The sequence below is a fragment of the Mirounga leonina genome, unplaced genomic scaffold (assembly GCF_011800145.1).
Source record: "Mirounga leonina isolate KUSES-001 unplaced genomic scaffold, KU_Mleo_1.0 Mir_357, whole genome shotgun sequence".
NCBI lineage: Eukaryota > Metazoa > Chordata > Mammalia > Carnivora > Phocidae > Mirounga > Mirounga leonina.
This window is the reverse complement of record NW_023270702.1, coordinates 8,472,677-8,594,929: the sequence shown is the minus strand read 5'-3', so window position 1 is coordinate 8,594,929 and position 122,253 is coordinate 8,472,677. Positions and strand designations below refer to the sequence as shown.

General features: G+C 42.0%; 3 protein-coding genes across 5 annotated transcripts; 2 read left to right on the top strand and 1 right to left on the bottom strand.

Annotated features, from left to right (window-relative positions):
• The first annotated feature begins 1,696 nt into the window (after positions 1-1,696).
• Positions 1,697-18,870, top strand: PLA2G12A (phospholipase A2 group XIIA). The gene is made up of 4 exons (XM_035030268.1): positions 1,697-2,074; positions 12,095-12,171; positions 13,361-13,526; positions 15,778-18,870. Exons 1-4 carry the CDS (start codon positions 1,864-1,866, stop codon positions 15,894-15,896), a joined length of 573 nt encoding a protein of 190 aa, XP_034886159.1. The 5' UTR covers positions 1,697-1,863; the 3' UTR covers positions 15,897-18,870.
• Positions 18,871-22,088: 3,218 nt separating this feature from the next.
• Positions 22,089-35,443, top strand: CASP6 (caspase 6). Of its 3 annotated transcripts, none has more exons than XM_035030267.1 (7): positions 22,089-22,239; positions 28,446-28,488; positions 29,042-29,168; positions 29,591-29,667; positions 31,326-31,501; positions 34,042-34,201; positions 34,819-35,443. In XM_035030267.1, exons 3-7 carry the CDS (start codon positions 29,053-29,055, stop codon positions 35,052-35,054), a joined length of 765 nt encoding a protein of 254 aa, XP_034886158.1. In that variant the 5' UTR covers positions 22,089-22,239; positions 28,446-28,488; positions 29,042-29,052; the 3' UTR covers positions 35,055-35,443. The 3 variants fall into 3 exon arrangements, with proteins under 3 accessions (XP_034886158.1, XP_034886156.1, XP_034886157.1); XM_035030265.1 differs by having other exon boundaries at positions 22,095-22,239; positions 29,022-29,168; XM_035030266.1 differs by lacking the exon at positions 22,089-22,239 and adding an exon at positions 23,040-23,056 and having other exon boundaries at positions 29,022-29,168.
• Positions 35,444-44,153: 8,710 nt separating this feature from the next.
• Positions 44,154-78,923, bottom strand: MCUB (mitochondrial calcium uniporter dominant negative subunit beta). The gene is given in 10 exon segments (XM_035030264.1): positions 44,154-44,334; positions 44,336-44,373; positions 46,558-46,674; positions 47,264-47,467; positions 49,309-49,469; positions 60,405-60,509; positions 64,881-65,051; positions 65,562-65,637; positions 76,366-76,436; positions 78,822-78,923. Coding segments are annotated over 10 exon segments (1,041 nt in total). The 5' UTR covers positions 78,886-78,923; the 3' UTR covers positions 44,154-44,300.
• Between the last annotated feature and the right edge of the window lie 43,330 nt (positions 78,924-122,253).

The following is a 122,253-nucleotide window of genomic DNA, read 5'->3' as shown; positions in this document are numbered from 1 at the left end:
GTGTAAGAAATTAGATGAGATCACCAAGGAGTGAATGTATAGAGAAAAGGCAAAAAAAAAAAAAAAAAAAAAAAAGGAGAGGTTTTGGGGCTTCAGTAACTGAGGGTTGGAATCAGGTTACTACATTCTCTCTTTTCTTGTGGAATATTTATTCACATATGGGAGAGTTTCTCTGAAGACCTGAAAGAACCAAACCTGGTTTAAGGGTTTGAGTGGTGGAATTAGGTGGGACCGCAGAGGTAATCTAATTGAACACCCACACTTTAGAGATGGGAAAGCCAATGCTCCAGAAAACATAAAAAATGTTCTATGTTCCCTTTTCTGAATGTTTTGAAATGTGCATTTCAAAATTATCAAACAGGAAGAAAAAAATCTTTGGCATCTCGTGAAGGTAGAATTAGCCCCTGCTTTGACTGGATACTGTCATATGACTCCTCTGTACTTTGACTCCCTCGCCGTAGAAGGCTGACAATACCTCCCGGGCACAGGTCTCCCCTTCCTCCATTGTGGTAGGCAGATCACAGCCCAAGGGCTCCTGGCTGAGGCCCGCAGCCTGGGGTTGGGCTACATCTGTGTGTGGGCCGGGAGAGACTTCTTATTGTTTCTTCACCTTAAGTCTGCATCCCAGTAAAGCGGTGTTCTGAATGTGAGATGATGTGAAGTACATGGCACAGAGTAAGTTCTCAATAAAGAGGGACAGAATTCTTAGGAACTCTTTGGTGCACATTTATCATACTTACGAAGCTTGTAACAAACATAAAATGCCAAACTAGAATTTATTGGTAATTTTAATAAGAAAGGATGCACCTATTCCCAACACTTGCAATACTGCCCTGGATCTTACTGTAAAATTCTTGGAAATTTCCGGGATACTAACATAACCAGATATTTACAGCTCTGGTAAAAAAAAAAAAAAAAGCAAAATCCTACTGCAATATTATTTAAGGATTCTGCACAGCGCAGGGAAAAAATACTGAGAAACTTCACCGTAGTTATCAAACTTCAAAATATGGTGAGCAGAAAAGCAGTGATTTCCAAATAAGATTTTTTTTTTAAACTGTATTCAAGTGTAGAGTAGAATACCGTTTCTTCCTTATCAAGAAAGAAAACTTAGAGTTTTTATTGTCAAACCAGTTCCTTCTTCCGGAATTTCTAAATGGGGATCTCGCTCATGCTTGCCAGTCAGGCACCACCACCTCGCCCTTGGGTTGAGCGGCCCGGCTCCCGCTCCCCCAGCCGCGGCCACCGCGGGCAGAGGACCTGGCGAGCACGCGAGGAGGTGACATCCGGATTCCGGTCCACGTGTCACGCAGAACCGAGTTTTCAAACCGAAACTTAGCCGGACCCCTCGCAGCGCTCTCTGTAAGGGGCTAAGGGAACTCATTTCTTCCACGGCGTCCCCGCCCAGAAAAGCTGTCCCTACGGACGGGGGCGGGGGCGACTGCTGGGCTGAACCCTGACAGGTCGGTGGGGCTCGTCCCTTGGCTGCCCCCTCAGGCAGCGGCGCGCCCTCAGGCAGGGCGGAGGCGCGCCGCGGGCACTGTTTGCACTGCAGCTCACCACTCCTGCGCCTCGCTCCCACTTCGCCGGCCTCTGACGCACCACGCCTGCGCGCAGGCGCACAGTAGGGGCCGCGGGCGCAGGCCAGCGCGTGCGCCACGCCGCGCGTCTTCGCGACGGCGCCGCCCCCCGGCCAGAGCTGAGTAAAGGCGGTGAGGGCCCGCCTCCCACCTCGGAAGGAGGCGTGGGCATGGAGCCGGCTGGGGACGCCGAGCCCGGAGCTGGGGACGCCGAGCCCGGGGCTGGCGCCGCTGCCTAGGGCACCCCGTGGGCTCCGTGGGGGCACGGCCCGGTGCTGCGCGGATGGCCCTGCTCCCGCGGCCCGCGTTCGCCCTCGTCGTCCTCCTCGTCCTGCCCGCCGCTCTCAGGTGCCAGGAGCAGGCCCAGACCACGGACTGGCGGGCCACCCTGAAGACCATCCGGAACGGCGTTCACAAGATAGACACGTACCTGAACGCCGCCTTGGACCTCCTGGGAGGCGAGGATGGGCTCTGCCAGTATAAGTGCAATGACGGTGAGAGGGAGCCCAGGTCCTGCGAGGCCCTCGCTTTCCGGGTGTTGTGGAGGTGTGGGATGCAAGGCAGACCTTGACGTGTCCTCTAGGCGTGGAAAGACTTAAGCACTGCTAGGGTCCTACCGTTCTTGTGGTTGAGCAATCAGGTTAGAAGTTCGCACCGCTATTGTTAGCCTGTGAGAGGTCACCTGAGGTGCACTCCCCGTTCTGTTTTCATTGCTTTTGAATCACTACGTTTTCTTTTTCTCTTTCTTTTCCTTTTGCTCTTGCACCAAGTTGCCTCAGAACTTTGTGACGTACGCATCATGGGAATGGAGTGGAACAGACCGACTTTAGCGCTATATTTTAGCACCGTTAGTCAGCCGAACATGCAGAATCTACCGAGAATTGTCATCACGACGTTTTACCTTTCTCAAGAATTGCTTTTAATTTTTTTTTTTCCCTGCAGGGCCACAGAAAATGAATTGCGACCTTTGTACAGACTTCTGGTGTACCCTATTGTTGAGAAAGAGTTCTGATAATTCTTCTAGAAATTGTCTATCACTTGATAGAAATTTTCTTTCCTTGGTTAATACTACTATAATTGTTTTAATTTACTTTTCATATTTTTTAACTTTTAATTCTTTTTGAATCTGAGAACTTGTTTGGTGCCATCGTTGGTAATAATAAACCCAAGGTCTTAGCAGAGATCTTTCTTTTCAAGCACTTGCTTTTTTTGAATGTTTAAATATTGTAGCAGCTCAGGTAAAGTACTCAGGCTTCTCTTTGGAAATTAAAAATTTTAAGATTTTGATTGGGAGGTCATGTTTCCAGTAAGAGTAGACGAAGTTGGGGCCTAGTTCATTTAGTGCTTGGCACTAAATAGTAATAGGGAACTCAGTGACTAATGGTAAAACCAGATTGCATGGAGGTGAATTTAAAAGAAATCTATGTCATGTAAAACTGGGATGCCACTTGCTGCCTGTAATTCTCAAAATAATTTCTAGTTTTATGTTAATGGAGGTAAAGAATGAGCCATATCTCGTATGCTGTGAAGTGCAAAATGTTTCCTTCCTAAATTTATGTCTAAATGTTACCACCAGTATGCAATCGGGAAGGATGTTGTTATGAGGAATAAGTGAATTATTTGAAAATTAAATGGTTGCCTTTCCTGAGGCAGATGTCATAATTTTACTTGGTCATCCCCATTCATTTTGGAGATTCAGCAGTAAACAAAACAGACAAAATTCCTGTCCATGGAGCTTACATTTTGGTGGGGAGAGACAGTAAACTAAAAAACAAGTAACATAAGCCAGATATGCAGTATATGTAGGTCTGAAGTTTGCCAGTGTTTTGAGAACAATAGTAAAAACAGCAGTGGCAGTGTTGGGAGGCAGTTTACTCATTTTAAATAGGTTTTCAGGGAAGGTCTCACTGATAAGACAGCATTTGAGAAGAAATCTGAAAATGCTGAAGGTGACACTGTGATGATCTGGGGATAAAACCCTCCAGGCAGAGGGAATGGCCAGTGTGAAGGACCTGAGGAGAAAGGCCAGTCAAGGATGACTCCGAAGATTTTGGCCTGAGCCAAAGGAAGGATGTGGTTGCCATTTACTGAGATAGGAAAGGCTTAGAAGGAGCAGTCTTCATTAACTTGTGATGAGTCAGGGGTTCTAGAGTTTATTTACATTTAAAATAGCTCTGAAGTTGAATGGATACTGTTCCTATTATAAAGATGACTTTAATCTTTTGTTTTACTTAACCCTTTTTATCTTCAGCAAGCCTCACTAAATTTACCTTGTGGAGTCTGAAGCAAGATCTCCAGCATAAAAAAACATAAATGAACTTGAGAATTTAGGAAATGGTATGCTTCAGTGAACATCCTTTTGTGTCTTAGTAAATACTGTCTTCTCATAGGACTGTGGTTCCAAGTCACCATGTTGATAATTCCAACATAATGAAAATTGTTCTTTAATTGCTATTACTTGAGAAGTCTCCCTGGAACACTGTTTCAACCTTTCCCAGATTTTGGAATGCAAGTGATCAAATCAGAACCAAACAGAAACAGACAAATCCCAAAGCTAGAGGAGCATGGCAATTAAGGAGTGTTTAATAGTTGCAATAAAGAGGTAAAGGGAGCTTAAAAAAAGACTTGGTAGTAGGGAGAGAGTGATCAGATTAAAGGGCACTCACTTGTTGCATTCAGTTATTTTTGTTTTATCAAAAGGATTGGCTTTATGGAGACTTGCTCCCTTCTGGCTATCCTCCCTCTGGTGAGAACAACACTTTACTGAGATTGAAGTAAAGTTACTTAGGGGAACAAATTAGATGGTTGCTATTTTTTTCTATTTTTTTTTTTCCCTGACAGCAAAGAAAATTTGAGAAAGAAAACTTTCTGATTTCTTTTGAAAAATAGAAAACAAAATTGGCTTGTAAAATGCTTTAGAATTATGAATAAGTAGCTCATTCAGTGATTTATGTTTTAACAGGATCCCTTTGGCTGTTGTGCAAAGGATAAAAAGAGTCCAGGGAGGTGGGAAAGCAAGAATGGAGGCAGAGTGACAGGTGCAGGAATTCAAAGATGGTGGTGGTTTTGTCCAGGTTCATAGCAAGAAAGGTCATGAGAAGTGGTTGGATTTGGGGATATATTTTGAGGCAAGAGCCTGAAGGATTTGCTGATAGCTTGGAAGGAAGGTGTGGGTAGGGTAAAAAAATGATTCCAAAGTTTTTGGCCTGAATGAATGGAAGGATGGGGTTGCCATTAACTGCTATAGGGCAGACCATGGAAAAAAGTCACTAGGAAAAATAATAACATATTTGTATGCTTTTGAGAACGAGTCAGTAGAGAATGAAAACACTGTTGAGGGAGAAATGAAGGAGAATTATTGGAGTCAGGTCCTTAGGTAAGTGAGAGGAGTGGGTTCCAGTGCATAAATAGATTGGCCAAGAGCACGGATGGCCTATCCCTATTAATAGGAACAGAGGTAGAGGATGTGGGCACAGAAGCTGATTAGGTGGTTAGATGTCCGAGTTCTCTTCCCATCACTTCAGTTTTCTCAGTGAAGTAGGAATCAAGGTCATCAGCTGAATGCGAAGATGGGAATGGAAGTGTTGGAGATTTGAGGAAATTAGGAGAGTGAATGGACTAGAAAAGTAAAGTAGCACAAGGGCCCTCCAAATATTAAATCATGAATTAAAATCTCAAGTGTTTAGGAAAGCAGTTTTGAATTCTACACTGCATTTCCTATAAAGCACAGTGCTAAGATCTTTAACCCAACAGCCTTCCCTTTCTGTTTCCCATCTGCTTCAGTGTCATTCATGTGAAAGAAATTGGTCTGTTGGGAAGTATTTACATCAAATTAAAAAAAAAAATATGTAGAAAAGATCTATCATTATCTCAGTCCAGGCAAATCTTTAGATTTTATCTGTCCATACAGATGATAAAGCATCAAGAGAGGAGCATTTGCCTAAGTCAAAAAGTAGAATCAATGAATAGTATTTCCATGTAGTTGTACCCAGTGGATTTGGTTTGTTTTTTAAATTCTTCTCATTTTTTTTCTTAGCTTTCTGTATTTGCTTACAAATTTTAGGGGGTAGTGACTCTGATACATCATGGATTTTGGTTTGACTTTGATATTGCTTCTTCTGTTACTCCGTTTTTGCTTGTTTTGTGTATTTGTCTGTTCAGACTCCTGTAACAAAATACCATAGACTGGGTGATTTAAACAACAGGAATTTATTTCTTAGAGTTTTGGAGGCTGGAAAGTCCAAGATCAAAGTTTGGCCAACACTGTTCTATAGTGAAGGTTCTTTTCCTGGCTTGCAGACAACTAACTGCCTTCTTACTGTTTTCTTACATGGTTGGGGGTGGGAGAAGCAAGTTCTCTGGTGTCTCTTCCTTGCCCTACTCTCATGACCTTATCTAAACCTAATTATCTCCCAAAGGCCCAATCAGCAAATGCATTGGGAGTTAGGGCTTCAACATAGGAATTTGGGGGGGGGACACAGTTCAGTTTATAGCACTTTGCAAAAATTGGCACTCAGTAGAAATGCTAAATTTTTTAATGTTTAGCAGCTTACAACACCATTTATAACAACATTTAAAATGATACTAACGTATTTATAATTTTTGAAGTGTATAGCAACTTACTCTTTAATAAACAACTTTCTATGTAACTTGTCTTGCTCAGAAATAGTAATTTCAATTTAAAGCTGAATTTAGAACTTCAAAACACTTTAAAATGTTTTGGGAAATCTGTTATTTCCCAGTTTTTTGGGGGCTTGGGGGGTTGGTTTTTTGGTTTTTGGTTTTTGGTTTGTTTGCTGTAGATAAAGAATATTTTAATTTCAGGAAGGAATTTCCCCTTTTTTTTCTCCAGTAATTTCACAGGTGCCTACTATGTGCCAGGCATCTTCCAGGTGAGCAAGACAAAGTTCCTGTCCTCATAGAAACTGACTAATTATGGGGGGGTGGGAGGATGGGCATTAAGGAGGCCATGTTTGGTAGTGAGCACTGGGTGTTATACGCAACTAATGAATCACTGAACACTACATCAAGAACTGATGATTTACTATATGCTGGCTAATTGAACATAATAATAAGAAAAAAACAAACAGAAAAGAAGAAATTGGCTATTATGTTAATTTGGTCAATGAATGTTAGAAAGAAGAATAAAACCAACCAAGGGTATATGGAATGGTTATGGAAGGGAAGGGGCACTGTCTTAGATGGAGTGAGCGGGGAAGGCCTCTCTGATGAAGTGACATTAGTACATTCCTTCAAAAGCCAAACAAAAACCAGTCACGTGCCCCCTTTGCCACTTATGCTGGGGAGTCAGTTTTATCAGCATTTATTTTATGGTATTATTATTCAGTAGTTCATGTGCAGTAGGTCTTGGTTCTCAGTGCATTTTATCAGCTTCCCTCCTGAGAGCAGTTTTAGACACTGGCTCTGTTTGAAACAACTGCCTCCCCCATCCTCCCGCCTCCATTTTCAGTTTTGCTGACACATTTGCTTCTGTACCATCTCTGTTCCTCTCCATTCTCCTGTAGCAGGCAGGCTTTGATTTGTTTTGGTTTTTCTCCCTGACTTCACTTGCTTCTGATCATTTTCCCACTCAAAGGTAATTATCTTTTACAAAATGAGAAAATATGTATATTAGTACATATATATGTACATACCTATGTATCATTGTCATTACATACATCAAAATGTTAAAAAGTGTTGTATAGACTCAAAATTGGAAGAATCCATAGATTTATATAAAATACAAAGGGAAGGAAAAATAGAACTGCTCCTGTACTATAAATATTAAAACATTGAGGGAAATATCTTCCCAGTAAAAAAAAAAGTAGACACTTGATATTAGAAACCCACATGCCTTTAAAACTCTAGGCCCATATCAGTTGTCTGAGGGAGGTACTCTTTGATTCTCACGGAAAAGGGATCGGTACCAGAAATCTGGAGACTGGCAGATGGGGAATATACAGGGTATCCAAAAAGTTGGAAACAAGATAAATAGTATGTTAGTTACATTCTCAAGTAATGTGCCCAATATGTGTTGCTTCAACCTTTAGATACTTTTTAAGTGATATACTTCTGAATTGATAGCAGTAAGTCCAGTCGTTAACCTGAAAAATATGTTTAGTAAGTACACTACTTTTCCTGTTTCCAGACTTTTTGAATATTCTTTGGCTTATTTATTGTACTTTTTTCAGATTAAAAATTCAACCCATTGCTTAATGGCTATTGCTAGATGAGTTTCTAAACATTTTAAACGGTTGATTGTTAAAAACCCCTGACGAGAGAGCATCATGATGAAGCTTCCAGGAACTAGAATGGCTTCCCCAAGAATATCATGCTGATCCAGCTTCCCTCCCATTCAGTGAAGAGATTTCTAGCATGGTAGGACAAAGAAAACCACAAATCAGATGGCTACTTTTTCATGACACTCCCATGAGAAATGTAAGCTGGATAAAACTTGATTTAAATGAAGTCACAACTGATTGGTCTACCCAAAAGGTTGGGTTGATGACTTCATGGCTGCTTATAGAGAGGGCTTATCTATGGCAGGGTGTTGTGGACCTCTGCCTTCGTTAATATCTGTGTCTCAAGTTTGTGAATGTCTGGGAGCAACACTAATACTGGGTAAATAGCTCTAAATTTAAACTGTGCTGAACAGTCTTGAATGATGAGCTAAAACTAACAAGGAAGAATTTTACAATCTAATATTCAGGCTCAAAATATAAACTGTAGAAGTGCTGAGTCTCTAGCAGTAGAGTTTATTTTAGAAAGAACTGATGGTTTTTTCCTACTGTCTGATGTATCTTAGAACTGAGACACAGCTAAAATATATGCTAACCATCTTAGGTTCTATTAATACAAGTACTTTATCTACTTCAAAATAGGCCCATCACACCTATAGGTGTTCAGTTTGGGATGGCACATTTTAAAGAGATGTGACAAACTAGAAGTGATCAGTCTTTGGAGGTTGATTAATGCTCACCAAACTCAAAGGACACTGAAGGATAGGCAGCAGTACCATGAGTATTAGAACTGCCACAGGGAATTGCCTTCCAAGTCACCTGCTCATTCATTCATTCATTCATTCATTCATTCATCAACAAATATTTATTGAGAACCTAACCATATGCCGGGCACTGTTGGAGGCTTTGAAGGTATGAAACACAAATTCCTGCCTTCATGGAATTTGTATTTTAGTATGGGGAGACAGAGACAAAGTAAGTAGGTTAATAATATAATGTTTGAAGGTTATGCGTGCTACAAATGGTATGGTCAGAGAAGGCGTTGCCGAGAAAGTGAAGGAATTACTATGTAGATACCAGGAGTGAGAGCATCCACATAGAAGAACAGCAGGTTCAGTGGCTCTAAGCCAGGAGCAGACTTGGAGTGTCTGTGGAACAACGAAGAGGTCAGATGTGATGGAATGAAGTGAGAAAGAAAGGAAGAGAGGTGAGAGGACAGTAAGGAGATGAGGTCAGAGAAGTCATAGTGTGTTGTGTGGGGGTGCAGATTATATAGAGTTTATAGGCGTTGGAAAATTGTTGACTTTTATTCTGAATAAGATGCGAAGCCATTGGAGGGGTTTTGGCAGAAGAAAAACTTGATCTAACATTTTTTTTTTTTTAAAGATTTTATTTATTTGACAGAGAGAGACACAGCGAGAGAGGGAACACAAGCAGGGGGAGTGGGAGAGGGAGAAGCAGGCTTCCCGCAGAGCAGGGAGCCCGATGTGGGGCTCGATCCCAGGACTCCAGGATCATGACCTGAGCCGAAGGCAGATGCTTAACTGACTGAGCCACCCAAGCGCCCCGATCTAACACACACCTTCTATAGGATCCTTTTATAGGATCACTCAGGTTTGGTGTTGAGAATAGACAATGGCTGGAGGTGGTGTGTGGGGTTGCTGTGGAGTGGGGAAAGCGAAGTAGGGAGACATTAGGAGGTTATGGCAATAATCCACGGTGGCTTGGAGCAGGGTGGTAGCAGTGGAGGTGGGAAGAAGTGATTAGATCCTGAATATTTTGAAGGTAGAATCAACTGGACATGCTGTGGAAATGGATGTGGGATATAAGAAAATGAGAGTATTAAAGATGGCTAAGGTTTTTTCCTGAGCACCGGGAATGTTGGAGTTGCTTTTATCTGAGAAGACAGAACTATGGATGGAGCAGATTTGGGGATGAATATCAGGAGGTACCTCTTAAGTCTGAGGTGCCCCTTAGATATCCAGGAAGTTAGTATATCCTCCCTCTGTGGGCCCTTTTAAGTGGAAAGCCAAATCATAAACAGTTTTCTTAAGAATGAAGGACCCAAAGCAGGAATTGAAGGATCACAGTGACTCATCCGTGATAGCTTGAGGTATGTACCTTCATTTTCCAAGGGCCCAGAAACAACCATCCTTCTTGGACAGTGCTAGAGAAAGAAAACCCAACTTCTGTCATTGGCCTCCTCATTCCTTAATCCATCATAACCATTCTCTTCGTACATACTGTTCTTCAGACTGGGTGGAGCCGGCTAAAGCGTCAGGAAGTTATACTTTCTTTAGGCTCTAGTTCATCACTTCAGCCGAGCATGTGAGTCTTAGCAACTCACTTAAACTATTTTTAGATCCTTACTTTGAGTGGGTTACTTATTTTGATGGTTGAATACTGGAAGGGTTGCTTTTCTTCCCCCTCACTTTACTTTTGGAGGGTAAACTTATCTTTATTTAAGTCTTCTAGTAATAAATATTAGTTGACTGAAAGTTGGTAGATACTTTGTGTTTTTCCTAAGGAACTATGGGGAGATACTTGGAATAACAGGGGATGTTTTGCTTTTAGAATTGAAGATAAATGGTAGTCCGAAATGTTGGAGGGTTTATCATGTAAAATAGTAATTGGCTTGTTTTGTGTTCCCTAGGGGTAGAGGATTCCTCATAAGAAAACAAGAAAGAATTTAACAGTTAGTGCCATTCCACAATGGAATAGGCTATTTGTTGATACTGTAGGAGGATTGTGGGAATCATTCAAGAGAAAGTAGGTGACTGGTATCTTGAAGTAATTTGTATATCTCATGAGGAGAGATATTTTTGAAGTACTTTGCAGCAGTTAAGATTGCTGTGATAATGTCATCTTTCTCCTGGTTACTGAACCATTGGTGCTGTTAGGGAGAATAGAGCTGGAGTAAGATGGTTCACCAAGCTATCTTTATTCCTGACCTTTTTCCTTAGCTGGCAAAGAAATGTATTTGTGAAATGGTTGGTTGGAGTCCAGGCTAGAATGTGTGGTCCTGTAATGTCTTATAATGGCACTGAGGCAATTAAATGTTTGTTGGATGACCTTATCTTCCTTAGCTTTAAGCTCTATGAGTAGACTGGTTAGTTAATGGTTATTGAGGTTTGTGTGAAGTGGAGTATTGGCTGAAGACTGGGAAGATACAGTTCTTGCCCTATAAGTTTTGGGGTTTTTTTTTTTTTAATTTTTTATTGTTATGTTAATCACCATACATTACATCATTAGTTTTTTTTTTTAAGATTTTATTTATTTATTAGAGAGAGAGAATGAAAGAGAACACATGAGAGGGGGGGAGGGTCAGAGGGAGAAGCAGACTCCCTGCCGAGCAGGGAGCCCGATGCGGGACTGGATCCAGGGACTCCAGGATCATGACCTGAGCCGAAGGCAGTCGCTTAACCAACTGAGCCACCCAGGCGCCCTACATCATTAGTTTTTGATGTAGTGTTCCATGATTCATTGTTTGTGCATAACACCCAGTGCTCCATGCAGAACGTGCCCTCTTCAATACCCATCACCAAGCTAACCCATCCCCCCCCACTCCCCTCCCCTCTAGAACCCTCAGTTTGTTTCTCAGAGTCCATCGTCTCTCATGGTTCATCTCCCCCTCCGATTTCCCCCCTTCATTCTTCCCCTCTTGCTATCTTCTTTTTTTTTTTCTTAACGTATAAGGTATTATTTATTTCAGAGGTACAGATCTGTGATTCACCAGTCTCGCACAATTCACAGCGCTCACCATAGCACATACCCTCCCCAGTGTCTGTCACCCAGCCATCCCATCCCTCCCACCCCACCCCCCACTCCAGCAACCCTCAGTTTGTTTCCTGAGATTAAGAATTCCTCATATCAGTGAGATCATATGATACATGTTTTTCTCTGATTGACTTATTTCGCTCAGTATAACACCCTCCAGTTCCATCCACATTGTTGCAAATGGCAAAATCTCATTCCTTTTGATTTGCCCTATAAGTTTTTAACCAAAAAATGTGAGTGTTAGAATGTACAGGGAAAGAGGGTGGATTTATCTTTCATACATATGGACCCAGTCTGGCATATAACCTCTGAAATCTCCTGAAGGTCCAGAATAAGCTTTTATATGTTTTGTATGGTATAGGCTTAGAATAATGACATTCACTTATGTCAGTACCCAAATATTAAATATTTCCAAGACTAGTCTAGTAGTACCTCATAGACCTTTTTGCGTGTTTTTTATATTTGAAAATTAATTATGATACCATTTATATTTTATAGGATCTAAGCCCTTCCCGCGTTATGGTTATAAACCCTCCCCGCCGAATGGATGTGGCTCTCCACTGTTTGGTGTTCACGTAAATATTATTATTTTCTTATTTGAGAAGTTTTATGATTAGTAGGCTATGTAGTACTCTTTTTTTAAGATTTATTTATTTATTAGAGAAAGCATGCACAAGCAGGGGTGGGGAGGGGCAGAGAGAGAGGGAAAGAGAGAATCTCAAGCAGACTCCCTGCTGAGTGTGGAGCCCAGCCAGCAGCTCAACCCTGGGATCATGACCTGGGCCAAAATCAAGAGCCGCGTGCTCAGCTAACTGAGCCACTCAGGTGCCCCAACTATGTAGTACTCTTAATAATTCAAGATTGTCAGTGTGTTCTCAGAGTCACAAATAATTTTGCTTATAATGTTAATTAGGTTTATTATATTCTTTTATAGCTAAACCACATTTAATAAGTCCTAACAAAACTAAATGGAATAAAATTCATGTTTTATTTTTTAATCTTGTAGATGTTAATACTATTGAAAAGATGTTTCCTCATGTTGCAAACATGGTGTAAAAGTTTGGAGTATAGAAGTAATGCTACTTAGATGAAAAAGTATAGATAAAACATAATATTTTCTATATTAAAGCAAAGCTAAGGAAGATAGCTGTGTTTTTTTTTTGTAGGCGAGGCTGAATCTGAGCCAACTGTTGCGGGAAAAAGGTGTTTATGAGTGATTCCTAGACACGGGTTTTGCAATATGATGTTATTTAAAACAGTTAAAGATAAGTTATAGATTTGAAGGAACAGTATTTTTAGGGAATGGATACTTAAAGATTGAACCACAGTAATATAAACTGTAAGTTGTAGGAGCTTAAAACTTTTAAGTTTTCAGTGATATTTCATATAAAGTACATTTTATAGGGGGAGAGGTACAAAATACCTCGGAATGTCCAAAAATCAATCTTTGCTCTTAGCCTGACCTTTGTGTTTTTGAAACTATGTTTTGTGTTTTGGACAATTGGAAGTTACATTTGTTACCAGCAGATAACTGAATATTGCAAAATAGGGAGTTTTGAGGCATGGCTGAGAGGGAGAGAACATGGGTGCATGCGGGTGAGTGATGGGCAGATGTATAAATAACGTGGAAAACATTTGTAGAAAGAAACGGATTTGGGAAATTACACAGTATCGTCCTTGATTTCTAAGTCTACTTGAATGCAGTACTTCAGCAGAGGAGTTTTGAATTTCATCAACTATAATCCATCCAAATGCTTCTTTCAGCTTAATATTGGCATCCCTTCCCTGACAAAGTGCTGCAACCAACACGACAGGTGCTATGAGACCTGTGGCAAAAGCAAGAATGACTGCGATGAGGAGTTCCAGTACTGCCTCTCTAAGATCTGCCGGGATGTGCAGAAGACACTAGGACTGGCTCAGCATGTTCAGGGTAAGGATGATCCAGCGGGATGGAGATGAGAGCAGTTTGTCAAGTTTTATTGCTTGACTGCTTTATGTTTCAGTACAGGATTTACCACTAGAAATCTTTCGCTGTGTATTACTCTATCTATTGTGACACAGCCCCTTCAATTTTTTGAGAGGAGGAGTCATTGACTTTGTCATCTCCAAATGAGATGAGTTGCCCGCAACTGTTCAAAAAACAGTTTTGCCTAGTAGAAAAAAACTTTATAGTCATAGAAGCAAAAAGTGTTAGGAAACCTTGGGAAGATGGTATCAAAAACTGTTAGGAAACCTTGGGAAGAGGGTATGCGAGGCAGAGAAGAATTTATCCAAGATCTTGTGCCCTGTAGTCTATCTCTAATTATCCAGAACCTAAAGTTTGAAACCCCGGATCCCGTGATTTTAAAAGTATAACACAGGATTTAGAGTGGGAAGTTCTAGAAGATTTGAGCTTTAACTGTCTCTTCATATGTATCTGTGTCAGGATGGTCCCCAAAACAACCCCCAGGTTTGCTAGGAGGACTCATAGGAATCAGGATACAGTCATACTCAGAGTGAGGGGATACGAAACAAAGTCAGCAAAGGGTAAAGGTGCATCAGTGTTCTCATTTATAAAATACTACCTACCTATCTCATAGAGTTGTCATAAAGATACAATAAGATATTTGTGGAAATACAAATCACTGTACAAATACTAGAAGTTACAAAATCTTTTCACTGTCAAGCTGAAGTATTTATCATACATCGAAATCGGAAGAGAAGGTGCAAGAAAGGAAACTACACATTTTTAATCATTTTTCATAAGGTACCATGCTAGATATTTTAGATATGTTTTCCTCAATGTTCACAAAAACCCAAAGAAGTAGGTAGTGCTATACTTATTTTTCAAGAAAGGAAAAGGAGGTTCAAAGAAGTAACTCTTCCTAAGTTGCATACTTTCGATTTTAAAACTTGTGTTCTGTCTACTGCAGTATTCCCCAAACAATGTCATAGGTCTGATTCTGAATTCCTAGTAATAACTGTCAAGGAAGAAGTCTCTGCTCCAGGTGCAGCTTGAACCCCCAGTGTTTGAATCCTTTGCATGCTTTCGGCTGAGGCAAACTAGTTGCACAGCGGAAGCGTACATGGATGTATTTCCTGTCTTCTGATCTAAGGGCATACTAATGTGGCTAAATGATGAAGCCAATTTCCTTTCAATGCCCTATTGAATAATTATAGCCTTTACACTTCTGTGGTGGTTGTGTTCCTTAATGACACAGCCTTTTGGAGAAGTTTGAAAATGTCAGGATTTTGCAATGAATAGTTTCTTCCTTTTTTTTTTTTTAAGATGTTATTTATTTATTTGACAGAGAGACAGTGAGAGAGGGAACACAAGCAGGGGGAGTGGGAGAGGGAGAAGCAGGCTTCCCGCCGAGCAGGGAGCCTGATGCAGGGCTCGATCCCAGGACCCCGGGATCATGACCTGAGCTGAAGGCAGACAGTGAGCCACCCAGGTGCCCCAAAGAGTTTCTTCCCTAACATGAGTATTTGAAACTGGAAGTATTTGGATGACTAAAAGCTACTCTGTGCTGTGTCTCTGGAAGTGAAGTGTATGAAGATAATCTCACCTGGATGCTCCAGGCTTCTTAGAATAAGTAAATCCATTATCTTTTTTATAGTCCTAAAAAAAATTTTAAGCCCTGCCAGAGAAAAAACACTTGATTCCTAGGTCTCCCTTCCCAGGCCGAATTGGGATATTGAGAAAGAGAGAGAGAGAGACTGGGGTCCATTTACCTTAAGCATCTTAAATGATGTGTGATCAGTTCTCAGAAGTCATTGGCCGTAATTAAATGTCTTGAGGTTTCTCTGTTTTTAACCTTTATTTTTTTCTACACCTAAATATCTTTCCTTGAAATGCAAAATTAAGAGTGTTCTAAGGCATATTTATTAGTGGCATTTTTCAGATAAAAGGAAAAGTAACAGTGATGAACTAATCAGTGTTATTGAGAGAGACTTGTTTGCCTAGTAGAAAAAAAATGGGTTGAACAGTTGCGGGCAAACAAAAAAGTAGATACATGATCAAGTGAAAGTCTATATGTATGTGCTTCGGGCCTCTGAGGGTTTGGGAGGACGTTGGCATAACAGATGTTTAAGTGCCCACCGAGGATGTGCTTGACACTGTGCTGTAACATGTAATGTATGTGGAGGGAGAGCGCTGCTTTGCGGTTGCCCAGCAGTAACAGCACTTTCTTACTTCGCAGCCTGTGAAACCACAGTGGAGCTCTTGTTTGACAGTGTTATACATTTAGGCTGCAAACCATACCTGGACAGCCAAGGAGCCGCATGTAGGTGTCGCTATGAAGAAAAAAGTGATCTTTAAAGATGATGCTGACAGTTGGTGACAGCAGATAAGGACAGAAGACTATAGCCTTTGACAAGGAACTACTGTTTTTACAGCATAAAGCTGCCTTATTTTTGTGAAAGGATTATTTTAAGACTTTATTTTGACATTAAAACTTCAAACTAAAGAAAAAAGTGGGGGAGGTGATCTTCCTGGACGTTGCTGCCTTAGTGTACCAAATTGTCTTGACCAGTCTCAGAAAGGGGTGCATGTTAAGGGGAGAATATTTTAAAAGGAGGAGTCTGTAACTCCGTTTTCACAACTGTATTTACCAAAACAATGAAGTCAAATGTAAAATTGATTACAAGGTATGTTGAACATTATCTTATTTGGAAATATGGGAAAATCTTCACTTAGAAGTATATGTTTACTATAAAAATTTAAATATACATTTATTCCTGGAAGGCTCTGACTTTATTTTTTCTCTGTTTTAATTAACACATAACATGCTGTTTTCCTGTAGCCAATTGAGCAGTTCTATTAATGACAAAACTAGTTATAAGGACAAAGTTTCCATGTTTCTTTTTCTTATAAAATTGGAACCATCAGCTGGTGGCCTCTTAGGGAGCAAAACCAGGATATCTAGCTATTATGTAATGTGTCTAAAGGTGACATGAACAAAAATCAGAAGCACAGCCACTTGCATTTTATGAACCATTCATATGACAAACATCATATTTTGCTATAACCTTTGCCTAAATTGAAGAAAAGATGGATTTAATGAGACAAATGAAAAGTTATTTCACATACACATTAGAACATTATATGCTGCTATGCTTTGGTGTTTATTCTTTAGCACTTGGTCCTCATAGTAGATTCAGTTATATTTTTAAAAGTCTGTAATCTTTTCCTAATAGTGGTCTTAATAAATATTGTTCTTGATACTTTTTTTTAAAGTCTTTAACTGTGGAGTCAGAAGAGATGGTAAAGCAAGATACAAAGAACTATGTTTTGTAGATTTCTTATTTACCCTGAAAATTATTAGCAGATATTTGAAAGCAAATCCCAGGACCTCCGCTGCCTCTGAAAATGTCTATATGTGTTCAAAGCTTTTCCACCCTTTGGAAAGCGCAGCTGTATTCCTCTACTGCTCTTTGCCTACCACTGGCTGTTGGCTTTCCCTAGCCTAGGATCCCAAGCCATAGAGAGCTTGTGGGTAACCTATAGCCACAGTTACTAAGATAAACTGCTTGGAATGTCAGAGAAGGACAGCTGCAGAAGTGGTTCTTTTTAAGTCAGTACAGGCAGAAATGGGCAGAGAGAAAAATATGTTCTGGAGAAAGGGCCACATTCCTAACTTTGAATAGATATCATTGCTAAAAACCTAATAACTTCCCAAACTGAGATGATGGAGCTTTTCTGCTAAGAGATGTGTCCTCTATGAGACAAGGCAAGTGTATCTCTGTGACTAATTGAGCAAACTGGGCTCTAACTTAAATGTTTAGAACCCTTAATTGATACTTTTCAGACTTTTTAAAATTTTATAAGCCATTATCCATATTTAATCTTTACCAATATTTACTATTGAAATACTTGACCAGGTAACTTTAAACTTAGATTCATGGATTTTCTTGGCAGCATTGGCTTTCTCAAGAGGACAGACTCAGAATTCTATGAAATATTTAATTCATGGTCATAAATTATATACAAAGATCAGTAGAAGCTGTTTTTATATGTTAAGATTTTTATCTTGGAATAATTTTAGATATACATAAAAGTTGCAAAGATAATACAAACTTGCTGTATACTCCTTACCCTTAATGTTAACATTTTACATAACTGTGAAAACATTTGTTAAGAAACCAACATTGGTAATTGCTATTAACTAAACTCTAGACTTCATTTGGATTGTACTGGTTTTTCCACTAATGTCATTTTTCTTTTCCAGGATACAATCTAGGATACCACATTGCATTTAGTCATCATGTCTGATAAGCCTCTGGTCTGCGATGGTTCCACAGGCTTGTTTTTCAAAATCTTGACAGTTTTGAGGCATACTGGTCAGGTGTATTGTAGAATGCCCCTCAGTTTGGGCTTGTCTGATGTTTCCCTCATATTTGGACTGGGGTTATGGATATTTAAGGAAGAAAACCACAGAGGTGATGAAGGGTTCTTTTCAGCAAATCCTATCAGTAGTTGAATGTTATCAACTTGATATGTTAACTCTGAATACTTGGTTAAGGTAGTGTCTGTCAGGTTTCTCCACTGTGAAGTTACTGTTTTTCCGTTTCCATACTTCTGTTCTTTGGAAGCCAGTCCCCAAGTCAGTCTGTGGGAGGTGGGGGGTGCGCAAGACTCTGTTCTGCCTCCTGAAAGGGGGAGTATCTTTATATAGTACTTGGTATTTTTCTGTAAGAAGGATTTGTCTCCTCACCCCTCCCGTTTATTCAATTATTTATATTAGTATGGACTCATGAATATTTCTTTTAGACTTTGGGTAATATTTATTTTATTGCTCAAATTGTTCCAGCTCGGCTATTGGGAGTTATGTCAGGTTGGTTCCTATGTGTCTTTAATGTGCCCCCATCCTTTTGATTTTTGAGCACTTCCATACTTTCTGGCAAGAAAGTAGGAATGTTGCTCTGGGCTTGCCTTGTATATTTCCAGCACTAGAATCAGCCTCTTCTCCAAAGAGCACCGGTTCCTGTTATTGAAGAATGGTTTCTAGTGGAACTTAGAAACCAGTATCTGGGTGCTGGATGTGCTCATTGCTCTTGGGGTGTCACTGCTGCTAGACCCTCCCAGCAAACAGAGCTAGGAAATACGTATGTATATTAAGCCATGTACAATCTATAATGATTTCTGTATGTGTGTGTGTGTGTATATATATATATTAAGCTGAGCATGAGTTCTTACTGATATCTTCACTTGAATCATGTACCACAGGGCATGTATTTAGATTTTGAGAATGGTATTTTCCCTATCCGTAGAATAAATTCATAAAAAAAAAAAACCAAGCAAAAAGAAAACCCCAAAACTAGTTTTCAGCAGCTCTCTGCAAGAAATACAACACTGATATTTTTAAATAAAACTATATTGCCTTCAAATAATGTCTATGTCTTTAAAACCTTTTGACACACTTCTTCCAGCAACAGATAAGGCTGTATTCATTTCACAGGTGGAGAAACAGGCACCAAGAAGCTCTAAGGAAGACAGAATTGAAATAGGACAAAAGCAAATTAAACACATCTGGAACAGGCTTTCCTTCAGTGAACCTGTAAACTAATAATATTAATTAAAAAGTTGTTTTCTTCTGATTTTCCCTAAGATGAAAATGTGGTATTTCTGTCAGTATTTATAGAAGTACAAGATTATCAGGAAATCAAAATGTATATTATTTTATCCTGGTACAAAACAAGAATAACATCTAACAAAATGAAGACAATAGGGTCTCTATGAAAACAACTATTTAGTAGACTGACTTCAGTAACTTTGGGGTAGAATGAAACCTATTAGGTAAGATTCTTCCACATATATTTTATTGCATTGCTCAAATTCACAGATATTACTTGCACTATATTCATTCGGGTCTTGTACAATGACTTGTTACAATAATTGAAGTAGCCCCTTTAGTTTGCTGTTTTTCCTCATGGCTTAACCTTACAAAACCAGCCATCTGCTCAAATCATAAAAGCAAGAATGAGTTCGTGTAACCAGTATACAAAAAATAACTAATAGTTACTAATAAAAGTAACTAAAACTGGATCAGTAGTATCCTCTTGGCATATAAGCCATAGTGATGTTAGGTTTTTTTGCCTCAGGCTTATAGGTTTCCAAGACATCCTTTCAAGTCTCCTTGCTGACAACTTTACAAACCTTTTTTTGTTCGCTTTCAACTTTTCTTAAGTGTAGGAGTCAGGATAATAGAAATCTAACATTTCTGTGACTTATATAGGGAACACCAGAAGGTATAGTGGGGTAAACTGAAAAAAAAAAAAAAAAAAAGATCAAAATTTGAGGATTATCTCTGAATTTTATTCCATATGTTTCATTTCTAGGATAGATGACAGCTAAGACCTTCAGTTTCAGTAAGTTCTATGAAAGTGACATTCAAGCCATCTGTCAAGTAACTTTCAGTCTTTAGGATATCTTAATTATTTTAATAATATGGATTTGCTTTAGATTCTTTTTTTTTTTTCTTCTTTGAGAAGGTAGGATTGGTAGGATTCTAATTAGTCTATGTCAGTTCACATGAGTGTGCAGTTGAATCACTGGATTCTGGCATAAAAACACCTACTGGGCCCCACCCTCAGCTCCTCATTCAGAAGATCTGATTCTATAGGTCCCAGAAGTTTGAATTTCTAGTAAGTTCCTAGATGATGTTGATACTGCTGGCTTAGAGACTACAGTTTGAAAACTGGTCTACGTAGTCTTCAGTAGCTAAGAATAATGTACTGAAAGCTTACTGTGGGCCAGGTACTATTCTAGAAGTTTGACAGTTACTGTCTCCAAATTTGAGTAAGCTTGGTCCCCATTTTACAAAGAAGAATTTGAAGCTGGGGGAGATTGAGTTGCATTACTTGTACAATGTCTCACAACTAAGAAAATGGTGGAGCCAGGATTAGAATCTAGGCAGCCTATTTTCCAGTCCTAGGCACTTACCCATTTTATTGGGATAGCTATTGCTTTAAAATGCTAAAATCAACACATTTATAATTCTGAAATAAGTATCTCAAAATGCTTTGTACTTATGTCTTAAGATAGACAAAATCTTATTTTAAAATATAACCACATGCATATGCTATAAAAACACAATTTTCTGAGATAACAAGATACTTGGAGGGGGGGGTAGGTAACAAATTCCTTTCATCTGCTCCTTTCAGGTAAGTGGGTCAGCTGTTCCACGCCTATAAAGTGAGTGTTTTCAGGATTCAAGCAGAGGAGACCCTGAAAATTAGGCAAAAGGACAGGAAGTTCTGGTGGTCAGATAACATGTTCAAACTGGATAAAGTCCAGAGTGCAAATGCTGAAATCCTGGATCTCATTCAATGGATAAATATTTACTGAGCACCTCCTACATGCTAAGCAACTGTGCCAGGTAATGGGGAAACCAAAAGAAGGCCAATCCTTTCAATGAGCTAAAGATGGTGGTAACAGAAGCCAGGCACTGTTTTAAGTAGTCATTTCACTTAATCGTTACAAAACCATATAAGGCAGAGAATGTTATTTCCTGTCTTAACTACAGAATAAGTTACTAAAATAGATTTCTGAAATATGCATACAGCGAAATGAACAGTAGTAAATGGCATGGGATGAGGAAAATCCTGATTTCATATTAAAATATGAACTAAAGTTAATGACCGAGTACGCGTGGGAAAAGTTACCACGTTAAATTTTTTTTTCTCTCCCCAATAGGATAATCTGTATATTAGACGGATTTCTTATACTTATTTTAACGTATTAGAAATGATGCCTTAATACATTTTTTCTCAGTCTGAAGATGGTTACTTTTTAAATGACAAGGCCCAGAGAAGTTAGAAAAGATGAAGCCACCTTTTCATCCGAACTTGAGTTGTTCCTTGAAGCAAATTTACACAATAGCCAACCACCCCCTAAGGCGGAGCTCGGTTAAATGCAGCCTTGAGCGCCCCGCCGCGCCCAATTAGCGCACTGGTCGGGCATCTTACGGGTGAGGACAGCAGGCTCTGGCTCTAGAAGTCCTCACCTGTACACTCCGAAGTTCGGGCTCCCAATTTCTGCATGATTGCTTCCCCGAATTAACTTTACCTATGAAAGCCAGACTGAAATCCTAGGGTTGCCTCCAGTTTTACTTTGCCCCGAATTCCCCGAAGGGAATTTAAGAGAAATCTCAGGTCCAATAAAGTAACCGTCACTGGGGAAGGACTGCCCGAGACACAGGAAAACACGACACCGTCCACCTTGGAGGCGGTCGGGCAGCGCGAGCCCTGGAGGCGGGGACTGCGAGCCTCGGCTCCGCACAGGTGCTCTGAAACGGCCCGCCGTGGCTCCTCGGGGTGGCGACCGGCATAACCCGAGGGCCGGGCTCGCCTCCGGGCGCCAGGCGGACGAGACGGCGTCCCTCGGCCCTCCCCGGGCGCTCTGGCCCCTGCGAGCTCCGGCGTGAGGGGCAGGAGCCTGAGCTCGGGGGGCGGGAGGCACCGAACGGAGGCGCGGCTCCCGCGCACTCCCGGGAGCGGGCGGCGGGCGGCGGGCGGCGCGGGGGCGGAGGCGGAGGCGGCGGAGGAAGGGGCGGGGGCTCGCGGGCCCCTGGCTGCAGGAAGGGGAGGCCGCCCGGGCGTCGGCGCTGCGAGTGGGGACGCGATGAGCTCCGAGCCGCGGCTCCGCGAGGCTCGCCCTGCAGGTAGGCCGAGGGGGCGGGGGGCGGGGGCGCCGGACAGCTTCCCGAGGGCGGCGCGGGGCGCGCGGGCGGGAGCCGGGACCCGGGCTCGCTCTCTGCTGGGCGGCCCCAAAGAGTTGCGGATCTTGGAGGGACGCGCTGAAGTCCGGTGGGGGCAGCTTGTCAGCTCTTTGGTCTAGAAAACCAGCCCAGAAGCTCGCCGCCGCTCGGTGCGGCCCCGGGTCGCGGCGCCCGGCGCTGGGGCGTGCCCCGGCCGCCTTTGTCCTCCGGGCGCTTGGTTATCCCTTAAGCCTTGGAAGTCTGGCCGGGCCGGGGCTGGCGCCCCCCGCGCCTGCTCTTTTGGAACTTTCGGAAGGTGGATCTGGTTTTGTTTTCTGTTCGTGAGTTAAAAGTAGAAAGAAGTGGTTGCATGCATAATGGAAGCATAACCAGCCCTCAGGAGCGCCCGACAGGGGCCGCTGGTTATGCCCCTACTTGACTTGGGGACAAAAACCAGGCCTTGGCGGGCTGGGCAGCCCCAGTGTCTCTCCCACATCCACGACTGTTTGGGGATTTGAGTTGAAGACACATCTTTCTCTACAAAATAATCAACGTCTTTTTTTTTTTTTTTAAGATTTTATTTATTTATTTGACAGAGAGAGACACAGCGAGAGAGGGAACACAAGCAGGGGGAGTGGGAGAGGGAGAAGCAGGCTCCCGGCTGAGCAGGGAACCCGATGCGGGACTCGATCCCAGGACCCTGGGATCATGACCTGAGCTGAAGGCAGTCGCTTAACCGACTGAGCCACCCAGGCGCCCCCAAAATAATCAACGTCTAAACGTACGTTTAGAACTTTCTTCCCTGTCACTTACTGACTGTATCACTGATAGCTTTAGAAACTTGGAGCCTGGCCATAGTAAAAAAAAAAAAAAAAAAAAGGAAAGAAAGGGTTGAAACTAGCGGTTGATGCAGGATAACCTTGTTTCAGAGCTTTTTGTTCCTTGCTGCAGGAAACCAGGCTAGCCCCTGAGGCAAGTTGTAGAAGTCACCTTGGCCGTTCAGGGAGTGGCCTTGCCCTGGACGGACTGGGCAGGGTCCGGTGGCCACTCCCATTTTGGATTCCGTGGTGAGGTGTGGGCAGCAGGGGCAGGGCTCCAGGATGCCGACCACTAGTCAGGGCACTTGCCCCTCTATTCTTTTTATTCTTTCCTTTTCCTACCTGCGTCCTTCCTTTTCTCCACCCCACCCCCTTTTGAGTGTGTTCTAGGCCTGACATAGCTTACTCAATATAGGATTATTAAACAGATTTTTGATAAGGGAATATAGGTGGGTTTTCATAGGTACTGCAGTGAATGAAGACGATGACCGTGGTTAATGGAGAAGGTTGGAGAAATGAACCCTTAGTTTAGGAAGGGAGCTGGCCTCTCTGGGAGGAGGGGTTTAACTTGGTGACCAGAGTGCAGAGATTTGGAGTTTCCAGGCGGACCTGGCTTTGAATCCCAGCTCCACTGCAATGTCGTTGGACAAGCCTGAGGTACTGTCTCTGTCTCTGCCTCATGGGCTGTGGAGCTGAGGGCCAGAAAGTCTGGAGTGCCAGGCCCTCAACAAATGCGAGCTGGCGGGATTATCTGGAGGCATTATCAAGTTAAGGAGAGGAGAAAAAAGGAGCGATTAGTTTTGTAAAAATTAAACAGGTTCAAGGAGCAAAGAGATGGCAGGTGCATCATGGTGAAAAGGAAAATTGCCTAAATCAGAGGCAAGGAAAAGTGAAAAGAGGTCAAGAGACAAGTTTAATGACAGAACCATTTTTGAGAAATAGATTGCAGATGCATAGGAATTTACAAGTCTGTTATTTACGGTATCTCCATTGAAATTTACTTTTCCCATGAAGACAGAGCCCTTTACCCTTGTAGGCAGTTCATTTGTATTCCTGCCGTGTAATGATGACACGTATTAAGTGTGCCCTTCCTGAAAGTTTGTCTGCTGGGGACATACAGCCTAGAGTGACCACAGCGGAGTCACGGTGTATTATGTATATGGAACCTGGGACAAATTTATCAACTCCAGTACAGTTTTAGAACTTAGGTTCTAACAGCTGTGTCCATCGCTTTCCGTTCTGATTGTACAGATGCTAGAATAGAACCTGGCCATTGACTAGCCCCTGCGGGACGCAGGGTGCACGCTAATACCAGAGCGGGCTTTGAGCTGGCAAGGGTCCGAACTAAAGTTCTCAGAGCCCAGTTTCTTTCTGCTTCCATGGTGTTAACAGTAACAACAAAACACTTTTTAAAAATCCCTCAGAGATTGCCATATCTGTTAACTTTGAAACTGAATGTTATTTTAGGTTATCTGGAGCCGCCTGAAACTATCTTTCCTATATCCAGAGGTCACATCTAAGCTGAGGGCAGGGTTTGAGACCATCCAGATGCACAGCTGAAATTACACCTGGCCAGGAGGAATGGTGCAATTCCTTCCTTAGACTATAAAAAAATCAGTATTTTTCTTTTGCATGGATGTTATTTATTTACATATCTGTGTCCCATATTAGCCTGAGAGAAACTCAAGGACAGTTCTCATTTATATAAAAAAATGAATTTTAAAGACGCGATCGAGTGTCCCATCTCCCAATGCTTTCACCCTTGATGAGTTAGTTTGGTGACCGGCCACTCGGCACAGCTTCCATCCGCTACACTTGATGCCTTCGGCTCACCAACCGATGTGGAGCAAAAGCCAGAAGAGGTGAGTTCCTGGGTCTGCTCCTATGTGCGCCATGTCAGAGATCTAGTGCTTTCTTAATTGGGCAGGTTTTGGGGGAATGAATGAGGGGACTGTCCCTCACACGGGGATTGAATATGTTTAGTTTGAGATGTTCTATTTCTTTATCATTATAACTGGTTTAAAGATAAAGAGGTGAGGTTATTAAAAGGTGGATCCCGGACCACTTTTGAAAATAGAAGGCGAGAAAATTCCTCTGCCTTAGTAGAGCAGTGTGGAGAGTAGGAAGTAATCCCAGTATTTGGGGTGTGCGGTAGGAAGTATTCAGGATAGAGCAGTGTGGGGAGGGAGAGGAAGTTTCCTGGGTAGAACTGTACGAAGGAGGAAGTCTCCCCAGAAGAATGGTGTATGCAGTGAGGAAGTATCGCGGGTGAAGCGATGTCTGGTGGAAAGCGTCCTAGTAGAGAGGTGTGTGCCAGGGAAGTATCCCAAGTCGTGCACTGTCTTACGAGGCCGATTCCCTTTAGAGCAACACGGGGAGTAGGATCTCTCTCTGGGAGAGCGCTGTGTGGAGTAAGGGCTATTCCAAGTAGAATGATGTGTGGAGTAAAAAGTATCCCAGTAAAGCAGGGAGTTCAAAGGGCGGTATCCCCGAGTAGAGGGAGTCTGAGTAGGAAGTACTCCCCAGTAGAGCGGTGTGTGGAGCACAGGGTATCCCGACAGGGGCATGTGGAGCAGGAAGTAGGCCCGCAGGGCATGTAGAATAGGAAGGGCATTTGGTAGAGCAGCGAGTGAAGTAGGAAGTCTCCCGGGGGGTCCCTGCGCGTGCAGGAAGGAGGTGTGCCCGCAGGGGGGAAGTGAGCCCGCAGGAGGGAAGTGTGCCCGCGGGAGGCAAGTGTGCCGGGGTGCAGCAGTGGCTGGTGGGAAGCGTCCCGTCGCCCCGCAGAGAGGTGAGCGCGAAGGAAAGCGCCCTTGGGTAGAGCAGTGTCTTGGCAGGTGTGGAGAAGTATCCCAGGTAGAGCAGAATCCAGGTAGAGCAGGTGTGGAGACAGGATCCCGGGCGGCACGAGGAGTGTGCTCTCCCCTCCAGAGCAGCTGTGGTGTAGAAGTTTCTGTGTAAAGCAATTTGTGGAGTAGGAAGGGTAGGATGTAGGCTCAGGTGAGCAGCTTGTGGCATAGAAGTATCCCCGGTAGGAAAGTGCGTAGAGAAGGACGTATCCTTCACAGAGCAGGGCCTGGAGTGGGACGTATTCTGGGTGGAGTAGTTCGTGGAGTAAGAAGAGTAGAACGTACTCCTCGTAGAGTAGTAGGTGTCCCGGGTCGATCAGGGTGTGAATGGTAAGCCTTTCGGTAAGACAGCGCATGAGGTACGAGGTAACCGTGGTAGAGCAGTGTGTGGGTGACAACGGATCACCCACAGAGCAGGGTGTGGAGGAGGAGGGGTCCCCCAGAGAGCAGGCTGGCTTTAGGAGGTATACAGGGAGAGCAGTGCGTGGGGCAGGAAGAAAACCTTGGGAGACTGGGGAGGATGCTTTAGGGAGGCTGCTCTTGACTCCTCAACTTTGGTATGAAAATCACCTTGTGAAAAATGCAGATTTCCCCTCCCCTGGGATTCTGATTCTGTAAATCTGGGTTAGGATCCAGGAATGGACATTTTATCACCCAGGCCAGGAATTGATGCAGAAATTGATGAGAAAAACTGAGTTAGGGTCTACTGGACAGCAGAGGGCCTTTGTGGGGTCCTGGCTCGGTGTGGATGCTGGGTGGATTCCAGGAGGAATAGGCCGAGAGTGATGGTGAAGGGCACGGAGTCGAATCCCATCCTCTCCCTCCCAGGGCAGATTGCTGTCGGTGAGGGGGTGTGAGGCTAGAAGAGTCGGGTGTCAGGGAGAGAAGGAACGGGACCCTCCTGGTTACAAGGTGATGGGTGGGAGGGTCTGTCGTGCTTCTTTGGTGACTTCAAGGGAGAGGAGCATCTTGCTATACTGTTAATATTTGTTTATTCCTTCCCTTCCCTCCTCTCTGGGCTGTTAAGTTTATGAGGTAAAAACAGAGTCATAGCTGTGTGGGCCTTTACTGTAGAAGATGCGAGACTGTGCTGTCCAGTATAGAAGCTCCTGGCCACGTGTGGTTATTGAATTAAAAATTGAGTTCCTTAGGTGCACAAGCCCCATTTCAAGTGCCCAGCAGCCACCTGTGGCCCGTGGCTAGCACATAGGACAGCACAGTGCAGAAGGATTCCATCAGCAGAGAAGGTTCTGCTGCACGACACTGCTCTAAGGGAAGGGTCCAGTGAAGGGTGGCCCAGAGGATGGGGAAGTCTGATCACGGGTCGGGAACACAGGATCCCCATCATGGGACGGGTTGTAAGTGCAGGTGTGTCATTTGGGAGATCTAAAATTTAAGCCTTTGCCCTTGGCCTTTCCCTGCTCCAGACTTCTACCTCTTCCAGGTCATAGGGTAATCCAGTATTATCCACACACTGTGTTTCAGTTTTCCTGTGTTTTTAATTCCTTCTCGGTTATAAGGAATATCTGTAAAAACATTTTCTGCAGAACAATTCCATATTTCATTTGCGTTGGTCCATAATCACAGAACTGTTACTGTAGGTATATTTTGCAATGAATGCATTTGCATAATATTTTCTCCATTTCTTTTGATAGTACTTTTTCCTATTTTTCAAATAAGACTTCAGAGTGAGAGGGGGGCGCCTGGGTGGCTCAGTTGGTTAAGCGACTGCCTTCAGCTCAGGTCATGATCCTGGAGTCCCTGGATCGAGTCCCGCATCGGGCTCCCTGCTCTGCGGGGAGTCTGCTTCTCCCTCTGACCCTCCCCCCTCTCATGTGCTCTCTCTCATTCTCTCTCTCTCAAATAAATAAATAAAATCTTTAAAAAAAAAAAAAAGACTTCAGGGTGAGAAAGAATTGAGCTGTTAATTTATAGTTCACTTATTATTAAGCAGTTTCCCTTCCTTTTTCTCATTTTCATATACTTTTTAAGATTTTATTTATTTATTTGACACAAAGAGAGAGATAGCTAGAGAGGGAACACAAGCAGGGGGAGTGGGAGAGGGAGAAGTAGGCTTCCCGCTGAGCAGGGAGCCCGATGCGGGGCTCGACTCCAGGACCCTGGGATCATGACCTGAGCTGAAGGCAGACGCTCAACCACTGAGCTACCCAGGTGCCCCCATATACTCTGAGTTTTAAACCAAGCAAAACTTGAAGGGCTTAGGGGCGCCTGGGTAGCTCAGTTGGTTAAGCGACTGCCTTCGGCTCAGGTCATGATCCCGGAGTCCTGGGATCGAGTCCCACATCGGGCTCCCGGCTCAGCGGGGAGCCTCCTTCTCCCTCTGACCCTATCCCCTCTCATGCTGTTTCTCTCTCTCTCTCAAATAAATAAATAAAATCTTTAAAAAAAAAAAAAAAACTTGAAGGGCTTAGAGTGTGGGAGGCCTGCTATGTTTTACTGCAAGTCAAAAAGTAAATTAACAAAATTCAACTTTTTTTTAAAATAGGTGAGGAACAAAACATGACAGAAACGGACGCCTTCCGTAAGAGGTAAAAATGTGCACTTTCCTAATGAAGGCCTCTTCCTTTGCTGATCATGATCAGTCTGTAAGAAGCAAGAAGGGCACAAGGGAGTGAGTCAAGCTGAGAATGGCGTGTGTTAGCATTGGGACAGGGGGCTCGTCGACCTGCGCATTGGTTGCTGCCCTTGGTCGTTTCCGGACCTACAGTGATGTTGACAATATCTAGTAACTGGTGTGGTGCAGGCCCTGGAGCCAGAGCTGGGGCCTGGGCAGGCTGTTGTCCCTGGTTCCTGGATCCTGGAGAAAAGACGCCCCTGGAAGGACTGGGGGTCGGGGTGCTCAGGATGGCTGCCGTTTACCAATCAGTACAGAAATATTTCGGGGTTTTCCTTACCAGTACGGCTGCGAGGCTTTCCCAGAGCACAGCAGAAGCATGCCAGCCTGGCAGACGAGGCGCAAACAGCAGACCTTTGTCTACCTTCCACATTGATCTTGGGCTTGGAGGAGCTCGTTGTTCAATAGGACTTGAAGTGATTGTTGTTTAAAACTTTTCATTAACAGTGAAATATTTGATCCGGCAGAAAAGTACAAAATGGACCACAAGAGGAGAGGAATTGCTTTAATCTTCAATCACGAGAGGTTCCTCTGGCATTTGACGTTGCCAGAAAGGCGGGGCACCAGCGCAGACAGAGACAATCTTAGACGCAGGTACTAGTTTTACCTACCTGTCAAGAGGACGGGATATTTACGTGGTACTTATCAAAACTTGTCCCCACTGAGGAAATAACAGAGCAAGAGTATCTGAGGCTGGGCCTCACTTGGGCACAGGGTCCCTTGAGACCTCGCCTGAATTTTCTTCCTAACCCTGTTCTGTTAAATGTTAACAGGCTCTGCATAGTTACATACATATTTGCATAGCAGATGGCAACATTCTAACTTGAATCAGTTATGAGTAAAACCTTGCCCACTGTGGGTGATCAAGGAAAACCATCATTGTCATCTTTCATTTTTTTCTTTTCCCCTAAAGGTTAATTTATAGGTCATAAAAACCTGTATAGATGTACTCCTAGTAAATATGGGTATGTGACAACTTTGAATAGCTCCTAAGCTAATATCTAGTTTATCACCAGGTTTTCAGAACTAGGATTTGAAGTGAAATGCTTTAATGATCTTAAAGCAGAAGAACTACTGCTCAAAATTCATGAGGGTAAGTAGTTTCCCATTTACCTTCTGAGGGGATTGAGCATCCTATCTATAAAAGCATCCAAATACTTAACTGTGTTGTAAAAAAGTCTTAGTAACTAATTTAGCATGGGTTACAGGTTTGGTTGTGCCCCTCTGCTTGGATGTTACCCACCAGATTCAGAGACTCTTGCAAAGTATTATGCCTCCAAAGTTTTTGTTTAGCATATACCACTCATTACAGTCTGTTACTCTAGAAATGAATGAAATGACCTTCTCATTTGGGAATTAAAAGTCTAAAATGCAAATACTACAAATGCTGGGCAGTCATGTTTTAATTGACTCCTTCCATACTCAAGTTTTTTACTGGCATCAAAATAGTGTGGATTTATTTAAAAAATAGTAATTGTGGATTTACATATATTGTCTGAGTTTCTACATCACTGTGCAGTAGGTAATCTAACTTATGTTTATCATAATTACTGTGTGCCATGGGTTTTCAAGTCATTTGCAATGGACTATTATATTTATGTATTTAAACTGCAGAGCTTTTTAAAATTTGAGGGGTAACTGAAAAATAACATATCAGTTTCAGGTGTACAACGATTCAATATTTGTATACGTTGTAAAATGTTCACCAGTGTCCTTACCATCTGTCACCTTACAAAATTAGAAAAAAAATTTTTCTTGTGATGAGCATTTTAAAAATTTAGCCACTTTCAAATATATAATATAGTATTATTATAGGCGCTATGCTGTATATTATATCCCCAGGACTTATTTTATAATTGGAAGTCTGTACCTTTTGATCCACTTTACCTCACCTACCAGCAACCACCAATCTGTTCTCGATCTGTAGGTTTGGTTTCATACGGTATTTGTCTTTCTTGGATGCCCTTAAAATCCATCCATGTTGTTGCAAAGGCCAAGATTTCCTTTTTTATGGCTGAATAATATTCTTGTGTGTGTGTGTGTGTGTATGTATCTGTATAGATCTACACATCCATATATATGTTTATATCCCATTTTCTTCCTTCCTTCATTCACTGATGGACACAGGTTCTTTGCACATCTTGGCCGTTGTGCTTCAGTGAACATGGGGATGCAGGTGTCTCCAAATTAGCGTTTTCATTTTTCGTCAGTAAATACCAGAAGTGGAATTGCTGGATCAAATGGTAGCTGTATTTTTAATTTTTTGAGGAACCTCTGTACCAGACTTCTTTAACCTGTAAAATCATTTTAACTAGCTGCTTAGCAGGTTTTCTGCTTTGCTTGCGGTCAGTGCTGCAGCTGTAGAGTGAAGCTGTCGTGCTCACTGGAGGTGCGGCAGCCCCCAGGAGCCCCCCCAGAGTAGTTGCAGGGGCTTTCCAGTTGGCTCTCAGCAGCTCTCTGCTCAATGACACTTTTATTGCCACAATCATCCCATTATGTTTCCCATGTCACTGTAGGAAAGCTAATGAAATCTGTTCAAACTCTTTGAACTTTTAATAGGTTTTTAAAAATCAGATACAGTATGGTATAAATTACTCTGTTTGATTAAAGACTAGGTTGCGTTTCATTACATTTTACATTTATTGTAATTTTCCTCCTCCATATGTAACTTTATTCTCGTATTAGTAAACTGAATTTTTATATGTACATAATAAACATCTTATTTCTCTAAACTTTTGGCGGCCTTTATAGCGTCAACCGCTAGCCACACAGATGCCGACTGCTTTTTATGTGTTTTCCTGAGTCATGGCGAAGGCAATCACATTTACGCATATGATGCCAAAATTGAAATTCAGGCATTGACTGGCTTGTTCAAAGGAGACAAATGCCAGAGCCTGGTTGGAAAACCGAAGATATTTATCATTCAGGTAAGACTGATTATATTACAATCTCAATTGTAAAGTCCATGGTTTTGCACATGTGATTATAAAGAACTAAAGCCAATTTTGAAAGTAACTCTCCAATAATTGGAAAGGCCCTTTTGGCTTCCCAGCCAATCAGAGTTGCAATTGATAGTAATTCCTATTAGTAGTAATTCCTCCTTAACAAGGAATAAATAATAAAGATTATCAGTTTATTAATAGATTGACATTTGAAAGGACTTAAAATAACCAATGTGCCACACTCCAGCCGGGCCCAGCATCAGGTGCAGCTACCAGAGGAAGGGTCTCTGTTGGAAGAGACTGTGCAGGGAGGCCGGTGGGTACCTTTTCCCCTCAGCCAAACTGGTATTAGGGATTAAAATATGTTTGGCCCTGAAAGATCTCATTTGGCCCATCAGTAAGGAATCTGAACAGTGTTCTAGTGCAGCAGTTCTGTATTTCCATGAACAGCATGGGGGCATGGCCACATTCCGCCTGCCATAAAGCCTTGAGGGGAGGGAGCAGGGGGTCTCTACGGAGTTAAGGGTGATCCATGGTTTCTTTTTGGGACAACTGCCTTGGAGTATCCATCACATATGGGTGGAGTTAGAGCTCTAGAACTTAAGACAGGCAGCCTGGGTTGGAGAAATACATTTGAGAGTAATGAGGAGATGAATGGTAATGGCAGCCATGGGAGTAGATGAGTTTACAAGTATCAAGTATAGCTTGAAAGATGAGTGCAAAAAAGAACTGAGGGACAGCAATGAGCAGAGGAAAGATACTGAGGGGGCCGGCCCAGCGAATAGGGGAAAAATCGGGGAAAATAATGACATGATTGCTTCATGAAAAGAGTGGCCAGCCCCATCAAAGACAACAGAATTAGAAATAACTAGCGAGCTACTACGCGGGGATAGCCACAAAGGAGGAAAATGTTTTGCCCAGTTATTTCTCTGTGCCTCCAAGTCTTCATCTGTGAAAGGGGATAAAAGAGCACTGCCTCATGGGGTGGCTCTGAGGACGAACGACCTAACAGATGAACACACTTGGAACAGTGCCCGGCACACACACAAGCCCTGCATAAAGGCTAGCTCTCAGCTGACTGCAACGGAGTTGGCAGGTGAGAGCATCAGATTCTAGGTGTTTTACAGGAGAGAGAGGAAGACAGTGGAAAGTAAGTTCTGAAAAGAAGCCTGATGATATGAAATAAGATTAAAATCTCCCGTAGGGCGCCTGGGTGGCTCAGATGGTTAAGCGTCTGCCTTCGGCTCAGGTCATGATCTCAGGGTCCGGGGATCGAGTCCCGCATCGGGCTCCCTGCTCCTTGGGAGCCTGCTTCTCCCTCTGCCTCTCTCTCTGTCTCTCATGAATAAATAAATAAAATCTTTAAAAAATAAAATAAAATCTCCCTGTAAAAATGGAATTATTAGGGATCTTTAACTGAAATCACTCACAACTTTTTTCTTTCAAAGCTTGTAAGTCTTGGCAGCACTTTGTGCCCGCCGGTCCTGTCTCCGTGCTTTAATAAAACCACCTTTTGCGCAATAAATAAATAGCTTCTAACTCTTCAAGCATTTCAGAATGAGGGTTGCATTTAAAATACCACTACCAAATCTTACTAGGTCACTGTATTAAGTGTCCTAGGTCCGCCAGAACAAAGTACACAGCCTGGTGGCTTAAACAACGGAAATTCATTTTCTTACAGTGCTGGAGGTTAGAAGTCTAAGATCAAGGTATCAGGTCTCCTTGGCTTGGACGTGGCTGTCTTGTCCCTGTGCCTTCACATGGTCTTTCCTCTCTGCATGTCTGTGTCCTAATCTAAGACCCCAATTATAGTAGGTTAAAATCACAATAGACCTCCTTTTACCTTAGTTACCTTTTTAAAGGCTGTGATCTCCAAGTACAGTCACATTTGAGATACTGAGTGTTAGGACTTCTACCTATAAATGGGAGAGGGTGACAGAATTCAGCCCATAATAGTCATTTAAGAGTAGAAATTATGTCAGCCTTTGTGTGAGTCCGGATTAGCGGAGAAGAATTTGAGACTTCACTCTGAAGCACGAGCAAAAAGAAAGGGCCCAGTAAAAGAGGTCTTCACAGGTCAGGTGGTGTCCTTTTGACAATTTATGGCAGCAGCTGGGCAAGCACAACCCAGTCGGGGCATATAATATTCCCTGGTTCACCATTAACACCAGGCAAGGACCAGAGCTTTTAAAGAAGAGGTGCATCTTGGTGCTATAGCGTGGTTATTAATCCAGAAGAACCTTTAAGACCACAGAGGCTTTCTCCTCCATAGCAGACCTTTCAATCAGCACAATTTGGTGTACAGTTGAGGATGCCAGTTTTTTTGAAAACCTTAATTAAAGGTAGGCAAAAGCGGTCAGCTTCATTTGCTCCGAAACCGGACGTGGTTTCCGAAGTACCTGTAAAGTGGCTTGTGTTGCTGCTGACATGACGGTGTGTGAAATGACACGTTCACAGTAAACACGAAGCGCCGGGGAGAGGAGAGGAGGCAGGACAGGAAAGTGGGTTTCCTCCTCGTCTCCTAGGCGTGTCGGGGAGACCAGCACGACGTGCCCGTCCTTCCTTTGGACGTGGTGGATCATCGGACGGAGCAGCCGGAGGCCAACATCACCGAGGTGGACGCGGCCTCGGTGCACACACTGCCTGCCGGAGCCGACTTCCTCATGTGTTACTCTGTTGCAGAAGGTGGGTGGGTGTTTAATACAATCCGGGTGGGCTTCCCTGACTTGAGTTCCTGTACGTTTCACCTGAGCTTAAGACTGGTGCTTCTGTCCGACACCGCGATTTGATCCTCAAGTGCAGTCTTAGATTTCTTTGATCACATGGCCCAGGGTGATCTCTGAAGTGTAGAGTGACTTAATAGACAGATCATTCCTGAGAACCGTGTTAGGTTACAAGTTATACTGAATATGAGCTGCCTGTTATCAGTTGACGGTGATAGTGTCATGATAACACTCCTGGAAAGCTTTGTTGAAAACACTTCTTCGACTACCGTGTTCCTTGCTCGGGCAGCAAACTACGTTTTTCTTTCCAATCTCGTGTCAGAATCACTGCCTGGTTACTGTGGTCTTGGGAATTTTTAGGAAATGGAGGAAACTACATAGAATTAAGCCCATTTTTATAAAACTATATAAATTAATCCCTTTTCCCATATGAGACTAGTCAACCGAGAAAACTTCTGAAACCGTCAGGGGCACATCTTAAGAATTCAAGAATTTTTGAGCCCTTATATTTCTGTAATGGTGCATTATAAACTCAAAGTAACTGAAAGCCAAAAACCCTGCTCTTTTCCTTCCTTTTAGGTTATTATTCTCATCGGGAAACTGTGAATGGCTCATGGTACATTCAAGATTTGTGTGAGATGCTGGGAAAATTCGGCTCCTCCTTAGAGTTCACAGAACTCCTCACCTTGGTGAACAGGAAAGTTTCTCAGCGCCGAGTGGACTTTTGCAAAGACCTGAATGCAATTGGAAAGAAGCAGGTTCCCTGCTTTGCCTCAATGCTAACCAAAAAGCTGCATTTTTTCCCAAAATCTTAATGATAGGAACTATTTTGTTTTATGTATCTATTTTCAAAACAGATTTCCCATCTTTTTTATCAGTAAATATCACTAGGTTGAAATTTATGATATAGCAATTTAAAATGTCTTAAAGGTTTAACGAGAACTTTAAAAAATAGTTCATATTTGTATTAAACATGGTGAAAGGGTTTGATATATGTGAAATGAAATCCTCAGGGAATTACTATAAAAAATCCATAAGCATTTGTAATACTTGATTTTTATAGTAAATCACAAGGTTACTCGAAATACCTGGCTGATTTAACTTGTATTTTGTTAGGGTTTTTAATAAAAGTTTTATAATGTTTTTAAAGGTTTTTGAAAGCCAAGAATTAGTTGTTTTCCCTTAATAAAATATTTGAAATTCATATTTTAAGTTTTCTAATTCACATTCATTTGTATAACTCAGAGTAGATTTGTTTTACTTGGTCATACAAATTCATCTACATATGGATTTCCACTTTTTAATAAAAGATTTTATTAGAGAGAAATCACGAGTGGGGATGGAGGGGCCACATGAGAGACAGAAGCTGACTCCCCGCTGAGCAGAGAGCCTGATGCAGGGCTCCGTCCCAGGACCCTGAGGTCATGACCTGAGCCAAAGGCAGACACTAAACCAACTGAGCCACCCAGGTGCCCCTGGATTATGACTTTTTATACAGGACTTCAACTCTTAAAAACAAAACAAAACAAAAGCCTTTTTGGAAAGATATACTATGATCATGGATTAGAGGAATCAGTATTATTAAGATGTCCATACTTTTTTTTTTTTTAAAGATTTTATTTATTTATTTGACAGAGAGAGACACAGCGAGAGAGGGAACACAAGCAGAGGGAGAGGGAGAGGGAGAAGCAGGCTTCCCGCGGAGCAGGGAGCCCAATGCGGGGCTCGATCCCAGGACTCTGGGATCATGACCTGAGCCGAAGGCAGACGCTTAACGACTGAGCCACCCAGGCGCCCCAAGATGTCCATACTTCTAAACAATCGACAGATTCAGTATCATCTCTATGTAAATACCAATGGCATTTTTCACAGAACTAGAAGAATCCTAAAATTTGTATGGAACCACACAAGACTCCAAATGGCCAAAACCATCTTGAGAAGAACAAAGCTGGACGTATCACGCTCCCTGATTCCAAACTATAATACAAAGCAATAATAACAATATGGTACTGGCACAAAAACAGATTAATGAAACAAAATAGGGAGCCCACAATCAAATAATCTTTAACAAAGATGGCAAGAACAAAGCAGGAAAAGACAGTCTCTTAAAGGGGCACCTGGGTGGCTCAGTCGGTTAAGCGTCTGACTCGGTTTCAGCTCAGCTCATGAGCTCAGGGTCACGGGATAGAGCCACAGTCGGGCTCTGTGCTTAGCGCGGAGTCTACTTCAGATTCTCTCTCCCTCCCTCTCAGTCTCTCTCTTTCCCAAATCAATAAATAAATCTTAAAAGAAAGTCTCTTCAATAAATGGTGCTGGGAAAACTAGACAGCTACATGGAAAAGAAGAAAACTAGGCCACTTCTTACACCATATATAAAAATAAAGTCAAGGGCTCAGATCATGATTCCAGGGTCCTGGGATCGAGCCCTACATCGGGCTCCCTGCTCAGTGGGGAACCTGCTGCTCCCCCTGCTTGTGCTTTCTCTCTCTGGCAAATAAATAAAATCTTTCAAAATAAATAAAAATAAAATCAAAGTGCACTGAAGACTTGAATGTGAGAACTGAAACCATAAAACTAGAAGAAAATACAGGGTAGTTAGTTCTCATACACTGGTCTGAGTACCTGCCCTCAGGCAATTGCGGGCAACAAAAGCAAAAACGGACTATATCAGACTAAAAGCTTTTACACAACAAAGGAAACCAACAAAACAAAAAGGCAACCTACTGAAAGAGAGAAGATATTTACAAATCAGGTATCTGATAAAAAAAAAATACTGAAATTATATAACGAACTCATTCAACAACACGAAACAAACAACCCAATCTGAATAAAAAAATGGACAGAGGACCTGAATAGACATTGTTCCAAAGGAGAAATACAGATGGCCAACAGACACATGAAAAGATGCTCAACATCCCTCATCAGGGAAATGCAAATCAAAACTACAATGAGCTATCACCTTCACACCAGTCAGCATGCCTAGTATCAAAAAAACAAATTCCAAGTGTTGGTCAGGATGTGGAGGAAAGGCAACCCTCGTGCACTGCTGGGGGGAATGCAAACTGGTGCAGCCACTGTGGAAAATAGCATGGAGGTCCCTCAAAAAATGGAAAATACCATATGATCCAGTAATTCCACTACTGGGGTTATCAAAGAACACAAAACCACTAATTAAAAAATATGTGCACCCCGGGGCACCTGGGTTGCTCAGTCGTTAAGCATCTGTCTTTGGCTCAGGTCATGATCCCAGGGTCCTGGGACCCAGCCCCGCATCGGGCTCCCTGCTCGGCGGGGAGTCTGCTTCTCCCTCTCCCGCTCCCCCTGCTTGTGTTCCCTCTCTGTCTCTCTCTGTCAAATAAATAAAATCTTAAAAAAGTGTGCATCCCTATGATCACTGCAGCATTATTTATAATTTGCTAAGATACGGAAGCAACCTAAGTATCCATCAATAGATGAATGGATAAAGAAGATGTGGTATACTTTGTGCTTTGCAGTTTTCGTTTTGTTTTTAACAAACTGAAGGTCTGTGGCAACTCTGCACCGAGCAAGTCTATTGGCACCATTTTCCTAACAGTATTTGCTCCTTTTGTGTCTCCTATTTTGGCAATTCTCATAGGTCAGACTTTGTCATTATTGTATTTGTTATGGTGATCTGTGATCTTTGAGGTTACTATTGTAATGGTTTTGGGGTGCCGTGAATAAGTCCTATACATGACGGCAAACTTAATAAATGTGTGTGTTCTCATTGCTCCACCGAGTAGGCATTTTCTCCCCTCCTCGGCCTCCCTATTTCCTGAGACACAACTCTGAAATTAGAGGCCACTGTAGGATTATTCACTGGCCTAAGTGTTCAAGCGAAGGGAAGAGTCACAGGTTTCTCACTTAACTCAAAGGGTAGAAATAACGAAGCTTGGTGAGGAAGGCAGGTTAAAAGCCAAGATGAGCCAAAAACTATGCCTGTTGTGCCACGAGCCAAGTTGTGAATGCAAGAAGTTCTTGAAGGAAAGTAATAAAACTACTACTCCAGTAAATACGGGAGTGATAACAAAGTGAAACAGCCTTATTGCTGATATGCAGAGAGTGAGTGATTTGGATAGAAGATTAAACCAACCACACCATTCCCTTAAGCCAGTTAAAGCTGAATCCAGAGCAAGACCCTAACTCTCTTCAATTCCATGAAGGCTGAGAGAAATGAGGAAGCTGCCGAAGAGAAGGTAGAGGTTGGTTTGTTCCTGAGGTTTAAGGAAAGAGGTTATCTCCATATGTCAAAGTGCAAGATGAAGCAGCAGATGCTGATGGAGAAGCTGACAGTTCTCCAGAAAATCTAGCTAAAATAATTAGTGAAGGTGGCTACACAACAGATTTTCAGTGTAGATGAAACCGCCATCAGTTTGGAAGAAGATGGAAGAAGATGATGCCAGCTAGGACTTCCATAGCTAGACAGGAGAAGTCAGTGCCTGACTTCAAAGCCTCAAAGGATAGGCTGACTCTCTTGTTAGGGGCTAAGATAGCTGGTGATTTTGGAGACCAATGCTCACTTACCATTCGGAAAATCCTAGGTCCCTTCAGGATTATGCTAAATCTACTCTTCCTCTGCTCTGTAAATAGAAAAAACAAAGCCTGGATGACAGCACGTCTGTTTACATCATGGTTTACTGAATATTTTAAGCCACTTTTTTTTTTTAAAGATTTTATTTATTTATCTGAGAGAGAGAATGGGAGACAGAGAGCATGAGAGGGGGAGGATCAGAGGAAGCAGCAGACTCCCCGCTGAGCAGGGAGCCCGATGTGGGACTAAGCCACTTTTGAGACGTACTGCTCAAAGGAAAAAAAAAGATTCTTTTCAAAATATGACTGCTCACTGACAATGAACCTGGTCACCCAGAGCTCTGATGGAGATGGACAGTGAGATTAACGTTTTCAATTCTGCTAACACAGCCTTCATTCTGCAGGCCATGGATCAAGGAGTCATTTCAACTTTCAAGTCTTAATATTTAAGAAATGCATTTTGTAAGGCTGTAGCTGCCACAGATAGTGATTCCTCTAATGGACGTGGGCAAAGTCAACTGAAAACCTTCTGGAAAGGATTCACCATCCTGAATGCCATTAAGAACATGTGTGATTCATGGGAGAAACTGATTCCCACCCATATGGATGACTTTGAGGGGTTTAAGACTTCAGAGGAGAAAGTAACTATAAGAGGGTAGAAACAGCAAAAGAACTGGAATCAGAAGTGGACCCTGAAGATGGAACTGAACTGCTGCAACCCCATGACAAAACTCGAACAGGTAAGTTGCTGCTACTTAGGGATGAACAAAGCAAGTGGTTTTTTGACGTGGAATCTACTCCCTGAGAAGCTGCTGCGAAGATTGTTGAAATGTCAACAAAGGATTTAGAATATTACACCAACTTAGTTGACAAAACAATGGCAGGGTTTGAAAGAATGGACTCCTAATTTTGAAGTAAGTTCTACTGTGGGTAAAATGCTATCAAGCAGCATCACATGCTACAGAGAAATCGTTTGTGAAAGGAAGAGTCCATCGGTGTAGCAAACTGACGTCACTGTCTTTTTTTTTTAAGATTTTATTTATTCATTTGACAGAGAGAGACACAGTGAGAGAGGGAACACAAGCAGGGGGAGCGGGAGGGGGAGAAGCAGGTTCCCCACGGAACAGAGAGGCCAGTGCGGGGCTCGATCCCAGGACCCAGGGATCATGACCTGAGCCGAAGGCAGTCGCTTAACGGCTGAGCCACCCAGTTGCCGTCATTTTCTTATTTAAAGAAATAGCCACAGCCACCCTGACCTTCAGCCACCAGCACCCTGATCAGTCAGCAGCCATCACGCAAATCCCTCCATCAACAGAAGAGTAACAAGTCACTGAAAGCTCAGATAGTATTTTACTTATCAATGAAGTATTTTTTATTTAAAAGTCAGTACAGTTCATCCTTGAACCACATAGGTTTGAACTGCACAGGTCCACTTAGATGAAGATGATTTTGATCCATACAGTACTATTAAGTGTATTTTCCTTATGATTTCCTTAATGTTCTCTTTAATTTATTGTAAGAATTCAGTAACATCATATAACCTACAAAGTAGGTGTTAATTGACCATTTTATGTTATCACTAAGGCTCTCGTCAACAGTAGGCTATTAGTTAAATTTAGGGGGGAGTTGGGGCACCTGAGTGGCTTAGTGGGTTAAGGATCTGCCTTCGGCTTAGGTCATGATCTCAGGGTCCTGGGATCGAGCCCCCCATCAGGATCTCTGCTCAGCGGGGAGTCTGCTTCTCCCTCTCCCCCTGCTCACGCATGCACACTCTCTCTCTCAAATAAATAAAATCTTTAAAGTTTAAGGGGAATCAAAAGTTACACAAATTTCCAGCTGCACAGGGGGTGGAATCCCTAATCCCCGAGTCATTAAGGGTCAACTGTACATTGCTTTTTTAGACATAATGCCACAGCACTCTTAATAGACTACAGTAGAGTGCAAACACAATATACTGGGAAACCAAAAAATTCATTTGACTTGTTACAATATCTGCTTCACTGCGATGGTTTGGAACCGAATCCGCAGTATCTGAGGTATGCCTGTAGAACACACACAGTGGAATATTACTCAGCCATTAGAAAGAATGAAATCCTGCCATCTGCAACAACAAGGATGGACCTAGAGGGTATTATGCTAGGTGAAATAAGAGAGAGAAAAACACTGTATGATCTCATTTATATGTGAAATCAAAAACAAAAAACTGAGCTCACAGATCCAGAGAACATCTGCTGGTTGCCCGACAGGAGGGGTGGGGGGATGGGCAAAATAGCGGAAGGGGATTAAAAGGTACAAACCTCCAGTTACGAAATAAATAAGACATTTTGTTTGGAAACAAAATGTACAGCACAGGGAATATAGTTAATAATACGTAATACTATGTATTGTGTGGTGACAGAGGGCAGCTAGATTTATCATGGAAAACACTTCATTGGGGCTCCTGGGTGGCTCATTTGTTAAGCGTCTGCCTTCGGTTCAGGTCATAATCCCAGGGTCCTGGGATCGAGCCCCTGCATGGAGGCCCCTGGTGGGGCTCCCTGGTCAGCAGGAAGTCTGCTGTTCCCTCCCCCCTCATGCTCCCCCTCATGTTCTCTCAAATAAATAAAATCTTAAAAAAAAAAAAAAAAAAAGGCAGTCATTTGCATATCCCCTTTCAGCTGTGGCTCGAAGAGCAGGCCAACTAGATGCTCGGTGAGCGGGACGTGTGTACCCGTGTGTGGTCCTGACAGGGCCCACCACGCGGCCGCCACTGTGGCTCCACCTTCCAGAGCTAGTGACTACAGAACTGCTCCTCAGCTCACCTCATGCACACTGGCCTGGCCCTCTAGGCAACGATGACACAATTCTGCTTCTAAGAGAGAGTAGCCAATGTTATTAAAAAGCTCTAAAAGCAAAACAAAACCACTTTTTTCCTTGAATGTGATCAGTTGACGGGTTCATCCGAGTAATATCCTCTTATTCAGATGCAGGGAGATCAGTGGGTACCAAACCCACCCACTGCGGTGACATTATCTGGGTACCAAAATGCCATCAAATCTGAGCTATGGAAGTAATCGGGACACAACCGAATTTTAACACTTGTCTCTAAATAAGACAGTATTTTTGTAATAAAATTTAACATGTAATGTTTGGATTCCTTTAATTTTGGTTCCAATCTGTTTGGACTTACAACTTGGAACTGAGTAGAAAGAGCACACTTTGTTTATATTCCGAGTTAACTGATCCAGCAAGTTTTAACATAAACATAAATGGGACATATGTCCCCTTTAGAGAAACTACAGTTTAAATATTAAAAAGGCTGGAGTGTCCTGCCTCTTATCACTGAGTTGTCCCCTCGGGACTCAGAAATGAGGTCCACCAGTCATAAAGTACAAGGTGACTTACACACAGTCCCTTATCTGAAGAACTAAACTCTGTTTTCCTTCCAGTAGGAAGATACAAATCAAAGGAAGCTATCTTTTCTAAGAATTCTTTTCTAAGAATGACGAACTTTCTGAAGCCCTAAAAACACAGTATTGTTTGCTAATTATCTTTCATATTCATATTCAGGGGTCATCCAAATTTTTCTGTAAAAAGCCAGCGAGTAAACACATGAGGCTTTGCGGCTACACTGTCTCTGCTGTTAACGGGTCAGCACTGCGGCTTGAGGGGCAGAAAGAGCCGAGGGCAACACGTAAACGCACACAGCCGACTTCCAGGAACGCTGCACTGACAAAAGCAGGCGTACAGACATGAGTTTGCCAGTGTCTGCTCTAGTCTACCCCATCTTCCCAGGTTGCCCGCAGACTACTTGCAAGGATTCAGAAGCCATCCTTTCTACTCTGCCAGTCTAGACTCTGCCCAGCGCCATACCTGAAAATGCCCAGGCCTTTCACCTGTCTTCCTGGGTACCTAGCATGAGCCAGGCATTATTCCTGGCACTTGGGATGGGTCCATCAGTGAGCAAAGCAAACAACAATCGCTGTTCTCCTGGAACTTCTATTCAGGTGTGACATTTATAGAGCAGCTTAGATTAGGCATGTTCAAAGTATTTTATCTCACTTCACTCTCAATAAGGCCAATGGTATTTTATACTTATTTCAATGAGGAGAGGTCAGGTTCGTTGCCTTAATATCTCCAGCTGGTTAAGTGGCAGAACCTGCCTGACCCTAAAGCCCACACACTTTCTATCCCACGCTGGATCTACTCTGCTGTTTTCCGTATTAAATCCAGAATCCCGATTCCATTATCTGACTCCATCCTCCCAGTCCAACCTTGTTTCAAGAAATCTGCTCCTTTTCATTGTATATCCTCTGGAGAAATACTCCACCAATACAGAGCCAAGACCCAGTTCAGGACCCCCAACCCTCCCATGTTAGATCCCTGCCTGCAGTGCTTGCCCCTCTTTCCAAATTCCACCCAAAAGGCAAGGCCCACCCTTCCCAAGCAGTTCTCTTAACTTTGATTGTACTGATGGTCTTGTCTCTCCCTGGGAATAGAGTTCAAAGGCAGAACATGTCCTAAGGACTCGGCATAACGCTTAATCTGGTGATATTCATTATAAAAACATACTAGTGCATATTCTTAGCTTAGTAATAAGACACCAAAATGGAAGTAATTCAAAATCTCCATGTTGCAGAGACACTGACGCAAACAGCAAGTGGTCACTGTGTGCTATTCCAGGTAAGGTGAAGGAAGTTTGAATCTGATTCGACGGAAAGATAAACTCTGAAAACACTGGGGGCTTTGGGGTGGTTTTTTTAAATAGCAAATCTCTAATATCAGGGGACCACCATTACCCTTTCTGGCCCACAGGCCATGAAATCCTGGACAATGGACTAAATACCATTAGTTGTAAATGCACAAAGATTTATCATCTACTAAGAGCAGGTGCTGAAATCCGGCTCTGTGCACTTGGGCCAACTAGCCCCTCCATGCCTCCATTTCCTTATTATTAAACTGGGATTAAAAATAGCTACTCTCATAGCATTATAGGATTACAAATAATATATCAGTACTTGACATCATATAAACAGTATCTATCTCAGTGAGCATTAGTTAAGATGAAACATTTCAAATGACATTTTATCATAATTTTAGCTATGTTTAATGATAAAGGTCTTCTGTCATGTATTTCAAAATAAATTAATGACAAGACAACTGTAAGGGAAGCCTAAGCATGAGAGTGAATGCCACGCGCACTGACCACCCCCCCTCTGCGGGGGAATGAACACAACGTCAGCGGACGAGGACTCTTAGCTCAAGTGCCAAACCACAGCTGCTCTGACTTGGATGCACGCGTCCAAGCTCCTCCTGGCATTAATCCCGGACAAGTCGTGTGAATCCACAAACCAAAAATCTCAAGTGAGAACTTCAAAGAATACCTGTGTTTTTGCAAGCATTTTTCTTTTAATTAACAAAAGAGACTGAAACGATCAAATTCAAAGGAACTATGGGACTCGAAAAGTTCCAGTTTCTAAGGTGCAGAATCAACACATACTGGAAAAATTCAATGACATTCAAAAAATGTAAGATTAATTCTTTTCACTGAGTTCCTCTCTTTGCATAACAGAGAGAGTGGCGCACCTGTTTCAGGGATTCCGTGGCCTGTCAATGGGAAAAAGAAAAAAGTACATGATCAGAGAGAATGAGAAACAGCATTACTGCACGAGAGGAATTCTATAAATTTAATGTATCCTTAGGTTAATAAACATATTTAAACTACTAATGGCAAATGTCTACAGTATTTCAATGAATAGGGATCCTTTTTGAAAAGAAGAGTTTAAGGCTTCTAATATATCCTTCAAGTTCTTGCTGTGTTCGCTGTCCCCTTTATAATGGTTTTTCTAGTTCTTATTTGAAAAGAAAAATATGCCATGACCTATCAGTCTCCCTTCTTCCTCAATGTTATTACCTTAAAAAAAATACTTCACAGGTGCTATTTTCTTTTTAAAGATGTTATTTATTTATGTGATAGAGAGCCAGAGAGAGAGCACAAGTAGGGGGAGCGGCAGGGAGAGGGAGGGGGAGGGGGAGAAGCAGGCTCCCAAGTGAGCAAGGAGCCCGATGCGGGGCTCGATCCCAGGATCCTGGGATCATGACCTGAGCCGAAGGCAGATGCTCAACCGACTGAGCCACCCAGGTGCCCCTACAGGTGCTACTTTAAATCTTCAATGCCCAGGGCTATGAACTAGTTGGAAGAACATCCATCCCTTAGCCTTCTTGGATTAGATCATTCAAAGGTAAGAGTACCCACTAATTAAAAATAAAATCATTATATTTTCCCTAAGTAGTGATTTTATAGAAAAAATTTAAAAACTGTTAAAGGTTTTATCATCTCTAATTCTTGGATTACAAATTTAATTCTAGTAATAGCTTATTTTTTTTAATTTGAGGGATGGGTAGTTTAGAAGATACAGGCAACAAAAGATATTATGAATATTGGCTATTAAAGGAGCATGCATTCAGCAACAGAAGAGATTTTTACCAAAACGTTTTTCTTTTAAAATTACTAAGAAAAATTAAAAATCGAGTTAATGTGTTGAGAAGCTACCATCTGAACAAAGCTAATGAGTCCACTGGGAGGCCAGAGTAAAAGCCGCCTCAGACACAGATTGTGTGGAAGGCCTTCAGAGCGGAGGCTCCGGAGTCAGGCTGTTGGGTTCATAGCCTCGTTTCCCCACCTTGAAACAGTGTACTACCTGGGCAAGTAACTAAGCACCTCTGTTTTCTCACCGGAAAGATGGAAAAGATGAAAGGAGGAATACCATGCAATGATTCTTTCATTTTTAAGGAGAAGAAACTTATGAATACCTTTAAAAAGCTTAAAATGTGTTATCGGTGGTCACCTTCCTAAAAGTTTACTTTCTTTTACGTTCTTTTTTGTTTTTAAGATTTTATTTATTTATTTGACACAGAGAGAGAGAGATAGCTAGAGAGGGAACACAAGCAGGGGGAGTGGGAGAGGGAGAAGCAGGCTTCCCGCTGAGCAGGGAGCCCGATGCGGGCTCGATCCCAGGACCCTGGGATCATGACCTGAGCCGAAGGCAGACGCTTAATGACTGAGCCACCCAGGTGCCCCTTTCATGTTCTCAGTCAGTTGAGCTTCCAACTCTTGATTTCTGCTCAGGTCATGATCTTAGGGTTGTGAGATCAAGCCCTGCATCAAGTTCTGTGCTGGACATGGAGCCTGCTTAAGATTCTCTCCCTCTGCCCTGCCCCTGCTCTTAAAAAAAAAAAAGTTGAGCTGATATTGGACTGTTTTCTTTAAAAACACATACTCAGAGAGTGAAAAGAAATGACTGCTACTGGGTGCCTGGGTGGCTCAGTTGGTTAAGCGACTGCCTTCGGCTCAGGTCATGATCCTGGAGTCCCGGGATCGAGTCCCGGATCAGGCTCCCTGCTCAGCAAGGAGTCTGCTTCTCCCTCTAACCCTCCCCCCTCTCATGTGCTCTTTCGCTCTCTCATTCAGTCTCTCAAATAAATAAATAAAATCTTAAAAAAAAAAAAGAAATGACTGCTACTGAAAACTATTATTTTACTATCTCAAAGTCATTTAAGACATTTTCCCCCATACAAAAGATATCCCCATGTAGAATACGGGAATGAAAAACAAAACTGTATAATATGAAATTAGCATCACACATGTCAACTGTTTCACTGAGCAAAGCACAGTCCACAGAAGTCTATCAAGGACCACGATTTAACTTGGGGATTTCCCCGATGCTATGTTCTGGCTCCCAGATGATCCCAAATGGGCAGTTATAAGGTGTCGTACTTTCAATACAGTACCTTAGCAAGATCTTCTTTTAACTTGTTGTACTGCACCACATCAAAATGCTGTTTCTTTGATTTCTTATGGAAGAAGTGAAGAAACTGCCTACTCTTAACAGCTGAGTAAGTATAATCCTAAAAGGAAAAAAAAAAAAGAACATGTTTTAAATGAACATAATGTCCCTGCAAGAAAGACACTTGCCTAGCAACACTAAAGCAAAAGCAGGCAGATGAGTAAAATATTTGCAGTGGCCAGCAGAGCAAGCAGAAGGCAAAACAAGGAAAACATTTCATCTTGCGTGAGACCAGCTGCTGCTTTCAAAAGCAAGCAAGCTGGGAAGAGAAATCACGCGTATTCTTGATAGAAAGGAGCAAAAGAAAACTGTTTTGGCACAATAATCATGCAATGAAGCTAAAGTTACTGAGTGCTTTTGCAATACATATTCAATTTTATTTATAAAGACCCAGAACAAAATTTGATGTGTTTATCTCCATGGAGAAATTTATGAGCTGTACTATTTATTTCCCTATAGAGGTTTTAGTTTTTCTGTGCTGTATATAAATCTATATCTTCGTGAAAAACAATAGCTAAATTTATCAGCTTATCAAAATCCAGAGAGCAATTCAGTAAATAAAAAAGGCTTTATTGCTCATTACTTCAGTTGGATAAGGAATTATTTGCAAAACATGTTCCAACTTCCCATTTTCCTAACAAACTACTTACCTGTCGAGTGACGATAAAGTATGCAAAAAAGACCATGGAATTTGTAAATGTGATGAAGTATGTCACTGGTTCCATAATATCCCAGGAGTACACCCACCAAGTGAGCCAGGCCAGTGCCCCGCCCTGAACAGATAGCAGTGCTAACCCGGTCCACAGAAGTCCGCTGATTTTGGCTTCTGAGCGAGTTTCGATGCCAGCTTTTATCTGAGGGGCAAAAACAGCCTGGTTCAGCTTACAGGCTACCAATTCATGGGGAAAGAAAAGAAAGAACAAAAGTAAAATAACACCTATCTGCATTATTTTAACGAGGTCTGATTTAGGGACAAGTTATGAAACAGACACATTCCCGAGTGATCACTAATTTCCAAATCAGTTCATTAAATGAGTCATAGAAATTATAAAGGTAATACCTGCTTGTGGGGGAAATAAATTAAATAGTATAGAAAGCTATACAATGAAAAACTCAAGAGGCTGTCCTCTGAAACCTAAAATTACGTGCCTATTTTCTTTGCCCCAGCAACTGTACTTCTAGGAATGCGCCCCATAGGTATTCTTGCTCACACGCGGTTCATTGCAGATTCTCCAGAGTAAAAGACTGACACTTGTGCATGTCTCTACCAAGCTCTTACGCAGCAGCAGTGAGGACACCACGTACCAACGTGGAGATCTTTCCAGGACACGTGGTTGGTGAAAAAAGGGAAAAATAGTACGTAATGGTGTATGCCCTTTTTGGAAGAGGGGAACAAAATAATCTATTTGTACTTGTGTGTACACAGATGAAGAAAATCTAACGTGATCCATGGGTGTGAGGATATGGTAGAAGGAGGAAAAGTTTCCATCGGCACCTTTCCAGATTTTCAAGTCTTAAAGCGAGTCGGTATATCACCAATTTTTTAAAAAGCAAAAAAAGAAAAAAAAAATGTGGATACACAATCCAACAAATAAAATTTAAAAGTCCCTCGCTCGGGCGCCTGGGTGGCTCAGTTGGTTAAGTGACTGCCTTCGGCTCAGGTCATGATCCTGGAGTCCCTGGATCGAGTCCCGCATCGAGTCCCGCATCGGGCTCCCTGCTCGGCAGGGAGTCTGCTTCTCCCTCTGACCCTCCCCCCTCTCATGTGCTCTCTCTCATTCTCTCTCTCTCAAATAAATAAATAAAATCTTTTAAAAAAATTAAAAAAAATAAAAAAATAAAAGTCCCTCACTCTACCATCTCCTAAGTATCCTCAGAGGATACTATTAAAAGTTTATTTCCAGAAACTTCCTATTCAGATACAAAGATACGTAGAAGACACCCATTCGTTTTTAAAAGTCACAAATGGGTTCAGAGGTTTAGAAGATGCCATTTTTTCCCCTTAAATTAAAACAAACATGGGGCGCCTGGGTGGCTCAGTCAGTTAAGCGTCTGCCTTCCGCTCAGGTCATGATCCCAGAGTCCTGGGATCGAGTTCCTCATCGGGCTCCCTGCTCTGTGGGGAGTCTGCTTCTCCCTCTCCCACTCCCCCTGCTTGTGTTCCCTCTCTCGCTGTCTCTCTTTCTGTCAAATAAGTAAAATCTTTAAGTAAATAAATAAATAAATAGAACTCCGACCCTGCCTCCCCCAAAAAGTTACTATTTTTTTCCTCCATCAGTGATCAACTTCGGGTGCTAGGAAGCCATGGCCAACTTCCCAGCTGGCCATCTGGGAAGCAGAGCTGGGGCCATGGGCCTATTCTCCAAAAAGGGGACCGGGAATCCCACCGCCGGTGCGCCCCCGCCCGTCTGCTCGCCAGTCAGCGAGACGCTGCGGCCAGCGGCGGCGGGGGGCGGCACCGCACCAGTTCAAGACGGCAGCTCGGGCCGGCCGCCCGGCGCTAGCCACGCACCTTTGCTTGTCTCCGCTTCCCTACCTGAAGGATGACAGAGGTAAGGGTACCAAACGCGCAGGCTCATCGTGAGGGCTGAAGGAGAAAACGAGCCTAGGTAGAGCACCCACAGAAACATTCACTTAGCAAGCGCTCAGCCGACAGTATTACTTTCAGACAGCCTCGACGGCGACGCTTCCTAACCTGTTCGAGGGGCTGCAGCTGTCCCTTCAGGTGGTCAATCCTCTCCAGCAAGTGGTGCTCTCTCTTTTTCTGAAACTCCTCTAAGTGCAAAGCTGTGAACAGTCTGTGAACCAAGGATTTCAAATTGTCCATCTCCGTAGCCTGCTCCATACTCAGTTCCTCTGACAAAAGACACAAAGGACACGTAAGGCCGTCACCACACTTCTTCCTCCAGGCTCTCCGAGTCCTGGGAACCCCACCTGCGTGCCCGTGGCTGGCGGCCTGGGCACTCTAAGTCCTAGGGAGGCATCTGGGATTGGCCTTTCTTCCTGTCTCGGGTGATCCGTCCCTCCCACAGCAACACAGTCTGGAATGATAAATTACTAAACAGTAGGCTTTAAATTCTTTGTTTTTTTGTCTTTTTTCTTTTGTCCTAGGACTTCACTGTTTCTTTAAAAATCTTCATACAGGAAAAGGTTTCCATCTACCAGAATCCAGGTGCATGACTCACCTTAGTTTGTTAACACTTCAGTTTGTGGGTGCATTTTGTTGTTGTTGCTTCAAGTTTTTATTTAAATTCTAGTTACTTAACATATAGTGTAATACTGGTTTCAGGAATAGAATTTAGTGATTTGTCACTTACATACAACACCCAGTGCTCATCACAGGTGTTCTCCTTATGGTCATTTTTATACTTGACTTCAACCTAAGATTCTCCCCCACCCCCAGACCCCAGCCATCTATCCAAAAATTACTTTAGGACGCATGGGGGACGGAAGCTGGTGTACACACGTGTAAACGAAAGCATAATATACATTTGAAAAGCAATTAAAGTGTAAGTTCTTCTCAACAAGATGTAGATCTGAAAGGAGGTTCACACTGATAAGAAAGGAAGTCAGTTTCTAAGTTTTTAACAAAGTTCTTTTGCTTATGGATTTCTCTTAATCCTTTTGTCTCTGTGGATCTATAAACTCCCACAAAAACTGGGCTATAATACTTCTTTTCTGAGGAACTGTTGCTCAGTACTGTAAGAGAACAGGAGGTGGGGGGCAAGGCAGGGCGGGACAGACCTGCCCCCCCCACCCCCCCGCAGCGCACACCTACAGCCGCAGGAGGCTTAGGGCCCTGGAGTCAGGAGGCCAGTGAGGCTCCAGTGCCTCCAGTGCATGCCAGCAGGCCTCAAGTTATTTCCCTTCCATTTCCACCCACTGCCTTCAAGACTTGAGTGTGGACTTTAATCCTTTCTACATTCTAAGCTACAGCTGCAATGAACAAGTGAGAAGTCGAAGTTCCCTTCTAGGCTTCTGAGATTTGTAGAACAGTCAGAGAGACCTTTGGTTTTGATGAAAAATGTACTGCTATTTAAAAGGCCTAAAAAATAAAAAAATAAAATTAAAGGTCTACATATAGAAGAAAGGTACAGATGGGGCAGGATTCTGTCCCAAGCAGTGGAGCATATCCAGGACAAACAGAGCCAGACACTAAAGTGATAAGGATAGGCTTTAATCAGTAACCACTGCGGTGAGGAAGAGGATCCAGTGTGAACTGAGCTCAACTTCTATTTGTGCAGAGGTGGCTGGGCGTTTTCAGGGACGGAGGGGAACAGGGGCCTTAGAAGGGGAAATCTACAAAAACTGGGTGTGAAGGCTGTTGGTTAACCAGACTAGGCCATTTGTGTTGTAAATGAGTACTTGGGCGGAAGAGAAACAGACAGAGGGCACTATGCAAGTCAGAGCAAGGCAGCCGCCCCGCTGGGGGTGAGAGCAAGAATTCCCTCCCTCGACGTCTGCGGTCCTCAGGTCCTTGAGACAGCAGTTCTGGGTGGTAGAAGCAATACACTTCAAAGGCACAGAGAAAGGATTTATAACTGCAAGCTTTCCAAAGTAACTGCTAGAAGAGGGGGTTCACAGACCTATCTGCTTATCACCAGGCTTTCCCTGGACAAACAGTTCTCCTGACAGTGCTGCACTTCCCCAGGCAAGCATTTTAGGAGGGCTGTAGTCTAATCCTAGGGATAGGCCCTTGAGCTGGCAGAAGCTCTGCTGGTGTTTGTTCAAGTCTCTTAGGGGCAGGAGGTGAACAAAATCATTTGTGTGGAGAATCTGCAATTTTTTTTAAGATTTTATTTATTTATTTGACAGAAAGACACACAGCGAGAGAGGGAACACAAGCAGGGGGAGTGGGAGAGGGAGAAGCAGGCTTCCCGCGGAGCAGGGAGCCCCATGCGGGCTCGACCCCAGGACCCCGGGATCATGATCTGAGCCGAAGGCAGACGCTTAACGACTGAGCCACCCAGGCGCCCTGAGAATCCGCAATCTTTTTATAGGTCAAGGCTGAGGTCTAGTCAAGAAGAGGGCTCAGAGGCACCTGGCTCAAGTTTGGTCAAAGAGAGAGTCTTTGTTAAGTGACACAAAATGTTTATCTGAGTTCAGTGACAAGCTATGGTCTTTCAGAAATGGCACTGCAAAATTCATATGTTGTGTTACCAATTTAAACATTTCTCTAAATACATAAACAAACATTTGTCTGTGGTATCACCTAACAAAAACCAGAAGCTGTTTATTCCTTTTATAGGTGTCCTCAATGTGAATTTCATTTTCATAGCCTGAATTTTCAAATCCAAATTTGCCAATGCTTTAGAAAAGAAACGGAGTTTAAATACATCTTTTAATTCCGAATTTTTTACAAACTGCATTTTCTATTAATCCAGTATAATTCCTCTGTCATCTTCCTTCCAACCATCGCTCCTGTGCCCATTAGTTGAATTCACACTGTGAACCTGAGCCAGTGGGACTTGGTGCTCAGCAAGACACCTGGTAAGCCCGAGGACAGGGAGGCGTGGGCGCACCCGGGCAACACGATCCCAGCAAACCACCCCTCCAGGCAGGGAGAGGGCTCTCCTCCCAGGGAGCTGGCAGGAGGGAGGTTGCAATTTAGTCCACGTGGACCTAAGGCTTATGTGACATGTTGGGGCTTGCAGGACAGTAAGGTCAAGTAGAACAATGAGATGCCTTAAAAAAACATTTATTTCCACTTGTTTCCTCAAATATCAACCCAGAGAAAGGAAGCAGAAGACCTTCCAGAGTATTGGGGACTCACTGAACATGAACTTTCTATCTTAACAGGGGTTTCCACTTCTGTATTTCTCAACTTCTACCATCCTTCTCTCTTAAATACTGCCCTGATTTTTAAGAAAAATTAACAGTAGAAGAAAGTTCACAGTTGTTGAAAGGACGGATTCATTTTAATTTCTCTATACTTGTTTGTGTTTGAAAATTCCATAAAACTTTCAAACACACAATTAAAATTTAAAAATATATTTTCTTCTTCAAGGGATCTTCAGAGAAATGGCTGACACCAATGCTGGGGTACAAGATCAGACTGGATCACCTAGTTATACCAGAAAGTAAGAAAAAGCTTGAAATAAAAATGGGGGCAAGTCACAAGATATGGGAGCTATGGTGTTCAACTGGGCCCGCTATCATCAGTGGGAGCCCCCTTAAGCTCCTTGGGACTTACTCCCATTTCTCTGTGTTAGCCTTTATTCTTTTTTAATCTAAATCCCCTCCCCTCCCCTATTCCCTTCTCATTGGCACCTTCTGAGACTTCTTGGCTGATGCAGAATTGGGAGAATCTGGCTGCAATATGACTTTTCGATTCCAGCAGCCCTCCCACATTTACCAGTCAGCACTTAGCATCCTAACTATAAACAAGAGCCTGCCCTTATTTATCGATCTATTTATTAAGGCACAAACTTACTAATTCCTTCTTGCTGCGTTCTACAGTCACAGCTTACTGGGAACAGAAGCTTCTGGAGCCAATACTGGCAGGAACACTTACACTTAACTGGGGATTTGCTGGAGGCTCAGTGTGGACCAGTTTGAGAAATAAAACACATTCATGAGTTTTACCTCCAGGAACCCCACAGGTTCTCACAGTGAAGGTCAGAGATCACATAACCTGGTGCTTGGAGCAGGGAGAGGGGAAAAGTAACCATTCTGCATCAGCCCTGAGCATAACTTTCTCCACAGCAAGGAAACTACTTTACCAGAGCCTTCTCTGGCTTGGAAGAAGGGCAGTGAGCACACTCCAGCCCCCTCTAGTCTTCCTCTCTCACATAGGGGAAGGAAAAATAAAAAGGCTAAGAAACTCTTCTGAAAGTTGCAGCCCAGGAATTCTGGCCCAATACAACACCCGAGATTCAATCGTAGGTTTATAAAATGCTTCTCCCCCACCCCCAAGACCTTACCACCACATCAACAGGGCCGCAGTTCTGTGCAAGACGCAGACTCCAAGAAAGAATTTCTAGGGAAACTCAGAGACAACAGGCAAGACAAAAACAGAGACACTAGAAGAAACTCAAGTCTCTAATACCTGCAGCTACAGCAAACAGCCTCTTAGCTGGATACACATAAAACCTCACATTAAACACCTACTTGCTTCAGTTTCTACTATCTAACACATCATGCCCAACTTTGAACAAAAAATTATGCAGCAAGGGAAAAAGCAAGAAGGCATATCATATTCAAACTGCAGAAAGTCAAAGATAAAGAAAAAACCTTGAAAGAAACCAGAAGAAAGAATGCCTCACCTACCAAAGAGCACAGATGAAAATTACACCTGACCCCTCCAGAAAACGACACCAGCAAGGAGGAGACAGAGGGAAAACTCAGCCTTGAGAGCGATAAAATAAATTTTCAACTTCCTGTCTTGGGCCCTATACTTTACCATTTACCAAGGTCAAAATGACTTGGCAAAACCTCAAAGCAGGGTCTACTTCTCCCCTCACACATGCTGTACATCTGCTTTGTTAAAGAAAACAACCCCAGGGGCACCTGGGTGGCTCAGTCAGTTAAGCATCTACCTAGGGCTCAGGTCATGATCCCGGGGTCCTGGGATCAAGCCCCGCATCGGGCTCCCTGCTCGAGGGAAGCCTGCTTCTCCCTCTCCCTCCCGCTCCCCCTGCTTGTGCTCACTCGCTGTCAAATAAATAAAGTCTTAAAAAAAAAAAAAAAAAAAGGAAAACCACCCCAAAAGACCATTCTGAACAAAATTAAAAGGAAGAAACTTCCCTGGTTCCCATAGGATTAAAGTCCAACAGCTCTGAATATACTAGAAACTTAAGGTCGGCAACTTTCTGAAATGTCCTTTGTCTAACGACTTGTAACTTTTTATGCAAAAAATGTAAACAACCTGGGCACCTGGGTGGCTCAGTCGTTAAGCGGCTGCCTTCAGCTCAGGTCATGATCCCAGGGTCCGGGGATCGAGCCCCACATCGGGCTCCCTGCTCAGCGGGAAGCCTGCTTCTCCCTCTCCCACTCCCCCTGCTTGTGTTCCCTCTACCGCTGTCTCTGTCTCTGTCAAATAAATAAATAAAATCTTTAAAAAAAAAAATGTAAATAACCTGCACCAACCGTTCCTTTGACAGAGCACCCTCTGCTTTTTGAAGACTGCGTATCCTGGCAGCTGTCCTAACCTGGACCCCGATAAAATTCTCTTCCTTTTAGAAATTATAGAAGGTGCGTTCATTTTATGTCAACGTGGAAAAAAAAAAAAAAAGGCCACAAACCTAGAATTCTGTATCCCACCAAAGTATCCTTCAAAAGTGGAGAAATGAAGACTTTCTCAAAACAAAAGTTGGAGAACTTGCTGCCAGTAGCCCTGCCTTGTGAGAAGTGTTAAAAGTGAAGGGAGGAGGGCGCCTGGGTGGCTCAGTTGGTTGAGCGACTGCCTTCGGCTCAGGTCATGATCCTGGAGTCCCGGGGTCAAGTCCCACATCGGGCTCCCTGCTCAGCGAGGAGCCTGCTTCTCCTTCTGACCCTCCCCCCTCTCATGTACTCTCTCTCATTCTTGCTCTCTCAAATAAATAAAATAAATCTTTAAAAAAAAAAAGTGAAGGGAGGACAATGATGCAAGGTCAGAAACCTAGATCTACATAAATAAAGGAATTCTACGTTAAAGAAGGAATAAGGGAAGACAAAATTAAAATGTATTTTTCCTTTCACTTATTAATTGATGTAACAACAGTCTGTTCAAAATAATAGCAGCAAAAATTGTATTCAGTGCTTATAGCTTATATATGAGTGAAATGAATGATAAGGGATGGGAAGAAAGAATTAGAAATACATGGTTATTTTGGGTGCCTGGGTGGCTCAGTCGTTGAGCATCTGCCTTTGGCTCAGGTCATGGTCCCAGGGTCCTGGGATCGAGCCATGCATCCGGCTCCCTGCTCCGCGGGAAGCCTGCTTCTCCCTCTTCCACTCCCCCTGCTTGTGTTCCCTCTCTCACTGTGTCTGTCTCTGTCAAATAAATAAATAAAATCTTAAAAAAAAAAGGAAAAGAAATACATGGTTATTTCAAGGTACTTGCAATGCCTGTGAAATAGTCTGGTGTTATTTAAAAGTGGATTTGGAGGTGCCTGGCTGGCTCAGTTGGTAATGCATGCAATTCTTGGTCTCGGGGTTGTAAGTTCGAGGCCCACAGTGGGTGTAGAGATTACTTAAAATCTTTAGGGGTGTCTACGTGGCTCAGTTGGTTATATTGGCTCGGGTCTTGATCTCAGGGTTCTGAGTTCAAGCCCCAAACTGAGTTCAAGCCACGCCCAGCATGGAGCCTACTTAGGAAAAAAAAAAAAAAAGAAAAAGAACTTTAAAAAAAAAAAGTGAATTTGGGTTAATTGTAAATGTATATGGCAAAATCTAGGGCAATCACTAAAAAAAGTAAAATTTAAAAGTATCACTGATATGATACAATAGAAAATGGAATCATAAAATGCTCCATTAAAACCACAAAAGGCAGGGGCGCCTGGGTAGTCCAGGTTGTGATCTTGGGGTCTTGGGATTGAGCCCCATGTTGGGCTCCCTGCTGAGCAGGGAGTCTGCTTTTCCCTCTCCCTCTGCCCCTCCCCCTGCTCATGTGCATGCACTCTCTCTCTAATAACTAAAATCTTTAAAAAAAAAAAAAAACACAAAACGCCTTCAAAGACTAGGAGACAAAATTAGAAACAAAGGGGCAAGAAATAGAAGTAACAAATATCATAGATACTAATCAGACTATAGCAACAATCACTTTAAGATATCAATGGTCTAAAAACACCAATTAAAAGACAGATTAGACTGGATTAAAAAACAAGGCCCAACTACAGGTTGTCTACAAAAAATCCTCTTTATTTTTTATTTTTTTAATTGTTATGTTAGTCACCATATATTACATCATTAGTTTTTGATGTAGTGCTCCATGATTCATTGTTTGCATATTACACCCAGTGCTCAATTCAGTACATGCCCTCTTTAATACCCATCACCAGGCTAACCTGTCCCTCCACCTTCTCCCCTCTAGAACCCTCAGTTTGTTTCTCAGAGTCCATAGTCTCTCATGGTTTGTCTCCCCCTCCGATTTCCCCCCCTTCATTTAAGAAATCCTCTTTAAATATATAGACATACATAGATGAAAAGGAAAGGGAGGGAGGAAGATATACCATGCTAACACTAATCAAAAACAAGCTGGAAAAAAAATTATAACTATATATGGATGGATACTAACTAGACTTACTGTGGTGATCATTTTGCAATATATACAAATATTAAATTATGTTGTATATCTGAAACTAATATTATAGTTTATATATATCTAAATGAAAAAGAAAGCTGGAATAATTATATTAATTTCAGATACAGCAGACTTCAGAGTAAGGAAAGTTATCATGGATAAAGAAGGGCATTACATAATTACATAAAGGAGTCAATTCTCCAAGAAAACACAGTAACTCTTAATGTGTATGTAACTAACAACAAAGTGTCAAAACATGAGAGGCAAAACTGACAGAACTGCAAGGAGGAAGAAATAAATCCAGTAATAGCTGGAGACTTCAATACCTCTCTATCAGATATGGAGAGACCTAGCCAGCAAAAAAATCATTAAGGACATAGCTAAACTCAACAGTACCATCAATCATCTAGACAGAATTAACCTCAATAGACTATTTCTTTTTTTTTTTTTTGAAGATTTTTTATTTATTTATTTGAGAGAGAGAGAATGAGAGACAGAGAGCATGAGAGGGAGGAGGGTCAGAGGGAGAAGCAGACTCCCTGCCGAGCAGGGAGCCCGATGCGGGACTCGATCCTGGGACTCCAGGATCACGACCTGAGCCGAAGGCAGTCACTTAACCAACTGAGCCACCCAGGTGCCCCCCTCAATAGACTATTTCATCCAACAACCGATAATACACATTCTTCTCAAGCTTACATGGAACATTCACCAAGATAAACATCACTTGGGGCCACATTCAAACAAATGCAAAATATAAATCATACAATGATGCCCTCAGACCACAGTGGAATTTAAGTAGAAATCAAAAAGAGGGCTGGAAAATCGCAAAATATTTGGCAATTAAACAACACACTTCTAAATAACATATGGGTCAAATAAGCAATCAAGAAAAGTTATACAATATTCTAAACTACATGAAAATGAAAACACAACTTATCAAAACCTGTAGGATGAAACAAAGCAGTGCTCAGAGGAAAATTTATAGCACTGAATGCATACATTAGAAAAGAAGAAACATCTAAAATCAATAAGTTTCCACTGTAGGAAACTAGAAAAAGAGGAGCAAATTAAATTCAACATAAGCAGAAGAAAAGAAATAAAAGAGCAGAAACCAATGAAATTGAAGTGTGCCTAGCTGGCTCAGTCGGAAGAGCATGCAACTCTTGATCTTGGGGTTGTGTTCGAGCCCCATGTCGGGTGTAGAGATTACTTAAGAATAAAATCTTAAAACAAACAAACAAAAAAATCAGTGAAACTGAGAACAGAAAGTCAATAAAGAAAATCAATGAAACCAAAAGCTAGTTCTTTGAAGAGATCAATAAAATTGATAAACCCCTAGCCAGGACAAGAAAAAAAAGAGAAGACAAATGATTAATATCAGTTTATACATACTAACATCATTATAAATCCCATGAACATTAAAAGGATAATAAAGGATGTGATGAATAACTCCATGCTTACAAATTTAATAACCCACATTAAATGGATCAATTCTTTAAAAAGACACACTGGCAGAACACACACAAGAAAAAATAGACAATATGAATAGGCCTTATCTATTTAAAAAATTGAATCAATAATTAATAACCTTCCAAAATGGAAAGCACTAGGCCCCAATGGGTTCATGGTGAATTCTACTCAACATATAAGAAATTATACCAGTTCTCTACAGTCCCTTCCAGAAGACAGATGCAGAGGGAATAATTCCTAACTCATTCTATGAGGCATTACCCTAACGCAAAAATCAGACAAAAGACATTATAGAAAAAGAAAATTAAAGACCAATATCTCCCATGAACAAGGATGCAAAAATCCTCAACAAAATATTAGCAAACTGAATCCAACAATGTATAAAAACAATTACGCACCACAACCAAGTGGGATTTATTAGAGATATGGAAGGTTGGTTCAACTTTCCAAAGTCAATTAATGCAATCCATTACAACAAGCTAAAGAAGAAAAATCATGTGATCATACCAAGAAATGCAGAAAAGCATTTGACAAGATCCAATACCTATTCATGATGACAACCCTCAGCAAAATAGGAATGGAGGGGAACTTCCTCAACTTGATAAAAACATCTACCATCATATTTAATGGTGAGAAACTTGAAGCTTTCCTGCCAAGACCAGGGCTTCATTAAAATTAAAACCTCTGCTCTACAAAAGACAATGCCAAGAGAATGAGAAAACAAGCTACAGATTGGGAAAAAAATATTTGCAAAGGAGAGATCTGATATGAACTGTTACCTAAAATACGCAAAACAGGGGTGCCTGGGTGGCTCAGTTGGTTAAGTGACTGCCTTCAGCTCAGGTCATGATCCCTGGGTCCCGGGATCAAGTCCCTTCATCAGTCTTCCTGCTCTGCAGTGGGGCCTACTTCTCCCTCCCCCACTCCCCCTGCTTGTGTTCCTGCTCTTTCTCTGTCAAATAAATAAATAAATAAATAAAATCTTTAAAATAAAATAAAATATGCAAAACAATCTTATATCAACAATTAAAAAAAAATGGACAACCTGCTTAAAAAAATGGGCCAAAGACTTGAACAGACACCTCACCAAAGAATGCAGTAAGCATCTGAAGTCATATGCCATTAAGCAAGTACAAGTTAAAAAAATAAGCTATTACACGCCTATTAGAATGGCCAAAATCCCAAACACTGACAAGGCTAAAAGCTGTCAAGGACGTGGAGCAGCAGGAACTCTCACTCACTGCGGATGGGCGTGCAAAATGCTACAGCCACTTTGGAAGACAGTTTGCCAGTTTCTTACAAAACTAAACATACTCTTAACGTACAATCCAGCAATCATGCTCCTTGGCATTTACCCAAACGCACCAAAAACTTATGTCTACACAAAAACCTACAAATGCCTCATACTATATGATACCAACTACATAACATTCTGAAAAAGGCAAAACTATGGAGACAGTAAACAGATTAGTGGTTGCCAGTGGTTGGGGGGTGGAAGGGATCAGGCAGATCACAGAGGACTTTTGGGTAGTGAATTACTCTGCATGATACTACAATGGTGGATATATGTCATTATACATTTATCAAAACCCAAGAGTGAACTGAGTAATAATGAAGGGCCAGCGTAGGTTCACGGATCGTAACAAATGTACCACTCTGGTGCCCAACAGTGGGGGAGGCTATGGGGCAGGGGACAGAGAGTACATGGGAACTGTATACTATCTGCTCAATCTTACTATGAACCTACTAAAACTACTCTAAAAAAATCAAGTCTATTTTTGAAAAAAGAGTTAAGTGCTACAGGATACACACTTGGAGTCATGATTTTCAGGCCCACTTCTTCTTAACCCAATAATGTCAGGTTAAGCATTCAAGATCGTAAATGAAATCTTAAAAGTGTAAAAGAAGTATACGACACTAAAAAGTCCTGCTGGGCAACTGCTACTGATCATTCATACCCCTGCTAGAAAAGCTTAAACATCGGTTCTCCAAAGCCTTCTTGGTCATTTGGTTAATTAAGAAGGTTCTTAAGCTTGTTCCCTGTAAAATCCCACAACTAAGGGGAAATGTTAAGATAGTTACATAGCTGTGTCTCTTACCTTTCTTGGGGCACTGTACATCATATGTTATTTTGTTAATGACAAGCTTAAAATCATTCATTAGCAAAATTTCCATTAAGGTCGAAGCTGGAATTTCACTGCCATCTGAGAGAAAAAACATCATGTGAAAATATGTCCTTGTTTTAGACAGTAAAAACCATTTTTCCAACAGAGAGAAAAATATTTACTAACTCGGGTCTTTACAATACAGGAGTGGACACTTTCATTTTGGGGGGCTCTCCAATACCCAATACTGTTCCCACAGTGAGGAATCCTTCCTTCCTGCTCTGCCTCCCATTACACTAGACCAAATAGAGCACGCAGGTGCTCCCTCTCCACACTCTGTCAGCTGGGCTGGGATCTAGGCAGATGTTCCTGGCAGGACTCTATCTACACAAGGTCATGCAAAGCTTCAGGGGACATGGGAACTCTTCACAGCAAGGCCAGAGCAGTGGAGGTGACACTTTGGGGCAGGGGGAGGAGGTGCGGGTATCAGCAACAAAGCCCATCAGGTAGATAGATCCCAGGCTAACGTGGTCTTTGCTGATGTTCTCCCTCGGTTCCTGCCTTCTGAGCCTGGCTTTCTGTCAATTCCAATCTCCAGAGCCTACTGACATACTCCGTTGCTCAGCCAGAGTCCTTATCTGCTGCTGAGAGCTAAGCCCCTGACTGGTATGTGTAAGGCACACAGATAGTAACATTTAAAAGCCTTTTAATTATTAGAGGTGACTGATTTGTTCAAACTTGGTAGCCAAACAGCACCACCAACCACGACCACACAGGACTCCCTACTGTTCTAGCTGGGGAAAGGTGAAGAGAGGCGAATCTTCCAGGAGCTGGGGGCGGCAGGGACTGTAATAAACGTAATTAAACCCAAGGAGTCAGTCTGCATGTGTGTGGTTTTTATGGAGGTCGTAAATGGTAGGAGAGATTCTAATAGTAATTTCAAATATCCTAGGAACAATTCAAGGAAAACGGGAAAAAAAAAAAAAAACCTCCTGGAAAATTTTAACCTCAGTGTGCTTTGCACAGTCTCTCAGATAGCCTGGTTTTTTATTTTGGAACTAAACTTTAATGGAACCCAGGTGTTGAGAAAGCAAACTATCTGAACAATAAGCAGAACACTGGCGGTGGGGGAGCGGGGGGGAGTTTCTCTATCATTCTCCCTTTAGAACAGTCCACGCAGAAGTGATATAAGGTCCAGGACGGTATGTTCACGCAGCCTGGCATTTGCCAGGCTACAGCCAACCACAGCTACTGCGGCTACATTAATATGCATGACAGCAGTAATGCTGCCGGTAAAATCAGGAAGAACCTGGTTGTCTGCCTGCTGTCTGGCTCTCCGTAGTCCTTTTGTTCCAGAAGGCAGCGAGTCAAGTCTGCACCTGGGTCTGTTCCTCGAATTTGGCTGTTTGGGTTCCTGTTCATCAGTTGGGGTGACATCATTTTCCCAGGAATTGCCAAATAATTCAACCCACACTATGGGCAAAACTGTGACAAGCTTAGAACACTCTTTTCAAGCCCAAATTAAAGGCAGGCAAATTCCGCCCACAGAACCTCTCTTTTTAAAGATTGGCAACACACCAATCATTTTATATGACTTTGCACGTGTCATTTAAAAATTTACATTTAAATGACTTCAAACCTACTCCTTAAAATAGGGCTACAAAAAGCAATCACCTGGGTACGATTTCTCAGTCGAAGTACTACATTATCCTTTATACTAATACAGGAACAGCAGGAAATGGACACGAAACACTCTTTGAGGAGCTAATGATAGAGTCTTGAATTCTTCACCAATTCTTGGGGAAGTACTGATTTAAACCCCAATAAAGTGTTTTCACTCAGTCTAAAGAGCCCTTTTTCTCTAAGATTTCTAGTCTTTTCCTTTGTGCTTTATGTTTTAAAGCTACTCAGATTTTTAGAAACAAGCAGGGTCCATGTCAATCACCGCTTTAGCCTCGTTTGTTTCATTCACTTAAGGGGCACTTACTGAGTCCACACCACCAGGCAAGCACTGTGCTCGGTGCCCTCCCCCCAGCCCAGGCACACGGGCTGGCAGCCAGTTGCCGGCTCTTAGAAGCTTAGGAAGGCAGGTGCTGGCCCAGGGCAGAAGGCCCACGGGCGTTCAGTGCTCCTGGGACTGTTCAGTCTAGTTCAGAGATGAAGTGCTAGGCCACTGTGGCCACAGGACTAAAACCTTCTTCTCGGATCCTGGTTTTGTCAGGAAAAAGGTCCCCTTCCAGTTAAATTCAAAGTCCTTACCACAACCTACAGTACAGTTTTCCTGACCTGTCCCTCCCATCCTACTTCACCCAGCTGCCTCCTTTGCAGCCACAGAGGCTGGGCTCCCACAGCTGGGCCTCTGCCAGGAGCGCCCTCCCATCGACACAGCTCCCCCTTCTCTTCCAGGCATTCCTAGGACCTGACCTTAGTGAGCATTCCCCGCCCCCCACCAACCCTGCCTCCCCGAGAGCATCTCCTCTCACACCTCCCCCCATCAGCCCCCATTCTGAAAGCACCTCCTCCCACAGCACACACACTCCCACTCTGCAAGCATCTCTCCCTACGCCGTGGTCCCCCACAGCACACTCCCAGACTCTGTGTCTCCCCGCCCCCGCCACACTCCCCACTCTGTGAGCACCTCCCACCACATAACACGCCCCCAACTCCAGAGCATCTCCCCCCATACCACATAAACACCCACTCCGCAGGCACCTCCCCACCACCACAGCCCCCACTCTTTTTCTCTGTAATATTTATTATCTAACATACTACATATTTTCTTCACCTTTTTCTTCTTTTAGAAGATAACCTCAAAAAGAGCAGGACTTTTTTTTACCTCTATTGTTCTTTGCTCTGCCTCTGGCACCTAGAACAGTGCCTGGAATAGGTTAGATGCTCAATTTGTTGAGTAATTCTTTTTTTTTAATTTAAATTCAATTAACTAATATATAGTGTATTATTAGTTTCAGAGAGAGTGTTTAGTGATTCATCAGTCTTATATAACACCCAGTGCTCATTACATCACATGCCCTCCCCAATGTCCAACACCCAATTACCTCAACCCCCCACCCCCTCCCCTCCAGCAACCCTCAGTTTGTTTCCTAGAGTTAGGAGTCTCTTTATGGTTTGTCTCCCTCTCTGATTCTGTCTTATTTTTCCGTCCCTTCCCTTATGATCCTCTGTTTTGTTTCTTAAATTCCACATGTGAGATCGTATGATAACTATCTTTCTCTGACTTATTTCACTCAGCATGAGACCCTCTAGTAAATAAATTCTTAATCTCTATTTTTCCAACTTCTATATCTACCCCTTATTTGGTTCTGAACTTGGATAGGGAAGAAGAAGGTTTATTTCCTTTTCAAAACTGAAACAGTAATCACTAATGCTTCAATAAGTTTATTCTAAGAGGGGCGCCTGGGTGGCTCAGTTGGTTGGGTGACTGCCTTCGGCTCGGGTCATGATCTCGGGGTCCTGGGATCAAGCCCCGCATCGGGCTCCCTGCTCGGTGGGAAGCCTGCTTCTCTCTTTCCTACTCCCCCTGCTTGTGTTCCCTCTCTCGCTGTGTCTCTCTCTGTCAAATAAATAAATAAAATCTTTAAAAAAAAAAAAAAAAAAGTTTATTCTAAGCATGTCATACTACAATAAAATAAAATTGCAAATTTGGTCATTTATCTCTTTTTGTAGCCTCTATGTTGGGCTAGGGTAAAGAATTCTTTATTCTATTGTAGGGGCAGTAGGTCCAAGAACCACTTCAGACCATGAGGACATAAAAGCTAGATCCCAAAACTTGAAATGTCTAGTGATTAACCACCTGTACTGGTATTAAAAAATATATATATTCTTCCTGAAAACAATCCATCAAAAAACATACAAGACCATGATTGCTTTATAATAAAGATTAGTGAACTATTTATGTAATTATTCACTAGCTATTTTAATCATTAAAACTGCATTTTGTTTTCTAATTATTCAAACTGTGCTGAAAATTACATGCTAATATCTGTCATTAAAATATTCTCAGAAAAAAATGGGGGGTTAAGTTTATGAAATAAGTAACTGAAATTTACATTAAACTTATTCCACTAATTCTTTATTCAATAGTTAATTTTTTTCATATTACTGATATACAAAAATGGAGGACACAGTAAAGGCCAACCATTTATTATATAATGAATTAAAGAATCAACTGTATAGAATAAAAACAAAAAAATGTTCAAAAAAAGACAAGTGGAGGGGCGCCTGGGTGGCTCAGTCGTTGAGCGTCTGCCTTCGGCTCAGGTCATGATTCCAGGTCCTGGGATCGAGCCCCGCATCGGGCTCCCTGCTCAGCGGGAAGCCTGCTTCTCCCTCTCCCACTCCCCCTGCTTGTGTTCCCTCTCTCGCTGTCTCTCTCTCTCTGTCAAATAAATAAAATCTTAAAAAAAAAAAAAAAAGACAAGTGGAAAAAAAAAAATATATATATATATATACCTGCTGTGAAGATGGCTGCAGTTTTGACACCTTTATCTTCATTCTGCAGGTCCTGAAGGAAGGAGCCAACTGTTGATGACATTGGTTTGACCACAAATTGACAGCGCTCTTTTCTGGATGGCAAAGTGAGTGTTATCAAGGGAAGGCCGTGTCTATAATTAACTGTTATTTCTGTCGAGGTAAAAAAAAAAAAAAAGTAGGAATACAGGAATAGATAAAATTTAGTTTTTAAAAGGCAACTTTAAAATACAAGATTCTATAAAGAACGCTGAAATATGGAATTCATGACCCTCTGAACTCCTGTAACAGTGCCTTCGTTACACTACAAGTTACCTATTCTCTACCACTCTATAACATGTCATTAAGCATGTGTCACACTTTATTATATTATCTGCTTAGAGTCTTCCCAGGTGAAGAGTTAAGTTCTGGAAGGCAGAAACTGCTTCTAATTCATCTATAACTCATCTGTTGCTGGGGTGGGAGTTTGCCAAAAGACATAAGAGATATTATGACCGCAGAAAAGGGAGGAAGTGAACTGGGGGAGGGAGGCGGGGCGGGGGGGGGGGGAGAATGGAGGGGCACAAGAAGAGTCCATTTTGCTCGAAACCCCTACTTCTCCTTTTATTTGGAAGAATGGAAATACATCAGCATAGGAATCTAAGAAGTGATAAGAAAGCTTACCATCAGGGGGCACCACTGTACTATAAAGATGTGATGGATAGTATTTTAGGTTTCCACACAGCTTCACACACAAAACCTGTAAGAAAAATTTCTTCTTTTAGAAAAAGTGGGAAAGTTGAAATAAGTGTCTTTACCAGAAGATTTTTTTAAACTTACAAGACAAGCATGATAAACACTTCAGCTTACCACACATACCCAGATAAGCCCTTAGAGAAGCTCACCAAACCTTTCTGACGGCTTTGTTGTCCCATATGGTAGGTAGTAGCCACACGTGACTATTAAAATTAAAATTAACACTAATAATTCAGTTTCTCAGTCACCTTCACCACCTTTCAAGTGCTTGATAGCTCCGCGTGCCTAGTGGCTACCACGTTAGCACAGAAAGGGAACATTTCCATCATCACAGAAAGTTCATCAGAAAGCATTGCTGGGCTTAAAACATCTAAAATGGCTACTTGACTATGGGACATGTTTTAGAGTTGTGTTGGTGTTTGGTTGACAGTTGTGCTGGTGCTAAGGAAGGCCAGATGACATCATGGCGCACTAGGGCACAGAGACGCTGTGGTCCCTGAAAGAAAGACCCGAAAAACTGGGTCATAGGTCTTTGGTACTCAAAAGAACCTGTAACAGAGGAATCAGTACCATAGCCACAATATCCAGGGTTTTTTTCTTTTTCAGTAGGCTCTACATCCAGCATAGAGCTGAACACAGGGCTTGAACTCATGACCCTGAGCTCAAGCCCTCAGCTGAGATCAAGAGTTGAGATGCTTAGCTGACTGAGCCACCCAGGTGCCCCAACAACCAGTGTTTTTTAATGTATCATCTTGCAAAGGGTTATTTGCATTAACAAGTTTGCCAAGAATTATGCAATGAGGAATTATTTTTCTAATTTTTTTTTTAAAGATTTTTATTTATTTATTTGAGACAGAGAGAATGAGAGAGAGAGCGCACATGAGAGGGGGGAGGGTCAGAGGCAGAAGCAGGCTCCCTGCCGAGCAGGGAGCCCAATGCGGGACTCGATCCAGGGACTTCAGGATCATGACCTGAGCCGAAGGCAGTCGCTTAACCGACTGAGCCACCCAGGCGCCCTATTTTTCTAATTTTTAAGATTTTTAAGTGATCTCCACACCCAACATGGGGCTCGAACTCACAACCCTGAGGATAAGAGTTGCATGCTCCACTGAGCCAGCCAGGCGCCCCAAGAATTCTTTTCTAAATTATATTTTTCAAGTTTTCATTTATGCAAGGGTGCACTATTAAAATAGATCAAAAAGTTAAAAATGTGCTCGCTATGAAAAATGAAAACAATGACAATGACTCAAATGATGTTCCATTATGCTCAAAATCAAAACAATGTTATCAATAAGTTAAAACATTCAGATACATATTTCTAGTATTACACACAACATGGCTATTAGTTACAATAAAATATCATGTCATGTTAATTTATTAAGGCTGTTCATTTGAGTTTTATTTCTAAAAATAACTCACTACTAAGATGAAAAGGAAGAAAACCCTGACTATTTCTTAAGATAGATGTAGCTCTCAGAGAATAAAGATATGCAGAAGTTTTCCAAGTTTGGATAATGGACAGTACAATACTGTTTTTTTTTTTCCCCTACCACTTTTAAACTACAAGAAACTGAGAAAAACATATCCACTGAAAAACACGTCAGAATTCTCTACCAAAATACTTCTTTAAAAATATTTAATGACATAAACGATTCTCTCTGTATAAAAGTCAAATATGTAAATTTGACTTTCTTTCTCTATGTAAAAAAGTCGTAGGGTGTAAAAGTTAAAGCCCTCCCCTTCACTTCTGCACCATCCCACAACCTCCCCCAGAGATAATCACTGTTAGTGGTGACAAAGACTCTCTCCTTAACTAAACTTTACTCTGGCTCCTCGAAGCCAGACTGAGCCCCATCCTTGGGTGTGTCCTCTAAGAGCCCCTTTTAGCAAGAATCCAGTCAGTTTAGCCAGAATCCTCCACCCTCGATATCCAATCAAATTCCTCATTCTCCACAATCCCCCACATATATAGGTATTACCTGATAATCCTAGTCTGCCTTCAGCAAGAATCCTGGTAGGTCAGTTTAGCAAACAATTACCCTACCCTCTTAGTAATTTTCCATCCACCACCCCCACCCCACCCTGCCCTTTGATATAAATCCCCATTTTTCCTTGTTGTATTTGGAGTTGAGCCCTCTCTCTCTCCCCACTGCAAAACCCCACTGTCATAGTTCCCCTGAATAAAGTCTACCTTTATGAATGCCATGAATCATTTTTTACAGTGGTTAGGTATGTCTCCTTCCAGGCTTTTTTCTCTATATTACCACTTTTACATACTAGCTAAATTCTATGGCAGAGTCTATATAAAGCTAGGCAGCTTATGAGTCAGGTTCCTAGATGCCAATGGTAATTCCCAATCAGGAAGTATTTATCATTTAAGGTGCTGATGAAATTTCTGGTCTACTACTGAGGAATTCATTTTAGAGGCAACCACCTGACAACCAGGAAATTCTGAAAGGTAGAGTAGCCAGAGAAAACTATCCAAGCTTTCTCAAACATTTGCATGCCTCTAAGAATCACCTGAATACTACAATACCATCTACTGTTACGTAGATAGGGCTTGCTAAAAACACGGATTCCTGGACTCCATGCTGAGATTTTTGATCTAGTAGGTCTGAGGTAGGGTGTGAGAATCTGCATTTTTAAAAAGCCCCAGGGTTATTACTGAAGTTACAGGTGGCGTTGGTGGTATAGTGGTGAGCATAGCTGCCTTCCGAAGTTACAGGTGTGAGGATCATACTCTGAGTAGCTGGGCTCTAGAGGACCCTCAATGACCTTTAGGGCACTATGCTAAATTTCTGCACAGAACCATTTTGATTCATGATACTCATGAAAGCCCCTTTATTTACTTCTGCCTAACCAATCCTGTCATTCCCTCAAGGTCTAGCTCAAAAGCCATTTCTTCTTTAAGTCTCCCTGCAAGGTCATGATGGTCACAGTGGAAAGAACGCAGGCTTTGCAAGCAGAACAAGTTGGAATCCAGCTTCAAGATATACCAGCTCGCTTGATCTTTGACAGGCAGACTGTTCAGGAAGATAGGGGTTGTGAGAACAAGGAGGAGACAGCTATATTAGAAGATGACAAAAGGGAAAATATCATTAACGTAGGAGAGGTCTGTTTCAGCTTCAAAGTAAAAGGGAGGCGGGTGTTAGGAGAAAGAAGATGTGTAACAAGCATGTGTTGGGGCGAATTAACAAGACCAGACTGCTTCTAAAGTTCTGTCATATTTTCGATTAAATATCTTTCTTATTGTTAGTAAAATCAAGATGCAGTTTCTTTAATTTTTTTTAAAGATTTTATTTTTATTTGAGAGAGAGAGAGTACAAGACAGGGAGAGAGGCAGAGGGAGAGGGAGAAGCAGACTCCCCGTTGAGCAGGGAGCCAGATGTGGGGCTCGATCCCACTACCCTGAGACCATGACCTGCGTGGAAGGCAGACGCTTAACGGACTAAGCCACCCAGGCGTCCCAAGATGCAGTTTCCATTCAAAATGGTGTTATAAATTCACACTTAAGGGACCCTCTCTGCTCCATTAAAAAACAACACATGTATCTCATTGTACCAAAAGCAAGAGAGAGACACAATGTCATAAGCAAGGCTCAAGTGGAAAGTCTGCTAGGTTCTGGGTCCTGCAGAAAAAAATGTTTCAATAGAAAAATATGTATTGTCTATGTAGCACACTTTTTCAAGTTAACACATTCTAGCCCTTTACACTGGTTTGGAGCCATTCTGCAACCATCTAAACTGTAGGTAATGGACAGGCATGTAAATTCTGTCCAATCTGGTAGTGATCCAACTGACTCACAGACACACCCCCAACCAGTTTTCTCTCTAATTGAAATTCACCTTAAAATTCTTTTCTCCATATAAATGTGTACAATTTTCATTTCTCCTTTTGGCTGGATATAACATCTGCCTGGCTTCTTTACATTATAAGAGTAAAATAAATTCTTTAATATTAGGTGTTCATTTTTATAACTCTATGAGTCGTATTTTTACCTCTTTTTCTGAAAATGATAAGAAGTAACTGAAAGTTTGACCCTTTTAGCCTTCCACTGATGTGATGACTTGATCTGTGATATCTCCAATATCACTGCAACATTCCAGGACAGGGACCCTAAGGTGGCAATTTAAGAATCGGGGATTCTGGGCTCTGGCCACGGGATCCCAGTTGAAAGCAAAAGAAAATTACTAGCCAGAAGCTGGTGAATACAGAATGAAAGATAAACTTGTAGAGTCTGTAATCCGAAATTCTAATATATGAGAAATTAAATACTAAGAAGGAACCAATAAATTTTGAAGATTAATTCCATTTAGGGAAAATAAAAATAAGAGTCATTCAAAACTGACTTTAATATAAATTATATTTAGGGTCTTCAAAGAGATAAAAGGGAGAATGAGCTTCTAGAAAATCAACAAAAAATTATAAGAAAACGAGTAGAAACAAAAAACTATGACCAACTAATTAGGATATCTGGAAATAGAAAAAAAAAATCTATGTATGTGTAAGAAAGCCAGCTTAATGGATTAGATAAATCTAGACCGGATAAAGTCAATAGAAAAGAAAACTAATGAACTAGGCAATATTTCACCCAGGTATGACACAAAAATATACAGAAACCTTGAAGAGGAATTAATTCTCACACATTACTGGCAAGCATATAAAATGGTACAACCATTCTGGAAAACTTCTGGCAGTTTCTTATAAAGTTAAACACACACTTCCCATGTGACCCAATGATTCCACTCCTAGTTTTTCACCCTAGAGAAATGAAAGCTTTACCTTCACACAACTTGTACAAATGCTATTTCCTTTCCGCCCACAAGTGTGCATGCTCCCTGGGAGTAGGGAAGGAGCTGGTCTGGTTCACTGCTGTACCCCAGCACCTGACACACAATGTAGGGGCTCAATAAATATATGTTAAATAAATGTAGGAGTATCTTCGAGGTTTATGCCAGCCTTTCTTCAGAGAGATATGCTCTTGTAATCATAGTCCACTGAGAACGGATCATTAATGTTTTATAAGCATTTACCTACCTCAAAAACTTTTCATAAACAAAATAATTTTAAATGCCCCATAACCACTTATCCTACAGATGTACCAGAATTTACTATTTACCTATTGTTGGACATTTCCATTTTTATACACCACTTCTATACATTTTTCCTCATCGGAAAGGAATGCATGCTCATTTTAGAAAATCTACACATCACAGACTCACAGAACGAAAAGTCATCAATAAAACCATCACCTAGAATTACCACAGTTAACACTGATGTATACCTTCCAGGTTATTTTCTATGTATTATATTCAATTTTTCACCATTACAGCTAAACTGATTCTAAACATCTTCGCACATAAATCTTTCTTTGCATTTTTTTCCTTCAGAGTAGATTGCAGGATGATTAGATCATAAAGCAGTATGATAATGTATTATCAAGCTTCTTGTTGGGCATATTTTCTTTGCTTCATATTGTTTATTCAGTACAACTCCAGATTAATAGTAGTCTGAACCCAAACAAGCAAATCTTCATAAAGCTCAGAATCAAACAGTAACAGACACATCTGGGCATCCCTGGAGGAACCAGTTTCCTGCTGGAGGCTCACCAGGTGTCCTCACTGGGACAGCCCACTGGTACCTCAACCTCAATACCTCCTGAACCGAGCTTCCTTGTTCCTCCACAGACCTGATCCTCTTATTTTAATGAACTCACACCACTAACATTACCAGTCGTTAGAACTAGAGCCCCAAGAGCTATCCTCAACAACTAATATTCCATAAAATCAACTGGTAGACAGTAGTTACAACTGAACTACCACTAAGGCATGCTGGTTCTAATTCACACAGAGCCCCCGAATCCAATCCTCTCCCTCCATCTCCGCCCTCTGCCACCCTCATTCAGGTCCTTGTCATCTTCCTAGATCACTGCAATGGCTTCCTAACTGGCTTTTCCCACCAATCCATTCCACAGTAAGATCTATTCTAATCTTCTGAAATCATATAAAGTCAAATTATTTCTAGGTTTAAAAACCTCTCTTTGCTCTCCATTGGAAAGAGAAACAATTTCAAAGAAAACTTGCCATGAGCTGATTCCTGTCTGCTTCTCTGGTCTCACCTTACCATCACTAGCACCACCCACCTCCCAACCCCGGATTGCAGACGCGGGAAGCACTGCAGTTTCCGGACTAGTGCTCACTGTTGCATGCTTCCTCGCCCTTTGCACTCCTTCCCATGCCATAAATACTATTCCCATTGCCATAAAAACCACAGAACTCTATTCTTACTATCACTTCCTTGCCTACCGCAATCAAGTGACCTTCTTCTTCAAAGGCCAAGCCGTCCTCAGCTGCTCTCCATCTTCTACATCTCAAAATCTTAACTCCATCTCCTATCACTACTTTTCACAACAAAGATTCAGTAGGCAGATATGATCTGCTATGTCTCATCTTTAACAAGGTCCAAACCCTCCATTAACCACATATCCCTCCAGCTACTGCCCCATTCATAGGCTCTCCTTAGCCAAAACTTTCAGTTTATCTATGCTGGTTCAGCCTCAACTCCCATTCACTCTTTAACATAACTACCATCAGGCTTCTTTCTATCCAGCCCCTCAACTCTCTAGCCCGACCTCTCCCAAGTTCCAGACTAGGATATCCAAATGCTGGACTAACATGTCCCCTTACATAATCATGTACATCTGAGACTGGATTTATCCAGAACAAAACTCTTGATTTACCCCCCGAAACTTCCTTCCTCTGGTTTCATCTTCCCCCTGCAGTAACTGACCCACCATCTCCCTAGCTGCTCAAGTCAAACCCGGGAGTCATTCTTGATGCCATCAATTCCTTCAACCCATCCATTCTCCCTGCATAGTTTATCCACTCCTCTCCATTTTTATTGTTAATACTCTGGTCCAGGCCACCATGATCTACTGTAACAGTTTCCAAACTCGTTTACTTGCTTCCACCCTTGCTCTCCTCCATGCTACCCTTCTCAAAGCAGCAAAAGTGATGATCTTAAAATGCAAACACAATCACCCCACTCTTCTGCGTAAAATTTTTCAATGGACTCCCTTTATGCTTCAACAAAACAAAAGCTTATCATGGCCAATGAGATGCTGCTTGTCTCACCAATCTTGTCTCATTCCCTTTCTTCCTTGCTTGTGTTCCTCTGATCCTACTGGTTACCTCTCAATTCCTAGAACATGACAAGTTTCTCAGATCTCAGGCCTATAGCACATGCTGTTCTCCATCTCGAATGTTCTTCTCACCCTCTTTGTATAACTAGATGTTTTATATGCAGTATCTTATTTAATCTTTCTAGCAACCGTATGAGGCTTGTACTATCACTTCCCATCCTTTTTTTCCCATTCAAATGTATTTATCACTTAATTTATCAAGAAAATAAGCTTAGTACTGATGTAATAGCACATGAGTGCTCCACCCTCACAACCTCATCAACTCCCAAAGGCCCCACCTACTAATACCATTACCATTGGGAGTTAGGATTTCAGTATATGAATATTGGGAGGACACAGACTTTCAGACCTTAGCGACACGGTTATGCACATTTAAAAGACATTTTTTCAGTATGGAGGTCCCTCAAAGTTGAAAATAGAGCTACCGTACAACCCAGCAATTGCACTACTGGGTATTTACCTCAAAGATACAAATGTAGGTATCCGAAGGGGTACGTGTACCCCGATGTTTATAGCAGCAATGTCCACAATAGCCAAACTGTGGAAAGAGCCAAGATGTCCATCAATAGATGAGTGGATAAAGAAGTGGTATATATATACAATGGAATATTATGCAGCCATCAAAAAAAAAAACAACGAAAAACTAAATCTTGCCATTTGCAACAACGTGGATGGAACTAGAGGGTATTATGCTAAGCAAAATAAGTCAATCAGAGAAAGACAAGTATCAAATGATCTCACTGATATGAGGAATTTGAGAAACAAGGCAGAGGATCACAGGGGCAGGGAAGAAAAAATGAAACAAGATGAAACCAGAGAGGGAGACAAAGCATAAGAGACTCTTAATCTCAGGAAACAAACTGAGGGTTGCTGGAGTGGTGGGGGTGGGAGGGATGGGGTGGCTGGGTGATGGACATTGGGGAGGGTATGTGCTATGGTGAGCGCTGTGAACTGTGTAAGACTGATTAATCACAGACCTGTACCTCTGAAACAAATAATACATTATATGTTTAAAAAAAGATAGTAGGAAGGGAAAAATGAAGGGGGGGAATCAGAGGGGGAGACGAACCATGAGAGACTATGGACTCTGAGAAACAACCTGAGGGTTCTAGAGGGGAGGGGGAGGGGGATGGGTTAGCCCCATGATGGGTATTAAAGAGGGCACGTATTGAATGGAGCACTGGGTGTTATACACAAACAATGAATCATGGAACACTACATCAAAAACTAATGATGTAATGTATGGGGACTAACATAATAAAATAAAATTAAAAAAAAAAACTAGCTCTACACTAGTGGAACCCATATTAAAAAAAAAGTTTCGTGGGACAAGTGGTCTGAACAAGAGGAAAAAGTATTAAGTACTTCTATTACAAACAAATCTTAAGAAACTGCATTCATACGGTGATGGTGAAACCAATTTATTAATTGTAAATGTGTTCTTAAGCCAATATACTCTTAATATTTCAACAGATCAATATGCTTGGTAACAAACAAATTAGTCTAGTATCATCTGTATGGGTTGTAGTCCTTTGTTATTCGCTCTCAAAAGCACTTCCTTATTGAAGAGAGGAAAAAAAGGAGTGAATGAGGAAAGGAAGGAAGAATAAGATACATATACATACATATACATACACACACACACACACATATGCACATGAATTTTAGGGATCCCGCTGAGGTCACTCCGGACGATGGTTTAAATGCCAAGACATGGTCTTGCTGAGATACTACAGGAAAGGAGCGAATGAGGAAAGGAAGAATGAAGATACATATACATACATATACAAACACACACACACGAATTTTAGGGATCCTGCTGAGGTCAGTCCAGATAATGGCTTAAATGCCAAGTGCTCAGAAGGGATATAAACATGGTCTTGCTGAGATACTACACTCAACATGTGGAAGTTATTGCTGGTTACTAGCCAATTGCTGTATGCATTACTTCTGTTTCTGTTCTGTTTCAGTTATGTTATAAACTACTCTTCCTGGACTATCCAGATCAAAAAGAAAAATTTATTTTAACACTGATGATTCATGGAGTCCCTGAGAGAGACTGAAGCGTTAGTAAGATAACTAAACAGTGCGTGCTACAAAGTGCAATTTTTGTTAGGCAGATTTAAAATGTAATCTAGAGACAAGTCAGAAGAGCTCATAAAAAATGAGCTACTATATAGTTGATTTTGGGGGTGGAGGAGGAGTAGGTACAAAGAAGCAAAAACAAATCATGAAAGCTCTAGGGCTTAGGTGAGGTTTTACAAAAAATCATGATGAAACACTAATGGACCCAAGGACAAGCTTCAAAGCAAAACAGTTATCTAACCAAGGAGTTTACTTGCCTGCTTCACACATTCCACACAAGAACTCCGCATTAGGTGGTACATAAAACCGGGTTTAAAATACTAAGTTTTGGGGTCCCTGGCTGGCTCAGTCAGTGGAGCATGCAACTCTTGATCTCGGGGTCATGAGTTCAAGCCCCACACTGGGTGTAGAGCTTACATTAAAAACAGAACAAAAACCAACAACAAAATATTAAGTTTTATTAATTTTTTATTCTTGTATTTTACTCATTTCCTTGTGCAATGTTTCTTCTGCATTATTCCTTCTGTTAAATTTTGCTCAGTACAGCTCTGAGTAACGTTTTCAAAGAGATCTTTTGTATGGGAAGTAAAATCCTCAGTCTAGGATGTTAATAAATTTGGCAATTTCTGTCCTTTTCACTGTTGAGTTTAATCTGTTTACATTTATTATCTCAGATAAATATTGACATCCTGGGGGCGCCTGGATGGCTCTGTCAGTCAAGTGTCTGCTTTTGGCTCAGATCATAATCCGGGGTCCTGGGATCAAGCTTGCATTGGAGCCCCAGTCGGGCTCCCTGCTCGGGCTCCCTGCTCAGCAGAGAGTCTGCTTCTCCCTCTCCTTGCCCCTGACTTGTGCTCTCTCTCTTGCTCTCTCTCTCAAATAAATAAAATCTTTAAAAAAAAATAAAAAAGAAATAAATAAAAGATCTTCTGTAAATTTGAGATTTTCTTTGGTCTTTCCACTTCTGCGTTCTGCAGTTTCACCATGGTTGTGTCAGGTACAAATGTGATTTTGTTTTTCCTGCTTGGGACTCATAATGCTTCTTCAGTCTAAGGATTCCTTCTGAAAAGGGCACTCATGGAGGGGGAGAGGAGTGGCGCTAATGTGGGGAGTCGGACTTCGAGTGTGGCTGGAGGGCATCCCTGCAGAGGGGCAGCCAGCCTGGGGGTAAAGCAGCCTAAGCATAGTGGAAGGGGGATTAGTGTGGGGTGGCAGGACCCGAATGGAATGAAGAAGGCACCTGCATGGAGGGTAGGCTCAAAACAAGCTGTTAGAGCCCAAATCAGGTGGGGAAGGCATCTATGTAGGGGAAGGAGTGGTGGCAGAGATGAGAGGCTGTCACATACAGGAAAACTGATCAAATAAGCAAATATACCAAGATTAATGGAAGTCAGATTTATCCTGTCAAAAAAAAAGGAGCCACAATATGTAAAGGAGAAAACTTACAGAATGAATTCTGTAGCACTGGAATGAAATTGGAAGTACTGGTAGGAGTTCATGGTTTTTAATATGTAAAACTATAAATAAAACCAAAAAGATAAACATAAACATTTTAAAAGATTCAAATATTTAATATATATATGTTTATATATTTAAATTTCATATATTTATATTTTTTATACTTATATGGGTGTATCTTCTCTTTCTGTAGGGGCTGTGAGCAGTAACACTCCCAATAATGAGCATATCTAACATCCAGATCTTGGCTTCTAAATACCATTCTTATCCAAAGGGAACCAGGATTCCTTCGAGAAATGGCTAATTCCAGGGCTGGGACACAGAAAGGACAAAATGAGCCGGAGGCATCTTGCTGTACTAAATAGCAAGGAGGTTCTCAACGAATAATGGGACACATATCAAAAAGATGCAGAAGTCAGCCTGAAAGGAGTTCTCAATGGTCAAATCTAGAACAGTTCGAGCATTAAGATAATGATAGTAACAGATTATAATCCATTGAAGGAAACATGAGTCCATTTTGATATAATTAAGTAAATGAAAAAAACTAAAGTCTGACAACGAACAAGATACACATAGTTTTAATATGCCTCCACACAAAAGCATTAATTCCAAGGGGAAAATAGTAAGTTCAAATAGTAAGTAATTTCAGTAGTAAGTCTTTCAGGCACCACCTTAATCAAGAGATCAAAGTGACCGGTATCAGTAATGGGGCCAAACTGAAATCATGCCGAGAGAGACTACACGCAACAGGTGTGAAAGTGCTAACAAAGATGTGAATCAAATCACAAGAAACACCAGTCAAACCCAAACAGAGACATTGTACAAAATAACTGTAATCTTCAAAAGAGTCAAAATCATTGCAAGTCAAAGAAAGAATGTTAGTTTCAGATTGAAGGAGACACGACAGATTCAATTGTGATTCTGAACTTTTTGCAATAAAGGACATTAATGGGAAAATTGGCAATATTTGAATGGGGTCTACAAATTGGATGGTGGTAATGTACCAATGTTAATTTCCTGATTTGGATGGTCATTTTGTGGTTTAGTTAGAGAATGTCTTTGTATTTGAGGGGGGCATGGCATCACATCAATGACTTATCCTCAGATTGTTTTGTTTCTGAACTTTCTTCCCACTGCATTTAGTTTGGTCCAAAATAACACAATACTAAAAACAACAGGTTAGACAAACATTAAAATTATAATTTCCAGAGAGAAGTAACCTATTAACAAGTGGCCAAACATCAAATAAACTTTTCTTTCTTAGTGCATGCCAGTAAAAAACTATGACTACTTGGGGAATTGAAATTTTTTTTAAAGAAAAAAATAAGGGGGCTGGGGGGGAACAAGCACAGAAACTCATGTAACCTTTTCAAGTTCTTATTTAGAAACTATAAGGATACCGGCATTCTCCTGACATGATTGTAAGGTATGAAAGAGAAACTATCATACTTAGCCTATGACAACCCTTTTTCAGGAGGCATTTTATTAAAAGACCATTCTAAAAATCTTACACAAACCCACCACACATGCAGAGCCAAAACATTTCAAGACTGCCTAACCCAAACTCACTTCTTCTTCTAATTTACATCCCACTTGTGGCCCATCTGGAGACTTCGAGCAGTTACTAGTCCTGTCAGAGGGTTCATATTTTCGGGACAGGGTCAGTTTTTTGTAAAATAAACTCACCTATCTAGTCTAATTCGAGTAATATTGCTTTTCTTGGATGTTAACAAATGAAAAATTACTTTCGGTATTAAAATCTGGTAGAGAGTACATCAATAACCCCGTGACAAGCCATTTATTCAAAAATGACACATCGGAGGGAAAAAAAATGGACACATCCAGGAGACTGAACAAAAAGTTGAATTTTCTTTTAGTTCATTGTTTCCATCCCTTTCAAGTAAGAACAGCAGTCCCTTGTGATCCAACTTTACATTCTAGCATTAAGAAAATGTCAAGCGTCAAGAAGTAGAAAGTACAGTGTAAACAGAAGTCTAGCCCAGCGGAGAAGAGAAAAGCAGCGGTAGCATAACTGCGAAAAGAACGAACTACTTGACGTGGAGCGAAGAAGAGCTCCTGAGGTTTCATGGGCAGCAGCAGGAACTAGCATAATGGGCACAATGAATATAAATCAGAGGGTAGCAGTTTAAATCTCTTACTTGAAAGGCAACAGTGACACACGGATATGGAAAAATAAATAAAAACAGAGTGCTTCTAAATAGAAGCCTTTTTAGGGCAACTTTAATTATCCTGCTACTAAGGCGCTCCGTGGGACACCAGTCCCAGTGTGGGGCTTTCGGCAATAACATGGTGCTACGGTTGGTCCTTCCCACGTCCACAAGTGAGGACTCCGTTATTATTGCCCGTTTCAGGGACTGCGCAGTTGTATTCCACAGATATCATTAGGTTATGTAATTGACTTTAAAAGGATTTGAGACACATACCGGAAATCGGATGAGGAAAAGCAACAGAGTTGATTCCGAACAACACCTGGCTGTCTGAAGCCATCCAATTACCACCATTAAAGACATTCAAGGGGCGCCTGGGTGGCTCAGTCGTTAAGCGTCTGCCTTCAGCTCAGGTCATGATCCCGGCGTCCTGGGATCGAGCCCCGTATCGGGCTCCCTGCTTCTCCCTCTCCCACTCCCCCTGCTTCTGTTCCCTCTCTCGCTGTCTCTCTGTCAAATAAATAAATAAATAAAATCTTAAATAAAAACATTCAAAGTAGTGTGGCCCAAGGTCTGAAAACAACTCCAAAAATGCAATCATAACATTTTGTAAAGTCAATGCAAGTATTTTCTATTTTCCCAAACTAAAGGTAATATTTGGATACGTATGGTCTAATGTGTAAATATATACATATTAGAATATACATACTATATATAGACACACACACACTGATTGAAGTCAGTACACACGTTTATAGTCACAACGTCTACATACTGCAGAAGCACCTGAAGATCTCTACATGGCCTGCTTCCTCGTGGGAAACAGATGGGCACCATATAAAGGAAACACATCTGGATTTCTTTAGCAAGCAGTAATTCCAAGCTATTACACATTCTGTGGTGGTAAATGTGGAAACAAATGCTCTCCCGAGTAACATAAGCTAGGCGGCAGATCCCTTTTCACGGGAGATCTGAAAGCGCAAAAAACCTGACAGATGAGACTGCAGGATGTAATGCCTGACAGTATTAAATCATTCAGTCAATTCAACCAATATTTACCGAGCACCTCCCAAGTGCTGACTGACGGACCCTTGCAACCTGCTACCACTCCAGCCACCCTTTCCTGCTTCCTCACTGCTGGAGTGCAAGAAGTCTTTCTGTGTCCTCCTAAGGCCAACACACTTCCCAGAGCTTGGATCCCAGCCATTCCCACTACCATCAGAGAGACCGCACTTGTCGGAATATTTTCTCTCGCAGATCTTTCCCATCAGCAGGTTAGCATGCTCCAGTCTCTGCTACTTTCTGATCGCCTTCCCTCAAACTCCACCCCCTTGTGTCCTCCTTTCTAAGTAACTTGAGAGGCCTGGCCACAGCTGTTATCTCTACTGCCCGCAGCTTTCACTCATCTGTACGTGTTGCACTCCACCACTTCACTGAAATTCCTCTCAGAAGGCCACTGACCTCCTTATCCCTCCATCAGGTAAAAACTTTTTAGCCACCGACTTCGCAGAAGCAGTCACCACTTTTGACTGCTGTCTTTCAAGGATTCTTTCTTGGCTTCCATGATACCACATTCCCTTGGCCCTCTGATCACACCTTCTCAGTCTCCTTGAGAGATTCTTCTGGTCATCCTAAAATTGCTGGTGTTTTCCAGAGTTCCACCATGAACCACCCGCTCTCATCTCACTCAGAATTCTCTTTGGGCACGCTCACCTAGTCACATGGCTTTAACTACATTACTTTGCTGATCACTCAAAGCTGTACCTCCAACTCAGAGCGTCTCTTTGTGCATCTCATTTGCAAATACTATGTTGAAACCTTTTAGGAGATCCACACAATTCACACAATCTCTCATTTTCTAGAAACTGTCTCTACTTCTGCTAGAGCCTATCAGCAGTGGGCTTTCCCAAACCATGTCTGTATCACATGACCCCTGAACCACCCCAACCCCCCACATGGGTCCCCTCATTGTAATTGACCAGACATCTGCTCCAAGTTGGGCCAATCAGGCTCCCATCCTAGGAATGTGACTGACTAAATGTGTGTTCAAACTGGAATTCTTGTACACTGCTGTTGACAATGTAAACTACCACTTTGAAAACTGGCAGTATTTCCAAATACCAACATATCTAATGACCCAGCAATTCTACTCTTGGGTATAAATCAAGAGAAATATCTACATATGTGCCCAAAAGACAAAAGTACATTCATAGAAGCACTCTTTATAAGCAAAACCTGAAAACTACACAAATCATCAATGCAACAAGCAGAGGTATATTCATCAGAAGGAATATTACAACAATGTAACAAGGATAAGTCTCACAAACATATTAAACAAAAAGTACAAAAAAGTGTATGCTCTAAGATTCCATTTATATAAATTCCAACAACAGGTAAAAGTAATCTATGGCACTGGAGGCAGGATGATGGTTATACTTCCAGGTTTAGGCAGAGACTAAAAGAGAGCACAAGGGGCTTCTAGGGTCTGGTAATATTCTGTTTCTCGCTCATAGGTATGTTCACGTTGTGAAAAGTCATTAAACTTATGGACAATGTACTTCCTATACGAATATTCTTAAGTTTCTCAGCTAAATCTGAACTGGACTCTTGAACTGAGATTTCAATTCTTTGTGAGAATTCCTTCCAGTAACAGGCTTAGGACAGGAATAATCCAGTGAGAGTAAGTATAATAGTGGAGAAAACCAATGAAGTGTTAACAGAGACCCAGAGAAAAAAAAAGAAGGAAAACTTTACACGGGAAGTGCCTTTCAGATAAGAACATACCTAAGCCAATTATTTTTTTTTTGCTCCTAATCTAAGCCAATAATTATCAAGAATTATGTCAAAGGAGGGGTGCCTATGTGGCTCAGTGTGTTAAGTGTCTGCTTTCAGCTCAGGTCGCGATCTCAGGGTCCTGGGATGGAGTCCCACATCGGGCTCCCTGCTCAGCAGGGATCCTGCTTCTCCCTCTTCCTCTGCCCCTCCTCCGCACTGCTCTCGTGCTTGCTCTCTCCCAGATAAATAAATAAAATCTTAAAAAAAAAAAAAAAAGAATTATCTCAAAGGAATGGAATCGAGCCCCAGAGGTAGAGCCAGATGGTACTAACAAAGCTGTCTTCCTGGCTTTGATGCCTGGGTGTCTAAGATGATAGAGGGCCGAAAGCAACATGGGGTAGCACAGTTGGTAACTCTAATCCAGCAAACCAACACATCAAGTACTTATAAATTTATTCCTCTGCAGGCATACTTAAGGACTCATGTTTAAGAAGTTTCTTTTAAAAATTCTTATAAAAAATAATATCTTATAAAATATTAGGTCCCATTCTAATAAATGCAAAACAAAATACTTTAACTGAAAGCCAGGATGATTTAAATTTTATTTTAACAGGGTGCCTGGGTGGCTCAGTCAGTTAAGCATCTGCCTTCGGCTCAGGTCATGATCCCAGGGTCCTGGGATCGAGTCCGGTGTTGGGCTCCCTGCTCTGCGGGGAGTCTGCTTTTCCCTCTGCCTCTCTTCCCACTCGTTCTCTCAATCTCTCTCTCTCTCTCTCAAATAAATAAAATCTTAAAAAGTTTTATTTTAACAGATATTTCTTCACATGTTATTTCTAATGTTACAAATTTATAATATTTCATTTTAGACTCTTTCCTAAAATACAATATATTCCTATCTCATGGGTGTCCTTATATCTCCTTCTAACCTCACACCTTTATGCCTATATTATGGTCTCAGAGTCATTATTTTGGAGGATCGGCCTCAGGGCCTGACGTTCATTGAGCCACCACACCCTGACTCCCACCAAAATAGTGCTGACACAGAGATTGGAAATGACAGGACTGACAGAAGACTCAAACAGGGTAAAATACACAAACCAACTACAAAAACCATCACTACTCATTCCCCTCTGAAAACAGTATACGGCAGAACACACCTTATGGCAAGATGCCCTTTTAGGTCCACTGACATCCAGTAATATATATATATATTTTTAGAACAAAAAGAAAACAAAAAGGAAACTGCCATTAAGATCTAATTAGCATAGGGAAGATTATTTTGTTTAAAGGTGGTTCACTGAAACCATAATATGCAAACCAATGACAACTAATCTCACACAGAATGGCAGCTCTAGAGGACCACAGGAGGGACCACCGGAGGAACAGAAGGTGGTCTGTGCCCTCAAGAAGCAAGCCCTCTGGCTGTGTAGAAAACACAACCTCAGAAGGAAAAAAGTAGGTAACTGTCGCCAAGGGGCATGGGGCAGATCCCATGTGCAAACTGCTCAGAAGAGGAAAAGAATTCATCGAATACACTGACTGCCTGCTGGACCTTGTAGACATGTGGGAGCATAAAGGAAGAAAAGCGGGGGGAAGGTGTCTGGGTAGAAGGTCAGCAGAGCCAAAAGACAGGAAGCAGGCCTTCACAATGAAGGAATGCAGAACAGAGAACTGATGGGGCTTATGCGGGCAAAGATGAAATAAAGGATTTAAGAAAGTATAACTGAGTTTAATTTTGATCTGTCATAGGTCAAACAGCGTAGTTTTTCATAACAGAACCTCACTATTTTCAGTGTAGTAAAAGGTCAGTGGATTTTAGATTTCTTTCATTTTCAGTGTAGCAAGATTCAGTTAAAGTGTTTTTAAAATGCAAGATAAGATTAAAGGGCTTGTAAAGAAAAGAATGGCCAAAAAAATAAAACAAAAAAACACCTCGCCAGAATTCTCTCCAACTATTTAATGTATTGAGGGGAGAGAGCAGAGTGAAGCAGGACAATACCGTAGGAGCATCCGCCTCACTGAGGCTTTTATCCTGGTGGTTTCTCAGGAACTGATGGACTCTAGCTACGTTCTCTCGGGCAATCCCAAAACTTCTTCCAGTGTCCGTTCAGGGGTATAAATGTGAAACCCATGAATGTCCAAATGCATTTCTACCCAGAAGGAATGTACGAAACAGACACATGAGAAGCTGCTCTCGAAATTGCAGTCCCCCCCGAACACCCTGTAAGTCTGCAACCCCCCCCCAACCCTCCCCCCCCCCCCCCCCATAAACATGTAATCCCAGAGACAGCTTACAAACCCTGGGACCCTCTGGAGCACATTATAAATCCCTGGACTACACATTTCCAAAGGCTTCTCTACTTTAAAATTGGGAGTTCCTCATCAAATGCAATCACAACCAGGAGCTAGTTGGTCATGAAGAAGACACAGACTAAGTAATACAAACATACTTAGACATTTTATTTTAAGCCAAAACTTATAAATGTTCAACTGCCAATATCTTGTTGTATGACTGAAGTCTTTTGAAACCCCTTGATGTATTCTGCAGCACTGCTACACATAGGGCATCATCGGTAATTTCCAGTTTCTTTAGAGACAGACCTTTAGGACATCTGAAAATCAGTCTGAGTTCAGAATATATCTATTTTCATGATTTTTCCTGGACTTGCACTGTTGACTCGCCCACATCTAATTCAACAAATCTGAGTAGCTCATTTATCAAATTATCCAAAGTATTTAACTTAATTTTCATAGTTCTTTGGTTTATATACTACTTAAAGTACATAATTAGAGTAACAAATACAATGAATATAACCATGCTTAGGAACAAACACTTGATTCCTGGCAAGTCAACAATTCAACTGATGAGAACAGCCTTAAGAATTCAGCGTGCCAGGGCGCCTGGGTGGCTCAGTTGGTTAAGCGACTGCCTTCGGCTCAGGTCATGATCCTGGAGTCCTGGGATCAAGTCCCGCATCGGGCTCCCTGCTCAGCGGGGAGCCTCCATCTCCCTCTGACCCTCCCCCCTCTCATGTGCTCTCTGTCTCTCTCATTCTCTCTCTCTCAAATAAATAAATAAAATCTTTAAAAAAAAAACAAAAACAAAAAAATTCAGCATGCCTAAGTGACCATGTATATATAAGTGATCATATATATGATACATACATACATATTACATACACACACAGAGCCATTAAAAAGAAGGAAATCTTGGGCGCCTGGGTGGCTCAGATGGTTAAGCGTCTGCCTTCGGCTCAGGTCATGGTCCCGGAGTCCTGGGATCGAGTCCCGCATCAGGCTCCCCACTCTGTGGGAAGTCTGCTTCTCCCTCTGCCTCTCTCTCTCTCTCTCTCATGAATAAATAAATAAAAAATCTTTAAAAAAAAAAAAAAAAAGGAAATCTTGCCATTTGTAACACTATGGACTGACCTTGAAGGTATTATGCTAACTAAGTCAGAAAGAGAAAAGACAAATACTGTATGATCCCATTTACATGTGATATCTAAAACAAACCAAAAAACGAGCTCATAGATACAGAGAACAAATCAGTGCCTGTCAGAGGCAGGGCGTTGGGAGATGAGGGATGGACGAAATGGGTGATGGGGGTCAAAAAGTACAAAGTTCCAGTTACAGAATAAATAAGTCCTGGGCATGGTGAACTATAGTTTTAATAGTGTATTGTATATTTGAAAGTTGCTAAGAGAGTGGATCTTAAAATAACAAGAAAAAAATCTGTAATATGTGTAGTGATGTTACTTATTGTGATCATTTTCCAATATGTACAAATATTGACTCTGTTGTACACCTGAAACTGTTATGTCAATTATATGTGAATAAAAAAAATTTAGCAAGATATTTTAAAAAAAGAATTCAGCACATCTGTATGTATTATAGATGGAAAAGAGGTTTAAGTGGAATTTGGTTAAGAGGAACTTGATTAAATGGATGGCAGAGAGCATTTTTACTGTACACAATTCTATCTGACTTAAGCATTTTAGAAGCTGTTTTTATGTAACTTAATTATCCATTTCATTAATTGAATTTCTAAAGCACTGGTCTTCCAAGATTCTCTACTTGTTAACACTTTATTAATGTAGTCAACATCACTGAATACACTGAGAAGCAATTACATGTACAAGTCTTGTGGTAGAACAGCTTCCAAAGTGGTCCCCAATAATCCTGACCTCCCAGTAGTCACATCCTTGTGTGGCGCCCTCCCACACGAAATTACGGCTGACCCGTGCGGCCAAAATACTGTGTAGAAGTGGTGGTGCGTGACTCCCGAGGCTGGGCCCTAAAAGGCACCATAGCCTCTGCTTGGGCTCACGGATCACTTTCTCTGGGGGGAAGCCAGCAGTAAGGTATGAAGAGAGCAAAGAAATCCAGCACAGCGGCCCGCGCAGAGAGGCGTGGAGGCCTCCAGGCCCCGGCCAGCCGCGTGAGCCTCCAGATGCCGCAGCTCCAGCCAGCAGCTGCAGCCTCGGACGGGACTCCCAGCTACAGCCACCCAGCCGCGCTGCTCCCCAATTCCTGCCCCACAGAAATCATGAAGGTTAATAAACTAGTATGGTTTTAAGTCTCTAAGCTCGGGGGGTTTTTGCATTTGTTATGCAAAAATCTATCATAAGTCTAAAATTCCAGATATCTGTTTTCCTTAACACTTCTCCAGTTTTGAAAGATGAGACCCTTCTCTACTCATCCTCTAAACCAAGGGGTCAAGAAACTACAGCCCATGAGCTAAATATATATATTTTTTTTTACATTTGCAAAAGGTTGATTTAAAAAAGAAGAGGGGCGCCTGGGTGGCTCAGTCATTAAGCTTCTGCCTTCGGCTCAGGTCATGATCCCAGGGTCCTAGGATCGAGCCCCACATCGGGCTCCCTGCTCACTGGGAAGCCTGCTTCTCCCTCCCCCACTCCCCCTGCTTGTGTTCCCTCTCTCTCTGTCTCTCTCTGTCAAATAAATAAAATCTTTAAAAAAAAAAAAAAACAATATGAACAAGACACCATAGGTAGCCCACAAAGTCTAAAATATTTACTATCTGGCCCTTTACCAAAAAAGTGTGCTGACCTCCCTCTACACAGATACCCAGACTGGAGGGAGGTACTGCATTCAGTTGTAGTCCATGGCTCCTAGCAGTCTGTAAAAACATGTCTAACCTGAAGAAGAGTGGAGGACTCACGAGAGGCTTCCCTCCCCCTGAGGCTGAGATGCCCCCACCCCCCAAGAGGGAGCAGCTGCGGGCAGCTCAGACGCTTGCAGGAGAGCTGCTGCCTGGGCCAGGCTGAGGAAGGGGAGCCCCTTGCTACGGGTGTAAGCTGGGCGGCAGGCCGGGTGTCCCCATGGGAAGAATGGAGCCGAAGGACACAGCTGGCGCTACCTCAGAAACAGCCAGCAGGTGGGCAGAAGGCCTGCGAGAGTTGCTGAGCTTGGTGTGGGAGGACCACAGGGTTCTGGCACGGAAGGAAGAAGAACTGGGAAGGGAGTGACCCCTATGGCCATCACCTCGCCGGGTGACGCCACTGAGCAGTCCCTCTTCTGACAGAGACTAACGCTGCACCAGCTGCCAAAGGAGAAATGTTTCCAGGGGCCAACTCCAATATCCCGAAGCAAAGAAGCGTGCAGTGGGAGCGGAGAGAGAATGGATTAATCACTAGCACCATATTCCTTTTTCGCCCCTCCACTTTGTCCTGCATTTTTTTTAAAGGAAAGACATATAAGCCTGCGTTGTGTCTCAAGTGTATAATGATACTCAATATTTATCACTATATTTAGTAAACATGCCACAGACACTCGGTTTCATTCTATTATGTAACTTGTGTTCTGAGGAAAAAAGACCTACAGTGAGCTGAAAGAGTCTCACATTCCCTTTTTCTTTTATTTTTTAAAAATTTACTTATTTTAAAGAGAGAACACAAGCAGGAGGGGCAGAGGGAGAGGGAGAGAGAATCTCAGACTCCCCGCGAGCACAGAGCCCAACACGGGGCTCCACCTCACGACCCTGAGATCACGACCTGAGCCGAAACCAAGAGTCGGACACTTAACCAGCTGCACCACCCAGGCGCCCCACATTCCTACCTCATTATCCAGTGTTGGGGGAGAAAAGTCAACAAGGGAAGTATGAGTGTTGAAAAACAAAGCCCTAAGATCCAAAGCAGAAGAGCCTGGGTAATGCTCACAGACCAGAAATGTGTCACACATCATCAAAAGCCACAAATCAAGTGCCACACTGTGTGGAGTGCGGTGTTCGACTCCACACCACACAGAACCATGCGGACTGGCGTGTGCCCAGTGACTGAGCAGCAATCTCATGACTGGCTTCCTCTCAAAGACCGTCCTCTGCCACCAATCATCCCAGCGTGGTCCCATCTGTGAGGCCACCAGCCTGCACCCGGAGATGGACTATTTCGGCAGAAAAGACGAAGAGGAGAGAAAAGTATTACATAATGCAAAGGAGGCTCGATATGCCCTGAACCCCATGCAGTGGGGAAGTGCGGGAGCTCTTCCAATAAGTCCGACGGTGTGACAAGGGAGTCCAGGGAGCACAGTTTATACAATACAGGGGAAACAGGGGACCTCTATGTAGCTGAAAATTATATCCTCTGCCTGAAAAGAACCCTTAAGAAAATCTTGAAAGGATTCTTTTTTAATCTGGTAAAAGACAAAAGCAGCTATGTTCCCCAAATCTGATTTCTAGTAAACAAGACGTCTAGCCTAGAGAAAAAGCTCTAACTTAAGCTCTTAAAGGTTCTCAAGAGCACAGAATGAATTTTAATTTGGGAGCTCAAGAAGGAAACCGGATTTAGTTTTCCCTGGGACCCCACCAACCAGGGCCCACAAATAATTGTTCTTCAGCAACCAGTCCCAAATGGCTGCTCCGAGGATTTCAGCCTTTGCCAGCTCTATGGCCCTGGCCTACATGCCAGTTCTCCTAAACTCTACCCCGAAAGTTGTAGCCAAGAAGCCAACCAAGGGTGCAAAGGTCAGAGACAGAGTGCCAGAGTTCGAGTCCTGATTCTCGCGGCAGGATCCTTGCCCAGGCTCTTAACCTTTCTGCAAGCTCACTTTCTTCTCCTCCTCTCTTAAGAAAACTCCAGTTTAGCAGAAAGGCAGAAATTCTTTTCTCTGCCCTATCAGCTTCCCCATCAGTAAAGAGTCACCACCCACTCAGCTGCTCCAGGCAAAACCAAGGAACCCTTCATTCCCCGTTCCTTTCAGAAACACAATCCCTCACCAAGTGTCTTCAGCTCTACTTCCAAAACGAACCCCAAGTTAATCAAATTCTATTTCCACTGTGGCCACCCTCCTGCAAGCCACCAGCATCCCTCCCTACGTACTTCTGCTACCCCCTAACTTGTTCCCCAGCTTCCACTCCTGCCTTCTCCCAACTATTCTCCCAACAATAACCTCAGTGATCCTCTAAAAGCATAAATCAGGTCCTGTTACTCCCTCGCTCAAACCCCAGGAGCCCACCATTGCGCTTGGAATGAAATTTAAGTTCCGTCCCGGTCCAGCCTCTGCCCATGTCCTGACTTCACTCTCTTTCTCTTCTCTTCACTCTGTCCTTTCTAGGCGCACTGGCCTCCTCTCTGTTTCGGAAACACATCCATTCCATTCCTGCTCGGGGACTTGGCACTTGCCACTTCCTCCCCCTGGAATACCTTTCTGTCGAGTCTGTGCACCACTGACTCCCGGCCACTCAGCTCTTGCTCCAATGTTGCCTCCTCAAACAGGCCTTCCCCATCAGTCCGGCCAGTACTGTTCCTGCCCCATGACTCCCGTCCCTTACCCCTGCTTTAACTTCCTCTTCCTTCTTAGCTCAGTCTGCAGTTAAATCAGGCTCACTTCTTTGCTGCCCTCTCCCCACTAAAGTCACGAGACAGCAGGGATTTTGATGCGTCTGTTCTGTTGTCAAGGTGCCAGAGTTTGGGGTAACGTGTTCCAAACCCCAACAAAAGCTATTCATTTCCTAAATTACTTAATGGATTCAAGGAGGCAAAGCTTAGACTCTTTAATTCCCCCCAAATCAGGCATATCACCTTGTACCCAATCACGGAGGTGAATTTAATTCTTCAATACCTTTACGCTTTGTTAGCTATCCTAAATATTTCGATGAAAAATTAAACTTCTTTTGTCATTTCTTTCAAAATGCTTCCAGATACATGCCAGTAAACATTGGTCATCTAATGGTCTCAGAAAATGAAGAATTATGATGTATTTGAGGATAAACTTGTTACCTTTTGAGGAAATTTTTTTAAATCTCAAAAAACTAAATTTAGAGAGAATGGTCAGGGAAAGCTGTGGTACATCTTGAGCTATGTTAATTTTATTTGAAATTAAAAAACAAAACTAACTTCCCTGGCAAAAGCGCATAATGGAATCATTCAACCATTACTTTTTTTTTAAGATTTTATTTATTTATTTATTTGAGGGCGAGATTGAGCACAAGTTGGGGGGGAGGGAAAAGCAGACTCTCCGCTGAGCAGGGAGCCTGACCCAGGGCTCGATCCCAGGACCCTGGATCACGACCCAAGCTGAAGGCAGATGCTTAACCGACTAAGCCACCCAGGCACCCCACATCCATTACTTTAACATGTGAAATTAGCATTATTTTTCACATATTAAACTTCACAGTCCTTCCTTCTTTTCTCATCTTTATCCTCCTATCTTTAACAAGCATCTCCAAATAAAAATCTGTTTTGTGGTAGAGGAAAAAAAAAAAATCAGCCTGTTTAACCGCAATATAATAAAACACAGCAAATGCACCTCAACTTGTTCGGTATAATCTCACAAGTGTGAATGCTACCCAGGCCTCCTCAAAATAGAATTCTTCTTAGAAACACAAATAATTAACAGTAAGTTCTTAACACTTCTGCCAGCTTCCATTTAACTTTATATTAAAACCCAGCTTTCACTTCTCAATAGCTGTAGGCAACCACATCCATCCTTTTCTTACTGTAGCTGTTTCTTTGAAACCCAAACTTTAGCTTACAAAATGAAAATAAATTAGGCAAAGCACTCAGACACTACCCTTGAGACCATAATTAAGTCTAAATAGCTGAGCTGGTAAACAGACATTGTTTGGCAAATAACATGTCATTTATATGACTTCCTAAAGAAAATATCAGGTATTAAGACCAAAGTTTACCTCAGTTAAAAAAAAAAAAAAAAACGAGGTGACCATTTAATGATAGTAACTATGTATAAGCATTTTCTCAGGAAAATTTAATATCTGCTATACCTTCCTATGTCGGAGGTCTTTCATTTCTATTCCACATACCCTTATCCCAACTATGTGAAAATTTTGATACACGGAGGAAAGGTTGGATTTCTGGAGACTGCACTGAAGTGGGTAACAGCCTGAGTATCAATTTTGATTCATGAAGCAGAACGCATGAATTGACAAGCCACCTAACTAAGCACTTTGGGCCTCAATTTTTTCATCTGAAAGATGGAATGGCCATTAAAATAGACACATAAATCAATGAAAGAGAATAGAGTCCAGAAATAAATCTCACATATATGGTCAGTTGATTTATGACAAAGGAGCCAAAAATATGCAATGGGGAAGGGATGGTCTCTTCAATAAATGGTGCTGGGAAAACCAGACAGCCACATGCAAAAGAATGAAACTGGACCACTATCTTACACCATACACAAAAATGAACTCAAAATGGATTAAAGACCTGAATGTAGGACCTAAACCACAGAACTTCTGGAAAAAAAAAAAAACACAGGGGGTAAGCTCGTTGACACAGGTCTTGGCAATGACTTTTTGAATCTGACACCAAAAGCTAAAGCAAAAACAAAAATAAGCAAGTGGGACTATATCAAACTCAAAAGCTTCTGCACAGCAAAAGAAACCATCAACAAAATTAAAAGGTGGGGCACCTGGGTGGCTCAGTCAGTTGAGCATCCGACTCTTAATTTCAGCTCAGGTCATGATCTTGGGGTCGTGAAATCAAGCTCCACATTGGGCTCCACACTCAGCAGGCTCAGCGGGGAGTCTGCTGGAGACCTCCCCTGCCACACCGCCGCCCATATTCACACACTCTCTCTCTCTCAAATCAATCCTTTAAAAAAATGAAAAGGCAACCAACTGAATGGGAAAAATATTTGCAAGTTTTGTTTAAGAAGAATTTTTAAGGGCGCCTGGGTGGCTCAGTTGGTTAAGCGACTGCCTTCGGCTCAGGTCATGATCCCGGAGTCCCGGGATCGAGTCCCACATCAGGCTCCCGGCTCAGCGGGGAGCCTGCTTCTCCCTCTGACCCTATCCCCTCTCATGCTGTTTCTCTCTCTCTCTCTCTCTCAAATAAATAAATAAAAAAATTTAAAAAAGCTTTAAAAAAAAAGAAGAATTTTTAAGATGGTCAGAGTTGGATTCTGTTGCCTTCCACAAAATGAATTTTAAGTAACACAGGAAAGGTACAGGACAATGCAAATATACTACATTGCTTTAAATGTACTATTAAAAGTTGAGAAAGGTGCTACCTATTGAAAACCTACATAGCAGCACTTCACCTGTTTCATGATTTAATTCTCAAGCAAACCCCAGGAGGTAGGTGTTTTTCTTCCTTTCTCACTAATGAGACTCCCAAGTGTTAAGTAACTTGCAAGGCCCAAGTCACAGGGTCCTAGTTCACACCCAGGTCAATCTGACTTCAAAATCACCAGACCACAGTGCCTTTAATTTTTTTTTTTTTTTAAATCCTGGCTTTCAAAGAACTTTTCATAAGTCTAAGTATTCAGAATTATAGTTACTTATCTGTGTAGTAATTGACATATCACTTATGTACTAGAACCAGGATTTCTCAATACTGAATTTTTGTATATTAAATTTACTAAATCTCTTCTTATAAAACCTTTGCTTTCTCCTTAAAGGGAACATCACTGGAGAAGAATATTGTGATGAGAGTTTTTTTCCTTGTAAAACTTCTTTGCTGGAAAAATCTTCAAATTTCCCATCTTTCCTGTAAGAAACTTCTAGGAGGAATCTGAGATGGGTGAGAACTCCAAATGAGGCAAGAAGCAAAGAACGTAGGGGAGAACTGAGTGCTGAGCGTAAACAGCGTTGACAAGCTGGTACTGCCACAGTCCCCGACATCTCCATTTCATTTGGGGGGTTACCTCAGAATGCAGGACATGGGCCAACAAGAACCCTCATCCAGAACACTCATTGTAACTGAAAGAACAATAGCAAAAGGTTGAAACTCAATCCCTTCTGAGCTTTAATAACTGAGGACCAATGCACTCTGGAAAAATCATGAAGGAAAGGACTAGGGCAGATAACCTAAACACAGATTTTTCTGACTATACTCAATGGAAATATCACATTCCATGCAGAAAGAGGAGGTACCTTATCTCACCCTGGGTCCTCTGTCTTCCTTTTTCCCAAAACCATTTATCGAGTACTTCTTCTGTTTGCTATATAATGTACCAGACCCTGGAGGTACACTGGTAAACAAGATACAGGCCCTACTCTGTGGGACAAAGGAGTAAACAGACAATTTTAACACTGTGGGAAAAGGTCTACGATGGATTAAGTTTTAGGGCACAGGGAGTGCATCCAGAGAGGCATATATACGATTTAATCTTGAAGTAACTGGAGCATATTTTAACAAAATGTAATAACTGGTTTTCAAATGCCTCAGATGATCCTCAATTTTAAATTATATTGACATTTCTATTAAAAATGAAACATTCTTAAAGTCCCACAATTGCTTTTTGGAACCCTAATTCCTTTATGATCTTTCCTTGTAGGTTTAACTTTTTAGTTTCCATTCATTCAAAACTTTTTGCCAATAAATAATTTGGTTACTTTACCACAGTTCATTCCAAATTTCAGAAACATTAACTTTTATGTTCCTTACTAAATTTTGTTGTTTAAAACAAACATGTATTATGACATGTTAGCAATGGATGTGGAAAGGGAAGGACTTCATCTCCCAATTCTTTAAGTTTTTTTTATAATAAGCACACATTCCCTTTGTAATTGAGAAACATTTTTTATTTTTTATTAATAATACCATAAAATCAGGCGCCTGGGTGGCTCAGTTGGTTAAGCGACTGCCTTCGGCTCAGGTCATGATCCTGGAGTCTCGGGATCAAGTCCCGCATCGGGCTCCCTGCGCGGCGGGGGGTCTGCTTCTCCCTCTGACCCTCCCCCGTCTCATGCTCTCTCTCTCTCATTCTCTCTGTCTCAAATAAATAAAATCTTTAATAATAATAATACCATAAAATCTACATGTTTCATGTTCATGTTTTCTATGCATCAACTGCAGAGGTGCAAATACATTAAAGTCATTCCATTGTGATTTAATTATTGATGGGTAACAACCTTAGTAGGGACATAATTCTGTGATTGTCATTAAGCAGAAACAAGTATAAAATGATCATGCTCTATTTTATGTACTCTGTCCCTTATTATATTATCGTACTTACTGTAAAACCTTGAGGGGTAAAATCTGTTTTATTTCTTCTGTGTGCGGCTCCTACAAAACATTACGTGCTTTTCTCTCAGGATGTGAAAATTCAATACTGCCCACTTAAATTCATATACTTTTTCTTCTAAGCATTTTTCAAAGTGCTACACAACATTCATTTCATCTATCTTGCAAACATTTCTGCATGGTATAGAAGAAATAACTAAGGTAACCACCATCTTTTCTCAGATATGCAGGATAAAGATGGAGAAGAGTATATGTACTCTCTGGGCCGCCCAAACTCTAAGAGGTGCCTTCAACTGTATAGTTTAGGACAGCTGTGGAATCAAACACACTCCTTCTAGTCTCTAAATCTTACCTCTTCATCTCATTCTTTCCAGACAATCCAGTCTATTAATAGTTATGGAAAAACAAAGACAAAAATTCAACCAAACTGGTCAGATTTGCTATGGCTTAGAGCTAGAAGAATGTGGAGGCTCTGGCCCCTCGGGCAAGTTGCTCAGTGTCTCAGAGCTCCAGCTGCATCAGGTGTAAACTGGGGATCAAGTTGCGTCTTTACCACTTGTTGTTGCTTGAAGGCACAGAGGAAGAGGGCTTGTGAATTACCAAGCGTCACAAAGACAAATGTGTTACTAATGTAATAAATGCTCTTTATTCTTAATCAACTCCCAACCTCTTCAGATCAGGAACAAAGAGAAAAACATACACTTTATTGCCATCAAATCATTTGTGCACAGAATTAGTTATGATGAAAACTGAATGTTAATCTATGCACGTGTGAGATTTACAACACCTGGCATTTGGGAGACCCAGCAGACATTCCTTTCCTCACTATGCTCTCACGTTATATCTAGTAAGTTACTTACTTGGAGTTTCTTCATAACTAGCTCTTTAGAGCACTTTGTACAATAAATTATAGTGGTGTAGGGCAGGCCTCACTCCTGACCTGTTGCTGGGGCTGGTGAGCCAGAAGGAGTCCCCCTGCTGGGGGGTTCCAGAATTTAAATTTACACTAGTGTTAGAGGGTATTAAGGCATCTCTCTGGCAGCGCATGGTCTGTGCACAAAAAGTAAAGGGACAGAACACTTGGTAGTTGACCATGAATTCACCCAGCAGTGCCTCTAACACTGTCCTCAGGAGCATCATGTCAATCCCTAGGGGCCTGGAAACTGATGAGAGGAACCAGTATGAGTTTTGTTTTGTTTTTTAAGATTTTATTTGTCAGAGACACAGAGAGGGAGAGAGAGAGAGCACAAGCAGGGGGAGCAGCAGGCAGAGGGAGAAGCAGGCTCCCCGCTGAGCAAGGAGCCCGACGTGGGACTTGATTCCAGGACCCTGGGATCATGACCTGAGCCGAAGGCAGACATTTAACTGACTGAGCCACCCAGGTGTCCCCGAAGTATTTAAAGGCAGAGCTGAGTCAGGCAGGCAGGGATGGGCATCCAAATGGTCACTCAATAGCTATGGGATCTAGGTACCTCAAGTGTCCTCACCTATACAATGGGGATAACAGTACCTACCTCACAGAGTTGACATATGCATTAAGGATAAGCAGGTGTGTAAAGTACCTTAGAACCAAGTGCAGTGACATCACTATTACTCTATTAAATAATTATTGTAATTTCTCAGACAGAATCAACATAACCTCAAAACACTATTATAGACTAACCCCACTAATGACCTAAAAGCTTTGTTAATTTCAAGAGGAACAACATAACAGAGAGAGAAATTCAATATTCAGTAATGGACTTTGAACCAACTGGGATTCCTGGTACATCAGTTTGGGAAGAGTGATAAATGTCAACTTAATAAGCTTCACAGAGGATGCAGTTTCTTTGCTGCGTGGAAGTCAGTCATGAGCAAGAAAAAGCAGTGGTCTTTTTCCATAGGCTCTAAATACTTTTTAAGCAATATAGCTATTTAAAGTATTAATGATATTTGGGGGCACCTGGGTGGCTCAGTTGTTTAAGCATCTGCCTTGGGCTTAGGTCATGATCCCAGGGTCCTGGGATTGAGTCCACATCGGGCTTCCTGCTCAGCGGGGAGCCTGCTTCTCCCTCTCCCTCTACCCCTGCTCTCTCTCTCTCTCGCTCGCTCTCAATAAAATCTTTTAAATAATAAAGTATTAATGGTATTTATAAGAAAAATCACACCTCCAGTCACATATTTTATTCTCCCTATGGTTCCTACTTAACTTTGGCCCAGTGGTTGTATATCTTTGCTAATCATCATTTGTTACCAGGCTGTCTTCTCAGTTGCCATTTAATTAGGTAAAAGTGCAACATACGCCTTTAATAGGAAACACAGTAATCAAAAAAGCCCATCAGTACACGAGTCTTAGTTTGGGTTCCCCGAAAATAGAGCCTAAGACCAGATCTGGGTGCAGTAATTTACGTGGGAGGTGAAGAGGGAATCAGAGAATAGAAGGCATGAGACAAGGAAAGAAGAAAAGCTAATCTGAAGAGCATTACTGAGGTCACCGCTACAGACAACAGGAGGCTGATTCTGCCAGCAGTACCCACAAGAAGCATTTAGAACATTTCCCAGAATTGCCCATCTGAAGAACAGGAGTCTGGAGTGTTCATTCAGCCTGACCGAGGGCTGTGCCCTACGGGGGAACAGATGGAACACTAACACCACTACCCTTACAGGCTGCACTTGGGACACAGGCTCAGCAAACTCCCTAGTTCCTTTGCGGCTAAGAATGTATTGGGGCAGATGCAGAAAAACTGAGTGGACATGACTTTGAGGAACACCAGCAATGGAAGGTGTTTCTGGATTTGCAAAAAACGATCCAGCACAGCTACTACTGAAACAAGAGGTGGGCAGAGTGATTGTGTGCAAGGACCAGAGGCATATGCTGCTACACATATCAAGAAGCTACATACGAAAACAAGAGGTCCCAGGCTTTTCCAAAGAATAAAGGGAAACTACCCTTATCCTGACCTTCCCGAAATACTTTTGAGAGCATCTTAATCTAAAGTGGGTATAAAAATAGATCAAAAGTAGGAAAATCAAATCTTTGCATATTCTTTATTGTGGACTTAATAAATATCTAATTAGACTTTATCTATAAAAAAGAGACTAAAAATATTATTTATAACAAAAAAATGGAAACAACCCAACTGTCCAATAATAATGGAAGGGTTAAATAAATTATGAATCTGTAAAATACATTATGCACCCCTTAAAATTGTTTTCAAGAAAACACTGACACAAGGAGAGTAGCCTGATAATAACTTGGAAAGATGTTAGATCCAAATGATACAAAGTGTTACTGCATTTGTGTACAAGCATAAACAAATGGTCTTCAAATTTCTTCTATTTCAAAACCAGCACTTTCACACCTATACATTTTTACTTCTAAATACCCTTTACATCAAACTTAGCTTCCAATGCATCAGCTAACCAACTGTGTTTTGCTGCCGCCTGCCCCCCAGTACATGTGGAAATGTGTGGGGAGCCTTTTTTGGTTGCCATATTGACTGGTGGGTGCTACAAACATACAGTGGGTAAAGCCAGAGATGCTAAACATTCTGCAATAAACAGAACAACAACAACAACAAAATGCCCTACCAAAATGCCAACAGTAGAAGCGATGAACTATGGAGCGCCTGGGTGGCTCAGTCAGTTACGTGTCTGCCTTTGGCTCAGGTCATGATCCCAGGGTCCTGGGACCGAGCCCCGCATCGGGCTCCCTGCTCCGCGGGAAGCCTGCTTCTCCCTCTCCCACTCCCCCTGCTTGTGTTCCCTCTCTCGCTGTGTCTCTGTCAAACAAACAAACAAACAAATCTTTAAAAAGAAAAGAAAAATGCCACTGGAATTTTTTTTTCCAGAAGTACATGAATTTTTAAATCCTAATTAACATACAGTGTAATACTGGTCTCAGGAGTAGAATTTAGTGATTCATCACCTACATATAACACCCAGTGCTCATCACAAGAAGTGCTCTCCTTAATACCCATCACCCATTTAGCCCAGCCCCCACTCACTTCCCCTCCAGCAACCCTCAGTTTGTCCTCTATAGCATAAGAGTCTCTTACAGTTTGCCTCCCTCTCTCTTTTTTTCCTTCCCCATGTTCAACTATTTTGTTGCTTAAATTCGACATGAATAAAATCATATGGTATTTGTCTTTCTGACTTATTTTGCTTAGTATAGTACACTCTAGTTCCATCCACATTGTTGTAAACAGCAAGATTTCATTCTTTTTGATGGCTGGGTAATATACCATTGTGTGTATGTGTGTGTGTATATATATATATATACCACCTCTTCTTTATCCATTCATCAGTCAATGGACATTTGGGCTCTTTCCATAATTTGGCTATCTTCGATAGTGCTGCTATAAACATCAGGGTGTATGTCTCCCTCTGAATTACTATTTTTGTATCCTTTGAGAGTAGATACGTAGTAGTGCAATTGCTGGGTCACAGGGTAGTTCTATTTTTAACTTTTTGAGGAACCTCTATACTGTTTTCCAGCGTGCCTATAGCCATTTGCATTCCCACCAGCAGTGTAGGAGGGTTCCCCTTTCTCCGCACCCTCATCAACTGTTGTTTCCTAAGTTGTTAATTTAAGCCATTCTGACAGGTGTGAGGTGGTATATTTCATTATGGTTTTGATTTGTATTTCCCTGATGATGAGTAATCTTCATCATCTTGAGCATCTTTTCATGTGTCTGTTGGCCATCTGGATGTCTTCCTTGGAAAAATGTCTGTTCATGTCTTCTGCCCATTTCTTAACTGGATTGTTTCCTGGGTGCTGACTGATTAGTTCTTTATAGATCTTGGATACTAACCCTTTATCAGGTCATTTGCAAAAATCTTCTCTCATTCTGTAGGTTGCCTTTTAGTTTCATTGATTATTTCCTTTGTTGTGCAGAAGCTTTTTATCTTGATGAAACCACTGGAATTTTGTTTGTGGATTTCACTGAATCTATAGATTGCTTTGGGTAGTATGGATATTTTAACAATACTAATTCTTCCAATCCACAGGCACAGAAGAGCTTTCCATTCATTTGTGTCTTGTTCAGTTTCTTTCATCAATGTCAGTTTTCAGTGTACAGGTCTTTCACCCCCTTGGTTAAATTTATTCCTAGGTATTTTATTCTTTTTTATGCAATTTTAAGTGGAACTGTTTTCTTAATTTCTCTTTCTGGTAGTTTGTTATTAGTGTACAGAAACAAATGATTTTTGTATACGGATTTTCATGTCCTGCAACTTTACTGAATCATTTATTAGTTCTGTTTTTTGGTGGACTCTTCAGGGTTTTTATATATAACAGCATGTCATCTGCAAACAATGGTAAAGTTTTCCTTCTTCCTTTTCGAGTTGGAGGCCTCCAAATGAGAGGCATTCCAAATCGTCCTGTTTTCCAGAGTATGCCAGTTCTCATTGGTGCCTAAGGTCCCCAGTCTTAAGAAATACAACTATAAGGGGCACCTGGGTGGCTCAGTTGGTTGGGCGACGACTGCCTTTGGCTCGGGTCATGATCCTGGAGTCCCAGGATCGAGTCCCGCATCGGGCCTCCCTGCTCGGTGGGGAGTCTGCTTCTCCCTCTGACCCTCCCCCCTCTCATGCTCTCTCTCTAATAAATAAATAAATAATAAATAAAATAAATTAAATTAAAATAATAAAATCTTAAAAAGAAAGAAAGAAAAAACAACTGTGGCATTCCTTCCAGGTGGGAGAGAGGGCACCTGCCCACCTATATAGAGAGTTTGGGGTCTTAATAGTTTTTTTTTTTTTTTTTAATTTTTTTATTGTTATGTTATCTAATAGCTTTTTAAACAGATCTTCTACCAATCCTCATGTTTATAACCCATAATTTACCCCATACTTCTGGAGGCACTGGTTCCATCAAATCCTATGGTTAAATGATATAAATTGGTTGTTTCTTAGTTTTCCTTACTGCTGCCTGATGGTCAGCTTTTTGGACCGTGTAGGAGTTGGGATTCAACCAAAGAGGTAAACCACTGAGAATGTACTGCATAACTACACAAAGGTTTGTTACAGAGATCTGACCTTGGGCAGCTGGGGGAACTGGTCAAGCACTTTCTAGAAAACTGTCATCGTCATGTCTGATTTTGGAGCTGAAGCCCACAGAGCGGGTAGTCAGGAAAGGAAGATGAATCCAAAGTGCGGCAGAGAAAACAAGCTAAGAACCACAAGCACAAGCTGGAGCCCATGAGGATGGGCTGAAATCGGTCAGTTCCTGCTGCCTCTGATCTTGGTGACAAGGGTATTCTGCAGAAGCTGGAGCCCTTCCTCAGAGAGGGAAAGTCACGCACATGACCCAGGAGTCAGAGAGGCTGAGGAGGATCCAGGAGAGAGTGGAGGAGTTGAAGGCCCAGCTGCTGCTTCACACTAATGAGGGGTCATCAAATCAGCAACAAAGTGTGTTGGGGCGGAAAACCTATCTCCTCCCCAGGCCTGCAGTTGGAGAGGGACTATACCCAAAAGGCCTGGACCTGATTCAGATGACACCATTTTGGACTTTGATGCTGAAATGAGATGAGGCTCTGGGGGCCTTGGATAGAGGTGAATGTATTTTTTGCACCTTGGAGGTATGTAAGTCATGAGATGGTCTGTTGTATGTGGTTTGCAAACATGGAGCTCTACATAAAGGATCCATGACTGCAGGGGTGGATACACAAATCCACACATGATAAAACTGTACAAATTTGTACAGAACCGAACACACATACATCCATCCAAACAAGTACAAGTAAAACTGGGAAATAAAACTAGTGGATTACATCAATGTTACTATCAATATCCTGGGTCTGATATTATACTAGTTTTGCAAAATATTGCTTTTGGGGAAAACGGGTAAGCTGCACACCAGATCTCTCTGTATTATCTCTTACAAACTACCTGTGAATCTGCAATTATCTCAATAAATATTTCAATTTAAAAAAAGACCCACAGTGATCTCGTTGCCGACATTTTCACCCTTTTATGACCACTTCCCCTTGGGTGTGAGCAGGACCCAGTGACTTGCTTCTAGCAAACGGTAACGGTAAAAGTGATGGGATGTTACTTCCATGCTTAGGTTCTAAGACTTTCTATCTACTAGCTAGAAGACTAGCTCTGCTGCATCTCAGCCTGCATGCTTTGATGAAGCAAACTGCCATATCGGAGAGGCAAGGAATGGAGGTTAACCTCTGGCCCAGAGCCAACATCATGATTTCAGCCTGGGAGAGACCCTGAAGCATGCCTGGATTCCTGACCCACAGAAACTGGTAGTTAAATGGGCATTGTTTTAACCACTAGGTTTTGGTGTATCTTTGTTATATGACAATAGATAAGTAATACAGGCTTGTCTGCTTTGTACCACCAGTATTTTGTTGTGATTGCCTCTTTTCCCAATTTCTTTATCCTTGTAGGCATATATCTTTTTTATTCCTGTATTCTTGTTTTGTTAGGATTTCAGAAGGGAAACTTGTAGTTGTTGAATTTCCCATCTTTTACTGAAGTCACACTCAGATCTTCTGGTACGGACTGAATCAATGTTCACCTCCCCACAAAATTTGTATGTTAAAGCCCTAATCACCAACGTGATACTAGGAGGCAGAGCCACTGGGAGGAAATTTGGTCCTGATGAGGTCAAGAGGATAGAGCCCTCATGATGGGATTAGTTCCCTTGTAAGAAGACCAGGACCCCAGAGCTTTCTCCCCCTGCCATGCAAGCACATGATGAGAAGGTAGGGTCTGTAGACTGAGAAGAAAGTTCTCACCAGGAACCAAATCTGCCGCATCTTGACCTTGAACTTCTCAGCCTCCAAAATTGTGACCCAAAAAAATGTGGATTGTTTAAACCACTCCATCTATGATATTTTGTTATAGAAGTCTGAACTGACTAATATACCACAAGACCAACAAAATTAATGGGGGAAAAAAAAAAAAGAATGAGCAGTCTCTCTTAAATGACAGTTATTTTATTCTAAAATTTTCAAGTCGTCAATCTAGTAAAGGAGATCAAGAGAAATTCTAGGTTCCAAAATGTACTCTTTTCATTTTAATGACTTGATCAAGGCAGCATAATCACAGGGCTTTATGTTCTTATAGTTTCAGCTAGCAGTGGAATTTAAAATGCCCCAGTTTGCCACCTGCTTCAGTTTTGCCAGCATGAGTGATATCAATAGAAAGAAATCGCCTTCAAACCATCAGCCTTTTTTCCAACAGAGAAAAAATACATGCCTAGAATTCTATTTGAATCACAGTGAGATTTGACCCTAATTTCTCGTAATCCTCACTCATATGATGTCTAAGCAACTGAATTACCCCCTTTTATTTCTCTATTAAGTCAGTACTTCAAAAAAAAAAATAGATATTAACAGAATTGTGAAAGCACCTTTGGTGGATTTGGAGAAATAAAACTTCCCTGGATTTCTCAGTGTTCTTATAAAAGTCCTAGCCTCCTGAGGCAAGGAAAATATAAAGATAACAAATGTTTGCTTTCACTTCTCTTAGATGCATCTTGCTTTTCATAAGCCATGAGGATTAGATCTACAGCCATTTGTCTAGTTAATTGCTCGATCCAAAAGGGATGATAAAACTTATCTCCACAGAGGGCCAAATGGTTACAGCCCAGACTAGGCACCTAGGCTAAATTCCCAACATGCCAGGAAGGCAGAAGCATTATCTTCCCAGGTATTTACAGAAGCACGGACCCTGGAAACATCACCTGGACATAAAAATCCAGAAGACAGGGATGTTTATCTGGCCCTCAGAGAGATGCATCTGTATTCCAAAAGGTTAGGGTAGGAACCTAAGAGCCTTTCTATCTTATCTAAAAGGAGCAAAGGTTTTTCTCCCTCCTCATGAGAGAGGAGGGGAATGACTGCCTCTCTTCTGTATATAAATGGAGAAAATACACTAGCGTCATCTCCCTCTATGGGGTCAAACCTGCCACCTGCACAGAGAAATTCCATGAGCTTTCATTGCTCCATGGTACTCTAGGTGTTGATCTGATTGTATCAATAAATAATTCTTTTTTAAATAAAGAATGATTTTCCCTGACCCAGATGTCTTGTCTTTCCACAGTATTCATACACACACGTATGTGTATGTGTATATAGAGATAGCAATCATGGGGCACCTGGGTGGCTCAGTTAGCTGAGCATCTGACTCTTGGTTTCAGCTCAGGTCATGACCTTGGGGTCGTGGGATCGAGCCCTCTGTCAGGCTCTGGGCTCCGCGCTCAGTGGGGAGTCTGCTTGAAATTCTCTGCCCTGCCACCTGCTCGCTCGAGCTCTCTCTCAAATAAATCTTTAAAGAGAGAGAGAGATCTCAATCACATAACTATACAAGTAGGCTAACCCTCAAACCCTCCCTCTCTCAAATCTTTAAAAAGAGAGAAAGAGAGAGAGAGAGAGACCTCAATCACATAACTATACAAGTAGGTTAACATCTCAAACCTCAAAGATTGAGGAGCAGCAAACCTAAGAGCAATCAAGCAAGTTGGGAAGGGAGCATCTACTAGGAAGCAAATAGGACCCCCTTTATGTATTTTAGGTTAGTCTTATAGAACAAGCCTCCTCAGAGGTGAGAGATGCACATCGGGTCCAAAAATTAAATGATATGATGAAAACATGTCTCTGTACTCCCCAAGCTCCCCCCACGGAGGAGCTATGGGCCTCTCAGTTCCAACCCATCCTATCTACTTCTTATTCTCAAAGCTAAGCTCTGCAATTAGGGTCTTTCTCAGCTCCCTCTCAGACCTACTCCTACCACGAGCTGACAGTGACCCAGGGATGTCCAAGGACCTAAGGCAATGTCTCAGCCCCAAAGAGCTGACTGTTTTTAAGTCTGCATGGGGCTCCCACAAGCATCAAACGGATGACGGTGTTGGGCTGATCTTTAAAACAGCTTTTAATCTATGAATATACCATTTTACTATAGCAGCACAGCAAAGTACAAAGTGGAAAATGTAGGATACTCAACATCTGGATGAGAGCTGGAAATTTATTAGAGGCACTGAACACTAGTAAGGAAAGAAAAGCTGCATCTGAGGTACAAAGGCCACCTAACTATTGCTTTTTTAAAAATAAGGGCACCAGGGGCGCCTGGGTGGCTCAGTCGTTAAGCGTCTGCCTTCGGCTCAGGTCGTGATCCCAGAGTCCTGGGATCGAGCCCTGCATCAGGCTCCCTGCTCCGCGGGAAGCCTGCTTCTCCCTCTCCCACTCCCCCTGCTTGTGTTCCCTCTCTCGCTGTGTCTCTGTCAAATAAATAAAATCTTAAAAAAAGAAAAAATAAGGGCACCGGAGCCCAAAAAGGTGAAGGAATTGCTAAGGTCACACAGGTAGTAGCAAAACTAGCACTAGAACCCAGATCTCCTGAATCACAATCAAGTATTTTTGCCATTTCACCACTAAAAATCTGCATTTCTTATTGTGGAAATGGGTTTGCTCATCACAGCCTAGACAATATATCCCTGAAGCCCCTGTCCAACGAGCAACTTCTGACTGATTTGCATCTCCAAGATATCTTAGTTCAAGGAAAACACTGCCCTGCATATGACATACATTTCTAACTATAAATTAATGTTAACATCATTTTAATAAGAGATTTAAGTTTGACCAGCATAGCTCAGGTCTCACTAGGTCTGGACTCGCACCATGAACTGACAAAAACCAAGATTCTGAATCCTCGAGACCACTCACAGGATCCAGCAAAGAACATTCTAAAGTAGAGCCATCCCCAACGACCTTCTAGACAGTCCTCCCTCAAAACTACTGCATTGTAAAGACCGTAGATACTCTGTAAGTACATGTTTTGGGGCTAAAGCTAAGTTAACTTCAGAAAGAAACAGTAAAGGCTGCAAAGTTGTTTCTTGTAGTTCAGGTGTTTTCCATAACTCAAGATTTTTTCCTGTCATAGAAGACATGCAGCCAAAAGAGGTCAAAGAGGATGGAACAAAAGCTAGGAGGGATGGAATGGGGTTCTGAATGCCAACTACATAAAAAGTTTCACCTGATTTGAAATTCAATCCCAAGCAAAGCTCAGCACTTAATTAAGGCTTCAAATTCCACTGTAAGCTATGATACCCAATTCTGTTCTTGGACCACAGCACTTAATTAAATATCCATCATTAAGAATACCTTCTCTCTTCTCCCATTTTCACCTTTTTTCCTCCCAAATAAAGTGATAGCTGATTTTTTGGTCGTTTTTTTTCTCTTTTTATTTTTTTTTTTAAGCAGGCTCCATGCCCAGCACGGAGCCCAATGGAGGGCTTGAACTCGCAACCCTGAGATCAAGACCTGAGCTGAGATCAAGAGTAGGACACTTAACAACCTGAGCCAAACAGGCACCCCTTGGCGTTTTCTTTTTTAAAACCTATTAAATGTCAAGGACATTCAATGCGTTTTCATTCCAAAGTTAAAATTTAAGCATTCTTCAGAGATGATAAATGCCCAGTCTATTTATTCTGACACATTTGGCTGATATAAAAGAGTTGACTGGCTGTATTCTGAACAGCTGAATATATATATACACTGATCTATCGAAATACTTTCACGATTAATTCTTTTGCTGCCAATTCAGAGAACAAAATAAAATTAACCATTTGACTATGGAAAGAAAACCGCACATACGTATTTTAAAAGTAAAAGGAATTCAATGAGCGAAGTGTCAGCTTGAAGTTTTCAAACAAATCTCCCTTTGAATCGGGCCTCATTGGCAATATGAAAAAATCAAGCACCCAGATCAGAATTAAAAGAGAATTTGACCCAATTTTCCTGCAATTTAAACTCCCTCCAGAAGACCCGCTTTCATATTTATGCAGCTGCGGCCATCCTGCCTCCTAGACTAGCACTAGAACCCAGATCTCCTGAATCACAATCAAGTATTTTTGCTATTTCACCACTAAAAATCTGCATTTCTTATTGTGGAAATGGGTTTGCTCATCACGGCCTAGACAATATATCCCTGTGTGTCCCAACCTGGGACGCCTGTCCTTCTGGTCTCCTGTGTCCATCCTCACTGCAGGCTGAGCTGCTCTGTCTTCATGAAGCATTCTCTCCAAGGGCTAGTTAGGCGCTGCCTCTCCCTCTCTTTTAAATGCCAGCATCTAGTAACCCAACAGTAAGCCCCACAGTACCCCTCACAGTTCTCCCGGAAAGCTTAAAAATCTCACTGAATTGGCCGCCAGGTGGACTGCTGTGACATGCCAAAAAACACATGCAAACTGGACGCCACTATAACCCTCACAACAGAACCATGCTTTTCAACAACCCACATAGAATCCAGGAAGCAATTTTTTTAGACATAGTCACCGCGTGCTCCAAATCCACACAGATTGTATCTCTTGGTAAATATTCAGTTTTAGAAAATCTCAGGGCTCTGCTGAATTCTGAAGAGGTGTGGCAGGCTTCTAGGCAGCAGCAGGGGTCATTAAACAGAAATAGAAGAAGGAAGGCTATACCTCTTCCCTCAGGCTTTTCTCCACTAGTGGGACTGAGCAACACTTGGCCAACAATCTGTCTGGGAATTAGTCAAGCTGACACAGTCCTTTTGGAGTCCTGACATTATCCTTGGACTCTCTATACCATTCAGAAGACAGAGTGGCAGCACCAGGGAAATTTACACAGGCTTAAATTTGGCTTCCCTGCCTTCACATCTCTGATACAGTGCCAGGGAGCAATCGAGCTCAATGATCTAGAAAAAAAAATATTTACTGCATATATTAATGAAGACGAATTAAAAAAAAAAAAAATACAGGGGCGCCTGGGTGGCTCAGTTGGTTAAGCGACTGCCTTCGGTTCAGGTCATGATCCTGGAGTCCCGGGATCGAGTCCCGCATCGGGCTCCTTGCTCAGCGAGGAGTCTGCTTCTCCCTCTGACCCTCCCCACCTCATGCTCTCTCTCTCTCTCTCATTCTCCCTCTCTCAAATAAATAAATAAAATCTTAAAAAAAAAAAAATACAAAATGGCTAAAACTTCCAACATGGCATCAACAGTTTATTACTAGATCCAAAGTTGGGGAGACACGTGTATGTTGCATTAACCATCTTAAGGAAATCAAGTTTTCTCAATTATAGTACCAGTTTTCAAGTAAGTCTTTCCATTTTTCTGAATAAGAACATTGACATTTGTGTTCCAAATAAATTCTAATAAAAGAGTTATTTACTGGGCACCTGACCTGCTGACCATTATGCAGATAGACATAGAAAGGAATCGGACACACTCTCACAATGCCCAGAAATGACCTCAAATAATCATTTGGTCTCTCAGTCTTACCCTTACAAGGCAAGAGGGCAACAAACACTAAGCGAGGCTCCAAGCTCCAATAACTGCCCCGCGCAACTCCAGAGGAAAACTGGAAACAAAGTATCTTTCCTTGAGTTCGCTTTGTAACAAAAGACTGGACAACCATGTTTTCTTATTATTCTAGTAATTCCATGCATACTGTCCCCAGTTTTTAGGGAAAACTCCTCTTTTTTCTTAATTATGCAGGAAAAGATTGATATGAAATAAGATTACTGAAATACTGTTGGGTATTATCCCAAAATGGCCATTCTGAACCAACGCACACAAGAAATACGTGTGTTTATATTTGCACGTGCATGCCTAGCCAACCTGCTCCAGCCCTGAAGTGATTACTGGTACTTTCAAAGAGACATTAGTGTGTTACACCTAGAAAGAATGAAGAAAATATTAGATCATGAGTGGAGTCTCTCAAGTAAATGCCTAAAAAGGACTGAATTTATAAGACAGAACATACCTTAAAAATGTTTTTTTCTGGCTCTCTCCCTTCAATATATCCACATGTACATCACTGCTTTTTAATTATTCCCATGACTTATCAAGAAAAAGCGTGAGGGAACTTTCTGGTGTGATGAAAATGTTCCTGTATCTTTACACTGGTAGACGATTACACAGGTCTATGCGTGGTCAAAAGTAGAAAGGATGCACGCAAGATGTACTTCATTGTATCCAAATTTTATCTAAAAACACAAAAAATATTGGGTCTCTAGTGAGGTTTGCTTTTTGCGGTGGCACAGAAAAGAGATTCTACAATTATTATTTTCTGTATATTCTACGTACTGAAATATGCAGACAGGTCCCTCACTGTTAGAGACGTAACCTTCAGTGTTGGGTTGGAATTTGCTGGAATCATATGAACTCATGGTATATACGTGTATGTTACATACAATATATAGTGTGTGTTATAAAATATACAAAAATAATATTATATATATATATTTCTATATATATAAATGTTCTTTATATTTCTATATATATATATAAATGTTCTTATGTTTTCTTGGTTTTCTGAGATAGTGCTACACCTGGTGCCCAGGAACACGTGCAGCCAAAACATCTTGGTTTTTAAATACCATCATCCACTAAAAGAATCTTGGGCTCTTTGGAGAAAAAGCTAATTCTTATGTTAGGGCAAGAAAAATACAAAATGAGCCTTGGAACATCTCGCTGCACCATGAAGGAAGTATTCAAAGAATGATAGGAAGACATCAAAATAATGCAAAGGTCAGACTGAACTCCCACTGGCCAAATTTGAGCATGATAATAAATAATGATAATAAGAGATTATAACCCATTTATTAAAATCAGAATCTGTGCATTCCTACTGATATCAGCACTTTGAACTTAAGATTTTGGAACTGCAGATAAAGGGATTGTGCGTTTGTACTGAAAAGAATGTTCACCATATTAGATAAACTCCATCTAATTGCACAGTTTCCTATCAGCTATTTTAGTACCACACACCTAATATGAAAGAAGGAGCAACAACACAAGCAATGTGAACAGGGACTAAGCAAGAAGAAGATAATAAAACCTCATGTTAATACCTTCAGAGATAAGACATTACATCCAGAAAGCAAGAACATTCTGGATGTCATTTTTTTTTAAGGGAGGAAATTCAGCAAATAAGAGTTCTTAGAAAGTACAGAATTCAACAACAGAAAAGGAAAACCTCAAAAGAACACTTAGAAGATCAAGAAAATCTCCTAGAAAGTAGAAACAAAAGACCAAGAAATGGAAACTGAAAAAAAGATTAGACAAGTGGAGGATCGATCCAATATTTAAGTGAACAGAAGTTCTGAAAAGTTCAATTACAGAGAGGAATGGAGGAAAGAATGGAGGAAATTATCAATTAAACAAAACAATTTCCAGAGCTAAAGGACACAAGTCTTCAGATCAAGAGGGCCTACTAAGTAGCCAGGACAATGAGGGAAGACATATAGCCACAGGCCCACCCTTATGAAATCTCTGAACACCAAGTTTCCTCACAGTGCAAAGAAAAGGCCCTGCTTCCAAGACAAAAAAATTGGTTTCATACTGAGGACCGAGAATCAGAATGGCACTGGGACTTAACACCAGAAGCTAAAATAGAATGGAGCAATGCCTCCAAAATTCCAAGGAAAACACTCTCCCCATATAGAGTTCAATACTCAGCCAACCCAATCAAGATGTGCTCTATACCTGATTGAGTGAGGATCCAACACCAAAGAACGGGGTGGCGGGGGGCGGGGGGGTTGGAGATCAAAGGTGGCAGCTGAGCAAACAGACCAGGAGGCTCAGAGGCTCCAGGAAAGAGTTTCTCAAAAAGAAACCACTGAAAGGATGGCAAAGGAGTTTCGCTGCAGTGAGATTTACACAACTGAAGGGAAGTCCCAGATTGAAATAATGAGTGGTACAAAGAAAATTAAGTGCAAATGTGTGTGCACGCACACACTTGTACGTGGACCACAATTCTACACTAAGGACAAGAGTGACCTTGTACAGAAAAGAAGTAATCACAGTTTTCTACCTGGCTCCCCTGTGAAGAGCACCCACGTGGTCCCAAGGGAACACTGAGCTAAGATTACAGCTTTAGAGAGAGAATGGGGAGATAAAGAAGGTACAGGGCAGCAGTAAGGAGCGCTAAATCCTCATTCTCCTAGAGGTCAACAGAAAATGCCTAAAACAAATATCAAGTAATAAGGTCTATCTTTCAGAGCGACGAAGGGCAACAAAACCTATCAGCTAAAAGAGTCGTGAGTGCTTGCTGGTAGGTAGTGATGAAAGCCTGCTTTTCATAGCAACTTGTATAACTATCTGACTCAATGTATGCACATATGAATCTACTATAAAAACTAAATTTTAAAAAACTGGGTTTTTTTCTCTACTCTTTTTATAAGACCTTTCTAATGGAAAAGCAGCTCAATTTTTAAAGTCCATAAAACATGGAAATTGCATTATAGTTTTCACTGTTCTAATCAAACAATATTTTAAAACTGGTGTAGAAAGGGCTTAAACTATAAAGAAACAAAAGCAATAGGAAGTCAATTATGGGCAACAATTGTAGGCACCCCGCTGTTCATAAAACACTTTCAAAGGTACCCTTATTTTTATATATCTCTGAAGTCTTTTTATAGTTAAAGAGACTGAGGATCCAAGGGTTACTTACTCTCAGAACTCAGAAAAAAGGCTTGTGGTACTATTCTTAGCCTAATTCTAAAAGCCTTCCAATAGAAAATCTTTTAAGACTATGCCCTTCTCACAAAATAACAAAAACAGACCAGGACAGGCGCCTGGGTGGCTCAGATGGTTGGGTGTCTGCCTTCGGCTCAGGTCATGATCCTAGGGTCCTGGGATCCAGTCCCGCATCGGGCTCCCTACTCAGGGGGGAGCCTGCTTCTCCCTCTGCCCCTCTCTCTCTTATGAATAAATAAATAAAATCTTAAAAAAAAAAAAAAAAAACAGAACAGGAAATGGATCTGAATTTGTCTTAACCGAGGGGTACTTCTGTCTAATTAAAGAAAAAAAGAAACAGTGTAAGGAGGAGTCTACCACCAGATAAATCGGTGGGCTCTGCATGAGCAAGAGGGAAGAAACCCAAGACCTTCCCAACGTTCTCATCTAAGCTATGACGAGGCAGTTCTGAGTAAGGGCCATGACCACGAAGAAAGAAACGGGATTCCTGCATGGCCAGGCAGATGGACAAAATCAGGCCGGTGCCAGGAGCTATGCCAGGCCCTGGGGATACAAAAGGGACCTAATCTCTCCCCTCATAAACCTTAATGATCAGCAGAACTAAAAGAAAGAAAAACCCCATCAGAAGGAGCCGACTCCAGTACGCAGCCATTAAAGCTCACTCAGAAATTCATCTGAGCAGCAGCAGGGAAGCAATTTAATACGACAGTCTGGGTCTAGGTCTCCGTCTGCACCCCAGAACAGGAGATGGTGACGAAAATGAAGGTTTCTGTAGACTAGAACTCTGCCCCCAATACCGAAAAACGTAGGGGCTTTCTCTGCATCATTAAACTAAAGCAGGTGGGGTGAGAGCAGAGGTAGCCTGCACAGGACCTGTGTCTGCAGAGAGGCAAAGCCTTCCGGAGGCGGCCAGCACGCCCTGGGTTAGTGCAAGCCGCCGTCTCTCTGCACACACCGCCGTGCGAGTTATTTCCAGAGCGGAGGGAAGCACCAGCATGTAGACAAGGAGCAAGACGAAGGAGTCATGCGGGCCCTGCCCCGCCTTCTGACAAAGACTCAGTCCCACCAGGAGGATGGTAACTTGTTGGGCCAGGCAGGGCCTTCACCTTGAGGCAAAAGAAGTAACTAAAAATCTTTTGTACTTTAGGCTCCACCTTCCAAAGAAACTGATGAGGGCATCAGCAGCTGTCATTTGGAGGACTGTTAGAAGAATGCCAACATGGGGGGGGGGGGGCGCACCTGGGTGGTTCAGTCATTAAGTGGCTGCCTTCGGCTCAGGTCATGGTCCCAGGGTCCTGGGATCGAGCCCCGCGTCCGGCTCCCTGCTCCGTGGGAAGCCTGCTGCTCCCTCTGCCAGCCGCTCGCTCCCCCTACTTGGGTTCTCTCTCTCTCTCCCCCCACCCCCCCACCTTGAATGAATGCATGCATGCCAACATGGCTACACAAAAATAACTTCAAAAAGCACAATGCATGGGGCACTGGGTGGCTCAGACCGTTAAGCGTCTGCCTTCGACTCAGGTCGTGATTCCAGGGTCCTGGGATCGAGTCCCGCATCGGGCTCCCTGCTCTGCAGGAAGCCTGCTTCTCCCTCTCCCCCTGCCTGCCGCTTCCCCTGCTTGTGTTCTCTCTCAAATAAAAAATAAAAAAATCTTTAAAAAAAAAAAAAGCACAATGCACTCCCTTTAAAGGAGACTGGCTCTTAAATCCTGGGAACCTCACTAGGGCCCTTACTCTAAACGTTTGTACACCCTTCTGCCTTTTCACCTGAACACTATTATCAGTGGTTGTCAAAGCATGTTCCAAGCAATGTGCAGAGGTGCCCCACAGACCTGGTGGGGATGGCCAAAGGCGGACTAGACAGACCAGAGCCTGGAACACCACACCATTTCCCTCAGGCGTGCATTATATCTGGTTTGTATTTTGGGTTTCACCCAAACACAACCCTTGAAAAGAAGATTCCACTGCCTACATGTGAAAGTCTTTTCATTCTAAGTTGTTTATACCATGCCAGATTCCTGATGGCTTAGCGCAGTAGGCACAGATAAAATAGGGGAGCAAATACATTGGTAACAAGAGAATTCTAAAAGCAAACTAATTAATAGAGCAATTTTAAAAAGCAGCTTTAATAAGTCACTTTTTAAAAAGAACAAATGTAAAAGGGCATGTCTTAAACCAACCAGAATATCAAATGTGAAATTGCAAGAAAGAAAAGTATCTGGATCAAGAGGGTCTTCTAATTTAGTATCTTTCCTGGATTATCTGAACCCAGTTCAGAGGACCAACTTGTAGAAAACATAAATTCGCTCAAGGGTTTAAAAAAAATGTAAGAACGTCAAGCATTCAATGCTACAGCTGCATTATGGAATATTATGCAACTATTAAAACTATTATGTTTATGAGGAGTTTTACTAATATACTAATAACTGCACAATCTTTTAAAAAACTGATTACTTTGGTATATTAGTTTAACATGAAATTTACCAATATTTTCATTTATACCTCATAGTCAAGATTATATTCTCATGTATTTTCTTCTAATACTTCCAAAGTTTTTCATATTGACCCTTTCAAATCTTATGAAATTTTGTGAATATATGAAGTACAAATTTACATTTCTGTATTTTTCCAAATGGATAATCAATTACCCCAAAACCACTGACCAAGTAATCTACCATTTCCTTAGTGGTCTGAAATGCCACTTTTATAAAATACTAAATTCTCATTAATAGTCTGTTTCTCTATTCATTCTTCTATTCCCTGATCCATTTAGATATTCCTGAATCAATACAACACTGTCTTAATTATGATGGTCTTAGATGACATCTGTTAGGACAAGTTCCTTTCCTGTTTTTTTAAATTTTGACTATCCTTTTCCAAATGAATTTCAAAAATAGTTTATCAGATTACATGAAAAATTAACCAAAAATGTCTGTGCAATATGATTTATCAATCATTCTTTATACTGCATTCAATTCCCCACCATCAACAATTTATAAAACAGGTGTTAGAAAAGCTAAGGGGAGCCCGGCTGGCTAAGTCGGCAGAGAATGCGATTTTTTTTTTTTTTTTAAGATTTTATTTATTTATTTGTCAGAGAGAGAGAGAGGGAGAGGGAGTGAGAGCACCAGCAGGGGGAGCGGCAGGCAGAGGGAGAAGCAGGCTCCCTGCTGAGGAACCAGATGCAGGACTTGATCCCACTACCCTGGGACCATGACCTCAGCCAAAGGCAGATGTTTAACCGACTGAGCCACTCAGGCGTCCAGAGCATGTGACTCTTGATCTCGGGGCTGTAAGTTCAAGCCCCATGGTAGGCACAGAGATTACTTAAAAATTTTTTTAAATAAAATAAATTTTTAAAAGAATAAATAAGGGGCACCTGGTTGGCTCCGTCGTTAGGCGTCCGCCTTCGGCTCAGGTCATGATCCCAGAGTCCTGGGATCGAGCCCCGCATCGGGCTCCCTGCTCAGCGGAAGTCTGCTTCTCCCTCTCCCACTCCCCCTGCTTGTGTTCCCTCTCTGTGTCTCTCTCTGTCAAATAAATAAAATCTTTAATTAATAAATAAATAAATAAATAAATAAAAGCTGAGAATTGATGGGATGGGCTATGGAAAGTTATCAATAGTGAGGCATAAAACATGGCCCTTGTAACTTCTGTGAGGCATGGCGAGAAAAAAAGGTCAGGCTGACTTAGCACTTACTACTAGCAGAAAGGCATCAGTTTGTCAGGAGAGGAATTTTTGTTAGTATCGAACTAAGAAATGTAACCCTTCATAAGGGATAACAAGAACAGACACAATCTTCAATAGAGGGTGGTAGGAGATAAAACAAGATTTTCTTTCACTGGCCATTTCCAATATTCAAACCCTGCTAAAAGTGGACGATTGCAGCATCGGAGTGCAAACCTCAAAAACTCAAAAGAAAACATGTCAATTTAGCTGGCAGAGAAAAACACAACTGAATTCAGCGACTCAAACACCGAACTCCTCGCTGCAGACACACCCAGTTTCTTGGCGGCAGCCCAAGGCAACAGAATGAGTTCCCTGGCGATCTGCAGTACCACAGCAGAACGAGAAACACATCTACCGCTACAACATTTCACCCTCACTTTGATGTGCCATCCTTTAGCATGAATATTTTTAAAGACGAGAAATAGAGGATATATTTTAAAGATGTATTCTTGCCCATTCAGCCACAACCCTACCTTATCTTTCCATTAGGACATTTTGGTAAAGAGACCATCACAAAATTGTGATTTGCCTTCTACAACTGGAAAGGTGAAGGTTTCTGCTAAACTCAGTAGTTTTTAACAACTAACGCCTTAAATGACAAATGAACCTTTTGAGATCTGTCCCTTAGATAGTGAGGTAACTCTTTAAAGTGTCTGTGTTTGGGCGCCTGGGTGGCTCAGTTGGTTAAGCGACTGCCTTCGGCTCGGGTCATGATCCTGGAGTCCCGGGATCGAGTCCCACATCGGGCTCCCTGCTCAGCAGGGAGTCTGCTTCTCCCTCTGACCCTCCTCCCTCTCATGCTCTCTGTCTCTCATTCTCTCTCTTGCAAAAAAAAAAAAAAAAAAAAATTTTAAGTGTCTGTGTTTTAGACCACATTATGGCCACAAAGCACATAGGATTTAGCTTCTAAGTATGTCAAATCTACCAACCAAAATAGCAAACAAGCTTTCATTTCTACTGGCTTAATTTTTTCAGTATAATAAAGGCAGCAAAATTACTATTTGTAACATTTGAGAAAAGAACTAAATACTTCTTAATTCATTTTTACAAAGCCTCCAGCATAGGCTGATATCTGCTATTTTTATATGAGCTCATTTCTTAGAAAAAGTTAAGACTATGATCTCAGTAATTATGCAACACTTAGAACATAGCTTTATATATTAGTCATTTAATCACTGTTTCCTGTTAAAATCTTTTTTTTTTTTTTTTAAGATTTTATTTATTTCTTTGAGAGAGAATGAGATAGAGAAAGAGAGCATGAGAGGGGGGAGGGTCAGAGGGAGAAGCAGACTCCCTGGTGAGCAGGGAGCCTGATGCGGGACTCGATCCCAGGACTCCAGGATCATGACCTGAGCTGAAGGCAGTCGCTTAACTGACTGAGCCACCCAGGCGCCCCAAAATCTTCTTTAAGATTTTATTTATTTGACAGAGAGAGCCAGAGAGCACAAGTGGAGAGAAAAGCAGAAGAAGAGGGAGAAGCGGGCTCCCTGCTGAGCAGAGAGCCCAACATGGGGCTCGATCCCAGGACCCTGGGACCATGACCTGAGCCAAAGGCAGACGCTTAACCATCTGAGTCACCCAGGCGACCCTATAACTATCTTTTAAGAGAATACTCCCATTGCCCATAAACTTTCATTTCAAGCTTGTTACAAAAGTAATTTTCAAATCTTGTTATGTTCCTTTACAGGAATTTGGTTATTTCTTCTGTCCTCTAACTGCCATTTTCAGCCAGACTTCATGTTTGACTCAATCTCTGAAGAAACTCAAAGCTGACTGTAATACAAATCTCCTCTATGTGGCAGTGGTCAGGATGTTTGCACTGACCCATAGCTGCCCTCGAGTGAATTTAAAAGTCAGCTTCCCTTCCTAGGTATACTTTTTAAAGATTTTATTTATTTATTTGACAGAGAGAGACACAGCGAGAGCAGGAACACAAGCAGGGGGAGTGGTTGAGGGAGAAGCAGGCTTCCCGCTGAGCAGGGAGCCCGATGTGGGGCTTGATCCCAGGACCCTGGGATCATGACCTGAGCTGAAGGCAGACGCTTAACGACTGAGCCACCCAGGTGCCCCTAGATGCAACACCCTTAAGCAAGGACAAAGTCTGCACAGCTGTACATGTTGGTCCTGCTTTGCTTTAAATGCGGGGTTTAACTAGAGTCCCTACAACTAAAATATGCTAGAGGGAAAAAAAACAGAAATCAACCCCACCAGAACTACGCATTTCAAAGTACAGAGCTATCACACAAGGTCCCAGACTTCAGAGAACACGCAGTCTAACTGAACAAGTACAAATACTATCATCAACTTCAATAAAAACAATGGAAGCAAGAGTCAAGTGGCATCCTACCAACGAAAGTGAAGATCTGTGAAAAGGGAACAGAGCTTGTCAAGGAATGCTGGAAGCAAGACACTGAGGGGCCAGATGTGCATATGCAAATGAGGGAAACTGGGATATGAAAATCAGGGGAGCTTCGAACAATAAGCTGCTTTTTCTTGCTACTTGTCCTGTTCATTTTTACTATCCAGAAAGAGAACTCCCGCTTTAGGATTAATCTTGGGTCTGCCCAAGTCTATCTTACTATTTTAGTGCTTCAAAAGAAAGAAGAAAACTAGGGCACTGCAGGAGTTAGTTAAAAGTATGGGGTTCGGGGCGCCTGGGTGGCTCAGTCGGTTAAGCGTCTGCCTTCAGCTCAGGTCATGATCCCGGGGTCCTGGGGTCGTCTGGGCTCCTTGCTCAGTGGGGAGTCTGCTTCCCCCTCTCCCTCTGCCCCTTCCCCGAACTCGTGCTCTTTAAAAAAAAAAAAAAAAGTATGGGGTTCATCATCAGAGGACCTGGATTTAAGTCCTCACTCCCCCACCAACTAATTATGTGAATAATTTACTTAACTTTTCTGGGCCTTAGTGTTCCCATTTATAAAAGAGTATTACCCACATGACAAGGCTAGAGAGAGATTACATGAGATCACATGTACAGAAAGTACTTTTTAAACTTTTAGGTAGTAAGTTATTCTTAGTGACTTTATCAAATTTTCATACATGCACCATCTTCAGATTTCAAGAACTATATTATTAAGTACTATTTTATGATCACTTAAGGTAATAACTTTAAAATTTAAGACACTGGACTATTTTTGGGGCGCCTGGGTGGCTCAGTGGGTTAAGCATTTGCCTTGGGCTCAGGTCATGATCCCAGGGTCCTGGGATCGAGTCCCACATTGGGAGTCCCAAGACTGAGCCCGGCATCGGGCTCCCTGCTCAGCAGGGAGTCTGCTTCTCCCTCTCCCGCTGCCTGTCCCCCATGCTTGCGTGTGCTCACACCCACCCCCCCCCCCGTCAAATAAATAAAACCTTTTTTATTGTTATGTTAATCCCCATACATCAAATAAATAAAATCTTAAAAGGCACTGGACTATTTCTGGTTGCAGGGGGCGGGGGTGTGGATAGATTTTAAGTGACAGGAGACCGCTATATACAAGTTTAACTCTGATTTTTCTATAATCTTACTACAAAATAGGATGCGGACCCAAACTGTCTTTTGAAATTCCTTGCCCAACATTCTTGGATTGTGTGAACTCACACCTGACCACTGACTGAGTCTGAACAATTAAAGTCTCTTTTAATTAATCGATGTTAAGTTCCTCTTTTGAAGGCCAACTGCTTCTTTTGGAGGGAAAAAAAAAGTTTCACTGGAGCTTTATTCAGCAGTTTACTTGGAAACCTTTTAAAAAAGTTTTAGAAAACTAAACTTTTTCACCATAAACAAATTTCCATATGAAACTGGTACAACTGGGTCAACTTTGTGGTACACTTCCAAGTTTAATCTCACAGCTCTTATGAGATTCAAGTATCCATTTCAGACTACGGAACAATCACATTTCAGCAGTGTTGGAAGCTCTTCTTCAACTGAATCAGCATAATCAAACCCTGAAAAGATACTCTTATAATTTTTTTTTCTTTTTCCAAAGTGAGAGAGAACTTCCCTCAACAATAAAGCAGAGCGGCTGCCAGGGGCGCAGGCCTGAGAGGCCACAGGGCAGGTCTGAGCCTCAGTGCTGAGTAAACAAGGGGGCAACGTGGGCACCCATCTCCCAGGACGCTGGTGAGGGGGCTAAATGAGATGGCGAGGAACGAGCTGGCGCCAGTGTCTAGCTCAGGCTATGGATTAGCTATCATCATGCATGTTATCAACCAAACAAAAGGAGCGGGGACTCCAAGTAGCTGGCAAAAAAAAAGAGAAAACATTACCTAGAGGCTGGACTTGGAAAAACGTCGGCCTCTTCATTAAAAATGATTTACTAAAGCACCTCAAGTCTTCACCTGGACCAGGAAGACAGAATTTTGCAATTCCAGTTTCAATGAATGTTAACGTTTAAAGGAACAATAAGGAAATAATCTGAGAGACTATCTGGCTGGGTCCTTCAACGAAGGGGGTCCCTACTCCCTTCGAGGTGGTCTTGGGTCCACCTTCCCCGACCCCCCCCACACTAGCCAAGGCTTACTGCACAATCTCTGGCAGTTCCCCTGCACCCACACCCCAGTGCATAGTCCTTTGTGTAGAAAGGCTCTTCTGATTATCCTGATCTGACTGAGCCATCTGTTTCCTGTTGGGATTCTGAATTATACAATCGCTTTATACTCTGACTAGTCGTCCGGAAGAGTTCTCACATCAGGACATGCTTTACACATTGAGTATTGTTTTTCTCTGCCAATTTCACAGGTTAAAAAAAGAAAAAAGAGAGAAAATTTATCCATTACCCCATTGTTTTCATATTTATTTGATTATCAGTGATGCTATACTATTTTTCATATGTTATTAGGCATTTTAAACTTCCTTTTCTGGGGGTGCCTGGGTGGCTCAGTCGTTAAGCGTCTGCCTTTGGCTCAGGTCATGATCCCAGGGTCCTGGGATCGAGCCCCGCATCGGGCTCCCTGCTCGGCTGGGAGTCTGCTTCTCCCTCTCCCTCTCCCTCTCCCCCGCTTGTGTTCCCTCTTTCACTGTGTCTCTCTCTGTCAAATAAATTAAAAAAAAAAAAAAAATTTAAACTTCCTTTTCTGAGTATCACTTATGCCCTTTACCCATTTCTCTACTGAGATCTTAGTGGGTTTTTTATTATTTTTTTTTAAGATTTTATTTATTCATTTGAGAGAGAGAGAGAGAGTATAAGCAAGGGGAGAGGCAGAGGGTGAAGGAGAAGCAGACTCCCCGCTAAGCGGGGAGCCAGATGTGGGGCTCTATCCCAGGACCTGGAGGTCATGACCTGAGCCGAAGGCAGACACTTAACCATTTGAGCCACCCAGGCACCCCTCTTAGTGGGGTTTTTAAAATAAGTTTGAATGATCTTCATGTATGTATGTGCTATATGGATGAAAGGAACAAACATCTACTTGACTTAGCTTAAGTGAGGATGGAATTTACTCTAAGCGCAAAAGGGTATCTCTCACGGAGCCTCAATGGAAGGATTTAATTACACCTTGGGAATGGACCAGGGCCTGGAGTGTCATATTGAGGTTGGTGAGTCCTTTTGACCCGTATTTTATTTCTCCTTTTCTCTACATGTCAGCATCATTCTGCTTTATCACTACAAAATGATTTTCACTGTTTCCTAGTCCCCAAGGTAGAAAATGATCATTACCAACCAACTCCAAGTGAACAACACTATTTAAAAGAGCAGCCAACAGGGATGGCAACCTTAAACCCCATTCCAAATTCCTGGGTCAGGTGACCAGTTGAATGCAAGTCACGTCCTACTAAGATGGCCAACTGTGCTGTAACCTTATATTTAAGAGCGGGGAAGACACCTGAGAAAGATAACTAGCAGAGACCACAAAGATGTCTTCTAAAGTTTCAAAACCAGTAACATTACTATGCTAAAATTGTTTTAATGCTCACTGTTGTGCCTATGAAAAACCTTTTCTAATGTATAACAGTTTTAAATAAGCAGAATTATAAATACAGTATTAAGATATTTCATCCTAATTCAGTTCCAAAGGTACAGTCAAGTTATGTAATTTCTCTCCAAGAGGTCAGACTTGGATGATTTCATCCAATTGCAGGCATAACAACAACTGTTGATTACAATGCTTAGTCACTGGCATAAATTCAGACTTTACTAATTAAATGTGGCACAGTCCTTACTAAATGGAATAACCTAATTAAATGAAACTGCCTGGATTCATTATAAAGTGAATTTCATATACAAAGAAAGAGCTATAACCTGTTAGCAGAAGATCTGGGCTTAAGCTCAGACTGGTAACAGTTACGAGTACCACACCTGGGTGGGTGACTTCCAGGCAAGAACCCACAGCAACATACCAAACCCAAACCTCTACAGAAAGACTATTATATAAAGGGCCAAAACACAAACCACCACAACTAAATAGTCATTACACGCTAACAATCCAAAGGTTTTTCTTGGTAGAGAAGGCAGACAGTAAGGAATGGACAACAAGAGATACTAATTTTTAGCCAAGTTTATCAATCTCCAGACTCAAGCAGTTTCTGACTTTGGGACAGATATCAAAGACTGCAGACCTACGGGACCCCCAGAACATTAGCAATGAAAGGAACCTTACAGGTCACCTCAGCGGACCTCCCATTTTGACCTTGACCTGAACCAGATCCCAACTAACTCTCTTCAAGCCTACTTTTGGGCCTCTCAATCATCCACCCCGTATCTTCCTACTTGCTCACTCTAACGTCCTCATGCACTTTTCTGGGGGGTGGGGGGCTGTCTTATCTGTTCCTCTGTGGGTTGGATTGTGTGTTCCTGGAACAGTCAAGTGCTGCTTCCTTGATTTCTGATCTATAAGCACAGTATCGTATCCAAAACTACCACCCGTTTAACCGGTGTCCCAGCCGTGGTCTGGCCCCTTGTCTCCCGTTGCACCTTGGCTTTGCCAGGCTGGCCGTGCCCGTGACGGCAGCTGTCCCTTCCAAGTACTGCACAGGTGCTGCCTCCTCCCACCTGGGACAGCTATCAACTTGCTTCCAGTAGGCTCCAAATTCATCCTTTTTGACTTCTCTGTGAAAATGGATCTGGGCCCTTTAAATAGTGTTCCTCCGCTGGTTGGCACTAAAAGTTTTGTCCGTAGGGGGCACTAGAGAGACACTGGAGGAGGAAAAGAGGCTCTGCTTCCGAGTTCTGGTTGGCTGTGTTCACTGAGCAGGCTCCAGAAGACCTTCTCCGGCGTCTGCCCGAGTTCTAGTAACTTAAAAGTCCTGTGCTTTAAGAAGCAGTCCATACGTGGTGAACAGCCAGAACAGACACACATAGTTTCTTAAACGGAGCTGAGCTCTGCCTACCTAGTCTGCCCAATCTCAGGTGATTTTCCTCGTTCTGAAGCAACACAGGATAACAACTTTCTTTCACAAGAAACCTTCTTAGATATTTGAAAACAAAGATTTGCTTCCTTTTCACCAGATTAAGAATATCCAGCCCTTTTAATCGTCTTCTCTAGAAATCCCCAACATCTTAATCCTCTTCTGGAGGTACCTCCCTCCCCACCAGCTTGTCAGTGTCCCTTCTGACGTACTGACTCAGAGACAAACCATAATGCCCTGATGCAGGATGCAGCAGAACAGTCAGTCCTGATGCAATGCAAGGGGCTACTGCTTGCCGTGATCCGGATGCTCTGCTTTCCCTCAGTCGGTTAAGAGTCACACTCATCCCATACTTTTTTCCCCATTGAGACTTGCTTTCTTCTAGGGCTGATACATGCTTACCAAACCCAGATTAATCTGTATGGAATGAGAATAAGAAGCTTCTAGAAAAAGAATTCCACACGACCTAGGGTGATCATTCATGTTGTAACAATACCAGGCTAAGGCACAGGCACCATTAATATTATAATACGTTCAGATCAGTGATAACAGTATTATGTATTTCCAATTATATGTTTCTACATAATACATATTGTATATTTTAGCCCTTTGGACAACTCTTTCATTAAAGCCTTATTAATGTTTCATGGACAATTAAATACAGTGTCCAAGTTCAAGGCATGCGTAAGTATCTATGGTAATCTAGCCATTTCATGATATAAAACAATAATTATACTGAAGTACATGAAAAGCAACGGGAAGGGAAAACATTTCTTATATCTCAAAGCTAATCAAAGTAATGCATTCAAGACTGATCAACAGTGGGAGCACCTGGCTGGCTCAGTCAGAAGGCATGGGACTCTTGATCTCAGGGCCAGCTGTGAGGAGTTTGAGCCCCATGTGGGGTGTAGAGATTACTGAAATAAATAACACTTAAAAAACCAAAAAACCCAGATGATCAACAATGATATCCAAGCCTGACAAATTAAAATTAAAAAG

What these genes read in the sequence shown, in the direction of transcription:
- PLA2G12A (XM_035030268.1), top strand. Translation starts at nt 1,864, where the DNA reads ATGGCCCTGCTCCCGCGGCCCGCGTTCGCCCTCGTCGTCCTCCTCGTC. An exon ending in CCAGTATAAGTGCAATGACG is followed by an intron (nt 2,075 to 12,094) that starts GTGAGAGGGAGC and finishes TATATTTTATAG; the next exon opens with GATCTAAGCCCTTCCCGCGT. An exon ending in ACTGGCTCAGCATGTTCAGG is followed by an intron (nt 13,527 to 15,777) that starts GTAAGGATGATC and finishes CTTACTTCGCAG; the next exon opens with CCTGTGAAACCACAGTGGAG.
- CASP6 (XM_035030265.1), top strand. Translation starts at nt 22,200, where the DNA reads ATGAGCTCCGAGCCGCGGCTCCGCGAGGCTCGCCCTGCAG. An exon ending in CCGCGAGGCTCGCCCTGCAG is followed by an intron (nt 22,240 to 28,445) that starts GTAGGCCGAGGG and finishes TTTTTAAAATAG; the next exon opens with GTGAGGAACAAAACATGACA. An exon ending in CGAAGATATTTATCATTCAG is followed by an intron (nt 31,502 to 34,041) that starts GTAAGACTGATT and finishes CTCGTCTCCTAG; the next exon opens with GCGTGTCGGGGAGACCAGCA.